General features: G+C 34.8%; 6 protein-coding genes across 27 annotated transcripts; 2 read left to right on the forward strand and 4 right to left on the reverse strand.

The window, feature by feature from the left end:
• Window positions 1-13,920: 13,920 nt before the first annotated feature.
• On the reverse strand, window positions 13,921-21,143 carry LOC106055157 (dnaJ homolog subfamily C member 9-like). Its single transcript, XM_056011509.1, has 6 exons — window positions 20,837-21,143; window positions 19,256-19,405; window positions 18,250-18,363; window positions 17,495-17,706; window positions 15,335-15,575; window positions 13,921-14,088 (listed from the first exon to the last, which is right to left on the reverse strand). The coding sequence occupies exons 1-5, from the start codon at window positions 20,928-20,930 to the stop codon at window positions 15,339-15,341; spliced, it is 807 nt and encodes a 268-aa protein (XP_055867484.1). The 5' UTR covers window positions 20,931-21,143; the 3' UTR covers window positions 13,921-14,088; window positions 15,335-15,338.
• A 2,449-nt stretch (window positions 21,144-23,592) lies between these two features.
• LOC106055155 (phosphatidylglycerophosphatase and protein-tyrosine phosphatase 1-like) lies at window positions 23,593-30,230 on the reverse strand. 10 transcript variants are annotated; one of them, XM_056009606.1, is made up of 6 exons: window positions 30,139-30,230; window positions 27,627-27,821; window positions 27,043-27,135; window positions 26,688-26,768; window positions 25,690-25,881; window positions 23,593-24,344 (listed from the first exon to the last, which is right to left on the reverse strand). In XM_056009606.1, exons 2-6 carry the CDS (start codon window positions 27,762-27,764, stop codon window positions 24,222-24,224), a joined length of 627 nt encoding a protein of 208 aa, XP_055865581.1. In that variant the 5' UTR covers window positions 27,765-27,821; window positions 30,139-30,230; the 3' UTR covers window positions 23,593-24,221. The 10 variants fall into 10 exon arrangements, with proteins under 10 accessions (XP_055865581.1, XP_055865576.1, XP_055865578.1 ...); XM_056009601.1 differs by having other exon boundaries at window positions 30,051-30,196; XM_056009603.1 differs by having other exon boundaries at window positions 29,980-30,163.
• Window positions 30,231-30,290: 60 nt separating this feature from the next.
• Window positions 30,291-89,448, forward strand: LOC106055154 (phospholipid transfer protein C2CD2L-like). 13 transcript variants are annotated; one of them, XM_013211298.2, is made up of 18 exons: window positions 30,291-30,835; window positions 61,878-61,973; window positions 63,366-63,485; window positions 64,218-64,322; window positions 65,644-65,818; window positions 66,060-66,274; window positions 68,090-68,269; window positions 68,747-68,846; window positions 69,317-69,428; window positions 70,276-70,340; window positions 70,930-71,057; window positions 72,320-72,509; window positions 72,648-72,734; window positions 74,000-74,022; window positions 77,026-77,049; window positions 77,846-77,945; window positions 83,056-83,199; window positions 84,868-89,448. In XM_013211298.2, the coding sequence occupies exons 1-18, from the start codon at window positions 30,446-30,448 to the stop codon at window positions 85,119-85,121; spliced, it is 2,508 nt and encodes an 835-aa protein (XP_013066752.2). In that variant the 5' UTR covers window positions 30,291-30,445; the 3' UTR covers window positions 85,122-89,448. The 13 variants fall into 13 exon arrangements, with proteins under 13 accessions (XP_013066752.2, XP_055865563.1, XP_055865564.1 ...); XM_056009588.1 differs by lacking the exon at window positions 74,000-74,022 and adding an exon at window positions 76,124-76,263; XM_056009589.1 differs by lacking the exon at window positions 74,000-74,022 and adding an exon at window positions 76,124-76,263 and having other exon boundaries at window positions 69,320-69,428.
• A 2,254-nt stretch (window positions 89,449-91,702) lies between these two features.
• LOC106055150 (uncharacterized) lies at window positions 91,703-95,822 on the reverse strand. The gene is made up of 2 exons (XM_056010641.1): window positions 95,638-95,822; window positions 91,703-92,238 (listed from the first exon to the last, which is right to left on the reverse strand). The coding sequence occupies exons 1-2, from the start codon at window positions 95,748-95,750 to the stop codon at window positions 91,929-91,931; spliced, it is 423 nt and encodes a 140-aa protein (XP_055866616.1). The 5' UTR covers window positions 95,751-95,822; the 3' UTR covers window positions 91,703-91,928.
• A 3,733-nt stretch (window positions 95,823-99,555) lies between these two features.
• LOC106055153 (uncharacterized) lies at window positions 99,556-109,947 on the reverse strand. Its single transcript, XM_056009658.1, has 14 exons — window positions 109,840-109,947; window positions 108,532-108,611; window positions 108,081-108,211; window positions 107,655-107,731; window positions 106,852-107,177; window positions 106,643-106,732; window positions 105,266-106,472; window positions 105,046-105,089; window positions 104,223-104,292; window positions 103,998-104,101; window positions 103,524-103,623; window positions 103,200-103,369; window positions 101,276-101,399; window positions 99,556-100,341 (listed from the first exon to the last, which is right to left on the reverse strand). Exons 1-12 carry the CDS (start codon window positions 109,945-109,947, stop codon window positions 103,247-103,249), a joined length of 2,460 nt encoding a protein of 819 aa, XP_055865633.1. The 3' UTR covers window positions 99,556-100,341; window positions 101,276-101,399; window positions 103,200-103,246.
• Window positions 109,948-121,670: 11,723 nt separating this feature from the next.
• LOC106080078 (uncharacterized) lies at window positions 121,671-132,000 on the forward strand. Its single transcript, XM_056009412.1, has 14 exons — window positions 121,671-121,965; window positions 123,248-123,324; window positions 124,270-124,385; window positions 124,596-124,654; window positions 125,058-125,341; window positions 125,464-125,547; window positions 125,696-127,637; window positions 127,860-127,903; window positions 128,321-128,390; window positions 128,513-128,616; window positions 129,050-129,149; window positions 129,403-129,572; window positions 129,978-130,101; window positions 130,865-132,000. Exons 1-14 carry the CDS (start codon window positions 121,858-121,860, stop codon window positions 131,138-131,140), a joined length of 3,558 nt encoding a protein of 1,185 aa, XP_055865387.1. The 5' UTR covers window positions 121,671-121,857; the 3' UTR covers window positions 131,141-132,000.
• The last annotated feature ends 12,179 nt before the right edge of the window (window positions 132,001-144,179 follow it).

Genomic DNA, 144,179 nt, shown 5'->3' on the forward strand with positions numbered 1-144,179 from the left:
TTGCAGGATATCAATAGAGAGGCCTGTCCATTCTCTTTACGTTGTCCAGCCAGCTTTTCTTTGAAAGATAATATCTTCCTGCTCCCCCCCCCCACACCCCACTGTACCTTGAAGGATGACTTTAAACAGTGAGTCGTGTCTTACAATATGACTAAACCAGCTCGTGACATCACTGACACAATATAACAGTCCGCCTTAAAGCACGGCCTCATCATAACCTCCTAGACTTGGTTGGAACTCTGTGGTTTCTCTAATGTCAACATTCATTCCAAGTCCCATCTTGAAAAGTGCAAAAGCGAGAGTGCATCTTCTGCACTGCCACGGTCTGCTGTGTGCATGGCAGGGTTATGACAGTTATCTATTTACAAATAATTTAAATTACTTTTTAGGCGAATGTTTACGAGTGCGAAGACCTAAGGAATATTTCGAGGAACAATAGAAAACAAAGACAAGAAAAGTATTCAAATGAAACTTTTTTTTAGAGTGAATATTATAAACTTTAGACCATTTATTGACATACTTCCGCCAGGAGTGTCGAATGAATCGTCTGCTGCCTCATTACGCTCTGCAGGCACAAGTTTCGAGAGGCAAAGTGGCACTGCATCATGGCGCTGTACTTTGGTATCAATGTTACAGACTAAATCTATATAGATGAGAGAACTTTTTTTTAGGAGCGGGTCAGATAGTAAAAGGAAACATTTTAACGGAAACTAACATTTCTTCAAATAATTAAATATTAAATATAGAAAGTAATTAAGAGTTTCAAAACAGGGCAATGTTAGAGTTTCAAAACGAGGCAATGTCAGAGTTTCAAAACGAGGCAATGCTAGAGAATCAAAACGAGGCAATGTGAGAGAATGGAACGGGGGTCTCTTATCTTATCTTATATAATACAGACGTTACTTCAAAAAAGAAGATGATTACGTCCTACGCGTCATGCATTTAGTCATGCATATTAACCAATGACCTAAATTCTGCCAAGTCACTTGTTTTCCTGGCTAGCTCAGGCAACCCATTCCATGCTATTATAGCGATAGGGAAGAAGGAGTATTTGTACAAATTTGTCCTAGCATATGGAATAAGTAATGTGCATTTATCTTTGTGTCTTTCTGAGTATTACGCTAAGAATAACTACTTAGCGGCAAGAGTGGAGAGATTTGGTTACTCGAACTGTCACAGCGCCCCCAAGGAAGAAAGACAAGGGACAAAAGAAATGAGATACATAAAACTGTTAGTGCTTTTTGATAATACTTAGTTCTAATTGGGTTCCAATTGAGACGAAATTATTTTTAAAAACAAGAAAAATGTTTTAAAAAATATTTTTAAAAAAGCTTATATTAAGTGTAATTGTATCGATTAGTTTGGATCAGTCATGTGATTAAATTTGTAATAAGTCTAGCAATAATAAATCTGTGCGTTTAGAAATATTTTTACCTATTGTTTTTGCTTAGCGCAATTTCATGCTTTTAGCGTTCTCACTACGCTATGATTCTATCACTTGTCTGGACCAGTTGTGAAAAGGAGGGGGTGGGAATGTTACAATGATTGCTTATTAAATACATAAAAAACACACTTATTCAGTCAGGGCTCAAGCCTCCTCATGGGAGTTAATTCAACTTATAACACCACATCTCTCAATTGCGACTTCTTTCCTTTGATCGATAGCAAACAAAATAATTAATTACCCAATTGTTCATTAACTAATTTGTTTGTTTGTTTTTTAAATTGATTTTTGTTTTGTCAGGTACATGAAATAATTGTGCAAAATTTCAACTCGATCCGAGATTGTATGTGGGAGAAATAACGTGTACAAACTTTTTACCAGGCAGACAGTTCAACAAACCATTTCTTACAGATTTTTTTCCCCTCATTATTGAAAAATAATATTAATTAGGATATAAGTACATATTAGTATTTCTGGTCGTCTAGAAAGTGCTCTGGACTGTTGCTGTTGCGGTGGTGCTGGATTAGAACCCTGCCTGTCACCATTCCCCGACTACGATGTAATAATCTTCAATTCTGGAGGAACACCCGAAACATGTAAAACAAAACATTGCACTTTAGAGTTCTCACAGAATCTTTCTAACGCTTAGCCCTTAATACGAACACAGCGAAATATTGTGTAGGGGGGGGGAAATAAAAAGGTTAGCTACTTTGGCTTGTCTACACCGTACAAAGAAACTAATTGACCTTTCGCACACGATGAACCAAATGTCATGCGCACCAATCGAGAACAAGACGAGCACCTACCCTTCGACTTCGACCTTCAACAATGGTTTGTATATCTTCTGAATTTGTTGTCGCACTCTGTCAAGGACTATCTCCCACTACGTCTGCTCAAGCCACACCTACGCCAGGCTAAAAATATGCTGTTGTGTTTTTTTTTTCTCATTGTGTAGAAAATGTCAACAAATCTGTAAATGAAAAATGTCGTATCATTGAGAAGTGGGTCCGGAGGCTACAACTATGTACGTGCAGTATTCATTCTAGTAGGCTGTACACTTTCTTCTGCGATTTAAGGAGCTCCCGCAATGCTCCCGCCTCTCTAAGTTCCCCTCCAGCCTCGTCACTGCTTTTAGATTACATAAACGCCAAGAAAAGTAGCTCGGATTTTTTCTGAAGGGATGTTTGATTTATGATCTCGAAGTGATGAATATTTCTATAGTGCACGGCTAGCCGCTAAATGTTATGACATAGTTCAATATTTACTTACCGAGACGTGCACAAAGGAGACTCCCTACGCCGCGCAGCCCAGGAGCGGAACCATCGGTTAAAAATGTTCATGAGCATTTTTTTATGTGCATTTTATTGTAATAGATTGTTTGTACTTAGATATCAAGTTTGAAGGTCCGGGTATCTGGCTGGTAGATTCTTTGTTTATGTCCTCTTCGATGCGTGTTTGTGTCGTGTGTGTGTGTGTGTTTGGGGGGGGGGAGTCAATTCGAAAAAAAAAACTTTAACAAACAGAGCAATAATAAAACCAACAACAACTGAATCACAACCAAACTTTTATTTTAATGAACCCGGGCCCATGACGAATAGGGGCCTAAAAAGGTACTTTAAAAAATGAAAACAAAAGTTATTGACTGTGAGAGATTAAATGTACCAATTCGTATATAAATTACTTAGTGTTACTATAGATCTAACAGAGATATAGCAAAAAAAAAGCAATATAACAAATGAATGTAAAGCGATAATTACCGAGACCGAATTATGTTTGAGACCTGTTTCAGCAGATTTCAGCGTCGAACGGCGCGGGAGGACCTATGTCTAAGTAAGCGTCTAAGAAATGCATTAAATGTAAAGACTTCATTACTTCTAGAAAGTAGTACCGAGAAAAGAATGTTTTGTTTTGTTTTTTATTGCCCTGATGCTTACTTGATGGCTAGATTTGTTGTTGTTTTACTCAATGTAGTGGAGTGGGGTCCACAAACATATAGGCCTACTTGCACCCTGGCCGATGAGTACCTTGCTACGCCACTGTATCTAATGTCTGCTAAAAAAAAATCATTAACTATTTGCGTTAGCTCCTCCGTGGTTTATAGGCTAGATATTTCATTAGTTGATAATTATTATAACTTTTTAGATTACTCTGCCCACCCCGCCGAGCCCTACAATTTTTGTCGTTATTGACAACTTAATGCCAATTATTATGCGACTTAGGGGCCCACGCATGGCAACTCCACGGCTCATGCATATGCATATGATTAGTCTATGTGAAAAGAAGAGAAAAAATAAGTTTGATTACCATACTGCAATAAACTGCATTACAATGGAAAGGCAATAATCGAAAGGCAATTCGAAAGATGGTGTCAATAACACTTTTGTAAACACGCCCGGCCTCCGAGGTTTCCCGGCGGTCGGGGCCGAGTTCAAATCTATAATTTACAAATCAAGCCGCGAGACCGCATTTCTTTTGACCACGTTATTTATTTATTTGTAGTTTATTGTGCTGGGATAACAGAAATCGATCTTTTACTCTCTATATGTTCGTATTGGGAAAGGGGTGACATGGTGGGAGGGGGGGGGCTTAAACAAATAAAGGGGGAAAATAAAATAAAACTAAGGCCAGGGCGGATATTTTCGGCTTCCTCCCGCCATCCACTTTAATCTCATATTCCCCTTGCGCGCCAACTTCCCAACTTGTGGACTTGATTGATTTTGGAAAGTGTAAAAACGGCGAGCGTGGCACCGTACCAGAAAACGCACTCAGATCCGTCATTGCTATTGTTCCGGCTGTCTGGCTTTTTGGCTATCGATAGGGAGATACGTTAATTGTGTTGGTCTGGGGTTTTTATTCTTCCTATGTTTTCTTTACGTTATGTTGCATATATTCTGTGTTTGTTGAAACATCTCGCAATTATTATTTTTTTCCACGAGCATACCTTTGTGTGTGTGTGTGTGTGTGTGTGTGTCTGTTTGTGTGCGTTCGAGCGTGCGTGTCAAACTCTAAACTTTAAGAGTGGTAGCTCGCGATAATTAAAAAGAGTTCAAATATGTCCATCGTTTAGATTTTAGGGCAGCGTTTTCCCCTCAAAAGTTTTGCTTTGCGGTTTTTTTCAGTGAATGGACCAGAAATTAGACACTCGTTCTCCATTAAGCTCAAAAGTCACACGCTTCACCACATTCCAGAAGATCATTAGGACCTAGATCAGGTTCACATTCAAGAAAATCATTAGGACCTAGATCAGGACCACATTCAAGAAGATCAATAGGACTTAGATCAGGACCACATTCAAGAAGATCAATAGGACCTAGATCAGGACCAGGGAAGGCTGTTTGCTGGTGAAAGGACTGCTAGAATTAGGGCAAGACTCTTTGAATGTAGAAGGCTGGTATATGTTTGTTCTGGTGAATAAAGACATTTATTTATTTATTGTAGAACTTCGTTGAGTTGCCTGCTTTACATTTACAACAATATTGTCTATCGGGTATTGACCGGGGCGTGTGGCAAATACCCAATGTACTTGCAATTAAAAGCGTTTATGCTACTCTGGCGGACCACTTCGCAAAAGGTGAACATCCCTGGCCAAATACCCGATGTGCTGATTCACGACTGCCCGGTAAGCGGTGCAACTGTAGATTCGTAAGTAATATCGGTTTTGGCTTTGCTGTGACGATAATTTTCAGATCGTCTGCTGCTTTATTTTTAAAGAATGTCCTGTCTCTGTAACCTCTGTGTGTCGCCTCTGTCACCACTGTAACTTCTTTTTATTAGCAGCCCCCGAAATGGGAAAAGGCGCTTTTAGTTTTGTGTGGATGTCTGTCCGTCCCGTTTAGATCCCGTAAACTAGAAAAGATAATTAAAATCCGACATCATAATATTGTAGATCATTCAAAGTTCTGATGCAGCGGCTACTTTTTTCTTTTCTGAAAGCGAAAAATCTTATATTTAAAACAATTATGCAAGCAGTTTTTTTCATAAAAATACACCACTTTTACAACTATTCATATTAATAGTAACAAACACTAGAGGCTATTTAGTGGGGGAGATTTCTATGTAGAATATTTCTAACACATTTATGCTAATTGTTTTAGACTTTTTGTCAAAAAATTTTTGTTTACATTTGTATTGCTAAGTTAAATAAGTTCTGTTATACTAATTACTACAATTATCCGAAAAAAATATAACTTTATTTTTTAAAGAGAAAAATTCTATTTAGTATGCATGTAAGTTGGACATAATTTAAAACAACAATTAATAAGTAGTTTTTCATATTATTGCTTGAACTGCATCTCAAGTGTACTACAATATAACTCATAACTAAAGGGAACAAATATTTGTTTTACGGAAATGTTTTTTTTTTCTTGTGGATTTGAATAAGAGATTGACACTTTACAAAACAATTAGATCAATTAGATATTCACTATACAAGACATCAGTTAGGCCAAGTTCACATCTAACTTCACATTTACTTTCACTATCCTTTGTTCTGCTGGACCGCTGGGGCACCACACAAGATTTGTCAACCTTCTTTCTCCATTCTTCTCTGTCATTTGTCTTTGATGCAATTTTAATTTTGATGTTCTTTCTGAAAATATTGAAACCTGCCTTTTTACCTGCCTGGGTGGACCACTTCGGGGGCCGATTTTGAGTTTGTGTTTCCACACAAACTGTCTTTGTAACCTTGTTACTTTTCTTCTTGTGCGAAGCGGAACGTTTTGGCGTTTGATGTTTAGTTACAAAATGTTTTAGACTCATTATACATCTTCATTTATTATGTCTTTTAAAAGGTGTGTGTTTGTGTATAATTTTTTAAAATAATTTTTTTTATTTAAAGAACAGTAGTTACGTTATCAATTAGACTTGGGATTCAAGTCTGTTGAAATAAATTCGAAAGGTGTTTCTAAAAGATAGCTACCATGTATAGATTGTATACTTAATACGATAAACGTTTAGGCCTACATAAAATAGTCAATATACATAGTTCATAGACCCTTGATAAGATAGATGATTCCATAAGATCAGTGGTGTAGCAAGGGATTTCGGGGCCCCGGGAACTAGGCTTTTTAGGGGGTCCCCTATATTTCGACATTCGACATCTTGACATGAGATAATGTACTTAATAAATATATGTCTACTGTATGGAATACATTCCACATGGTCACTAATTTACATAACAACAGGAATAGCAATGTAACATGACATTGATTTAATATTTAATGTAAAAAAAATTGGACACACATTTGGGGGACCCCTCAAGTGGGGGCCTGGGGATTTTCAAATTTGCACCCCTCCCCCCCAGCTACTCTACTGCATAAGATAGCCTTATTACAAGAAGATTGATCAAATAAGATAAATGTTTCTTCAAGCTTTCTGATAGCCCCCCAGCTTACCTCCGCCTCTAGACATTTTATGGGCGATAATCTTTTCTAATATTTGTATTTTAACGTCTCCTAATGCTTCCCCAAAGAAGAGTTCCCATCACTCCTGAGACAATCCTATTTACTATATTCCCAAACAGCGTCTTGGACAATCGATAGTTGATGTTATATAACTCTCCCTACAATAAGTAAACATTAGGTCCCTTTACTCGAGCATCTAATCTATCTATCTATCTATCTATCTATCTATCTATCTATCTATCTATCTATCTATCTATCTATCTATCTATCAATCTATCTATCTATCTATCTATCTATCTATCTATCTATCTATCTATCTATCTATCTATCTACCTATCTATCTATCTATCTATCTATCTATCTATCTATCTATCTATCTATCTATCTACCTATCTATCTATCTATCTATCTATCTATCTATCTATCTATCTATCTATCTATCTATCTGTCTATCTCAACATTCTTAATATTTTCGAATATTAAATGTACTCCTCCACCGTCTCTTCTCTCTCTCTCTCTCTCTCTCTCTCTCTCTCTTCGGTCCTGCCTATTTCATGGACTGTATTTTGTTCCAGTTCCAGAGGTCTTCCATTCCCGTGATACAAAACTAAACAGACATGAAGTCCAGGCTATGAGGAGGGCTAAGTCGTGGGGATAACAAGATTAGGTCTAGGGTCAGTCGCCAAGGGAAACTAGAGCGAGCACTGGGCTCTGTGATTTTTACGTGACCGAGGGAAACAGTCTGAAGCCAATAATAAGCTTTAAATGTGGACCATAATAACATCTAAAAGTAATCTAGTTCCAAAGTGGTTCAAAACTTTTTTCTACATGGTAAATAGATTAGATTAGATTAGGTTAGATTAGATAAGATTGGACAGACAGACAGATAGATAGATAGATAGATAGATAGATAGATAGATAGATAGATAGATAGATAGATAGATAGATAGGTGGATATGTGGATGGATGGATTGTTGGATAGATAGATAGATAGATAGATAGATAGATAGATAGATAGATAGATAGATAGATAGATAGATAGATAGATAGATAGATAGATAGATAGATAGATAGATAGATAGAAAGGTGGATATGTGGATGGATGGATTGTTGGATAGATAGATAGATAGATAGATAGATAGATAGATAGATAGATAGATAGAAAGGTGGATATGTGGATGGATGGATTGTTGGATAGATAGATAGATAGATAGATAGATAGATAGATAGATAGATAGATAGATAGATAGATAGATAGATAGATAGCAATGATAGATAACAGTGATAGACAACAATGAAATCTTGGAGTGGGAGAGGACAGAAGAAAAACGCGAAACAGAGAGAGAGAGAGAGTTTAGAGATATAAAAGAATAGAAAACAGTTACTTGGAATTAAAAAAAACCCAAAACACGTAAAATGATCCCCAGTCAGTGGTTAAAGGCCGACTACTCTCAGATTACTCTTGGAACATCTGTTCTTTTTAAATCAAGGGCCTTGTTTTGTAGTTGGCTAGAGGTACAGCGATCCCAGACCAACGTTTCTTCCAACCACATTTCTTTGTTAGTTTTCAGTGGAGTCCAAAACATGTCTGTGTGTGTGACTTTCAAAGACATCAAAGACTTGTTCAATGTTGCATTAGTTAGCACTCAATGTTCATTTACTCAAAGTTGTAATTTCAAGTCACATGACCTACACCTTTGTCTTATTCTTTTCAGAAAGGAATTTTATTCGCGTGAGAGGATGAATGTTTAATAAGAGTTTGGTACACAATTATTGCGAAGTAAACATATCCCATCATTCTAATGTAAACACATCCCATCATTGCAAAGTAAACGTATCTCATCATTCTAAAGTCAACATATCCCCTTTTTAAAAAAAATAAACATATCATATCATCACATTATTCGAAAGTAAACACATCTCATCATTCTAAAGTAAACATATCCGCTTTTAAAAAAAATAAACATATCATATCATCACATTATTCGAAAGTAAACACATCTCATCATTCTAAAGTAAATTTAGGCATATCCCATCACTCCAAAGTAAATATATCCCATCATTCCAAAGTAAACATATCCCATCATTACTAAGTCAACAAATCCCATCATTCCAAAGTAAACATATCCCATCATTGCAAGATAAACATATCCCATCATTACTTAGTAAACATATCCCATCATTCCAATGTAAGCATATCCCATCATTACGAAGTAAGCATGTCCCATCATTCCAAAGTAAACATATCCCATCATTCTAAAGTATACATATCCCATCATTCTAAAGTAAACATATCCCATCATTCCAAGGTAAGCATATCCCATCATTCCAAGGTAAGCATATCCCATCATTCCAATGTAAGCATATCCCATCATTCCAAGGTAAGCATATCCCATCATTCCGAAGTAAACATGCCCCATCATTCTGAAGTAAACATATCCCACCATTCCAAAGTAAGCATATCCCATCATTCCAAAGTAAACATATTCCAATCTAAAAAAGGATTCAAAAACACTCAAACATGCTGTGCCCATTTGTGGACATTCGCAGGGTCTTTTCAAGAAAGTCTGTCCGCCTGTCTTAGATCGTGGTAGTTCTTGAATTAAAAATGCCCAAGAATTCCTCGTGATTTCAACTCGAGACTTACTTCCATAGCCAAGCTGTGGATAGTCATTCCGTCCTATTATTTTTGTACGAAGGTCAGTGCTCACATTACATTAACGTGGAGGGTACTCTTCATTGCTGCCTTTATTTTTAGCTGACTAGTGATCGAGAATCACAAAACATCCAGCCATAGTAGCCACACAGCTCACGGTGAGCTCTGACCTTCTTCTACACAAGCCTCAATTCAAATCTCTCCAAACCTTTTGAAATCCATGCTCAAGCTCCAAGCTGTTGCAGAGCCATTTCCTCATCTGCGAGCCATCATAGAAGTGGTACACCCCAGGGTCTTCTGCCTATTCCGATAGAATATTTCACAATATTTCGTTTAAGATGATCATACCGTTTATATCCGCGCTTTTCTCTATTTTATTTGTACTTGTCATCACCATATGTAGGTAGTTGGTTTAGTTCCTGTCTTTTTACACTTAATATTGCAGCTGAACGATAAGTCTTCATTTAGTTAGAAGAACCCCGGATTGATATTTTGTATTTGGTTGGTACAATCCCAGATTGATAAGACTTCATTTAGTTGATTGCGTGTCCTCTGTCCACTTTTTTTTCCTCCATGTAGCTTACTGATCAGCAGATTATTGCTACTAAGCTCGAACCCCCTGCTTACAAGATCCCAGACTCTGTGATGTGTCATAGCAATATCATGCTATTCTTCTAAGAAGATCACTTCTGCTATTCACCAGCCCTCATTACTGGAGCTCATCGACTGGTGTGAAAGCAGATCAATGTGTGAAAATTTTGAAAAAGGTGTGTGTGTGTGGGGGGGGATAAGGGGTGCGTGGGTTAATTATTTTTTTTTACGTTATTGGAATGTGTCAACTTTGGTTTTGCTTTAATAATTGGTATGGGGGAGGGGGGTGTCAATCTCAGCCTCACGACAGGCTTACGCTCTAGAATTTGGTGACGAAAGTTTGGTTTAGTTTTTCTCTGTTGTTTGAATTCTCGATTTTAATAATGTTGCTCAGCGACTTTTATTTGGGGGTGGGGTGGGTGAGGATTGGGTTGATCATCAACCTCAACCCCCGCCCGGTGATGCTTATGGAATTTAGTGACTGCAGTTTTGCTTTAGATGTTTATATTGTGGGAGGTTTGTACCTCAACACCCAATGGATGAGCTAATTGAATTCGGTGACTTGTAGTTGTCCTCATGCTGTTGCTTGAATTCTCATCGATTTCCTTTATTAACTCTTTCTCTCCGTAATTATTTACCACATTCTGATGGAATCAACGTTGGTATCGTCTGTTAGGAGAGAAAGAGTTAATGGAGCCCAGCGACTTGTAGTAAAACAGATCAGTGTGTAACATACTTCCGAAAAAAAAGGATGGGGGAGAATTTCCCCATCCAAGAATGGCTACTACGCATCCCACAGCAACAATAAAATATGGACAGATCATAGTTCTATTATATACCTAATAATTGACGTCAAATACAGGAACTTTGACTCGCGAAGCCTCTTGCTGAATAATTCAGATAGATTTTTATCTGTCGGACACGAGCCTAAAAATTAATCCTGCCTTCAGTGGCGTAGCTATGGTTGGGGAAGGGGGGGGGTGCTTCTTGAGTCTACGACGTGGCATTGAATAATCGAGCTCATTATATGTCAGTATCAGCGCCTTTAGAAATGAAGGCATTGTAAACACTGGACAAAAAATCTTATAGATCTACGTAACATCTAGTTCGGCAGCACAGCAGCATCCACAGCCAATATCGACTGATTTGATTACAAATTACAAATCTAGTAAAGATTATTTGTATTTAAGTTTTAATGGGATAGAACCCAGCGAAAAGTATTATGACAAGTGTTTTTGGTTTTCTCCTTTTGTGTACATGACAAATTCCCAGCCTCAACGTGGAGCTCGGGTGGAAACGATCGTTACAGGAGAGCGATTACGCCAATAGCAAAGCGAAACAGAACTTCCGTTGGGGTACCTAAGGAATACTAAGGATCGCATTGGGTGGGGGGGGAGGGGTGAAAGAAAGCCCAACAAATATGCACGATCCACACGGGACCGTTTTTATGGTGGACACCTGCACTGCTAATGTGGTACAGAAAAGGAATATGGGGGAGTTTCTCCGGTGTGTTCGGACCTTGGGATACCAGACATCAGTAATCGTGATTTTAAAATGTACATCTGCTTGGATCTTTCCCAGACAGAAGTTAGTTCAGACTGCCAGATGCAGCCAAGCTTCCTTATAGTTCCAAGAGTCATTAGGACAATTGCGAACATTAATATTTTACTGTTAAAATGTAAATTGGTATACAAAAGTAGTTTCAGCATGGATTATTTAGTTGGCTTCTGGTTTTCTTTATTAAAGCAGCCTACTTTTCCAAGTAGCCTACTAATGATACAGACCAAATGCAATGACGACACGGCATGAGTAAAAAAAAAGGAGTTTAAATTGCCAAAAACCCCCACTAAAAATAGCTAATAAGAAAATGTTCAAGTAGTGTGGTAACTTCCGATTTGAGTCAGTCCATTAGTTATGCTGCCTATCATATAGAAGGGGCTGCGCATCCACGAGAAATACTGCATTCCTCACTTATCTTCGGACTCGAAGACAAGCCTTATCATATAGAATGAACTCGGTTCTCTCAGCTAACTGTTTTTCAAATAACCCTTGGGTCGAGGTTTGAGTCGTAATAAAAGTTCAAAGGCTAATATTTTGGGGCTTTTGTCGAGTGTCTTCATTTTCAAACCCAAATTTAATTCAGAGACTTACGAGCACGGTGGAAAGGGAAACAACTGAGTATTATTTGAAGTCAAAGAAAGTGTGTCGTTACCTCCCATTGTATGTTAAAAAAAAAAAAACGTTTTCTTTTTAACATACTGTTCTTTGTTTTGTTAAAAAAAAAACGTGTATATGTATTATAACTCCTTGCTCCTCAGAGTTTATCAAGGTAGAACAAGCTCATGGTTGCTGCCTTCAGCATTCTTTATTTTTGTTTACAAATAATGCAATGGATCAGAGTTAATTCTTTTGAATGTATTTCACTCACATATTTTACCATACATATCATTACATTGTCTTTTAGAAACTGTAAACTAGAACTCAAGAGATTTTCCATATTCTTGGGAGGGGAATGAATGTAATCCTTATGAATAGTGGGGAGGGTCTAGCTGTACTGTTAGGAAGAACTGAGATTTGAAAGTCAACCGATGTAGAGATTTAATTAGGGGCAAATACAATGAAGTGTCTTATGTTGACAATATTTTATTACATTACTGTTTTAATGTAATATGAAAACCCATATTATCAACAATGTTCATTCTAGCCTATAATTATTAGAAAACAATTTGATGCAGTATGAACAGATAGAGGCCTACTTTAAAAAAAAAAATTAAAGCAGCACAAGGTTACAAAGATAGTTTGTGTGGAGACGCAACCTTATAATCAGCCCCCAAAGTGGTCCACTCAGGGAGGTAAAAAAGGCATGTTTCAATATTTTCAGAAAGAATATCAGAAACTAAGAACCTACCAACAAGACCACCCCTATCTACGACAATACAAAAAGATGTAAAAACATTTTGCCGATATTATTTTATCTTTTGGCCGACTGACGACATACCACATGAATGAATTTAATCCATGTGAATAATGAGGTGTGGGTGTTGCTGTACTGTTGGAACACATTGAGATTTCAAAACTGATGTAGATTTTATTAGGGGCAGATACAAATTACCTAAGAAACAAAATCAACTGATTTAGAGATTTTATTAGGGGCAGATACAAATTACCTAAGAAACAAAATCAACTGATTTAGAGATTTTATTAGGGGCAGATACAAATTACCTAAGAAACAAAATCAACTGATTTAGAGATTTTATTAGGGGCAGATACAAATTACCTAAGAAACAAAATCAACTGATTTAGAGATTTTATTAGGGGCAGATACAAATTACCTAAGAAACAAAATCAACTGATTTAGAGATTTTATTAGGGGCAGATACAAATTACCTAAGAAACAAAATCAACTGATTTAGAGATTTTATTAGGGGCAGATACAAATTACCTACGAAACAAAATAAACTGATTTAGAGATTTTATTAGGGGCAGATACAAATTACCTAAGAAACTACTTCTTCTAGCCAGCTTTATTGCTGCTGAGCTCTTTTGCAGACTGTGCCAAGGAAAAAAAGTGTGCTGTTTTCTTCAGCACTGCCGTACAGGGTGTTGGTTATGTTGGGCTGTAGTGGAAGTAGGGTCTGCCTAAGGTGGATTAGGGAGGGGCATTCAAAGAGGATATGATTTACGGTTTCAATACCTAAGAAACAAAATCAACTGATTTAGAGATTTTATTAGGGGCAGATACAAATTACCTAAGAAACAAAATCAACTGATGTACAGATTTAATTAGGGGCAGATACAAACTACTACTAAACAAACAATGAAATCTCTGATGTTGACAATGTTTATTTCAAACATTTGACATGGTCAAAGATGATGTGGATACAAAAAAGAGTATAAGAAATAAATAAATGGCATCCAGCCTGTATAGTCTTCAGTTATTTACAAGTTGTACAAACACATCGAGGCTTGGGTCACTTAGTAATGTTAGGAAAGATCTGAAAAAGAAAAAAAAATGTGACAACTTGAAATACCACATACACCTTGAATCAGAAGCAAACTTTTTTGGGGGACAATATTGAAGGGGAATAGGATTGCATTACGATTGCACAGTGTACTGTTGACAAGGTTTTGGGGATCACAGGTAAACAAACAAAAAAAAAAGGTGCTCAGCATGTTATCCATAACAAACTGTTATCCTTAACAAACTGATATCCATAACAAACTGTTATCCATAACAAACTGATAGAAGTTTTAAGAAATTATAATTTTTAAATCTATTAAATATTTTACAATGCTTAGGACCCAAAGGCAATGGCAAGAAAAAACAAAACAAATATTAATCATCCTTTCTTTACATTCCTAAAAAAAGAAAAATGTAAAGAAATATTAAAAAAAAAAGAAAAAAAAGTGAAGTGAGGTTTATCACAAGTTATTAATCACAATATCACAATAATAGGAACTCAGATTTATAGAAGTTAAATGTTAGCTCTGCCAACTTATCTCAGCCCTAACCTTCCAAAGACATATTTAAATTTCCCATAAAGAGATTTAGAGATACACCATTTGAAATAAACACAAGCTCATTAATCATAAAGAATTAATTAATTGGCTATTCAGTTAGAACACAGATTTGCAGGTTATCATATCAATGTATGGGCTACTATCAGATTTATATTTATATGTGATCAATTGGTCCCCTTCATTTGTAAGACAACTATGGTTCATCTCGTAGTAATGAGATGAAAGCCTGGGCATTAGCTATGGTTGGAAAGTTGTTGCCCCACACAGCAGTTTACCTTCTACATAAAGTTGTTGGTTCCAAAGCATTGGGATCAGCAGCCATGCAGGTTCTGCCAGAATGTAGCACAGAGTACTGCAAGTTACTGGGTCCTGAGGGTTGACTCTTGAACCCTTTCCCATAATGAGTTTAACCACAATGCACCAAAGGTTTGGTCTTTTTAGTTTTCCTTCTATACATCAATCAAGCAAAAAGTTTTTCGCCCCAGGCACTTAATAGCGCTGTTAACACAGGACAATGAACAACCACTTTACTCACACGGCAACGATTGCAGCAGGTAGGACTAATGACACCCTTAAGGCCTTGGCTCCCCCAGGACTGAATCTCAAGACTCTCTTTTTATCAGAAAAGCATTTTGATCTTCTGCCAACAGGCTCCATTTTGACCTATGCCTTGTCAAAATACAATCAAGTTTGTTATATGATGTATCAAAATATAATCACCTGATCAAATTTTCTTCTTTCTTTTAGCACCTTTCATTGACTTGTTTCCAGACTTTGCTGTTGATTTGCTCCCAGGCTTATCAGAGGTAGCCTTGCTATATTTAGCTTCCAGCTGGGATAAAAAGCTCTCCGACTGCTGCAGCCTCGACTTACTTCTTATAGCTGCAATAAGAGAGTCTTCAGATCCATCAAGCTTCAACTTCTTAGCTTCTTTTTCAGCTTCTTCTGCCTCATGCTGCGCCTGAAAAATAAAAGAATGTAAAATGTAACTTTTTAATATTATGTTTCAATATGTTTAACACAGACTAATACACAAGGAGATTTTCCTATGCAAAGGATCAACTCTATAGTATCCTAGCTATTTTACAATTTCTGCAGTACCATAATAATTTGCTGCAGGACAGACTGAATGATGCATTTTACTGGCTGAACTTAATGACATGTAAGGATGGACTAATACTACTTTATGGAGAAGAGACCTGAAGAATCACAATCACCAACATGACAAAAATCCAGGTATTCATCAATACCTGTCTTATGAACCTCTAGCCAGATAAGATCTTGAATGAGGAACTGTGGCGGAAAACAAAGCAGCAGCACATTGAAGTAGATATCCTTCAGAAATGCTGGAGATAGGTCAAACCCTTCACAAGCCCTCACCTGGAACCTAAGAGGAAAGAGGAAGAGGGGACAGCCCTGGAATACATGGCGCCTCAATTTGGAAAGAGATGCAAGATGGGCAAGACGTGGGAACAGTTTAAGAGACTCGCCCAAAACTTGGAGGAAGCTGGTTGGTGGACTATGCCCAGATAAAACCATAGGTAGAGAAGATGAGATGAAGGATGGACTAGTGTTGAATTGTTGACTGGCTGGACTACTAAGGTTGTTGACAAGCATTTTTTGGAGTGTGACTGGCTTTTAAGTTTAGATACATCCCTTACAGAATGCATGAATGTATCTGCATCAAATAGATGCATAGAATTTATTGGATACTGCCATATTGCTTTGAACTAATCACATGATCAAACTTTCTAGTTTTTCTGTCAACTCCATAATTACTGCAGCAAACTTTAGTTAAGAATCAATTATATATTTTGTAGTAAAGTTCCCCTTTCAGACCTTGTGGTCTATAGGGCAGATGATGTAAAGGTCATCTGATTCTGTGGCCTACGGTTAATGAGGGTGTCATGTGGCCAGCACAACGACCATTTGACTTTACTTTTCCCCAACTAATGTCAAGTACCCATTAGAGCTGGGTGGACTCAGAGGCGCCAGAAGATCCCGAAATTAAAAATCCCAGTCTTCACCAGGATTCAAACCCCAATTCGGAACTCAAGCACTTTACCACTCAGCCACTGCACCTATTTTGTAGACAAAGCATTAAATCTGCTAAAATAAATAAATTATTAACTTAAGTAAGTTTATCACAAATAACACTTCAAAGGTATACATTTCATATCCATAACATTATCCCATGAGTATGAGTTTTAATAGGTCTTATTTTTAATTCAAATATACTGTTGTTGTTACATGCATAACAAGTGATGCCAACAGCTACAGCATAGTGGACATTTCCAAAGGCTAAAAAAAAAATCAGTCAAGAAATTACACCAATATTGTAGGTGTTTTTGGAAATAATAGGCATTAACATAGAGAAAAGCCAGTCATTTTTTAGGCAGCATTTTCAACCCTTTAACAATTAATAAGTTTTTTTATTTTTAGTTATTTTTAATATAAGCTATTAGTGCTAATGTAATGAAATGTAAAATAAATAAATAAACAACAACTTTTCTATGGAGCTTGAATGGTGGTATGGAAACTGGTAAAACTAATGTTTGGGCATTATGGGAAAAAATGTATGTGAAAATTGTTTATAATTTGTTAACAATGCAGGCCTACTTTTTAGGTCCAGAAATATTTTACAATTAATAGATTTTGAAGATTTTTTTTTAATCATATTGATAGTAAAAGTGTTGTTCTGAAAACAAAAAAAAAAACCCACAAAAGAAAAAGAAACAAAAATAAATCTAAATCTCAATAGTTCTTTTTACCAACTACAGTAATCTAACATCTGTGGGCAATCTCTACTAGGGCTACTTTTTGAAACAACTAACCAAAGAGAGGCTACTCTAATATTCACAAAAACTCCTTGATGTTCACCTTTTTACTTCTCTTCTCCTTTTTCTTTTTGCTTTCTTTAGAGAATGCTTTATAGTCTGGCAGTTGACCTCCCTTGATTAGCTTCTTGAGTAGAGTGGAGTATCTGTCCTCATCCTCAAAGGTACTATACATCATGTTACTCATAATAGTGTCCATATCTCCTTGGCTGGACAAGTAGATGGCCTTTAAGTCTTCTGTCTCTTCATCTGAACCTGAAGATTTAATGTGAACAAATTCTTCAATGGTGAAGGTGAAGTTTGCAATAAAAAGTGAGCAGGCTGTAAGATAGGGCAACATTTTAATAATAATTCTATAGTCTGCATGAGTGAATAACTTAATGATACTTTATACAATAAATATACAATTACTTTATACAATAGCAGTGTGCTATATAATATCTTTGTATCTTATCTTATATTATAAAGAAGTTACTTCAAAAAAGGAGATAATTACGTCCTACGTGTCATGCATCTAGTCACGCATGTTAAAAAATGACTTAAATTCTGCCAAGTCATTGGTTTTCCTGGCTGGCTCAGGCAACCCATTCCATGCTCTAATAGCACTAGGGAAGAAGTAGCATTTGTACAAATTTGTACTAGCATATTGGAACGAGAAGAAAAGATATTCATAATTATCATTGTTAAAAGAAATATGTTCTCGTTACAATATTAGCTTTAAGAGGCTGAATGAATGGTAAAACGTGAAATCTCAACTTTAGAAGGACAAAGAACAGAAACAACAAATAAAGAATTAACCTCTGTATTTTACAGCAAATTCTTCAATGTCTTTGAGTGTTATCTTTGGAAACAGCAGTCTCCAGTATTGTTCCCAATTCCTGTCTTGCTCAACGCTGGCTTCATCAACTGCACCTAAATGATAAAACAAAGTTTTTTTTAGCATTATGTTGGTCATTTACCTGTCAGGAATGGTTAGAGTATTCTCAGATCACTAATTTTAAAATGTGATCTTAAATTTCGACATTGATGCTGATGGGAATCAAATAATTGACACAAACAAACACAAAATTATAATACACAAGCTTTATTATTATTATTATATCTGAAATAAAAAAAAAGTATCCTATAATATATGCATTATTGTTATTATTCATTTCACTTGCTAATAAAGATGAAAACCAAATGTTGTTTGCACATATATCTGTGGCATTTTACGTCTCGAGAGACGATCTTTTCCCATTGCAACTTCTTGTGTGACTAAAGAGGTCAATCCTTGATACACAGCTGCGATCGCAGGTTGGGCATATGTAATCACCAGGCGCCGTTGCATTTTCACCCTTCTTTCTGCTTCTGTTGTGTATGAAATCTGCAATCCGTGACCCTTCCTTTATGCTCTCTCTCCGTGTGGATCTATGTTTGCACATATATTTAATTGAATTACAGAGTAAGCAATTCATTCAACGTCTGGTTGTTGAGTCCAGTGCAAAAGAAATTCTGAATTTGAAGCCCTGTATAGCATCCTCACAATGCTTTAGTTTCAAACTGCCTTGCTAAAACCTTAAATTGTTATAACACCCAGATTAACAATGATGTCAATGTTTAGCCTTGCTTCATTAATGCATTAACACCACACTGACCTGTGCTAGACCCTTATAAATAAATGATGCTACAAGGCTGATATCACCACAGAAATGACAGGCTGGCACTTCTGCTAATAGAATGCTTGATTGTATTGCCATGTTCCCTCTATTGACCATTTCATTTAATGCTTTTCTAAAAATTGTTAACGCTTGAAAAGAAATACCTGTTTCATCATATTCCGCTCGCCTTGCATCATCAGAGAGAATGTTATACACTTGACCTAAAATCTGAAATTTTATTGTTGCTTCAGCCTTGTCTTGCGTGTCCCTGTCTGGATGAAATATGAGGGACTTCTTGTGGTAGCCTTTCTTTACTGGAACATAGAAGGCATTATTATATTACAAATATAGAAGCTACAGAATTTTAATATTTTTAAAGTTTCAAAGATATTATGAGGCTTGGAGTAAGATAAAATCTAATAATCTTCATTCTGAAGGAATGTGAGAAAAAAATTATTAACAAACTTATTGAATCTAAAACTAGACTTAGATCTAGTTATTAAAAAACTTATTAACAAACATATTATTGAATCCTTTTTTGAGGAAGAAACATGGCACCACTAGATGGAGAGCAGAACTCTCTGAGGGGCACATGAAGTGATCAGTTCACTCAGGTACATGGGCATTTTTGTTGTCGATGCACTGATGACAAAGTGTTGCCACCTTGTAGTTCATTCTTGCATTCACAGGAAGCCAATGGAGTGTACACAGGAGAGCTATATAGCAGAATCTCATCTTGTTTTTTGTAAGAATTTTGTGCAGCTTTGTTTTAAATTCACTGCAGCCTATTGAATGTTTCATCTGGTAAACCTGCTAGCATGACAAGGCAGGAGATTAAAAATGCCAAAGCTAGCAGACTCAGTTGTCTAATAAGGTCTAGTAGAATCTGGCCTATTGATAGAGACCCTTGCAGCACTCCCTTTTATTTGTCGGTCGATTAGACCTCTATATACACTAGGGAAAGTTAGGATATTATGTAAAGCCAAAACTCACTTTTATTTTTACCCCCTTCCACCCCTAGAGTAACGTAGAAAATTCTAATTTAACATATCATTTTCCATATCACATTTTTCATCATGGTATCATTAGAAATGATGAGCAAAGTATCAACTTCTTTCAGCACATCGATCTTCTTATTAATTATTATTTCACTTGCATCTATTCATTCCACCTCATCGTTGTGTACAGTAAAAGAGGACTTCATTTCATTGCTTTGTAATCAGATGATTTGGTGACTTTGGTCTCATCTAAGTATTTGTGCCAACACCATGCTAATTTTGTTTAAAATATGAAATCAGCAAGGTACCTTGCATTCTTTACAGATGAAATTCGCGATTTTATCTTTCCTTTCAATCATGGGCAAAAATGATAATTACAATGATATGCATCATTACTGTTACATTACATAAAAGGAACATTATATAATGTACTGAATTCTGACAATTAGTTGAATTACTAATTGGTTCTGTTTTGTTTTTTGTTTGAGATATTTTTGACCATTGAAACTTGAAAAAAAAACATTTACTGATTTAGGCAGCGTTTATATTTTAAAACTTTTTGTTGCTACCATCTATATAGATCTAGATCTATAGTCTTGTTTCATTTGAAGTTTTGTTTTGATATAGAAATACCCCCCTCATCTCCTTGGCGTTAAGTGGATTAGATTTCTTTTCTAAGCTTATCTAGATCTAACTACCAGTTGTAGGTAAATAATTAGATCTAAGCTCAAAGTTGCACAAACATACTTTCTTGTTTTGATGCATCTATTTTCACTCCAAGAACCTCATACAAATTATCTGTATGAAAATGTCTTTCGCAATTTTCTAAGAGATTTTTCATCTTGGAAGTTTATCAAATGGACTAGGCAGATCTATTAGTATAGTCTATGAATACTTTTTTTTGTTCTAGATCTGCATGTAAAATAGATGGAAATGTTGACTCTACTAGTCTAGATACATTCTAGACTATCTAGATCTAGATCTAGTCTATATAATCCTAGATCTCTAGCTTTAGACCTAGCGATGACGTTTTTTTTTTAATCTCTAGTAAAATTGGTTATACTTTTTAATTATTCCCCCGCCCTGAAATGCCAGATTTTTATATAGATATTTTTTTTTTGTTGCGAAAAATCTGTCAGTTAGCATTTGTATTTTTTTTTTTTTTTTTAAATTTTCATCAGCGAGTATACAGATCTAAATCAATAAAGGCTATATCTTGCTTTTTGGAAAACCAAAAGTAAATATGCAATTCATTTTTTATTATAATCTAAAATAAGTTTCTTTATAAGATAAATTATAGGGTCTAGTGTTTTCTAAAAGATTTTTACTGCTAACCGTCACTGTTGAAGTCATCTGTATATGATCTTTTTATGAAGTAGGCCTACTCTAATAAATTAAAAACTAAATTTATAAATTTAAATGTGAAACATTTAAATGATATTTTCAATTATTAGTGCTATAAATTTATAATAATCAAGCTCAAATATTTAAAGTGAAATTTAATAATTTTCTATTCATATTATTGTTTTAATAATGGAGAAATAATTCCAAGTTACATAATTTTACATAATAATGATAATTACATCAGACCCTGCAGAGATGTTCATTCATGGGTTACTGTAGACACCTGCATGCCCAAAGGAGGACAAAAAGGAAAACAAAGTCTTTAAAGAGAGGACAGAAATAGACAATTACAGCTTTAAAAACTATTATATATAATAATCTCACAATTTAATTTATTTGATACAATATGTAAATAAATCAAATAAAAAAGAGAAATAAATCTTACAGTATTAATAAATATATATAAAGGTGTACATGTGGAATTCTTAACCTGATCGAGAGTAAAATGAAAATCTTGACTCTATAGGGAATAGGAATGAGATCTATAATATATTAGCAACAAAATGACACAAACTAAAGTACAAGATCTATCAATTAAAATTATTTTATAATTTAGCAATACTAAAAAAAAATTTTTATTGAAATTAACATTTTTTTTTCTTTTTAAAGTCCCTAAACAGCAGTAATGACCTCATATGGGCTTTGGTCCTCAGTATGCTTTGCTTGATGAGGTTTGGCAGGTTTCAACTTATTACTTTTTTAAATCTTTTTTTTTCAGTTTGTAACTTCAGTGTTAAGAATAAAAAAAAACAAACGTATTCCTTCAAAATTTTGCATTTTTTAAAAATTATTTCTATATGCATGAATGTGCATTAAATAAATGAGAATAAGTATAATAACATAAAATAAAAAAAATATACATAAAAAAAAAACAAAGCTTATATTAAGCGCACTTGTGTCAATCAGTTGGATCAGTCATGTAATTAAATTTGTAATAGATCTAGGGTAACAATAAAATAGTATTTAAAAAAAAAAAAGGGGGGGGGGGGAGGGGGGAGGAAAATGACCTGAATTTGAACTCATGGCTCAAGACTTCTCAGGCTGCTCAAGCCAACATGGTAACCACTCTGCTATATGCAGAGAGCTTATGAAAATGGAAGATAGTTTCGTTTCTATAATCAAGTTCTATTTTTCAGGTTTGCTTTCTAAGACTCAGACGACAACCCATAAAGTGGATTAATTCAGCTTGTAACACCATTTCAGTCAATTACAATTTCTTTCCCTTGTTTGAGACATCAAATAAAATAATTAATTAATTACCAAGAGTTAATTAACTAATTGGTTTTTTTTTATTAATTCTTGTGTTGCCAGGTAAAAGAAATGTCTGTGAAAAAAAAATCAGCTTGATCCGAGATTAGGTGTGGGAGAAATAATGTGTAGTACCAGATAGACAGAGTGAGTTGATATTAGCTTTGTAAAAATAATCTTTCCCTTTGCAATACAACAAAGCTTCTAAATTCTCATAAATACATCTATGATGACTTGAAAAATCAGTCTGTTGGTAAGTTTATAATGATAAAAAATTAAATGTTCCAAAGTAAACCTTTGCTTTGAATTCATTGTATATTAGGTCTCATTTAAATATATGCAAAGAGCATAGTTAGCACACCAGTTCTTTTAGACTGCACAATCTAAGAACACACAATGGTTACAAGGTTACCATTTCTCTGTAGGGCCCTTTTCCTGCTATGACTGATTCTTGATTTCTTCTGTTTAGCACCTTCTGGAGCTAGATGTGGAATGTTGTTTACCCAACAGGGATTAGGAATGATGAGGGAATGTAGGCTAATATGGAAAGAAATGTGTGACTGTTGTCTTTAGAGAATATTCCAATAAAGAATGCCAGTGAATCATTACCTTAATAAGTTTATATATGGTTTAATATATTTGCTCCAGATATAGCATATTGAAAATACTTCATCTCATTAATAAATGTTATAGTAAACTTTTTTTTTTGATATCAGAAGTCAACCCTTTATGACTAACCCTCAAATATAGTGGCCTTGAAGGATACATTTTTCATACAAATGGGGATGAATAATCCTTTTAGAATAGTAAAATAGAAATAAACAAAACAAAAAAAGTGACACAAATATCAATTAAAAATATAAATATATATTTTTAATGAAGTTTACTCATTAAAAAAAATCTTAAATTTTCACATTGTATTAACAGTTTTTTATTGTATTCAAAATATAGTAATATAGACATTTTTGGTGAATAATATAATTGGCATGTAAATTGTAAATGGATAAATACTAACAATTTATACTCAATGTTCACTAAGACCCTGAATAACAATGATACAGACACAAACATCCACAACCCTTATTGTAAGGGGCTATACTATTTAGTTAACAGTACTTAACTTTGTAAGTGACAATAACAGTTTTAGATTTTAATATTCTTAGTCCCCACCACATCAACAGCCCCCCACCATTTAATTTGATAGGGCTTTATTTCTTCTCAGTTATTATATGCATTTGATCTTCTTGCTGTTGTATAGCTTAGTTTACCTGCCCTTATAAATATACACTTAGCACATCTTACATAGCCCTACACTCCTACCATGCTCTTAGCTGTCATGGAACAAAATTCTCATAGGGATTCAAAATCCATATGCAAATCTTGAATAAAAAATGGGATTGGAGATCTACTTGCAGGCATTGTGGTAGGACTACCATGATTAAATAGTTTAACCTCTAAAATAATTAATATTAGGCAATTATCAGGAATCTATGAAACTGTTGTTATAATCTTCTATAGACTTGAGCTGTTTGTCTCGCAACAATATATGAGGTCTTTTGGACTTGATGAAGTCCACAGCTTCTTGAGGTTTCCATTTATGGAGCTGAAATGTAGTATTAAAATACATCTATTGGTAGTGGCACAAAATTTCATTTAAATTACTCATCAATTCAAAAATGACAGTATAATGATCATATCTGTTCCATTATTTCTTAAGGCCCATCAGTAAATCCTTTAATGTGAGTGATGTCCCTTTAATTTAAAAAACAATGTTAAACTCAAAATGTAGACCAACATAATATGGTACATACCGGTATATAATCATTATTGATAGCTGTAAATTAATATGGTTTCTTTAGTTAAAACCAGAGGTAAGTTTTCAAAAGGCTCAAAAGTAAAGTAGCAATCATACATAAAACACTGAACCATAATCTTCAAATACAAAAACAAAATTTAATAAAATACTCTGAAAGACACAAAGATAAAGGCACATTCCTCATCCCATATGCTAGGACAGATTTGTACAAACACTCCTTCTTCCCTAGTGCTATTAGAGCATGGAATGGGTTGCCTGAGCTAGCCAGGAAAACCAGTGACTTGACTGAATTTAAGTCATTGGTTAATATGTATGACTAAATGCATGACGCGTAGGACGTAATCATCTTCTTTTTTGAAGTAACGTCTGTATTATATAAGATAAGATAAGATATGATACATTAATATGCATATAGTTTATTTACATTTTTTATATAAATATATACAAATTTGAGGGAATGGTTTAAGCTGTATTTTATATTTAGCCATCTTTTTATTACATTGAATCATTGTTGCTATACAAGTTTCAGACATTCCACTAGAAATGAAGATTAGTCCTAGCCCAAACCTCATACAGGAGGACAGGGGATGGGAGCAGGTAGGATTTATACTTAGGTCTAACATGAAGACAGTCTGAAGTGCAGACCACATGACTTGGCAGCCATTGTATAATAACAATAATAATAATCTTTATTGTCTGTAAGGAAATTTGTCTTACAATTTGTGCATTACAGCAAACAAAACATTATAACAATAAAAACCAAAATGTACATTCACACCTGACTCACTCATAATTTACATGTGAAAAGTTTATATCAGATTGTTTCTATTTTATGATTTGATTGCAAGGGTGAAGAAACTATTGTGCTTGCTTACATTACATACTGTGTCCAAAATGTTTTCACTAGAATCTGAATTGCATTCTAGCAATTAACAAATAAGTATCACATTGTTACATAATATTACATTATATTATTTTTAGGATGCCTAAGTTTGAAATAACAAAGGTTTTATCATATATGAAGTTGAAGAGTTCCAGTTTTACAATCTACATATATATATATATATATATATAAATATTTTTGTAACATAATTAATTCACATGTATTGGAATAAAAAATAATAATATTTACCTGCATGAGGTAGCAAACCACAAGTGTTGTGCTTCGGGTTCTGCCAGCCTTACAGTGAACATAAACGCTCTGACCTAGTTCTCGATGTTTGTTAAGGAACTGTACACCTAAAACAAGTTTCTCTTGAGTAGGAGTCCCAGTAAAATCCACTGTACTTAACCTCAGATGTTCTATGCCCAGTGTTTTGAGCTCCTGTGAATAGTTTTAACTGAAGATAATAACTTAGTTTTATTTTTCTTTAGACAAATAATTAATTGTGAATGATAACTAGAAAAAAATGGATCATAATTTGCATGCTATCCAAGAATTAGGAGAAAGATAGTTGACCAGCTAAACACTTAAGGATTAGCTGCTCAGTAAAAGTCCAAAATCAAGCTATGCTATGAATCATAAATTACGATTTTCTGACAATCCCAATGCTTAATCATAATCTGATAAATGTACTTGGACTAGCCAAACTCATTATAAGCATAACTTTGTCCGCCTTAAGAAACACTTGATCACATATGGAGCTTTAATTCAAAAGCAACAAGGACTGCAGAAATACTAATATCATTAAACATTCTAACTGATAATCAAAATAATGAAATCTCTCTGATTAAAAATTTCAACTTAAGCAGCTATTGAAAAGAATAGGAATGATGCCCAATGAAATATTATTATAAAAGTTAGGGGAAGAGAACTTTGAGTTGTGCAGTTTTAATCAAATGATTTTAAATATCTTGACAGTATTTTTCAAAGAAAAACTGGAATTTATTTTGATTTATATAGAAATGTCAATATTAAAAAAAAACATTTTAAATTTTTTTTTTATTAATTTTAAGCAAACTGAGGACATTAATTTCAATATAAGTAAAGAGAATCTCTATTTTACTTTATAAGTAGCTGACATTTAACTTTGGACTTCAATAAATTATGTGAGCTATTAGGGTATTAATAGATTCTTAGACTTTAAAGTAAGTGCTGGTTAAGAAGTACAATGAAAGAAAAAACAATACCTCAGTTGTAAAGGTCAAATACTTCAGTTCATAATCTTCATTTAGTGAAACTATTCCCTTAATTTTCTCCTCTTCCATTAGCTATGGATAAAAAAAAGAAAATAAGAAAACTATGAAACAAAATTTGAAGTTGTAATATTTAAGTGATCCAAATAACAGTTGTTGTTTTATATTTTTATAGTGTCAATTTTTTTATTTTTTTGTACAAAGCTTATATTAACTCAAAAATTCACCAAAGTACAATGAGGTAACTATTTGGTCTGTGACAGGTGCCTATAAAAACTACAGTCGCAACATTGATCATTGAAAAAATTAGTGTTTAAATGTGCTTTTTACAAAGCTTATATCAACTCACTCTGTCTGTCTGTATGGTAAAAAGTTTGTACACATTATTTCTCCCACGACAATCTCTGATCAAGCTGAAAATTTGCACAATGAATTCTTTTACCTGACAACACAAGAATCAATTTAAAAAATTGACCAATAAGTTAATTTTTTGTTTGGTATCTCAAACAAGGGAAAGAATTTGTACTTGGTAGTATACGCTGAATTAGTCCCATTACGGTTGAGGAGGCTTCAACCATCCAGTTTGAATTCAAGTCATACAACTTTTTTTACATTCACCCAGATACCTTCTTCTCACCCCCCCCCCTTTCCCGGTTGGTCCAGACAAGTGATTGGATAATAGTGCATTGAGAAAGCTAAAAGCATGAAATTACCATAAACAAAAACAATTGGTAAAAAAATTCCTAATAGCAGTTTTCCCAAATATGATACTTTAATATGCAATATAGTTACTTTACATTTTTTATTCTAAATCTATTACTAATTTATTTACATTTAATTTACGTATCCAAACTAATTGATACAATTACACTTAATATAAGCTTTGTTTTTTTTTTTTTAAAGTATTTTTTTTTTTCATTTTTGTTTGCTTACCTGTTGTGCAATACATTTTAATGGCAGGGCCCCTAAGATAACAGTGCTATCTATTCTGTTGTACCAAGTTCGGGAGGACACCTTTGTCATACAATAATTGTAGGCCAGAGATGGATAAAATAAAATTCTGGCCAACATCTTCAATTACTTTAGGCATTTACTTTATTGAAGCTGAAGTACTGGAGGTAATTTCATCTAAAAAAAAACAACAAAAAACTTACATATTGACATTGAACAGTTTTTTTTAATTTAATAAATGTATAACATACTATTGCATTATATCTACCTCCCCATCTCATGCAAATAGAAAATTTGGGCATTGGTAACAACTGGCAATATTCCTTCTCAAAAGATGTCAGAACTTTTTTCAAGTAACATCAGTACATTGTAAAATATATTACTATATAGACTATATATTCTATATACATACATTTTAAATCTTTGTTAGTCATAAAATATTGTGTCCCTGATAATGGTTTTATAGAGTTGAATCACTACATTTATGATTTAGATCCAAATGCTTTATTTTTACCAGTTTAAAAAAAATAGACAATGATGACATTGAATCATTGATGATTGTACATAGATCTAGAGTTAAGATAATAAGAAAGAAGATGTTAAGCAAGGCAGTTGACTGACTCACTTAGATTCTATGTCTTATTAAATTAGGAGCAGACTCTGGCAGAATAACTGAGAATATTATATATTCAAAAGGAGAACAGGCTAGATCTATAGTAGTTTATTTATTTCGGACATTACATGAATTCGGACATTCGCTGTTTTTTGTGGTCATTAAATAACTATTTTAATATGTATTATAAAACTAGCGCGCTGTATAATGTGCTTGTCCATTTTCCAATGATTCTAACCCAATTTCCTTCCATTTAGCTGTCTTTTTATGTAAGAAAAACGAATTTCAAATTTGTTAGTCAGGTTGTTGTTTTTTCCTATGTTACCCGGATGACTTTACCTCTTCCTAGAGTTAAGACTATATTTTTTGATTGGCTAAGTCTATACTAATGAGCCCGGCAATATTTATTCTGTTTTTGGAGCTAATTTATTAGATTCATAAGCCAAGTTTTCTAATTCCATACCAAAAAAAAAATTAATACGGTGTCCGAATAAAATTACGATTTTCTTACCAAAATTTATTTCGGACAGCCAGTTTTGGACATCAATAAAAATGATCTTATATTATATTTGTTCGTTTGTTGTTGTTTTTTTTAATAGAGAATAAATGGGCAAATGTTTGGAGTGAGCTTGGTACATTGAATGAAGTTAAATGCTTAGATCTAGACCTACTAGATAGATCTAGATTTATAGAGAGAGAATATAGAGAATTCAGTTAGGCAAGAATGGCTATCGTAACCTGTAGGGGCCTACTATACTACAAAAGATCATCTGTATTAGAAATTTATTAAATTAATAAACAAAAAAAAAAAACACAAACATTCAACACACATCTAATCATGCAAACCCCAAACATTCAACACACATAAAATAAACAAACATAAAATAAGTCTATAAGTTGGTGCAGAAATCACTATTCCAGTGACCTAATTTTGGTAGAATAAGTGTGTTCATATTTTTATTTTTTGTGTTCGTATTTATGCATAGTTTGAAAACATCGTAATGATTTCATGTGAGGGGCTATGCCTGGGGATCTTAAAATTTAGTTAATGTTGATATAGAATTAAAATCTGAGTTTATTGATGCCTAAATATAGAGACTGTCCGAAATAAATTATGGTGTCCGGAATCAAATAATGTGGGTCAAATGTGTCCGAATTAAATGAAAACACACGGCCTCTTTGACCTTAAATATAATAACAAATATAGGTTTGGGGAACAAATATAAGTAGTCATCCTTATTCTCCTTTAACTAAAGAAGATTTTGATACTTCATTTTCTTTTCTATGTCAAACCATTGTAAAATAATGCGCTGTCAAAGTCAAACTTTCAAATTTGGGCCTATAGGTGTCCGAATAGCATAAATTACTCTAGTTACAATCTAGTTCTAGAATCTAGTAGTTTCTAGAGTCTAGTTCTACTACTAACTACTAGTTACTAGTCTAGTATTTATACTTGATTACTTCATACTTTCATAGACTGAAATATCAAATACTGAGAAGACATGCTCATCATGCTGAGATGATTTACCCGTTACCGTTCGACGTTCTTTGTTAAGCTTAATAACTAAATAAGTATAGTCCGAGTCGTGACTAGACTGACTAGTAAACTAGTCACTTGTTATGACTTGTTAGTAGACTGTAGACTACTGTCTACTCACTACTGTAGACTACTGTAGAGTCACTGAGCCGTCTGAGCAGATCTATTTTATTTTAATACTGAACCATGGTGAATGTGTTGATCTAGATTTACAGATTAGATGTAGAATGTAGACAGATTTAGGGCAATTATTTACGTCTCTAGGCTAGCACAAGTCAATGAGTAGATCTAGATCTATAATACTATAATCCATAGCTCTACACAACAAAATAAAAAGACATTGCCTTCGTTAGGCCTTAGTGTGACTTTTGAAATAAAAGGGAATAGCTTCCCTTTGGGGTTTCCTCAAAAATGCAGACATTTGTAGCCTCGTTTTCGGCCTAATGATTGTAAACAGTGTGACGTCACTTTCCTTTTGGTGAAGGTGCAAGGGAATTCTCTAGTTCACATTTTTGAGGGTTTGAGTGACAGCCGAAAGGCAGGAAAGAAAACACAGAGGAGGTACCAAGAGCATCAGGAGTGAGTCGTTTATGGCAAGAGCGCGCACCCATCTACTCACGTTACCCCGCCTATTTTCCGATTGGCTTCCACATGGCCGATATAACCCTGAGGCTTATTTGGTACAGACTCGGGGAAGTCAGAGAAAAGATGGCGGAGACTGGCCGTACTTGGTACACGGAGCTCGATTTCGATAGTTATGTTTTGGATTTATTGCTGTTAGGCTGGTGCACGCTATGTTTCATTGTCATCTTAGCTGTCAATGCCATCGTGGCGGCATTTGGGCCTTTGCAAAGGCAACCCCGAGAGAAATTCCGTGAAACGAAAGATGGGGAGATTAGCCTGACCGGTGCCGTCCTGCAGTTGGAAACAGCCCAGTGGTTCAACAGTGCCGTCAACTGGTTTTATCTTCATTATTATCATGCTCCGGAATTCGTTGATGAATGGGTCAAATCTCTCAATGAGCAAGTGGTCAAACTGGGGGTAAGTAGATTCTAATTGCTTAAAACTATTATCTCTAAATAATATAGATCTATGTCTATGTGTGTTTTACAGGATTTAGTCATGAAATTAAAAAAAATGTTGCCATAGTAACCAAACTACACACTAAAATAATAGTGCATGAATCCTGTTTTTTTTTTAATTTTTATTTCCTGGTATGATATTACTTAGATCTATAAGCCAATGTACATGAATGATTACTACAAAAATTTACAATACAACATACCCTTTGATCATACAAACTGACATATCTTGGGGATAACCTGGGCTATCAGATAAAATGAAAGTAGACATACTGCAAAATAAACATCTTTTAAACATCACCATTAAAGAGCAGTGATTCAAGAAACAGCTAATGTTATCTTATGTTGACCTGTCTTTATGAGTTTTGTTCTGAGTTTGGGTATGAACCTGGGCTCCGTCGACTCTTGAGTATGTTTCTTGTCTCAATTCACTGACAGGTTTGTCTAACTTAGTGCGATGAATATATTTATTTGTTTGCATGTAAGTGCAGTCTTATATTCAAACTGCTTGGTAAGTAGGCTGTAAGTGGATGTTTCTGTTAAAGATGAGGGGTTCACCAATCCAGAAATTGTTTTTTAGCATATATATATACTAGAATTTATAAATAATAATGCTTTTGAAAATGTTAATTTTCATGATCAACAAAAAATGTGTTGATCAGAGTTTTGATATATGACAGTACATATGCTGGTCTTACTTAAATGCTGTTAGCTATTGAAACTGAAAAAAACAAAACCATTCTCTTAATGTCTAAGCAGGAATCTTTGCTTCAATGTGTTTATATGTTTAAAATTCAAGTTTCAGTTAGTTATGCATCAATTGAAAATATATTTATATTAAAAACAATGGAGAACTGTATTAATAAAGCAGAACAAAGCAATTAAAAAAAATACATGCAAATCTTTGAAATATAATTACTTTTAAAAAATGGTTTACTGCAATAAATATCATTTTTTTTTTCATTTTATAATATTTGATAATCAGTTTAGCTGCTAAGAATCTGTAGTTTAGAATTAATGCAAGTTTTGACTTTTTCCTTGAAAAGAATATATGAAAGTAGAACTCATGTCAGTATATTTTCTTTTGTTTCCTTCAAAATGAAATCTTTATGAAATAGTAATTATCACATTCACTCATTTAAAAAAAAGTTCCACTTTCAGACCTTGCGAACTTTAAGGCAGGAGTTGTTAATATCATCTGTTTCTGTGGCCAACAATTGTCATGGTGTCATGTGGCCAGCACAACGACCAACTGCCTTTACTTTTCCCCTACTAATGTTAGGTATCCATTAGAGCTGGGTGGACTCAGAGGAGTCCTAATGATCCTGAAATAAAAAATCCCAGTCTTCACTGTGATTTGAACCCGTGACCCAAGCCAAGCATTTTACCACCACCTCTCCACACCCAAAGAGGCTCACATTTATAGTATTAAGGATTTAATGTTAAATGAATTGTGATTACTATTGCCTAAAAAGAGGAAGAGGGTGTGCCGATGAAATGATAACTTGATAGAAGCAACATTTAGTTGGAATCATAATGTTGGTCATTGTCAGAGCTTTTAAAAACATCATAGGTTTGAAATATGGAATTCAGGTTAAAAAACTTACAATCAAGGGGTAGTAATATTATAAATACCATATTCTGTGTTTGAAGGAAATATTAGACAAATATTTAAGTGCTCTTAATGAGTTTGATCAACACATTTGTTACATCTTATTACAAATGTTATATGTCTAGTAAAAATTTTGAACATATGCTATTTCTCCCACACCCATTCTAGATTCAAGTTGAAACTTTACATAATTATTAATTGGTACCTAACATAAGTCATATTAGATACTGGTAAATAATTATTTTGTTTGATACCAATAAGGGAAATTAATCTTTCAATATTAAGTGATATGGCTAAATTTTTTGCCTGTTAAATCTATTATGACACTTATTTTCAACAGTTTTCCTCACCAGTATTTCTATGGTCCATCTGTATCCATTAAGCCCATTACTAAAAGAATTCTGTGACATGGAATTATTTTTATGTCACAAAAATTGTTGTCGGTGGTGGTAGAAGTGGAACTTAAAATTGGTTTTAACTATTGAGTAAAAACTTTTAAGATTTATAAGATTATATGATTGTTTCTTTGCTAAGATTATTTTCCCTGCAAACATTTAAAGTTTTTTTTTTACTTGTAATTTTAGCAAATATCTTATTATTTAGATTGTGATCATTTTAATCATTACACAACTAAATAACAAGGAAATGATGGATATGGCCTTCATGTTCAACGTTTATAATTAAAAAAAAAACAAGAACAACATAAACATAGTTCCACCATTTGAAATGTATCAATGCGCTGTAAGGATATATGTTGAAACATCTTTCACAAAACACTGTAGGCCTACATAGTGCCATGGCATTACCAAAGTGTGTAGTGTAATCTTATGTGCTTGTACAAGCATTATATAGCCATTATCATTTAACCATGTGGTCATGCATGACCAGTCAGGATTTCCCTCTTCAACAAAAAAAGAGGAAGAGTCTATTCTGGAGGAATCTATTCTGACTGGAAGAGTCTAATTATGCTTGGTCTACTTGCTAATACTTATTCTAAAATAAAGTGTGTGTAAATCCTCATGGTTAGCCACCATATTCTCATATGTGAAACAACTTGGAACATCCCTGGTAAAGCCCCACAACAACATCAAGAAAACTGTTCTCCTGTGGCTCCCAGCATACATTGAAATAGAAGGAAATGAGAAGACTGACATGCTTGATAGAACAGATAAGCAATCGAAAATTGCCCACTATCCAGAAGAAATAAAAAAAACAAATAGTGAATAGGATAAACCAAAAAATGGAAAGCTCTCATCCAGATGAACAAGAAAGACGACGCCTACTCTAAGCTATTCTGACATGACCAACTTAGAATTGTTCGCCTCAGAACCGGACAACAGAGACGTTTGGTAAGAGAACGCCGACAAAGTGCATTCTCCATCGAGAGGCCCGAACAAGACACTTGCCCCAAAACACCAACATAAAAGAAAGACTAAATGATAATGTGGAGATCTGCCTGGTCTGGAAACTACTTCGCATTCATTTCAGATATTGGACCGGCTATCTGAACACTCCAACTTAATAATGAGAACGAAGAACGGAAGAAGAAGAAGAAGCTACCATTGTTCCATTAAACATTAGCCCCATTTTGGATTTTATTATAACAATGATTATTTATTTATTTATTTAGAAGCATTTAACTGAAGACATAAAAAAAAGCTAACACCTTTATATGGCGTTGGCACTTTTATGTAGAGTTGACACCTTAACATGGAGTTGACAGGAGCTGACACATTTACATTTTGTTCACTTCTCGTATATGTTGAGCGTTTGGATTTAGAAAAAGGTTATTAGGGGAAAAAAATATATATGAGACAGGGAGACCCAAACTGACTAGATCTCAGTGTCACTACAAATGTCCAGTCTGCCAGTGCTCTCTGTACTCTGGCATCCTTATGGTCTAATACAGGGTATTTCCCATCCATTACAGTTGATGTCCCTGCGTTCTAGTTTTGTAAGCTACATCACGTGAACTATTATTGCCCGTCAAAACAGAATTAGTTGAAATACTAACAACGTCCCCGAAAATCTCATACTCATCCCAGCAACCAAACTAAGGCAGGTCTTTATGTTGTTGAATAATGTCTACGTCCACTTTGTTGCACTGAATGGCTTATTTGCTTGGGCTCATAGGCACTCTGACTTTGTTGCACTGAATGGCTCTTTTGCTTGGGCTCATAGGCACTCTGACTTTGTTGCACTGAATGGCTCTTTTGCTTGGGCTCATAGGCACTCTGTGCCATGAAAAGGAAGATTCTGTTACGCTGTGCCATACAGAGTGCTGGGGTAGGTGTCGCTGTCTGTGGTGGATTAAATGTAAAATTGTTGCTGTGATTGCCCACAACTTGAAACTTGCCTCATACAAAGAGCTGCTCAGCAGACGTGTCTTGAAAGATGCTAGTGGAGTTCAATGGTGGAAAACTCCAGCTCTAATAAGCCGTTAATGGCCTCCGTCTGTGATCTCAACGGGACAACCTTCCCGTGGTGCACATACCTCTGTTTGAATTTGACCCACCGAGTAATATGTGAGAGAAATACAACAAAGCAGCATGGGGTGGGGTAGGGGGCTCTGGAAGACGAATCCAGAACTGACCATCATTCCATTACATACTTAGTCAGTCCATTGGCTGTCTCCAGCTGTAGGCGCACAGTTCAATTTTTCCTTTGTACAAATATGACTGACACATGAGTGAGTCAAGTGAAATCACACGAACGTTTCAAAATGTAAGGCTTAAGAAACCTTTTTTTTTAGTGTGTGCTTTTTTTTTATGTGCACAAGGTAACACGCGTGTAAGTGTTACCTAAAAAAAGTGTATTTTTTTTTACCTGAGAAATAGGCGGGGCCTGACATCAGCTTACATTTTGATTGACAGTGAGAGATAAATGGTCGAAAAAAAAAAGGCGGGGGGGGGGGAAGGCTTATTAACGTCTGGTGGAAGAGACCAGGCTCGTGCTCACACACACACACGTATTTGTTAGGTATTTAACTTAAACCTACTGCTGTATTACTAAAAGATTCCAGACGAAAGTAGGGGCGGGGGGGGGGGGAGACTGGTGCGGGGAATATGTGCGAAAAGTGAGGTTTGTGGGTTTATTAGAGACGTGTAGTCGTAAAGGCATTCTGTTATGTGAAGAAGCAGGGTGGAAACAAAATGGTGTGTGAGATGCTTGATGCCGAATGCCTGTGTACTAGACATGTGTAAGATTACAATAATGCGTATACAATACAGATGAGAAATGCATGATGGGTAGCTCATGAGTACTGCCTAGGAGATATGAAGCTCGCTCTTAGAGGCATGGGGGGGGGGGGTTTCATAATGGAGGCATATACATTAATCTAGGTTTTTTTTTCTTTTGGTGTATCCGGTGTACAAAAAAAAATAAACCGGAGGCACTGACCTATGTATTTTAAAAAGCATATAGAAATAATTGGTGTGCATTTTTTTTTAGCTGGCAAAATCAAATTTATCCAAATTTATCACCTCACTCTGTCTGGTACAAATTTTGTACACGTTATTTCTCAAACTTCGCATTCTTGAATCAAGTCGAAACATAGCTCAATTATTCATTGCTTCTATCAAAACATGAATCAATTAAAACAACAACAACAATTAGCTAATTAAATAGTGGTAATGTATTAAGTTTGTTTGATATCCAAAAGGGAAGTAAATCTTAAATTGTTGAGGTATAAGTATGTAAATGTGGGGTTCTTCATTAGATAAGTATTTTGGTATTTTTTTTTATGTTTTGGTTTTTGAAAAACTGGACCCTCAAAATCAAAAAAAGGTAAATAAAGTGTAGATGGCCGTGACTAATCAGATTATGAATGTCACTTATGTAACAGAGTGTGGTCATTGAAACTGAGTAGTTCATTGGGAATGTGCAATGAGAGATGTGCAAACACGAAGAGGCAACATGGAGTGTAACAATGAAATACACGTAGGCCTACAATAGTGATACTTGTGATGAGAAGCAGACGACGAAATGAAAAACTGAAATTGACCTCGGGACTTTCCTTTAGCTTCAGTGTGGCGAACTATGTTGGTCACTTATGGATCCTCCTAGCTGGGGGTTACAATTCTACAATCTTTCGTGATATTCGGACTCATTGTCTTAAGATGTAGGCCCATGAGTTCAGGGTGATGATATATATATATATATAACGTTTATAGACATAGGTTTGTTTTTTAAAACTTTCTAAGTTTTTATTTCTTTGATAACTTAAGTTTTTTTTTAATACATACGATCAAAAATTGTGTCCCTCGTGTATGAACAGCCAATCATAATGTAATTATACGTTTTGAAATACACCACTCACCTCCCCCTCTCCCTCTCTATCTCCCCAATCGCACCCACTGAAACGTTAGGTAGATTGATTGATACCTAATGGCGTGGGTTCATGCCGTAGGAGTCCCAGACCGTAGACACCAGGACTCCTTCTTTCAGAACATGCCAACTTTGTTGAGTAAACATACACACTTCAGACATTAATTAGTTGTTGTTTTTTAAACATTAAACACAATTTTAGTTGGCATTTCATAGTTGTTTTTTTCTTTTTCACAAGATTCCTAACAAAAAAAAAAACAAAAAAAAAAACAAAACCCGCTGGCCATAGATTGGAAAAAAACAAACTTTTGATGAATTGTTTTGATTAGCTTTTCTTCTTGACTCCTAACTTACACGTGTTTTCTGTATATCGGTGTTCTGTTTTGGTTCTATCTTCTCTGTTTTAAACACATCTCCTTATCTTTTGAAACACATTTTCTTCGAGGTTTAATAATGGTTAGTAGCAGTGGCGTAGCTAGGGTGGGGTAGGGGAATTTGAAAATCCCATATGAGTGTTCGAAATATTTTTTTTTTTTACATTTAATATTATGCAAATTGCAGAGGCCCCCAAAGAGGTCAAGCCCTCCCGAGCCACCAAATGATGGCAAATTCCTAGCTACGCTACTGATCAGTAGGAAAGATGAAAGCTCTTTTTTTTTTTCAAACTGTGTCCAACTGTTTACATGGTTGTCATGTGGGCGACCGAACAAACTTAAACCTCAGCTTAGATCAGATACTCATTGAAGCCGATAAACTTCAGGAGAACAGAGTATCCCATTGAATAATCCGGGACTCGAATGCAAGACCATAATCATCAGTAATCGATTTCTTTCTCACTCTGTCAACCTGTTTTTTGTTGTTGAGACCATAAAATATGTATAATTTATGTTTATGTTGCGCATGTTGATTAGTTATTCCGTTTCCCCGGCGACGAGCATGTGATCTATACACGCTTTGGAAGATGCAGTCGCTCTGCGATTGTTTGTCTATAAATAGAATTGTCTTATCTTCTGTCAGAGAACCAATCTCAGTGTAAACCTGTCGTCAAATACTCTCCATTGCTGTGGGGAATGTGGTATTAACTATTTATTTACGATTGTATTTTTTTTTTTTTATAAGTACTCGTTTTGAAGATAAACAGAGAATTTGTGTTCGAACACCGAGCAAAGCTGGTCGTTAAAAGCTGAAATGTATCGTGGTCAGCACTATGACCAGCGTCATTTGATTACCGCACTCGATTTCAACATTTGCTTTCAAAGAGCTGGAAAGATTCGAAGGCCTCCTTTCGATGTTTGGCTTTCAAATGAATCAATCATCTTTATAGGTAGCTGTTGTGTAGCCAGCTGTTAGTACACCTACCTTCAAATGAATCAATCATCTTTATAGGTAGCTGTTGTGGAGCCAGCTGTGAGTACACCTACCTTCAAATGAATCAATCATCTTTATAGGTAGCTGTTGTGGAACCAACTGTGAGTACACATACCTTCAAATGAATCCACCATCTCTATTGGCAGTTGTTATGGAACCAGCCGTGAATACACATACCTTTCTCATGCATACATTTGGGGTAAATCAAACCTAATGTTGTCCATATCATTTATACACATTCATCCGGCTATATGCTCGTTGAGTCTAGACTTGAGAACAATGACGCAATGAATGGGTGAATGACTTCCCGTCACGTGGTGCAATAGGTAAACGATGGGCCGGGGGGCATCGTTAAAGAAAATAAGGACGTCGAGAGAATTTCCAGATTGTTCTCGTGCATTCCATAATGGCGTGGCTGGGGGGAACGTGGTATGAAATTAAAATCAATTTTCAAACCAGATCGCCAGAACCCAAGAAAATGTGAACAATGTCTCCCCATGCATTACCTAGTCAGTGGTCTTACCTAATTGCATATAACTTGGTGTAACATATCGGCGACTTAATATGAAACCATATATATCTTTTTAATTTAATAATCTGGAGCATATAATTTCTTTAACATATATCGATATTGAAGACTTTTATTCTTAAACTTTTAAAGATATAGGCCTACTGTAATATGTTCTTTGTTTTCTCTTAGAGTTTTATATAGTTGATTAAAATACATCGATGATCAATACTTCCGTATACTATTACCGGATACGCAAAAAAAAAAAAAGATTGCTATATATGAATTTGCCTCCATGTAGAACCATGAAATTCTCCAATTTGTCATAGAATATGAAGGTAAATACAAAAATTCTCCAATATTTGTCATAGAATATTTCAAAAAAAAAAAAATCAGAACCAATGAAGGAAGTTCCCCCCATTTTCCAAATTGTAGAACATATGACATATAAAACCTTCACCTAAATGACAATATTATTCTTTTCTATGAATAGAGTATTTTCTTTGACAAGTATAATGCATTGAAAATACATTTGAGAAAGCGAACTTGGAAATCAAACGTTACTCACAGAACAATGGAACATGGGTGTATGTTGTTGAATTATTTAGCTGAAACTTAAATTATTAAGCAGTTTAAACAAGCTTCTTTTTTTTTTTTTTGTGAAACCGTATTTAATGTAGATACTAAATGTTGAATGTAAGTCAACTTTCTCTGTACTTGTTGGAACGCTAAGAAGGAACACAAAGTTAAGACTTTTGTCTAATAACGTCTTGGACTTGGACTTGCTGGAGTGAATACGTCTTGTAGACTTTCTGTGCCGTTTAAACCACGTGAGTAGTCTCCATTTGACAAGACTGGGGTTTCAGGCACACAGGTGAATCTCATGGGGGGAGTGGGCGTAGCCTGGCCAAAAGGTATGTATGGGAATCGGGTCGTTCGTGTGTGTGTGAGTGGCACGTGTGTGCGCGTCTGCGATGTGGCGAGAGACAGAGAGAGAGAGGGGGGGGAGCGGAAGAGGGGGAAACCAGAGTGAGAGATAAATGCTTGGCCTATTGAAAAGGTCAACAAAGATAATCGGTACGAGCATTGTTGTAAAGGCTGGTGGTCCTCAAGTGAAGGGTCCCAGAGCTCACAATGTCGATCAGCAGATAATTCCTGTAAAATAAATATGGGGGGACAGTTGGAGGCTGGGACGTAGGTAGGAATTTTCCACCATTTGGGGGCCCGCTCCTCTGCGTAATATTTAATGCAAAAAAAAAAACGCTCAAGTGGGGGGTCCGGGGGAATTTTCAAATTCTCCCCCACCCTAACTACGCCGCTGGTTGAAGGTAAAGGATCCGCTGTTGAGTGAACTCACACTAGGGGTGATTCATACTAGCACATCATATGGGATGCATTACCATGAAGGAAGAATAGCTGCATGACTTTACGCGATCGTAAGGATGTAATCATTTGTTTACCTCGACCTATGACACAAGGTCAGCGATTCTTAACCTGTGGCTTCCCGTACCCCAGGAGCTACCCACAGGAACAGCGGTGCTTGTGAGAAACTTAAGCTATAGCAGACAAAGCTTCTAAAGAAAGCGCACATACACATGTGCTACGAGTGTTGCCTTGACATTGGTGGAGAGAAGAAAAAAAAGAAGAGGGGAGAAGAAAAAAAAGACGAGGTATCACCTGGAAGTGCTGTGTCTACTTCAGGCTGACTTGGGTGTTGCTGTGAGAACAAAGTATATTAGAAGCGTTCCGCGAGCTCATATCTACTGCACTCTTTTATTTCCTCATTATATCTTGACCTCTGTGACATTGACATTGCAGGTCAAACGTTCTTAGGCTAGCCTTGAAAGAGATAGAAAAGGAACATTTTGGGAAACATTGGATCTATGAACAAAGCTCATGAACTCAAATACTGTTCGTCTCTACTGGACAAAAACATTTTTTTTTTTACAATTCTGTCTTTTAGAAGTATGCTCATCAATCAATCTGTCTTTCTGTTTGATTGTCTGTCTTCTACATTCTGGCGTATAAATAGAAAAGGTATCACCTGGAACTGCTGTGTCTACTTCTGGCTGACTTCGGTGTTGCTTTGAGAATCAAATATAGGAAAGGTCTCGGACTTTAATTGTTAATTAATATCTAATGCTTCACACTTGGAACTTGAGAAGGTCGAAAGGGTTGGGGGGGGGGGGGGCTACTATCTGTTCCAGATGGCCACGCGGATACTTAAGACTATTTTGCACAGCGTCTATCTCTGTCTTAGTGAATAAGCACTTCTCTTTTTTACCATTTCTTAGAACAAGATGAACACACACAAAAAGCCAGTTCGTGCTATTTTAGCGTCGGTCTTAGATCAAGATTATATAAAGTTCTCAGAATTATAGATGACGTCAACACAAAGACACACATTTTCTCATACAAAGTCTATTATGATAATAATATCATATTGATTGAGAACGGCTGAAACGCAAGGGCCGCCTCCAAATAGGTGTAGCGTAATACTTTTTTTTTATTATGTTATCTTGTTCAGAATTACATTTAGACTCGAAAAGAAGATGCTTACATAGTAATTTTACATTGAGCGCCTGTTACATGTCATGGGTGGCCCTGACAACAGATCTGTCACAAAACAAGGAGCGGTAATGGTTAAAAAAAAAAGAAACACAAACAAAATCTTGTTCATGACTTCACACTCATTTGAAAGAGTCATCAAATCAGTTTAGCGTTGCGCGATGATTTATTCGTTCCGCCCCTAATGAATGTCCACCACGGATCGATGCTAAGCCTCTAGCGTCCGGCGTTTGTCAGACAAATGGGAAGTGGATTTCCGAGGAGTGCTAGTAAATGACACGAGCTCCCAGGGACCATAATCATCTGAAGCTGCTGAATCTCTGATTGGCGTCTTATTGTTCTTCTTTATGTCGTGTTGCATCATGGGAGCATTTTCCTTCCCTCCCACCCCCATGGACTGTGAATTCTTAGATATCTTATAGATTACGAACGTTAGTTAAGAGAAGATAATTACGTCCTACGCATTTCATGGGACATGCAATATAGGACACGGTATTCGAGATTCAATTATATTTATAATAATTAATAAATCTTCCTACTCAGTGTTATGTCGACTATTACAATAGTACTCGGTATCGGCAACACTTTCGATACCTACATGTCTTCTTTTTATATTGGCGGAGATAGGGTTGGGGTTAATGATATGATCAGTTCATAGCTTCTGATATTCATGCTGTTCATAGCTTCTGGTATTCATGCTGTTCATAGCTTCTGGTATTCATGCTGTTCATAGCTTCTGGTATTCATGCTGTTCATAGCTTCTGGTATTCATGCTGTTCATAGCTTCTGGTATTCATGCTGTTCATAGCTTCTGGTATTCATGCTGTTCATAGCTTCTGGTATTCATGCCGTTCATAGCTTCTGGTATTCATGCTGTTCATAGCTTCTGGTATTCATGCTGTTCATAGCTTCTGGTATTCATGCTGTTCATAGCTTCTGGTATTCATGCTGTTCATAGCTTCTGGTATTCATGCTGTTCATAGCTTCTGGTATTCATGCTGTTCATAGCTTCTGGTATTCATGCTGTTCATAGCTTCTGATATTCGTGCTGAAAATACCGAAACCTGTCTTTTTTACCTGCCTGGGTGGACCAGTTTGGAGCCGATTCTGAGTTTGTGTTTCCACTCAAATTATATTTATACTCTTGTTTCTTTTTTTTTTTTTTTTTTTATTTTAGAATTTATTAGCTAGTATATTATAAAATATTGTCTCTTGGCCAGTCTATAAATATTTTTCTGTTCAGTCTCTCTGTATTTATACAGGGACTTGTGATTACGGCTATTAACTATCACTTGTTGTATTTTCATTAGAAGATAGCACCTGTCAGCGGCTTCTTTAATGCAGGCATCTAGAGATTTCGCGGGATATACAGTTGATATGCATTTGATATGCCTTTGAGACCAAAACTAAATCCACCGCTGAGGACAGGCGTGGACGGCAAAAAAGTGAAAATAAATCTACCACGGCCGGTGGTCAACGGTTTAGTCTGCGCTGAGTTTTTGCAAAATATGTAGGTCGTAGCCGGGACTGCGTAGCCACGTGGAGTACTGCATTCCTCATCAATCTTCGGACTCGAAGAAAAGGCTTATTATTGTTATTTTCAATGGCGGTCATGTCCGATTCTATTTTGGAAATCCGCAGTTAAAACAAAAAGTAGCTAATATTATCAAGTTAGCCCCAATTCGAGGCTAATAGTTTAGCTCTATTTAACATGGAACTCATCCAGCCTTGTGTAACGGCTTTAACTTCAAAGTGATGCTGAGATCTTGTAGCTAGACATCGTAGCCATTAGGTGAGATTACAACACAGTCTAGAAACAACGCCTAAAGTCTTAGTGTAAACAAAACTCGCTGTTAGGTTCAACACTCTCTAGACCACAAAAGTATTTTTAGCGCGTGTTGGAGCAGCGCAATGGCATCACTAACGGAAATATGGCGCCACCTTTAGTGATTTAGCAGACAATGCTCCCGTTAGCTTTCTTTTCTTTTTTTTACACCTTGTAAGTTGTATTCCTCGCTCATCATGTTTCTTGGACTTGACAACTTTGAGTTGAGCATGTATTTTGGAGGGATGAGGGAGGTGGTTTATCCAGTTTTGTGGATGAGCTATTGCTGCCAACCTAGCTGTTTTCTCGGCATAATTTACATGTGACAAAGTTTATATCAGATTGTTCTTATTTATTGATTTGATTGTAAGGATGCATAGCCTGAGGAATGAAATGTCTGCGTTGGATGTGACAAAATATGTAGATCGTAGCTATGACAGCGTAGCCACCTGAAATACTACACTGCTCATGGATCTTCGGACTCGATGACAAGCTTTTATATATATAAGTGGACATGTTTTGTTATAAAAGTTTATAACCAATTGAAAGTGCTTTGTAGAAAGCTATTGCAATAATAAACAAAATATCTTAGTGCACCGAATGACATCCACGATATTGTGAGTCAAATCATTGATGCACAACATTTGTATCAGTTATAGTCTTTGAGTCTTATAATGAGTTAAATGTTGAAAATGTTTTTTTTTTGTTTGTTTGTTTGTGCCCCCCCCCCTTTTTTTTTTAAAAGACGTAGATTTTTATTTCAGTGAGAGTTTCTTACCCTTAACCTTCATTCCTGTCTAGTCCTACCAGCCATTGCAGAGACTTTTTTTTCCAAATATCTTCTCAAATAACGGCTTTTCCCCCTTACGGGGGTTACTAAAAATGTTACCGGCCTAGTAAAAATTCCACGAGTTTCAGATATTTTTGTGTTCCATTTTACAACGCTTAAGTAACTCACTTTGTAGCTTTCGTGTTTGGATTTCGCTATCAATGTGTTTGTCCACTTCTACTCAGTCACATTTTGCATATAAGCTCATGTTCGGTGAAAACACATGAATCAATTAAAAACAATAATTAAAGAATAATTTAGTCAGTCATAATTATTTAGTTTTATATAGAAAATGTACTAAGCCAAGGGGAAAGAAGTCTTGTATAGAGAATTAGGTCGTTTGCTATATCCCTTAATGTCAAGGCAGAATCTGCAGTTAATACTTGAATAATAAAATAGATTTTAAAAATCTATAGAATAACCATATTACCACACAGACATTCATTACTTCTTTATTATGTTTTTGAGCTTCTTCAGTCTGTCCCTTCATAAATGCGGGGGGGGGGGGGGGGGGGAATCGTGTCAAAATTCTGAGTAAAATGTTTGTTTGTTTGTAAAATGTTTTACATGTTTCGGATGTTCCTTCAGAGTTGAAGATAATTACTTCCTAGTCCAAACCTCCCGCAGGACGACGGGGGATGGGAGCGGGCAGGGTTTGAAACCGGGACCATCGATAAATCTGAACGACAGTCCAGCGTGCAAACCGCACGACCAGGCAGCCATCCTATAATACATAACACATCGTGACCATGACGTCATTTATACAACATTAAAATGTAGTCATCTATGTTCACGTTCTAGACGTAGGCCAATTTAGTGGACAGTGCTTGATCTACAATATTGTTGTTCATTTGATCACAGCGCTAAGATTGACGTCTGTTTCATTATAGATCTAACTTCTATAAAGGATTCGCAAACACCATTACATTTCCATGGTTGTTATTAGACCCATCTCTTTTCCTTAGTAAAATATTTTAGAACTATTGTAAATATTGAAGGCTGGTCCCGTCGTCTACCCTGTGTGGACACAACCACCTTCTGTCACTCTTGGGTATGCCCTTAACACTGAAACTGGGTTGTGTTTTAATTTAGATTACTCCACCCTTACCTTACCCCTCCCTTTTTTTCTCACTCCACAATGACTCGTTCAGAGCTTTTGTTTGTCTTAGATGTGAAGATGGCGTGGTCAAGAGGACGTGTTAAGAAATGTTACTGGGTTCGAATCACACAAAAAGCTGTGCTAGATTTGACGTAGGTCAGCTCTACAACTGTGTGTGCTTTTAAGTGCTACAGTAGTGAAGCTTCTACTTGCTACCTGGGGACTACTTATGTAGCCTGATCATTTTTTTTTTTTTTTTTTTTTAGGCTGCACATTTTCACTGACATTCATAAAGCTTAAAAAAAGAATTCTCCGTGTCGAGGTAATGAGTGCATTGCCATTTGCACAGCATACATTGAATGGAATCACTCTCTAAATAAACAAAATCTGTTCTTGATGACTTTCTTGATGATCTTGCATGAAGCTTATTGGGAAGTGAGAATTCCAAACAGATTCTGTTCAGTACCCTCTAGTTATCGCGAGAATGAAGATAGATTGCACATGTGACAGTCACAATACGCATGTGATCTTGATTTGCGTGATCATAATGCGAGAAGCGTGAGTGAACGTTTAAGAGCTCGATACGAGTACTTGTAAGAGTATCATACGAGTCAGCTGGTAAGAACTTTATATGAGTGAACTTTTAAGAGCTCGATACGAGTACTTGTAAGAGTTTCATACGAGTCAGCTGGCAAGAACTTGATATGAGTGAACTTTTAAGAACTGTTTGATACGAATGAAGTTGTAAAATATTGGTACGTGTGTGCTTGTAAGAATTGATACGAATGAATTAGTAAGAACTTGATAGAGTAAACATCTAAGAACTTGATACGAGTGAACGTTATGCTATTGAGCTTGATACGGGCGTGTTTGATTTAATGACCTGGACTGGTATGTATTCAAAAACCGAAGGCTACTTTGTGAAGCGCCATACTTTTTCGACACTCATTCTCTGCAGTTAGTTCCTGTAGAGTCTACGGGAGGTCAACTTAATGTTCTACATTGTCACTGTACATCCTGGGCGTGAATGTTTGCAACTATATGAAATGTATTCACTTTTACACAGTATTGAGGTTTCTAAGTTTTTGATTCATCTTCTTCTTCTATCCACCTCAAAAAAAATTTAATACAGCGATGCCCAAAGTACGGCCCGCGGGCCAGAACCGGCCCTTGACGTGGTTCCATCCGGCCCGCTGAAACGTCGGCACAAAAAAGTAGAAAATCCCCCCCCCCCTTTTTTTTTTTTTCAAAAAGTTGAAAATGTAATCTTTACCTTCGTTAGGGCCCTCACTTTTTCTTTGATGGATTGATACCGTGACCTTTAACGAGTGTGCGACTATGAGTTAATGAAATGGAACTCTGAATGTAGAATCTACCAGGGAAAGTGAATGGATCTTTTTTTGTGAAACATGATAATAAGCCAACATATTTGTTTTGTACAAAAACTCTGGCTGTTTCAAAAACAACAACATATACAGCGGCTTTAAAAAAAATATATGAAGGTCTTCTTGGTGTGTGCCACGTAGGCCTATAAAAGATTGGTTCAACTACGCCCAAGAGATTGGAGCATCGATGGCAATATTTACCAAAAAGAGACACGAAAATAAGTTGATGGTAAATGTTGCTCACATTTTAAGTAGAGAAATGAATCCATTTTTAGAAGCGTAAAAAAAAGATAGACTTTGAATATCCCATTAATTAATGTAAGTACTAGATCCATTCGTTTCAAATAGTTGATTTCGCTTTTTGTACCTTTTTGTTGATGTGGCCCGCAACACGCATGTCTAAAGTTAAAATGGCCGGGAGGTCGAATTAGATTGAGCATCACTGAAATTTAATACATTACACATTTAAACATTTTGGATCATCACAAACATTTTCCTCCTGCTGGTTGAATTCGCTACGAAGCTTTAATGTCTATGACTTGTTTATATTTAGATATTAGAGCTAGGGTTACAGTTGCAGCTCTCGGATGTTTCAGCTTTCGAATATATTTATTTCTGGTCCGATAATACGTAGTTATTTTTCCACCAGACCACATAACAGAGAGGGGGTGATTTAGATGTGGAGCCGTGAGTTGCCGCCAGGGTTTTTATATTTCAAATTCTCCATCTATCTGATAAAGAGCTAACGCACGTTTTAGACTTCGCTAGTGGAACTGGAAGCTTGAGTTCCACTCTGCCGGCCACACACTTAACTTGTAAACCTTTGGCCACAAGCGATTAGGGCAAGAGGAGTGGGGAGGCTTCAACTTACCTGCCCTTGTTTTAAAAGTAAACATAATTATAGAAACTGCTCTTACCCTCTTCCCTATTTTTTTTCCTTTTAAAAATAAAATCCTCTCTCGAGTATGTATACATCTCTAAACGGGTAAAGGCATTTGGGGGGGGGGGGGTAAATAAAGTTATGATGATTCAGTTCGTGGAGGCGCCGACGCCCTTTTTTTGATAAGCGCCCTGATAAATATTCAAACTTTCAAACGAAATGATTAAACAAAAACAAAAATGATAACTCCTTCCTCCCCCCTCCCTTCCTTCAACCTCCCACATCTCCTCGCGAGTGTTCCTCTTCTCGATGTCTGGTAAATGTTTGTGGGAGATGAACCAAACTGTTTGTGTTACGTGTTTATGCGTTTAAAAGGAAAAACAAATCTACGCCAAACATTTAGATCCATCGTTTCCTACCCTGCAATAGCCCTTTCCTTTCTCTGTTGTCAATTTACATATTCAAGGAGGTCGGCACCCCTTTAGCAACATTGTGTCTAAGTACGAGAGTCGTTTATTTTGTGCGTTACTCTGGCTGTCTTATAGCCATCTTGGTGTGCATTCACTTTTCGTGTTTCATCTTGAGGTAGGAGACGCACTAAACAAGATCGACATTGAACACGACATACAATGTGTTGTTGGTAGGTGGTCGTTGACTTGGTAGCACCAGATTGCTGGTACAATAGAACAGATGTAGGCGTACTATATTTTTTTTATACAAAACTTGAAATATCTTGAACAACCTTTTTTTTTTCAAAAACATGACTAAATAAGACATTAATAAACAATATAAACAAATTCAACTTAGATCAGATATAGATGTTACCTTTACCTATCCCTTAGTCTTTTGGACCGTTGGGGCACCATGCAAGACTCGTCGACCGTCTTTCTCCATTCCTCTTTTGCCTTAGTTAGAACCTCCTTCAATGGCAGGCCCGTCCATTCTTTTATGTTGTCCTCCCATCGCTTTCTTTGTCTGCCTCTTCTTTTTTCCTGGTACTGTTCCCTGTAGGAAGGTCTTTGCGAGCCCCTAAGATCTTGTAATATGGCCTTAGATTTATAAAGCTTGCGTTTTTTATGATAGTTAGTAGGTCATCATAGGGTCCAATCGCTCCAGTAACACTGTCTCTAATCTCTTGGTTTGTGATGTGGTCTTTGAATGTGATGTAATGAAATAAATTGATATCAACGAAGGCTTTGTCATACGGCTATACAACAAAAACCCTAACATTGCAGCAGCATATAACAGTGTTCTTAGTCGTTAGTGTTTTTTTTTTCACTGACAATAAGTACGCATGCCACATCTAGAGCGCGTAGCCATGGGTTTGATTACCACTGACATGAAAGTGTAAGGTTTTTAAATAAATACAAATGAATGAATCAGCGCCTCCTACCAGAAATGCAACATTTGGTAAGACTTGTGGCTGCATCCTTGGCTATATAGTGCTGGTTGCCCCTCATCACCAAAGTCACACTTAATATCTGCTTTTCTTTTGGGAGTGTCTGCCGTCAGAAAGTTTCGCATCTTCCGACCAGGCGAATATCTCTTCCATCTTGGCATGGCTCTTATTTTTAACTTGGAAGTGATGTTGCTGAATCCGCTTGTTTATTTCATCGCCGTTTTATTTATTATTTTGTTTCGTCGCCTTTTTTTTTGTTGTTATTATAGACCTATGTGTGTTTTCTTTGCATTTATCGTTTCACTATTGAAATCTACTTCTTGAGTCGTATTATGAGGTGTCTATGAGATTTCTAAGTGTGCAGTTCGTGTGCTGAACCTATTTAGACCACATCGTCAACACGGAATGTCTTGCCGCTTTTAAAACTCATCTAGGTCAGGCCATGACGTCTGAGAAGGGCTAAATATAGACGGCACTGTGCACACAAAGTATTCTACAGAGACATAGCGATGATTTCCTGTGGTAAGAGGAAGGAGAAACACCTTTTTTTTTAAAACAAAAATTGTATTCGGGATAGAGATGTAAGCCTGATATGATCAGTGCCGGATTTTAGTAAGTGGCGGCCCTGAGTAGGATTTTTGTGGAGGCCTTTACCCCCTTCAAGCTTGAATTTACAGTTAATTATATAAATCTAACAGCATGTCATATTTGTATAGGAAGAGGAGTACTTGCTCATTTCATATCATTCCCCTCATTTTCTAATATTTCATATACACATTTCTGTTCGTCTTACACTATCGTAAATCCGGCTCTACTTACGGCCGTTCCTCATTTAATACCCTTTTTTATTGTTACAAATGACGCTTATTCCACGATTTTGAGTTTCTAGTCAATTGTGGATAAAAAAAAAGCAAATGTAATGTTACATCTAAGTTAGGTCTACACTTATTTAATCTGATCTTCTTCCAACACTCCAGTCATCCATTCAGTGTATTATGTCTTTTGTATTCAAATGAACTCGTTCTAGTTTGGATCGTTTCACGTACCAAGTTTTTAGAAGACCCTGAATTATACTTGGTTGTTATGACCCGGCTGTGACCTACAATTTTCACCAAACCTGTTGCAATTGTGTTATGGCGAAAGGAGGTGGGTGTGGCGATTTTTTCCTTCTTTCGTTGTCTGCACCTGTTTTGGACAATAGCTTGAGGTCATAGTATAAATTACCTATAAGTCATTAATTCAAATTAGTGTTATCATAATATCGGAATATACAATTCGTTGCTAAGCAATGGTGTGGGGAAAAAAAGTATAAATGATGTAGTGAAAAAAACAACAATATGATTATAGGCTAATGAAAGAGTATGATTGGGATGCTGATATGGAACTTCAAGACATTTCCGCCAGGCTGTTCTCACCTACAAGCCACGTGTAAGTGTTTGGACATCTCAACTTACTCTTTTGATCTTAATGACATTTGAAATATAAAGATCTTGGCTAGATCAAAGACGCTGAAGGACATTATCCAGTTTGTTATTTTCTCAACACATGTGCAAAACTAACATCTCTCTCGTGAGGTGTATCTAACGTCTCGTCTTGCTAATTAGTTAGCAAGGATCTCGCGTAAAAGAAAAATAAATCATCTCCCGGAAGTCGAAGGATCAGACAGATGTGCTTGCTTAATAGAAATCGGGGTTTCTAGCTAGATCTGGGTATTACTTTACTATCATGAAATATATTTAGCGTGGCTTAATTTTTCTGAAATCTTTGTATTTTTAACCAGTTGACATAATTATGTAAATGTGTGTAGGTGATAATTATTACAATAGCCTACCTCTATTCAAGTCACACTTTCGGGATGGAACCTGGGTGGGCTCTAGGGTGGGTAGATGCGATTCTCGAAAACGGCTCTAACGATTTTCATAGAAAGTTTGACAGTTGATCTATATCGTTGGGAAAATATTTACTAGCTCGTTGGCCACATTGGGAAAAACTCTCGAGATAATTGTTCAAATTATAAAAAGAAATGTTAAATTTGTCTAGAGAACGAGTATTTCGGGTATTTCGCATTTATGCCCTATTCATTTTAACAAGTCTTCTAAGTCTAAATCTAAAGGCCAATCATTGGAGCGTTATAAAGTCTAGTAGATTTCTACATTCGATTAACCAGGATTTTTTCTTTACTTTTTTTTTTTTTTGGAGGTTCGAGGGGGGGGGGATAAAAAAGTTCATTTTTTCTTTTTTTTTTAATTATATTTTGTATGGTTTTCTTGTTGCTGTTTTTTTTTTTTTTTTTTTACCTGAAGTAAGGTTTAAATGAGGTTCCGCCATGCTGATGGAAGTAATACATTCGTTGTTTGCAGCGCAGAACACATGGATTAGCAATTACATGAATAATGTCTCTGTAAGGAATTATACGATTTTATCTCACTGCTCTGATACACGTTGGCGGATGTATTCTTCTTCTTTATTTTGAACCAACGAGAATATAACCATGTTACGAATACTCCATTCTTTTCACACAAACAGCGATTCTGTTACTTCAGGGAATGAAGAGCTCTTATCTCTCTCTAGACTCACATCGTTTGTCTATATGACTATTGGCAATTTTCATGATAAAGTACTCAATGTCAAGGACGCTTAATTGACCTGCAGCACTGCCAACTATATAACAGGAATTGAGCTATAGACGGAAGTGCTTAGAAAATGGGATTCTGCAGTGCTAACATCAAAAGGCTGACAATTTATAGTCATTTCGGCCGTAGATGAAACATCTAATAGATTGTCACGTACACTGTATCAGCCAAGGTCTGCCGGCAAGGTCAACTACCTCGGGAAAAACCAGCCTTGTATTAGTTTCATTTTCGAAATGAATTTCATTGGTTTCAAAATATTAATTATTATGTAGTTTCTGCATTTATTGGTCAGATCTCAACCAAGCGGCAATGAGATATGAGTCACGTGGCAATTCGCCCAAAGCTTTGTATTTTCTTTATATTTTCTAGTCAGTCTTGTAAGGAATGTGTTAGTGTAAAGATGTACTAAAGTCGTGTGTATAGATTTGTAGGGATAAGATCTAACTTGTATGTAGTTAAGAATATATTTAATTCGTATCAAGACTCAGATATATTATTGAATAGATCAGTTATTCAAGTACAATTAAGCATTGTAACTATTTATGTATAGTGTTTTCAAGTTATTAATTAAAGTAATTGTTTTTGAACGAAGAGAAGTTTCTTCATTGAATTTAGATCGTACTTAGATCATATTTGTCAAGTTGTAACTCCTAGACCTAGATGATCCTTTTATCAATTGGCAACATTCTGTATGATCGTATTATCAACATAGATCTGTCTACTTCTATACGATCATCCTATCGAAAGATCATTTCAAGATCCTCGGCAATCACGATCGTTGATGGTGCAATATAGTTCAAGTCTGATCGTGACAGTAACACCATCTTAGAGTGTGACATCAACACCATTGATGATCGTGACATAGATCTGATACGTCGTGGCTGTGTTAGCAAAACTCGGAAAAGAACACATTGATTAATGAACTGCTATTTTATAATTATCGTTCTTGTTGCAATATTTGAACTCTAGATAGAGAAATAAAATTCCATGTTAGAAATAAAACTCTGTCCTAGTGCTGGCCTAAATAGATCTTGAGGTGGTAGTGTAATGTCACTAATTAGTGCAATTTTTTTTCTTTCTTACTTTATTAAAGGAACTTGAGTTTGTTAAGCTCGATCTCGTCTGTTAACGTCGCCTGTTTCAGCAGAGAAGGTAGTTTGTGGACTTAGGTACCTCGTCTTGTCCCTGTAGAGGAGTCTGTTTGTAAACCCAGGTACCTCGCTTAATCTGGTCGGGCGGCGTGTTTTTATTTACCAGGTCATGTGTTAAGGCCAGATGTTGATGAATGAGAATCAAAACTTTGTTATGGAGACCTAGATACATAGACTCAATTAAGTCTTGTCATTATTTGATAATTAGAGTCACCCATATTCTAGCAGTGTCGGCCTTTGACTATAACATTGAGTTTAAGGAATGATAACTCGCTCTTGTATTGTGCGGTAATCAAGCTTTCTGTTTCTGAATGTGTACAGCAGTGATGCCCAAAATACGGCCCGTGGGCCGAATCCGGCCTGCGATTTGATTCCATCCGCCGAAACGTCAGCACATAGTGTAGGAAATTTTTTCCTCTCCAAAAAAAAAAATAAATAATTGAAAATGTATCTTTCCCTGTTAAGACAGTCAATCTTTCATATATAGATTGGTACCATGACCTTTAGAACATGAATTTAAAATCTACCAGGAAAAGTGAACGTATCTATACTTTCTTTTGTGGAACATGATAATGAGTCAACACATTTGTTTTATACAGAAAATGTGGCTGCTTTAAAACCAAAACATTATATTAAACGGCCATATCTGATCCCGTTCAACTCTTGGTATTCACGGTCTAAAGCAGCAATGTTGAAATAATAGAGGAGTTCGTAGCTATGAGGAGGATGCATGGGGACCATCACGCGAAGACCTGATCTTTTCAGTGTCGGAAATTAAAATGGCCCGCAGACCGAATTAGGTTGGGCATCACTGGTGTACAGCCTTGTTCATCTTGTTTCCAGCCTTACTTCGCCGATGGCCACACTTACTATCAGGGCTACAGGCGATATAAATACATGTATGATATCTGAAATTTGTTTTCGATCCAAATATTTTAATGTTGTTTTTTTTTATCCAGCTTCATAAATGATTTCAACTCTTCTGTACATAGGTCAAGCTATAACCTACTGTTGTATGTAACAACCACCTTTAAACCGCTTATTACATTTTCTAATATCAACACAATACGTGTCCACTTTGTAAGGGTTAAAATACATGCTTGTCCGTCTTGGTAAAACTGTAAATGCAATTCGAGTAGTCTTTCCCTGATTTCGCCATGCTGTAAATACATTCGTATCCTCCGGCGTGGAAAACAAACTTCTAGATTGAACAAATTTCCCTCCATCCTCTTATGCTATCTGAACAAATTTAATAATGTAGGCAGGAACATTTCTGGGTATTTTTTTACACCGTGTATCTGAGTGACAATAACGGTGATCACGTTCGCGTTATGAAGCTTGCGAGCATCTTGAAGGCCTGCTAAGCTACTTTGTACCGGGATGACAGAATTCATCTTTTACGATGGCGCACGCTCGCTGGAGCTCTTCCCCCCCCTCCATCTCCTCCCTCTTTCTCGTGCACTCCTGTCATGTAGCACTTGCCGAGAGGAACACGGCCTCGATGTGTAGCACGCCTTGGGACTGCACGCTGACTGTATCGTTTTGTTGAGGTGAAAAATGGGAATCATCCAGTTCTGACGTACTGAGTGGGAAACAAAAGGGTGGGGGGGGGGGGGACGTGAAAATGGAATATCTAATTAAATTTAATTTTTGAATGAGGAGGAGGTAATGGTGTGCGTATGTGTGTGTGGTGAGGTTTATCTGGACTTACAAAATATTATTAAATACTAGTACTGGTTAAAAGATGTATGCTTCTGTAATGTGATATTTGAAGTACAATATTTAAAAAAAACAATGACTGTTAACAGTGTTAGGTATTTAGTGTCTTTAGAGCCGGTCGTCTAATATTGGTTGTTGTGCAAAGCCATTTTTGTTTATAATGCCATGAGAGGATATTCTTTATAACGTGTTTCTTAACCGGCCGATTCGACCTGAGAATTGTCGCAGCAACATACAGCAGACGAGTTGTAGAAGGATGTGATGCCCGATAAAGAAATATGAGCGGCATTCCTCTTGGTAGAGTTGCTGTCGTCTTGTAGCTCCTTCTTTCCGCGAATTTCCTCGTACGTTATATCTCTGCTGGTGTATGCCCTGTAGATCTCTGCTGGTGTATGCCCTGTAGATCTCTGCTGGTGTATGCCCTGTAGATCTCTGCTGGTGTATGCCCTGTAGATCTCTGCTGGTGTATGCCCTGTAGATCTCTGCTGGTGTATGCCCTGTATGTTTTCTGGGTTATGCCCTGTATATGTTTTCTGGGGTGTGGCGCCTGGTGATTGCATTATATCTTTTCTGGGTTATGCCCTGTATATCTTTTCTTGGGTATGTCCTATATATCTTTTCTTGGGTATGTTCTGTCTATCTTTTCTAGGGTATGTTCTGTATAACTTTTCTGGGGTATGTTCTGTATTTCTTTTCTGGGGTAAGGCGCCTAGTGATTGCAATATTTCCTTTCTGGGGTATGCCCTGTATATTTTTTCTTGGGTATGCCAAAAATATATCTGCTGAGCTGTAATGTCTCCCACAAATACAGTGAGGCTTTTTAAAGCATTTCCGAGTGTTTTAATGAAATAGGTTTTATGATTATAGTGTAAGTCATGTTTGAAATAATGCTGTATGCAAACACAACACGAAGCTCTTCTACATCGACACTAACAGCTGGGGAAAATTGGCACTGGATAGATCCACATGGAGAGCGAGCATAAAGGAAGGGTCTCGGATTTCAGATGCCATACACAACAATAGTAGAAAGAATGGGGAAAGAGCAATGACGGCTGGTGATTGCAGATGCCCAACCTGTGGCCACAACTGTATATCAAAGATGGCCTCTTTAGTCACACAAGAAGTTGCAAAGGGACAGCACTGTCTCTTCAAACGTAAAATGCCACAGATCATGTTTGAAATAAAGCGTCTATATAGAGTTCATGGTAAAATTCTTTCTGAAGTCAGCGCTTTTTTCTCTTTATGTACACGTTGACTTAGAGGCAAGACTTCTATTTTATAAGTAACTTTCAAATCTTCCATCGACATTTCAAGGTGTTCTTTGGTCAAAACCTGTAAGATTTTATAACATCACTCAGAAGATCTCAATCCTAAAGATGGTACTTCAATGTCTATAATTTCATCAAAGGAAGGTTGGAATGAAACTGCGACTTGTGTTTATCCATTTGCCCGCCATCTGCCGCGGCCATGTTTATAAAATAGATATCTATAGATACCCTTTTGTAAGGCCTCTCTTTATAGTGGTTGTAACTTGCATCGTGGCTTTAGTTTCTGTCAAGTCCAAGTTCCAGAGGCGTGTTGACTGGTTGAGAGGGTAATGGATGGCTTGATCTACAGTTAGATATCCAATAATGAGTCTAGCTGCGAGCAGCGTGCATGGCCTGAGAGAGGGGAAAATACTTGACTTGATATGCCAGTGTATTGAAGAGAATTCAGAACACCTATCTATAATGTGGGATGTGTGGATAGATAGCATAAACCGGTTGGTACCTCTCTTGGGGGGGGGGGGGGGTTCTCCCAGATACCCCCTCCTCTCCACACCACAATACGCCACCTCAGATTGGACCAGAGCCTACTGAATATGTTATGTAAGCATGTAAGGCGCAACGACATAAAAAGCAATAAAATTGTAAGATTGTCGCAATGTGAAAATATAAAGGAGAATATTAAGACAATGTCATAAGTATTCTCTCTCTCTCTCTCTACCTATCTATCTCTATCTATCTATCTCTCTCTCATATCTATCTATCTATCTATCTATCTATCTATCTATCTATCTATCTATCTATCTATCTATCTATCTATCTATCTATCTATCTATCCTTTATTAGATATTTTGGAAAGCCAAATAACCTTTTACCATAATATTTGACTTCGCCCACTTCAATTAATGTAGAAACAAAAACAGTTCCCTACGCCCGAAGCAACGCCAATGATTAGCCCTTCTGACATTAGATTATTGTTTTTTATTTTAAATCACGCTTTGACCTGCCTCTTCTAATACTTTAGTCTTCAGTGAAGTGATCAGTTCAGCGGAGTCGAGCCCAACCATCCAGCTTAAATAGGCACTTTGATTTACCCTGACGTTAAACGATGCAGTGTGGACAATAGTGTGCAACAAGTAGCTGCATTACGAATCAGTGAAACATAAAACGTTGACGCCTGCTTCCTGTTGAGCTGTTCAATGCATGGCTTTAGAATATCCACTTTTTCTTAAGGTTTGCTGTAACCCTCCTCCCACCACCATAATCTACGTTGACAAAATGTACGAGGTTATTGCTTGCATTATACAGACTATTTCGGATGTATGCAGTATTTCACTTGAACACGCAAACCCTGTTGCGACCTGCATATTTTGCTACATATAATGCAGACAAAGCCATTGTCTATTTAAGTTTTATTGTCGTCGTCTGCGCCTGTCTTCGGCAAGGGCTTTTCTTTGGGTCTCAAATGTGTGTCTTGTACCTTCTCGAAAGCTCTCCAGATATCTCTTTCAGAGCCGTCTTATGCCAGCTGATTTACTCTATGCAAGTGAGGGCAAAAGGGCGCCTGATTTGATCTGTGATTGCACCTTGCACCAAGTACTAAATGGGCCAAATTTATCTCATTGTAATAACTTGTATTCACTTGAAAATAACAAGAAAAAAAAAAAGCATTAAAAAAAATACTTAAAAACAAACAAAGCTTAGACGAATTGTAGTTGTATCGATTAGTTTGGACCAGTCATGCAATTAAATTTTAATAGATCTAGAATAACAACACTAAATCTGTGCTATTAGAATTATTTTTACTAATTGTTTTTGTTTAGCGCTATTCCACGCTTTTAGCTTTCTCAAGACTCTATGATCCTATTTTGGACTAGTTGGGAAAATTGGGCCCGGCGGTGGGGAGAATAAAAAGCGATATCTTGGAGAAATTTTACCATAATCGCTTCGAAAGCATTTATTTAAAAAAAAGGGGGTGGGAAAACGTTCAGAATTCGAACTCATGGCTCAAGCCAACAAACTAACCACTCTGCTAGTGAGGTGGTTATGAAAATAGTAGAATGTATAATTATTGTTTGTTTCAAAGTTACTTTTAAAGCGGCCACCTACAAAAGGGACCACTTCATTCAAGTAAAATGTATTTCCCTTGTTCGAGATACCAAACAAATTAATTAATTACCATGAGTAAATTAACTAATTGGTTATTTTTTCTTTATTGGTTCTTGTTTTGCCGGGTAAAAGAAATAATTGTGCAAAATTTCAGCTTGACCCGCGATTGGGTGCCAGAGAAATAACGTGCACTTGACACACAGAATAAGTTGACATACGTTTTGTAAGAGTATTAACAAGAGTTAGATTCCAATGAAAGGAAGGCCAAGAGAATTGAATGGTTTATGTTTGGTGCGGGGAGGTTACAGACCCCCCCCCTCCCCAAACGTCTAGTTTGTCTGTGTAGCACCTGTCCCGTCTTGATGGCCCATTTCAATTTATTGCACACCTAGCTTCAGCTGGTTGATCCAATGACATGTAGGCTTAAGTGACATGTATATAGTAGCAGTGTTCGATGCATGAAAAGATCGTGTCACTGCTGAATTGCATTACTGTCTATATTCCATTTTAATTCGATTACCCCTTAGTCGTAATAACCTATCTCGCCAGGCCTGTTTGTATTTGGGAGACAAAAATAGCAGCATTCTTTTTTAAGTAACACAGCTGTGGGAGAGTATCGACGACTTACCGAGATGTATTCGATTTTTAGACTTGTAGGCAATACAAAGTTATCGCCCGTTGATCGTTCTTGAACTTGTCAATAAACACAAGAGAAAACTGTTTGGCTTGCTCACTCATGCCCAGAGTACATAGACCATCTGCTTTCCGTGCAGCTGTTGTAGACTTGGTTTGCTGAAGCTTGCATAAAGAAAGAAATTGACCTGAGTTGTTTGCCTTTTAGTCTATCAAACACTTTGTTACAGAGTTATCTGGGGTGTCCAAGTTTTCAGGAAATAGTTAGGTATCTGTGTCTACCTGACACTATAGCAACTGTGTCTTTGTTATATACGGAGGTTGCCTGTGACGAAAGGTTTATATATCTGTTTAGTAGACATTTTATTTCGGAGTGCTGTTTGCTAAAGTAGCCGTGTACTTATGAGTTGATAGTAGCATAAAGGGTTGTTCTTGGTCATTGTACAGTAGACGCAATATCCTCTTAACCCTTTTCACTGAAAACCTTAATCTTCCATGAACTATTACTATGAGGAGCTAAATGAATGTTTTGAAGCGAAAAAGAAAAGGAAGAGATGGCTGGGGTAATGGTTAGTTGTTTTTGATCGTTGTTTTTGATTCACTTCTAAGTACTTAGCGCACATAAGACGTTGTATCGAAGGTAATCAGAGAATGTATTCTTGAGATTCTCGAGATTTGGGTATTTTGGGGGTGCTTAATATTTTTCGTCCTGTGGGGGGGGGGGGGTGAAGTTTTGACTAACCTTGTGTCGCATCTTCACAGGAAAAAAAATGGAACCGAGTCTCTGCGTCTTCTTAGTGCAGTGGCCGAAGTCTTGAGGTGCCAGAGAGCAGCGAGTGCCAGGCCAGAAGTAGCCTGCGTGTCTGGGCATATACCAAGAGAGATTATGTGTCATGTCAGTTGATGTTTTCTATTACAAAACACTTACTTTGTCTTATATTGCTTTGGCGGGGTGGGGGGGGGGGCTGGCTGGTTTATAGCTGAAAACACACATTTTGTTTTTAATCTTTGAATCAGCACTTTCGTGTTTATTCCAACTGCATAACCTGAAGTCTGACTAAATGACACATTTATTGTCACTGTCAGTGTCGAGGCCGTACGCCCAAGAGTAATCACCACTCGAGCCTTTGTGCCGGCGACTCCGCGCTCTTCCGCTCAAGCTGTGGTATCGATAACCGATAATGACTAAAATTAGCCTTCATTGTTGGCCCCTGGGTCCCGCGATATCGTTATTGCTCGGTATAATAAGTAATCGATTTTTAATGCTTGGCGGAGGGCCTGGCAGGAGCGAGCAGACTTAATCAGTGTCAAGGTTGGCTCGCGTGAGCAATAATAAAAACAACAGCATATGCGCGTGCTATGGAGAGCAGGAATCCTTCCGGGGCTTGAACATTTTGTTCATCCACTTCTCTATTTGATATCACTGCTGACTGCTATTATTTTCGATCGCCTTTATTTTATCACATTACCGCTTCTATTTCGTCCCCCCCCCCCTTTTTTTTGTGTGTGATAATCTCTGGTATTGCATTAGGAAAGTGGAGTTTGAATTTCATCATGATTGAATGTGCAAATGAGGCTCATTGTATGCCTGGATATTTATTTTGGGATGGAATTATCTACATCAAGTAGCTGGAAGTAAAAAAAAGATTTTTTTTTTTCTTTTTTTTTTTTGTTATAAATATTGTCTTTTACGTAGCGTAGTTTAATCACTTCAATGTCTAGTTTTATTAATGCTACATGCAGTATGCCGAATATTTATTTATTTTGTTTTTGTATACCAAACCTGTTTTTTTTTTTGGGGGGGGGGGGGGTAAGATTAATTTCTTTTATTAGAAATTATTCTATTTTAAGATTGAAGCTATAATTCGGTAATCAGATAGATCTTCATACAACTAGTGTCACTCTTCACTTATCTCCCTTTTCACATCTGCACATCTCTTCAGATTGATTTCCCCTTGTTTTCCGTTGCCAAAGTTGTTTCTATTTCCCTTTTCCTAGTTTGTTCCTCTTTCCATCGTTTACATTTATTCTCTCTCTCTCTTATTCTCGTACACATACTCAATTTTTTTTTTATCTACCTCCCGTCTTCTTCTATTCTTCCTACATGTCCCTTCACTCTCTTTAGTCTCTTTATTACACTTACTCTTTTTTTATTTACCACCCCATCTCTCTCTCTCTATCTTTCTCTCTCCTTACATCTCTATTACTTCTCTTTTTATCTCTGTCCTTACAATTATGTTCAATGCTCTTTCTTAGCATCAAGGGCACTCTTGTGTAAATAGCCCTATAGTGTAAAACTGTATGCAGTATTTAATCTTCCAAGTAATTTTGATTGAGGGAGCGGGTGAAATGGGTCAGAGTAACAAATGAAAACATTTATATACATTTATGAAAGAACAAATGAAAACATTTATATACATTTATGAAAGAACAAATGAAAACATTTATAAACATTTATGGAAGAACAAATGAAAACATGTATATACATTTATGAAAGAACAAATGAAAACATTTATAAACATTTATGGAAGAACAAATGAAAACATGTATATACATTTATGAAAGAACAAATGAAAACATTTATATACATTTATGGAAGAACAAATGAAAACATTTATAAACATTTATGGAAGAACAAATGAAAACATGTATATACATTTATGAAAGAACAAATGAAAACATTTATATACATTTATGGAAGAACAAATAAAAACATTTATATACATTTATGGAAGAACAAATGAAAACATTTATAAACATTTATGGAAGAACAAATGAAAACATGTATATACATTTATGAAAGAACAAATGAAAACATTTATATACATTTATGGAAGAACAAATAAAAACATTTATATACATTTATGGAAGAACAAATGAAAACATTTATATACATTTATGAAAGAACAAATGAAAACATGTATATACATTTATGGAAGAACAAATGAAAACATTTATATACATTTATGGAAGAACAAATGAAAACATTTATATACATTTATGGAAGAACAAATGAAAACATTTATAAACATTTATGGAAGAACAAATGAAAACATTTATATACATTTATGGAAGAACAAATAAAAACATTTATATACATTTATGGAAGAACAAATGAAAACATTTATATACATTTATGGAAGAACAAATGAAAACATTTATATACATTTATGGAAGAACAAATGAAAACATTTATATACATTTATGGAAGAACAAATGAAAACATTTATATACATTTATGAAAGAACAAATGAAAACATTTATATACATTTATGAAAGAACAAATGAAAACATTTATATACATTTATGAAAGAACAAATGAAAACATTTATATACATTTATGGAAGAACAAATGAAAACATTTATATACATTTATGAAAGAACAAATAAAAACATTTATATACATTTATGGAAGAACAAATAAAAACATTTATATACATTTATGGAAGAACAAATAAAAACATTTATATACATTTATGGAAGAACAAATGATAAGGGGGAAAAAAATGGAGAGACTGTCAGAGGGCTATGAGTACATTAGATTTCTTGCTACAATAGAGAACTAAATGTGAAAAGCTCATTTGTAATCCCAAACATGTAATTTCTTTTATGTCTGCTCTCCTTACATTCCATCCTAAACTTTCTTTTGTTGCTCAGTGAGTTTGTCAAGTATTTAATTATTTTATTTGCAGGGTCCAGTGCAGTGCAAGTTTGAGAGAATCCAGTCAGGAAGTTTACCGCCAAAAGTTACCCATGTTTCCTGTGAGGCTTCACCGCAAGACAGATTTGTGAGTATTTGTGGTCCTCAAATGTTCTTCTTTATGTGAGCCAAGCGGTGGATCAATAGGCTGGTCCAATCGGAGCATACTGATTGGCTTATTTGTTTTAATAGATTGCAATTTTATTTCTATTCTATACTTTCAAAGACATAGCTTCAGGTCAATAGCAATCAGCTAATATGTTAGTTTACTTGAGGTCCTGGTGGTTGACAAGTTGTTGGTTGTAATAAACTGAATAAAACCATTAACATTGTTAACACTAAAAACCAGAATAATGATCAGAATAATACTCAATATCAAAATATTAACTCCTTTAAAAAAGGGAAATCATGCCAATTAGTGGCAACATACTCAAACATACCCAGTGCTAAACTTTCATTTGTCATCTAAAGTGGGCAGAGTTGTAGCTAACATTTTTATTGACTTTGGGCATTGTGGTTCAAAATTGTTAAATCTGCTTATTTCTCTGAGACTTTGTTAAGAATACTGATAACTAATATACCAGTTCACTTGGGGCATAGCGATTTAATGTTATGTTTGCTAAATATTTTACATGTTTTGTATGTTCCTTCAGATTTAGAAAATACTTACATCCTAGTCCAATCTATTCCTACCTTACAACCAGGCAGCCATGTTAGTTTAAATTTTCTAGCCTACATAGAACAGTAAACTCTTTTAGGATGGCTGCCTGGTTGTGAGGTATGCGCTCTGGATTGTTATCTTGATGTTCCCAGGTTCAAACCCTGCCCACTGCCATACCATGCCATCTGTGGTAGGTTTAGTTCTAGGATGTAATAATCTTTAAACAAAAAAACAAAAGTTTGAAAGAATAGAGTCTTAAGTCTGTGTTTTCTAAAATAATAAAGCTATATTTTTCCTAAAATAATAAAGCTATGTTTTTCTAAAATGATAAAGCTATTTTTTTCTAAAATGATAAAGCTATGTTTTTCTAAAATGATAAAGCTATGTTTTTCTAAAATGATAAAGCTATTTACTCTGGTTTGGAATTTTTAGCTCCATTCATTCTTTGTTGAAATTTTTTTTTGGCAAGACTTCATTACAGATCAGAGAAATAAATTCTGAATCTTTACGTTAACCGTATACAGGCTTGTTTGCATTCAGTTCTAATGTCATGAGAAATATATAAATGAATAATACAATTAATTTATAGCATAATGGTAGTACAACAACCAGTAAGTGAGTTAATTTTTTTTTTTTTTTTTGCTGGGATATCAACAATTTATTCAGAAAGTGAAAGAAAAATAACATCTATAACTTAGAAATCTTCTTTCACTATATGAATTTGATGTTGCGATGTGGCCCTGAAATAAGGCAGTTTAACCTTTTTATTTGCTTGCATTTTTTTTTATTGTATTCAGTTAAAGTTACTCTATCTTGTAGATTATCCATGCCAAACTGGAATCCAGAGATTTATCCTTTGTGGTGTTTGCAAGTCAACAGACACATGAAGGGGTTAAGTTGACCAACTGTACGGCCAATGTCCTCAGGCTCAAGGGAACTGTAAGTAATTTTATACATGGTTATTTATAAAAGCTCAGTATGTGTTAAGCCAATAGTTAATAGCTTTGAAACAAAGGCAACTTGTATGAACGAGTTCCTTCTTAGAAAATAAGATACATATTTTGATGTAAGTGTTTATGGTTTGGCTTAGTTGTGATGTATTGCACAGCACAAGGTTTAGTTTTTGACTTGTTGTGGCTCAAGTATTCTCAACCACTCTGGTGAAAAGTAAAAATATAACTATGTTAAATGATAAAAAAATATTCTTTTCAGACTTTGCAATCTCTAAGACAGATGATCTAGAGGTCATATGTTTCTGTGGCTAACCATTAATGTGGGAGTCATGTGGCCAGCACAATGACCAACTGCCTATATATTCCACAATTAATGTTAGGACAGATGATTTATTAGAGGTCGTCTGTTATTGTGGCTGACCATTAATGAGGGTGTCATGTGGCCAGCACAATGACCAACTAACTTTTTTTTCCAATTCTAATGTTAGGTACCAATTAGATTTGGGTGGACATAGGGGGTGTCCTAAAAGTTCTGTTTTCTTCGATATTTGAAGCGCACCCTCAACCACCAGTTCATGCTTTACCACTTAGTTACCACATCCTAATGTTGAATGATAATGGGTTACACTATGTAAAACCAATACAAACTGGGTTACAGGTTTTTCATTGGGATTATTGTTGTTATGGTATTGAGTCTTCTTTTTTTTTTTAATAACAGCTGAGGATCCAGTCCTACAGAGAAGGTGCTGATGTCAAAGTCAGCTTTAACTTTGAAGGCAAACCCGAGATACAAGTCCAAGTTAAACCTCTCAACCCGTATCAGGTGAGTCATGTTCCCAGTCATGTTTTGCTTTAGGTACCACGTCATTGCTTTTAAGCCTCTAAGATGTAACTCATGTAGTGTACTATTGTACTAAATGCAGAAAAAAGTGAGAAATCATATGAAATTCATATGCTTAGGCCGGTTTTTTGTTTTTATATTTAAAAAAAACAAATTATATATATAATTATTATATATTATTATATATATATATTTTGATAATACATATTTATATATGAAAAGTTTTCCATGCTGCTGTTAGGCGCTAAGCAAGCACAACTCAGCTTGAGTAACATTTCCCAAAAAATATTCCTGGTTTCTGTCAGGATTTGAACTCGAGCCATTTCAGGAAGCCAAGTGGTTTATGCCACTCTACCCCTCATCTCACATAATCATAATGCTACAAGAGTGGAAGCATTTTTAATATAAAGATTAGACGTTACTCCAGATCTGTGAACTTAGAGAGAGTCATCAAAGACATTAGAGAGGTGATAACATGAGAGTGTTTGTAAAGTAACTTTCTTTTTTTTTCAAATTTCTGAAATGTTTTCAAAACAAGTAGTTTAAAAAATAGTTTTTTTTAAATTTTTTTAATCACTTCTTACTTTATGAAACTGGTCGTAGTCTCTCATTTTTCACTCTATTTATTTTTTGTAATGCTTCATTATAGCAAGGAGTATTCCCACTGAAGTCTGTAATGTTATATGTCAGGAAAAATTATTTTTTTCTTTGATATAGTTCAAAATGATTTCGTTGATAAAAAGACATCCAAATTTAATTTTAAGATGATTAGATAATTCTGAAAAATTATAACAGTCAAACCAGAGTTTTCACTTTGTGACCTATTGGCTACTGATTTTTTCCCCAAAAATATACATAAACTGTCAAATTTTTAGGAAAATTGTTAAAGCCATTTTAAAAATTCAAGAACTTTTTTCCTTCCAACCATTAACTCTTTCTCTCCTAATTGACGATGCCAAAGTTGATTTGACCCCATTAAACTAAATTGATTTTTGGATTTATAAACTTTAATTTGTGTTTTGTAAAAGGAGCATGCATTTCCCTACAATTCTACACTAAATATAACATTTTCTGATTTAAAAATATTTTTTTATTAAAGTTTAATGAAACACATATGATTAAAATTAATAAATCTATCAGAAAGAGGAAAATAATTATGGAGAGAAAGATTTAAGAGAGTGTAAACTATTAGATTGTACTGAGCCATATTTTAAAATTTAGTCTATACACAAAGATTTAGTTAACAGCTAAAAGTGTCTCTTTGGTCTCTCATTGCTTTTAAAATGTATCTGTTTTTATGCAGGATGCTAATGAGCTGGTAGACCTTGGTGTGGTTGAAGCGAATGTGCGTAACTCAATGATTTTGGCCAAAACCACTGTAACAGTCACCCACCTTCTTATGCCTGGAGACCTACACACAGTCAACCATGACTTTGGAGGTCATGGTCATGATAAAGGAGGTCAGGACCAAGGCAAAGGTCAGTGAGAGAAATTAAACATATTCATATATATATATATATAATATATATATATATGTTTTGTGACATTTCTTTTGCCTTATTATTATTCAATAAGTGTGCCCTGAGTGGCTCATGTGTATTTCATTTTTAATTTATTCTTGAGTGCGAGATATAAAGTTTTTACACATATTCTATGAGTGTAAACTGGGTTTAGTTTACTGGGCATTAAATAATAATTTTTGTTGTTGTTGTCTGCTAGGAAGCAATTTACCAAGGCCAAGCCCCCAGCCTGACACTTACAATCAGCAGAAACCAAAACCAGCTTCCCCGAGCTCTGCCCCCCAACAAGCGCCACCACAGCAGCAGAAACTTCAGGAAGATGTGTCTGAGGAGATTGTTGTGTCTGCAGTCATCCCCACCAACAACAAGGCTCCCCCCATTCACAGCATATCTGTTCAGAATGAACCTGTCCAGGTAATGCAGTAAAACTCTTTAGTGAATGCACCTTCAGATTTAACAATGTATACATCCATCCTTCCAAACCAGTGGTGCTATTGCCTATTGAGGGCTCTGGCCTGCTTCAACACATCTTTTGTCTCCTTATTGTCTCCATGTCTATTGTAGATCTGAACAATGTTTACATCCATCCTTCCAAACCAGTGGTGCTATTGCCCATTGAGGGCTCTGGCCTGCTTCAACACATCTTTTGTCTCCTTATTGTCTCCATGTCTGTTGTAGATCTGAACAATGTATACATCCATCCTTCCAAACCAGTGGTGCTATTGCCCATTGAGGGCTCCTGCTTCAACACATTTTTAGTCTCCTTATTGTCTCCATGTCTGTTGTAGATCTGAACAATGTATACATCCATCCTTCCAAACCAGTGGTGCTATTGCCCATTGAGGGCTCTGGCCTGCTTCAACACATTTTTAGTCTCCTTATTGTCTCCATGTCTGTTGTAGATCTGAACAATGTATACATCCATCCTTCCAAACCAGTGGTGCTATTGCCCATTGAGGGCTCTGGCCTGCTTCAACACATTTTTAGTCTCCTTATTGTCTCCATGTCTGTTGTAGATCTGAACAATGTATACATCCATCCTTCCAAACCAGTGGTGCTATTGCCTATTGAGGGCTCTGGCCTGCTTCAACACATCTTTTGTCTCCTTATTGTCTCCATGTCTGTTGTAGATCTGAACAATGTATACATCCATCCTTCCAAACCAGTGGTGCTATTGCCCATTGAGGGCTCTGGCCTGCTTCAACACATTTTTAGTCTCCTTATTGTCTCCATGTCTGTTGTAGATCTGAACAATGTATACATCCATCCTTCCAAACCAGTGGTGCTATTGCCCATTGAGGGCTCTGGCCTGCTTCAACACATTTTTAGTCTCCTTATTGTCTCCATGTCTGTTGTAGATCTGAACAATGTATACATCCATCCTTCCAAACCAGTGGTGCTATTGCCCATTGAGGGCTCTGGCCTGCTTCAACACATCTTTTGTCTCCTTATTGTCTCCATGTCTGTTGTAGATCTGAACAATGTATACATCTATCCTTCCAAACCAGTGGTGCTATTGCCCATTGAGGGCTCTGGCCTGCTTCAACACATCTTTTTGTCTCCTTATTGTCTCCATGTCTGTTGTAGATCTGAACAATGTATGCAGCGCTTAAGATATTTCTAGCTAGACTGATTCTTAATGAATCTTCTTTAGCTTGTCCTAAAATGAATCATAAATAATTTTATTTCACTAATCTTTACAAAAAGAGGGGCTTTGTTTTAGACATTTCAGGCGTTCCTTCAGAAATGAGCATTTTTTTAATGTCCTAGTCCAAACATCCTGCAGGACAGGGTCCAAACGTGATGATGATCCAAAGTAAATACCACATGAACATACAGTCATGTGTAAAACTCTTGGGTGCCTAGTAGATAGATACTCTTAGGTTGATACCTGGTATGACCAAAAGAATTTTTCACCAAAAATTTGAGGATAATTCTGCACCATTCTTACTCAGATGATCACTATACTTGACTGCTGTTTGAGAAACTTGAGGATTTCTTGTTATTGTCACACAATATCTGAAAACTGTTAGTGAACTATTCCTCAACCTGCTGTCTGGATTTGTTTGTATGTTTGATTGCTACTAAATGGCTTGTTTAAATTTTAACTGATATATCTTCTGATGACCTACAAAATTGCTTGTTTAAATATTTACTGATACATATGATGATCTATAAAACTGCTTGTTTAAATATTTACTAATACAGATTGTCATTGCTTCCCCTCAGAGTATCCCTATCTACCCAGTCAGCCGCCAGACCCAACAGCAACAGATCCAACAGCAACTGCAACATCAGCTGCAGCAGGAGATCAAACAGGTGCCAAGGAGAGACCAGCAGCGTGTTAGGCCCCAGTCTAGACCTGAGGGTGTCTTTGAACCCGTTGAAGCTTTAAATTTGTCTAGCTCTGTAAGTGCTAACTCTTTATTTATATTTATAAATGTTATTGGACTTCTTAAAGCCAAGATTTAGTAATGTGATGTTTGCTCATGTGTACATGAAACTATTGTGGGGAAAAAAAATTCTATTAGTATTGTTATGAATTTATAGTAGTGAACAAGTATGTTAAAAAAAATGCAATATTTTTGTTGTCATGATTAAATTGTTCTGAATTAAAATAAAATTTCAGTAATAAAACATAGAATTAATAGTTGTATTAATTCAGACAACATTTAGATGCTTACTGTTACTTTGGTGTGAACAAATTCAATTTATTCATTTAAAAAAAAGACCTGTCTTGAAACACTTTATAAAATTTTTTTCCTCTCTCTCTGTTCAAGAAAATTTTATTTTTCTTAATAATGTTACTTAAAAAATTAATGAACTTTTTCTTATGCTAATTTTTTTTTACATTTGTCTTCCTTCCCATTGATAAACCAATGACAGCTGTACACACCTTCTGCTCCCAAACCTGTCCGCATGGTAGGAGATAAACGTCTGCTGGTCAAGGTTATCAAGGCCAATGGATTACATTTGAAGGAAGTTGGTGAGTGCTGCTCCTGTATGATTAGCTGGGTGTTCCCTTTACTCATGAAGCCATTGATTGTGCCTGACACATATTTTTTTGTGTTAACTTTGTTCAATACATACATTTATAAATTATTAAAACATAATAACTACATCCCAGAAGATAAAACACTAGAAGCAAGGAAGTAGTATTATCACATTAGTGTGAATGTTTAGTATTACAATTGAATTATTTTATGACTTTTCGTCCATGTTTTCATGCACTTCTTTCACTAAGTAACCAGAGTTGGATTATTGGGTTTTGTTTCCATTAATATATTTTAATTTTATGTTTGTTAGACCTGATAGTCAAGTTCAGATGTAGCTCTATTTTCTTTTTTAAATTTGTTTCTGGCCTTGAACTAAGCTCTCAACCCTTTTAGCCCTGTTCTGCAAAGATTTTTGTGTTCTCTTTTCTGTTGTAATATTTGCTGGTCTCTCGTCCTAAAGTAGGTGCTGCCAACATTGTGTGCATGTTGTCCACTGATGAGCCTGTCCAGGGCTACAGCACAAGTGTGGTGAAAAATACACAGAACCCATTTTGGGATGAACATTTCCTATTGTAAGTGTAGCTGTAATCTAGGTGGACTACCCTATATAACTTAACTGCCAACAAATTTCAAAACACATTAATTTCACTTGACAAAAATTGTGGAAAAACAAAAAAGAGGGAATTGTGTAAAAAAAATAATATGGGTTAAGGCAATGGTACTATTTTATTTTGACCATTTATATCTCCACAACTGTTGGACCATCAGGTTTAAAATAAACACAGTATTGGCTTATGTATCCAAAATACTAATCAATCTTTACAAAATAGAATTAGTTAATATAGTCATAAATCATATTTTGTGTAATTAATGTATTTTTGGAAAGTCGTGGTAACTGCAGGATGATTTGTAAAACTTTTTTTTCCCAAACATATTTAATTATGTTATTAGCAGTGACATCAGAGATTTAGAACTTAATTTGTTATCACCATATTGACCATTGCTGGTCAAAGTATATTGTTTTGATTATATTTTTTTTAAATACAAGGTACATTATTTTAAAAATTATAGACGGATCATTTGTAAAGTAGGTGGAGTTTATTTTTACACTGTGTATCATCATTTGATTTGTTCTGAAAATTTAATGTCAGTATCATACTCTCAATGCATTTATTATTTATTTTTTGCATTCAATGGATGCTGACTGTAAGCTTTTAGAAAATGGTATTTAAAAAAAGAGCAACATCTACATCTTTTGATAGGTTGTTGGTATCGTTTAGCTAATTCTCTTTTTATATTGATATTTTATTGGTGTACCATCTCTTCTCTTTTCTAATGACATTAAATTTGTTAATGGCTGTGCTTAAAAATAATTTGTCAATATCAAGTTTTCTAATGATTTTGTGTACTGCACTCCAGTGACATTACCCAGGAGACACAGGAAGTCAGAGTGGAGGTGTATGATAAAGACAAGCCAAGTGGAGGTAGTATATCCAGTCAATTCACATTTCTGCCTGGTCTTTCATGTTACTAAAAAAATTATTTACAAAAAAATATTTCAGTCTGACTTTCAAAAGATTTGTTAAAGTTTATTTTTAGTGCCACTCTGTAGTCTTTTTCTTCCTTTCTTCATGAAATTATCTTTCCATCTGCTGTTGTTTTTTTCCCTCACTGTATTTCTAAAAAAAAAAAAAATCACTATTAAAACTGCTTTATTTCCATGCAGTTATCAACAAACATTAAGTAATGACACACTACTTTTCTTAATGCAAACTAACACTATTACTGCCTATAGAAATAAAATAAACATCTTTGCTACTTCTGGTTTGGTCCATTCTTTTTCCATTGTTATATTCACCCTCATCCAACTCTATTATTTATGTGCACAACTTTCATCATCTCTCTTTCATATTCTTAACCACCTTTTTATTTGCACGCCAGCTAAGATATTACATTTATGATTGTTCTAAAAAGACATTTATTTTCTCAATTTCAAAAAATTATTTGTCGGAAGAATAGCTAAAAAAAAAGAAGTTTGACATGTTGGCCTGTAAATAATTGGCTTAATTTCAGATGAATTCATCGGTGAGGCCATTGTGTACGTGGAAGACTTACGTAAAACTCCAAGCAGTCGCCAGATCTTGAGACTTCACCCCCAGCCTGAAAACTTTGAATACAATGTGGGAACTGTGACTGCAGAAGTAAGTCGTTAAGGCTGGATTTAATTAGAAGTCTTGCTGTAGTTAACTAGCTTTGGGAGAAAATTGTTTGACAGTTCAGCATAATGGTTGGTTGTACGATTTTGTTTTTACTTATTATGTCATTTGTGCAGGTTATACATGTATGTGAGGTATATATGCGAAAATATGATAATCTCTATACAGTGTGAAGTGTACCTAGGTTTCACTGTTTTAAATCTATTGAGATCTAATTCTGTGTATATATTATATGATTTAAAATATGGTTTATAATAGCCTTTATTATTTAAGATCACTAAAGCATTAAAGGGAAACTTCGATGGTTTTTAAAATTTGAGTTATTGACAGTTAAATTCTGCATAAAAAGCTGAAATAGTTAACATTTTACCAGTTTTTATTTAAATGCTTAGAAACATTTATATTTAATAAATTAGACATTTAATTCTTGACATTGTTAAAAAAATTGGTTTCTTTGAGATTTATTTTGTTTTTAGGTTAGGCATGCGTCAATTCCCTCTACAATACTGAAAGTGAATTTAGATCTAACTAATTGTATCGCTTCATTCTTATAGTAGTGATGGCCTAGTCCATAGCCATGGTATGTTTAAAGAGAGAGAGATAGAAAGAGATCTAAAAGCATAAGATAACCAGCCCGAGAAAAAAAAGTAACATTTTCATCTAAACCCCTCCCTATCCCAAAATGTAAATAGATCATGTGTCTGACTGCTTCTAACAAACTGGTCAGTGTAAGGCTAGCCTAGGCTATGTGTCATGACAAGACAACCAAGCGATAGTGTTTGTGTGTGTTGAGTGGTCAGGTGAGAAAATACAGACTGCCGTGATTAGTCAAGCGTGTAGATTTATTCAACACATATTTATTTCTTTGCTTACAAGATCTAGCTCTATCTGCATACACCAAGATCTATTTCTTTTACGAGAATGTAAACTTTACTGTATGGTTTTCTGTTATACAGTAAGTCAATAGATTAACTTAATAGGTTTGTGTGACATCTCATAGAAAGCCGGTAACAATCTGACAGTTTTTGATGCACAGAAAAATTACATCAGAAAAACAATTACTAAGTTATTATTGAAAATAAAATAAAAAAAATAATATATTCATATTCTGTAAATCAAGATACATATTGTATCAAAATTGTCAAAACCTTAGGAGTTTCCCTTTAAAGTTAGTTTAATTAATAAAAAAAAAAAGAATTTTCAATAATGTGTGTAAAATAGTGTGTTTGTTATGCTGTCTCCCTTAGTTTCTCTTCATGGATCCCGCTGAAGCTGACCTACTTCTGGACTCAATGACCACCACTTCAAACAATCAGCTGTCCCCTCGCCGTCGCATTGAGATCGCACAGACTGTAACACCTGGGGGCACAGTGGTCACAAAGACAACCACAACAACCCAGAAACCGCAGTACGGACGCCATGACCCAGGCCTGGATGGTATTTGTAATATTAATCTCTAAAGACATCCAGATGAGAATGTTAAGAAACTAATTAATCCTGGATAGGCTTAATGCATAATAACCAGTCAGAAAACTTAAGTAAAAATGTATAGCTAAGATTCATCTTTTCTACTAGGATCACCAAACTACATAGAGAAGAACGTCTATGCTGAAGAGTCTCCAAGGCTTTCTTACAATGAAACTCCTTCCAATTTTTCTTCAGGTAAATTTTCTCAAATTCCCCCCCCCCCCCTCCCCAACCCCCTTCCACAATTATTCTTGCCTAAAAAAGTTTGACCATGAAAAACTCATCTCCTCTCCTCATTCCCCCCTCATTTTAAATGTTTATATTGTAACCTCTTTCCTCATCTTCCATGAATGTTTTTTAAAAATATATATTTGTTCTAGACGCTCTAGAAATAGAAAGAAAGTAAGCAAATTAGAACTTTTTTTGTTTTATATGCTTTTTTTTTTAAAAACAATTTCGATCATTCAGGCTAAAATATTAATTGAAGTTGTGAAGATCAATCAGAACAAGATGAAAGTATCTTAAAAGAGTGCCATGACAAATTGTTTTTCTTTCATTTAATAAATGGTAGAAAATAACATCTAAATAATTTATTAACAGCCAATTTGGAATGTTATTAAAAGAAACATTGCCCAAGTTCTCTATTACACTTTTTAGAAGTAAACTTATTTACTGCCAATTTGGCATGTTAAAAAAACAAATGGCCCAAGTTCTCTATTACACTTTTAGAAAGATTTGGATGAGTGCAGAAGTTCACATGAACACACAAACCCAGTTGCGACCTGCATATTTTGCCACATCTAATACTGACAAAGCAAATGGTGTGTAGATCTAATGCCGATGTTTTATATTTCCTCTTTTGCAAATGACTGCTTTCATATGTTATACTCATAGGTTTTATATTATTTTCATTGAAAAAATGGCATTGGACAAAATTAATAAATATTATCAGAGCTCAAATGGAGTTAGGGAATGGGAGACAAGAGTGCAGCATTTAAGTACAGAGAACTCATCCTTTTATTATATTTATAGCCTCCCTTATTTTTTAAACTCCTCCCCAAACCCTACAATTTTTTATGTTATCTTTTTATTTTTTTTTATCCATTAAAGATTTATAAATATATATATATATATTTATATATATTTATAAATTATATATATATATATATATATAAAATTAGATATATATAATTGAACAAAATACAGGTTCTTGCATTAGGTGTATGCTAATTTCAAATGTAATTATAGAAATGCCTCCTTTACAAATACTTGGATTTTTGGCAGAAATGAAAAATTCCTCCAGTTTTGTCCATTTGAAAAAAAAAAAGGGCTTTCACCATATACTTGTTTGTAAATACATGACCGTAATCTAGTGCTCCCAGAACACAACATTGCTTTAAATAGTGTAAGACAATTAGCTTTTATAGCACTGACCTATATTGTCCAATTTATTGGTATAGGATCGAGGCAACAGCAGATTCCTGTAAGTATAAGGGTCAGAGGTCACAGTGTTAATATTTTTGTTTGGTTTGTTTTTGACCTCCAGGATTTGTTTTGTTTAGTTGCAAGTGTAGGAGACACACAAAACGAGTCATTTTGATTAATCCCAGAATGCATTGTTGTTCTAACTAACCAATTAAAAACAAAGTTTGTGTGTTCTGTCTTGCAGAATTTTTGTTTTTGTACCAGGCACAATTTTTGCTTGTTATTTCAGTTATTTGTTATTTCAGCTTTAAATAATTTTTTTCTGAATTTAGTTGTTCTCTTTTCGCACTTGAATATTGTTATACTATTAAAAGAGGGGAAAAGATATTTTATTGAAGATTAAAGGTATTGTGGGTAAATATATATTTATGTTAGAACATGGGATGAAGGATAATCTTTTGCATGCTCCATTTTCTTTTATTTGATTTATCCACAAATTCCATTTTGACCTAGCTTGGTCTTTGGCATTGGGTGTAAAATATTGTTTTTCATCCCTATTGGTTTTCCTTTTAAGTTTTTTTTTAAAAATGTATTACCTCCCTTTGCTGAAACAATCTGGCATTTGGACAAATGTTGTTTTTTTTAAATAAAGATTGTATTATATCATCAAAATGTTCAAAATGCCTCATAGCTTCCTACCAAAGCAGCTGCTTGGGTCTTCTTCCCCAGGTTGAGAATGCTGGTGGTGCAGTTCTTAATTTTTACCTAGTTACCTTGGATTGATAACAAAAAGGTTTTCATAGTTCTGAATTGTATCAATTTGTTTGTTTAATATTGAACAGTTGACAAAATGCTTTGAAATGAACTGCTTGAATTCTTTTAACTAAAATTTCCTCAGAGATGTAAAGATGGGATGGGTGGAGGGGGGGACTGTGATTTAGCAGAAATCAAGAGTTGACTTGCCTTAATGAACAATAGTGTTTTGATTGCCGTGCATTCAATACAACTACCAACCGACTTTAAGATCTGGATGTGACAGTCTACCTGAACTGAACTCTGGCTCTGTTATGAATTGCCAAGCAACAGACTCCCATGTCACAGTAGTCAGCATGGTTTATATACTTTAACAACCTATTTTATGATAGCTAAACCTATTTTATGATAGCTAGTGTTAAGAAGTTATTCAACTTTGATTGGGAAGAGCTGGCCACTTTTATTTTTCCTGTGTGTGTTGTCACAGCCTGCTATACAGAGTCCTTTCAGCCTATTTTAGGGTTAGGCACCTTAGTGCATTACTTAGCTCACAGTATTCCCTTGATCTGTGCTGATGATAACATTTTGATGGAAAAAAAGAGAAAACTTCTACATCAGACAGGCCTAGTGCGAAAACTTTTTTTTAAAATGAGTTTTGAGTGACATGATACTGTTGTAATTTCTTGTGTCAACTAATAATATAAAAATGGAAATAATAAGGTAGTCTTGTGTTGGCACCTTGAGTTGGTCTGTTATAATGGAAATTGTAGGACCCTTGTTTGATTCTTTTAATGTATGTGTTTCTGGTATGTCTTTATTGTCTTAATACATGTGTTTATTCTGTGAGTGTTTCTATTTTGTATGTGTGTTCATGGTGTGTGTTTATTGTCTTAATACTTGTGTTTATTTGTGTGTGTGTGTATATTTAATACATGCGTTTATGGTGTGTGCATAGTTTAAGACATGTTTATATAGTGAATGTGCTGTTTTAATACATGAGTATATTGTTTGTGCTTTTTTGTTTTAATAGATATATATTTAGTGTGTGTCTTGTTCATATGAAAGTATGTTAATATGTTGTTTTTTGTTTTGTGATAGCTGCTAATTATGTTAACAGCAGCTCTTGCTTACAGTTGTCATGTACTCAGCACATGTTTGTATTGTTCTATTCCTGTTACAATGTTATTTGGAAGTTGGCATCTGTGTTAGGGTATAGGCAGTTTGTGATTGTCAGGTCATACATATAAGACAATTTTTGTTTGTGTGTTTGTTGAGCACAAGATGTATTTAAACACAAGAATTTGAGAACCTCTCACATATTCTTCTCTTTGTATCTGCTAACTGCATGTGCACATGCCTCCCTCCTTCCCCCCCTTTATGTTTTGACTTTCACTTTTTACTTCCAGAGCCGAAGATAAACAATGGTCAGGATACAAGGGGAAACCTCTCCCTCACGGCTGCAGCACTGAGGGATATTCAGGACAGGTCGTGGCGACCTCGCTCGCATGCAAAATCTAGCACTATTATTATTACTGGGGTTAAGAGGGTAAGAAGAACAATTAGAAAAAAAAAGCTTAATAATCAAGGAAATCTGTTTAAAAAAATGTATCTATAACTTTTCTAACCTGGGTATTTAACGGGAATGGAAATGTGTTATACAATTAATAAAAAGATAGGATAAACACATTCATAATGATACAGCTTCAGACCCTGGGACTAGTTTGAATAAATGTATATGTAGCCTATAGTTTGTAATAAATGTAGATAATTGTCAAACAGAAAAAGATTTTGAATTATACATAAAGTAACATTTATTTTCTTCATCCTAAGAGTTTATATTTAAGATGATAAATAAATATGTAGCTTTTAGTTTCTAATGAATGCAGATAATGGTGAAATATGAGATTGTATAAACAGTTTAATATTCATTTTCTAATAATTTTAATTTCAAAATTATCCCTATCAGACTCCCATTATTTTCTTAATTTTGACATTTTTTTTTTTTTTTTTTTTTTGAGTTTGAAAGGTCTAGGTTTTTTTTTCTGACAAAACCTTATGTTTTTCAAACATAGATCTAGATTATTTATTTATTGTTGGTAGTCAAGTCCTGTGTTCATATTAATAGTGCCCATGTTTGGAATGTTGTGTCTGCATTTAGTTATCTCCCCTATGTTTTGTGAGGCCATCTTGATACTAACATTTTGTATTGCCATGCTAATTATTCTAGACAGTGTATTAATTAACTGTAAATTTCAAAACACTTTCAATGATTAAAAATATATTGGTCCATCTTCTTTTTTGCATGCAGCGGGGCTCATCTCATAAGGCAAAGGTAATGCTAGTTACAAAATGGGGATTCCTGTCCCTCTTTTTTTATATGGAATTTCCAATGTTTATATTTGTTTTCGATATTTGATTCCCTATTGTTCATAGTGGATCCATAGGATTGGAGGACCCTTATGATTTGGAGGACTCTTTTGACAATGTTACAACTTTTTCCTGTAAAATTGGTGGAAATAAGTGTCAGCTTCTTCTGTAGGTCAGCTTTCTTTGGGCTGATCACTCAGCTTATACCTGCAGGTGGCTGAGACAAAGCTTATTGTTTTCATCTACTGCTCACTGCTAGAGATAAGCACATACATCATTATTAGTTCTACATTATTAGTCCATTTAGATAAAGTCAATCAAATGGTCGGTGTACTTGCCAGTTCAACTTTACCAGCCATTTAATACTTTATCATTTGAAAAATTAAAAAATAATTTGTTTAAATATTCTTTAATAAAGACTGTCCTACTTACACCCAAAACCACATATTCTTCTTTGTAACTCCTTATTCCCATATAATCTTGATGCACAAATCTTTGAAGAACACTTGACAACATCGTATAAAAAGCTGGTAGATAGAGAGATAGAGTTTATATAAGATTTTAGTTTGGAGACCATCTGAGATTCCCTGGAAGAACTGGTTGTAGTTTTTTTTTTTTTAGGTCTTAATAGTTACTTTTTTGTTGGGTCTCAGTTTATCAATAGTGCATAGTTCTAAAAATCATGTATAGTCTATCACGTCTTGCCACAAGTGCATGTATTATCTCTAGAGAGTGTATATTGTTTTTTTTTTTATGTCCAGACCATTGAGAGTCCACCCCTTGAAGATACAATGGATGTCTCCAACCAACATCAATTAAACCAACAGTATAACCAGCAGCCACAGCCAATAGCTTTGAAAGGTAACAGACTCTCTCTTAACATCCTAAGTTAACTTTTAGAATCAGTATACTGTAATTGTATTTTGTTTTCATCACCTTAAGAATACACATGGTGGATTGAAGAGTTATAGTATAGAAAGAGTTAATGGGACACATTCACGACACATTCGTAAAGCCTTTATATTATCCCACTTGTTGAAATAGTACTTAATAAAGCAGGCTTGTATTATTGCGCCATTTACAGCTTTTACAGCTAAATTTTCTCTGTCTTAAGGGTAAAAGTTAAATGTAACACATATCTAAGTTTTATTGAAGTAAAACATTTTTTAATGCTCCCGAATAATACTAAATTCATATATCACTGCAATGGTAAACATGTTTTCACTAAATCTGCTTGACAAATCTGTCTGAGGCAGTCACAGATATTACAGATGTAATCATAGAAAATTGCTTCTCATATAATGTGTATCTGGCTGGCATAAACCTTTTAGCTACCTAATAAGAGGACTTAAGCTGAGTTGTGTTTTCTGAGTACCTTAAGGCAGCACAAAAACCTTCTACCAGATAAACACCCCTTCCCCCCCCCCCCTTCCCCCCCACATATGTCCACAAAAGAGTTTGTCCTAAAGGGCATTGAGTACAGCATTGAGTATAGCATGAATTATGGGCTCTACAAAAAGCAATTTAAAAAAAACTTTTTCCTAGAATTACAAACAGTTGTAACTTATTGGGAAGTCTGCAATATTTGAAGAAACACTATTAAGTGAGATTCAGAATGAATAGATTTAAAGACAAAAATAATGGAAAGAATGCCAAGAGATACCTGTAGACCCTTTTTTCATAATTTCTGGCAATCTCTAGCAAAAGAAAACACACACTCTACATCTAGTGTCAAAAATACCACTAGGTGTTGTATGTCTATAATAAATATAAGGTGGCTTTTGTTTTTCTTCTGAATAAAAGGGATGATTCTAATACCCAGTTTGGAGTTTATTGTTAAGGTATTCACTAATTCAGAGCTAATTTTCATATATTGTTAGCTTGTAAAGATAAATTGCCTTTAACAGTAAAAGGGAGAAAGGTACTTAGAAAAAACAACAACACCAAAACGTTTTGGTTGGCTTTTAATAATTCATTATCTCAACCTACTTAATATGTTTTTCTTTACATAGTATATTCTTAATCATAACTGTACTGTCATTTGGGTTCATGGAAGAACATTGAACCTGCACCGAGGCATGTTATTAACTTCTGGGAGTTTCTACATGTCTTAATATTACTTAAAAGCTGGTTCAACTTTGGTCTTTTATCATGATGTTATTATTTTTTTCTGATTAAATTTCTTGTAATGATCTTATCTTGGACTGTGAAAAGCAACTGTCTATTTACAATCTTAGGTGTTTTTTTTTTTTTACAAAGCTTATATCAATTCTTTCTGTTGTCTGTCTGGTACAAATCTTGTACATGCTATTTCTTCCGCTTTCCATTCTTGGATCAGGTTGAAACTTTGCACAATTGTTCATTGTCGAGGACAATACATGGATCAGTCAAAAAATTAACATATTAATTAGTTAATTAGTGGTAATTAATAAATGAATTTTTCATATGGAAAAGAGAAGAGAGATAAAGCTTGCAGTATCCTTATCCTTATATAAGCTTTATTTTAAAAAAGTATTTTTAAACATATTTTTGCTTGTTTATGCATACATTTGATCATGTATATGACAAACACAAATTACTTGACTTGATTTTCAACTGCCATCTGGCATAATGTCATAAATTTTCAGCTTAAAGGACAAATATAAAAATTTCATCTCATCCGTGTGGAAAATCTGGTAAACCATCCATCCTACTTTCTGTTCTTAAGAGAACCTCCCTTTCCCTCCGTGGCATTACTAAAATTCTTTTGACATTTAAAAAAATACAAATATTTTGGGGCTGTTTACTTGATATTTCTGAATTTTGATAAATCAACTTAAAAAAACAAACTTTTACAACTTGAATTGTTAAAATGTGTTGATTTTTTTTATAAAGACAGAAGATGCCGGGTCTATTAAATTAGACTATGTGTTCCAACAGCCCTCAAAATATCAAAATGCATTTGAAGCATTCTCAACTTGTAAATAACAACATTCGTTTAGCTTCTGTCAATAATAGTTTGGTTGCTCAATGTTCTTTTATTTTATTTATCAAGTTCTGGCAGTAATGAATGCCCCTTTTTTTTTATTGAAGTCAAAAACTTTTTTATGAATTACTTTAAGTTATGAAACGACAATCATCTTGGTCAAAAGTGTTAAAAATGTTTTTTTGGGGGAGATAAATATTTTAAGTTGGCCAGATATTCTTTTTTTTTTTAGTCGTTTCTTAACACTTAATCTTTTTTCTTTCTTTCTTTTGTCTTTTGTAGTTAGTACAACAGTAACCTTAACTCTCTTGAGTACATTCAAAGTGGAATAATTTTATTTTTCATTCATATGTGTGTCTTGTCTCCCCTTGAACTTGTTGCTTTAAGCTGAAAATTCCATGCATTGTAATTAAACAAAAAAACTAATCCTATTGTGAGTGTCAGTGACAAGCGCAATGTCAGGTTTTATAGCAATATTTTATAGTATTAAGTAAGTTTTTGTTTTACAAGTTCTGGGCTTTCCTTCAGAATTGAAATAGTTATAGCCCATACATTCTGCAGGACGGACAGGGCTTGAATTAAAGGCCATGATTATGACAGTCTGGATTCCTCATGAATAAGCAGTCACCTAGAAAAGAAAAGCATTGGACCAGTAGTTGCCATTCAACAATTAGCGTATTGCAACACTAAATAGCAAAGATACATTTCAACTAGTAGTTATAAGCCTTAAGCAGTTTGTGAATGTCTTTTTACATTTCTAAAATACATATCTGTGAGTTTTTCAGTAAGCACATCTTTCTGGACTTGTTCCTCTCTTTGGTGTATCACATCTTCCCAAATCTTTCACTTTCTAGACTTGTTCCTCTCTTTGGTGTATCTCATCTTCCCAAAATCTTTCACTTTCTGGACTTGTTCCTCTCTTTGGTGTATCTCATCTTCCCAAAATCTTTCACTTTCTGGACTTGTTCCTCTCTTTGGTGTATCACATCTTCACAAATCTTTCACTTTCTGGACTTGTTCCTCTCTTTGGTGTATCACATTTTCCCAAATCTTTCACTTTCTGGACTTGTTCCTCTCTTTGGTGTATCTCATCTTCCCAAATCTTTCACTTTCTGGACTTGTTTCTCTCTTTGGTGTATCACATCTTCACAAATCTTTCACTTTCTGGACTTGTTCCTCTCTTTGGTGTATCTCATCTTCACAAATCTTTCACTTTCTGGACTTGTTCCTCTCTTTGGTGTATCACATCTTCACAAATCTTTCACTTTCTGGACTTGTTCCTCTCTTTGGTGTATCACTTCTTCCCAAATCTTTCACTTTCTGGACTTGTTCCTCTCTTTGGTGTATCACATCTTCACAAATCTTTCACTTTCTGGACTTGTTCCTCTCTTCAGTGTATCACATTTTCCCAAACCTTTCACTTTCTGGACTTGTTCCTCTCTTTGGTGTATCACATTTTCACAAATCTTTCACTTTCTGGACTTGTCTCTATCTTTGGTGTATCACATCTTCCCAAATCTTTCACTTTCTGGACTTGTTCCTCTCTTTGGTGTATCACTTCTTCCCAAATCTTTCACTTTCTGGACTTGTTCCTCTCTTTGGTGTATCACATCTTCACAAATCTTTCACTTTCTGGACTTGTTCCTCTCTTTGGTGTATCTCATCTTCACAAATCTTTCACTTTCTGGACTTGTTCCTCTCTTTGGTGTATCACATTTTCACAAATCTTTCACTTTCTGGACTTGTTTCTCTCTTTGGTGTATCACATTTTCACAAATCTTTCATTTTCTGGACTTGTTCCTCTCTTTGGTGTATCTCATCTTCACAAATCTTTCACTTTCTGGACTTGTTCCTCTCTTTGGTGTATCACATTTTCACAAATCTTTCACTTTCTGGACTTGTTTCTCTCTTTGGTGTATCACATTTTCACAAATCTTTCATTTTCTGGACTTGTTCCTCTCTTTGGTGTATCTCATCTTCACAAATCTTTCACTTTCTGATACATCTCTTTAGCTTTGCCAAGCTGTGATCATTTGCTTACACTTAATAGTCATTGGTATAGATGCTGCATTCAAAACTCCTGGTCTCAAAGATAAATTTTGTTGCTATTTCTTCTTTATGGATTCTATTTGATTCAAACTTAATCATTTAGATTTCAACAAGGTTCTAGCACTATGCTAGCAGTTAGTAATGCTGCTTTATTTTTGGAAACATTATTTAAGTTTTCATTGAAAATTAGAGTACCTGGATGATAGTAAAATTTCTAAACAACAAATTATTGTAGTGTTCCATTTCATAGGATCCTTTAACTAGCACTTTGTTGTCCTTACTTAAAATTTTTTTTATTTCTTTGAAATTTTAAGTAATCAAACAATTAGCTATACATTTTTATTCATATGTTTTCAAAAATCTTTTTTATACAAACTATATCTTTAAAAATGATAATACTACCAAAACAAAGAATCATGTCCTGAGTTTTTGTCTGCACTTGTCACTGACACATTCTAAATGCATATGTCAATAACATTGAATACTTTCGCCATTCGACAGGAGACAAGAAAGAAAGTACAGTGTAGACACACTACACAATGGGTAATTGTCTTGGGTTCCTTTTGTAGTGTAAGGGAAGTAGAGGAAGCTTTTTCTCTCCGTATATTTCACCGTTCAAAGCACAAATTATATATTTATAGCTTCACCGTTTTATAGTTGTACAGTTAGACTTTTTACATTTTTAGTTCAAATCTAATGTTGCTTATTTTCTTGTCAAAGCTAATCATTGTGTTTTTTTTCCTAGTGTAAAATTATTTTTTTTCTTGTGGGACTTTGCGGTGTTTAGATTTTTTTCTCATTAATTGTTAGGTGCTGGGCTAATTGTTTATATTATCTCTTTCAGTTTCATGTGTTGCTATAGGTGATGTTGAGCTGCTTATTGATAAAAGACATTTTAACCCCTTTATTTCAAAAATAATATCCTAGTTATTCCCCATTTGATTGTCATTTTTCCAGATAAAAAGAAAGGTGGTTTCGGCAGTGCCATTCTGAAAAAGTTTGGTCGTAAGAAGCGTGCGCAAAGTGCCGACCGCACATTGAGCATGCGGGAGGGGGCCTACCTGAGACCCCCAGAGCCCGCCTATGGACCCCAGTCTAAAGGTGCACTACTCATGTCCTTACAAGCAATTCAAAATTGAAACTTAGTTGTCTCCCTGTTGTATCGTCTGCTCTGCTTTGCTTCCTGTTGTTCATTTTGGAACCATTTTGTTCAGTGTAAAACTTGACCAATTGGCAGCTCACTAAAACAGATGTGACCAAAGAAGGAATGGAGGGAAGTTGAAACTGAATTGCTAGCAAAGTAATTTGTAACAAGCTTAAACTCCTAAGCAATAATAAGCACATTTCTAGTCAGGGTGGGCTGCCAATAGTCACAAGTATTAGTTGTAGATTTTTTTTTAATTGTGCTAAAAGCAACTGTTTTGTGTGACTACCATCTAGGACTCACTCACTGTGTGACTTTATGTGAAATGTAGATAATATTCCCTGTGGCACAAACTACTATAAAAAATAGTAAATAGATTCAATCGCATCTGACTTGATCAGCATATCATTGTCGATGAACAGACCTGGATGAAGTTGACATGATTTGTTCATATGACAATGATCACTGTGTTTTAGTTTTTCTTCTTTATTTTAAAATCCACAGAAAATCTTATTAAAAAAAAAAAAACATGTTTTATTTTTTTTTAATTAAGAAAATAATTAGTTAGTGTTGATAGTAAGACCTCCAATTGCAGCATTGTTTTAAAAATAAAGCATAACAAAATGCTGTGATCTATTTTTTCATACCATACCTTGCATTGATATTCCTTTTGTGATTCTAATTTATTTGTTTTACCTCTGAACCTTGAAGCATGTAGTGTGCCTCAGATGTCTGTGTGGTTGTATTTGGTTCACAAAGAGATGCATTACATTTGGATTTCAGAATTAAATCTAAAAACTAGTCTTAAAATGTTCAGTTTTTTGTTTGTTTCATAAAGGGCTCAGATTTAAACTTTATGCTGCTATTATGGATGTCTATTTTGAGTAAAGGATTCATTAATTACACTTAATTTATAAATATTTCCATGAACCGGTATGTTATCTTTGGATATTTTTCTTCTTTTGAGTAAATGCGACCCTTAAATATATCACTTTAATGTAAAGTCATTATAAATAAATGTAATACCAAGCATTGGTTAAGCATAATTAGTTAGTTGTTTGGTTTGTTTTTCTGAGATAAAACTGTTAAATGAAAACATAAGGCTTTAAGCTCACAAATAAAGTCATTCAGTTGCTCATGAGAAAGTGATCAATTAGTGCACATGTCTTACATCTTAGAGCCTGCTGTGTTCTAAACCTTTAGTTCATGTTATCACAACGCACATCTCATTCAGATCATAATAAAATGTTCAAAGTTTTTTTTTTAAAATAATAATTTGTACATTTTTTTTTGTGTTTTTGTTTTGATTGAGGGGGGTGCAATATTTCATTAGAATCTTTTCTTTAATGGCTTATTATGACATAAGAAATAAAAGATTTACTTTTTAAAAAGTTTGGTACTGAAAAAAAAATTTACTTCTTGATTTTCATAGTTGACATTTACAAAAAAAAAATCAAGTTATTTCTCAAAGACTTTTGAGCTTATTTAATGCATTTAAACTTTAATCCTCTATAACAAGTAAAAGTTAAGACAAATCATTCTCGTTCAAAATAAACTGCATTATACATTAATTTACAATACTATATTTGTTTGTTAATATATGTATATATATATATATTTTGCAGATGATTTAGAGCTAGTTAGACCGCAGTTAAATGACACAGATGCAGAACCTTCCCCCAACTTGAAGAAATCCAGAACCCTGGGCGGGAGCCTAAAGAAGCTGTTTAGACGAAGCCGCAAACAGTCCAGGACACGCGGAGATTCAAGGGAAAGCTCCATGTCCAGAGGCTCTCGCTCAAAAGGCCCCTCAAGGGACAGCTCGCTCACCCGTCAAAGTCAAAGGGAGAATGAGCTGAGGGCGTCATCAGTGTCTTGAGATCACATATCTGTCGCTTAGATAATTTATGTAACGTCTAGGGATATCATTTCATTTGTCAATTTTTACATCTGTTTCCTGAGTGTAGGTTATGATTGAATGGTTGGCTCTTTTTTTTTTTTTTTTTATGTGGCTAAGCTCTCTCAGTCCATACTGATTGTTTTAGGAAGATTAACTTGGATGTACAAAAGATAATGGACGTGTCACAACAATTTCAAATCGAAATGTCATGATTATTATCTTTAAAATGAAAGATACAAATTATAATGGGCATAGTTCTACACTTCAGAAGAAAGACTTTAATTAAACATGTGCCAATGTGTACATAAATATATTAAAACTATATCTATATATAAATATATACTCCCCATTCTGATATATTTTTGAAAAGATAATATAAAAGGAAGACTTCCTTTTTTAGATATTGGCTTCATCCATGCCAACATCCATGCTCTCTGGGTTTGTTTGAAAGCTGATTATTCAAACTGTGTATTTGAATGTACTTGTGATGTTTGCTTAGTTTTGTGCAATCTTGTTTAAGGCAGATATACCGGTATTTATTTGTGAACAAGTGGAATGAGCATTAATATTGAACTGGACAGCAGAGAATCTATGATCTTCACTTTGCTCCTTTTTTTGAATTTTCATCTCGTATGTCTGCGGCTTAAGGCACTCTCTTACTGCACGGCTTGTATTTGTTATTGTACTGCTATAATTTGTCATTTATTTACAGTAACAATGTATATTTTTGTTTATATTAATGTAATTTTTTGTTTATAAGTTGATATTATGTTTCAACCCCCAAAAATATTTGTTTCAACTTTTACTTCAGTACTTGATTCCAAAACTTTATTTAGCTTCTCACTAATTGAATATCCCAGCCTTTATATTTTTTTTTTAGCTTCACTTTCGCCCTTGCCACCCAACTGACAAATTCACTAATCAGTTTGATTTTGACTAGCTCACTTGCCAGCTTTGGTTGTTGACCACAGTGGCTGCCCATGTGATCGTCTCCCTTAATGATGTTTTTGTTTTTCGAAGTATAAAAAAAGCAATGAAAGGTTGCACCAAGGGCATGCTTCCTTTTCTATTTAATCACAAGGGACACGTCACTTTTTGAGGGTGATGAAACTATCAAACAACATTGTGCATTCTCTTTCAGTTTTTTTTTTGTTTTGTTTTTAAACTTGGTTATAGCTGCATTTTATTTTGTTTTAACTTTCCTGCATGTTTGCATTTTCTCGACGTATAGATTTTCTGGATGTCTGAAACCTTAAATGACCACTACCACTTGTTCTATTGTTAAATCTGTGAACTAGCTCTGTCTCTAGTTTGGTTTTGAAGGTTACCCTGCAAGATGCACTAAACAAAAATAATTCAAAAAATAAAAAGTTACTACTGCTTTGACACATTCTATAATTAATGTTCATAGAAATGTTACTCAAGACTTCACTTACTAAGGGATTTACTAATTTTCAGGATATACAATTATAATGTACGCTTTCTTTTTTGCCTTTGGCACAATATTTATCATTTATAGTATCTATATATGTGTCTTCAATTCTGAAGATTAAAGAGAGTAGTATTTCAATAGGCCTTAAAGAAATACAAATCAATTCTTATAGATGAGAAAAGAAATATAGTTTTAGTTAACCTGGGCCTGAGGCATGTTATGGATGAAGTCAGTAGAGCAGAATTTATGATAAATTTTAGTAGTGCTATCGCATTGTGCAAATCTGTGTAAGGATTAGTTTGATGCTATTTTCTATATGAATGTAAGAACCTCTGTGATGTCCTGATGCAGTCACCTATACAGTGCCTACTATCAACCATCCTGTGATGTTTCTCTTTGTGATTATAATCTATATGTACTTAACCTCATCTAGATATAATTAAAAGAAACCAATTTATTTCCCCCTAGTTTATTCCCTCCCCTGATTTTAGCTACCAAGTACCACCATCCCTCGAAAGTTCAATTGTTTTAATATCAGGGTAAAATTTCTATGCAGAATTGTTTTTTCTTTTACATTGAATATAGTATATGCTTTTATATTAACAAATGGTCAAAGAGCTTGTGTATAACCTAAAAATTTGAATTTACACCTAAATCATTTCATGAATCGTCCAAAGTCTTTTTTTTTTGCTCAATCTGATCACCAGTAGAAGACACCATATTTCTGGTCACATATCAATCAACTCTTTTTTTAAACTTCAGCTGAACTGAATTGCTTGATTTGAATCACTCGCTTTAATTGATATTTTTGTAGTTGATGTTTTTCTGTTTCATATCAAATCAATCAAAGCTCATTATTATTTATTGTTGTAAACCTTTCGTTTTCTTGGAGTGGACTATAAAACTGAAACAGTTTGAATTGTGCAATGTCAGCCTGCAGGCCACTGTGGGCTGTTTTAAGTTACTCATTTTTAATTTTATTGTGATGAATGGGTTTTTTTTTTTTGTGTCTTTTTGTTTACATTATTTACATTTCAGTTGAGATTTTTATTTTTTTTTGTTGTGTTCTGTGTACTTTGCTTTATATCTGGAGTGACAATTATTCTGGACAGGACAGTTTTGTGTTACTAAGTATATATTTCAAAACAATAGGAATAGCTTTAGAGCTATTCATGGAATGATATTACTTTACAGACTTCTAAGTGGCTGGCTGCCTAATTGTGCGGTATGCGCACTGGACTGTTGCTCAGTCATCTCGATGGTCTAGATTTATACCCTGCCATCCTCCAGTCATCCTGCAGGAGGTTAGGACTAGGAAGTAGATTATCTTCAACTGTGATGGAACATGCGAAGCATTTAACATTTTAAACAAAATGCCAGTAATCCAACAGAATTCAGAGCCACAACTTGTGATAACCAATATTATACCACACTAACATTTAAATGTCTACTAAATGTGGTAATTAAAGTTGCTGCAGATGCCCGCAGCTGACAAGTCAGAAAGATATATATGCCAAGTACATGTGTTTGTGTGCACATCAAGAAATGTTTATTTATCCTGAAGCTCAAATACATAAATTTCAAATTCGTCCTAAACTAAGCATAAACATGCAATTTGTTTCATAATAGTCTTAGTTGCCTAGACTGAAGCTTCTTAGACTCATTAACTTGATTGTAATGGTCATAATGTACGTCGCTAAACAGCTTTGAATCTAAATCATAGATTTTCCACACATATTGATGAGTTGTGCTGATTATAGATTGTCTTTGATTTCTCAACTATACAATAATGAGTTGCCTAATACTTTTCTGTATTTCACATTCAAGGATCTATGGTAAATGTGGTCAAAAATTATTTTTCATTTTTACTGATTTGTAAACTCTTTGATTTATTTTCATGAGAACTATAATTAAAATAACAAACATCCTAGAGCCCTTGTATTTGATTTTTAAACCTCTGAAATAATAGGTTAGTCTTAGAACTGTCAGGTCCTGTGAAATTTACTTCACATGATGGTTCTGAGCTCAAATCTTGCCAACTTCCATTCCCTGCTCCTCTGCAGGTTTGAACAGGATGTAATCATCTCTATTACTAAAAGAACACCCAAAACTTGTATAAACAAAAGTGCTAATCTATAGAGAAAGTTCTATACTTTGTAGTAACTTGTTTAAAATCTGTGTAACAAAGACTTGAACAGATAGGCCACATTCAACCATTGTAAATTCAAGTAACCTATTCTTGTTGTGTGAGATACATTTTTGTTTCAATTTTGTACTTAGTTGTAGCCCCTGATTCATTAGATATAGCAACCTTATTAGTTTTTAGCCCTGTGACCCTTGAACTGGCCACTTTCTTGATTATCAACACAATATTATTTGTTGTGCTTTTATATTTCTTGCTACTCTTGTGTTATTTTTCATGGCATAACTTATTGAGTGTTTTTATGTTGTTTCTTTATACTAAAGATTTTTGTATTTATTTTCTGCTTCAGAACTTTAAAAAAAAAAAAATAAAATACATAATTGCTGCCTTAATTTACTTTGTATTAAATTATAACTTGTACAATTTTTTTTTTGCTGAACAATTCTTCATGGTAGATAATATTTTGACAAATATTTTTGTTTACCAGTATAACTTTATCGTAATTCCTATTGAACAACAATAAAGAATTTTTAGTTGAACTAGCTTGAGGGGCAAGAAAAGAACAATAATGTTTCGCTCCATTAGCTTGATCATCTGAAACATTTATAATTTAAATTTGGATATATTTAAATTTTGGTCTGTATGTGATTGTATGTTATTTTAATTTATTTTGTTTTTTTTATCTTGTTTTACTTTTTATCTAGTGAATTAAATCATAAATATTTCTGAAAGACTTCAGAGTTATGGTATTTTAAAACTGTATATCAGTGCACATTGTGAGAAAATAATGTTGAAGTGTATGAATGAAAAATAAGTTTCAGATGCAGTAATGGGAAATTGATCAGCTTAGGAACATAGCAATAGAGACATGACAGGGTTCTAGCACTTTCATCAGTGAGGCTAAGAAGATTCTTCTTCTTCTCCTTCTTCTAGCCAGCTTTATTGCTGCTGAGCTGTGAGCTCTTTTGCAGACTGTGCCAAGGAAAAAAAGTGTGCTGTTTTCTTCAGCTGTTCAGCACTGCCGTACAGGGTGTTGGTTATGTTGGGCTGTAGTGGAAGTAGGGTCTGCCTAAGATGGATTAGGGAGGGGCATTCAAAGAGGATATGGTTTACGGTTTCAAAGGGGTGGGCGCAATGTCTGCAAAGGGGTGTGTGTCCTGTTCTTAGTTGGAAGATTGTAGATTGTTCTTTGCGGGGGAGGAAGTTAATACTGTCCAGTTTGTTAGGCGTAGTCATTTCTCAGTACATGGCTCTGCCTGTGTTTCCTGATGCCCATTGGTTGAGCCACTCCTCTTTGTGATTGTTGACTAACATTGACCTTAGGGTGAGGTAGTTAACAGGTCTATCTGGTTGTTCCATAGATGAACCTGACTTTGATAGCTTATCTGCCTTTTCATTTCCCATGATGCCAATGTGTCCAGGGATCCACTGTAGTGTAATATTGATATTTAATTTTGATATCATCTGGTGGATTATCACAATGAGTGTTGTCAACTCTCTTGGGCTGTTTGAGGTGCTGCTGTTAAGTGCTTGCAGAGTAGATTGGGAGTCTGTAAAGACAACAATATCTGATGGTGGTTGCACTCCTTCATATAATTTGTTTTCCACTGTCTGGAGTGCTATGGTAATTGCCTCAATTTCGGCTTGGAAGTTTGAGCAGTAATCACCACAGGGTGCGCTTATCTCAAAGTGTTTATTTTTAGGGAAGACCAGGAAGGCACCAAGACCAACATTGATGGTAGCTTTGAAAGCTGTATAAATATGGATAGCTGTTTTTTGATAGCTTTCGATTGTTTCTACTTTGAGCTCCAGTGGATTTGATTCTTTTGTTAAGGTGTTATTTAGTAAATGTGTTTTGATGGTTGGTTGTTTGTAGTTTAGTCCGGGTGTAATGGGCACAGTCCACTTTAAGCTTTCTACTGCAGAAAAGTTCCATTTGGAGAGCTCTATGGATGGCGGAGAATGGACCATTGGCCAACCCCACCTTGTCCCATGGATATTCCGGTTACAGTCTTCAGACCTAGATGTTTCCTTTTATGTCAGTATTGGAGAAAATTGCCAAGACCGAAAACTCCCTTAAAATGCGGGGACTATATATTTATTTATTTTAAAAAAGCCTGAGGAAACACCCAGCCTACACTAAAGGCTAAGAAGATAGCCCAAAGCATTCAGTCAATGAAAGCAGTCCCAACATTCTGCTTATATCTTAAATTAGAAATAAAGTCTGAGCACAAGCCAAAGCACATTTGTAGACTTTACAAGTTATGTTTTGAGCAAAGGTTAATTTGTTTTGAGCAAAGGTTAATTTGTTTTGAAGAATGTGTTGGACAAAAGTAATAGAATCTCAAAGAAAGACAACTCTTTTTTTTTTATAACTTTTTTTCCTGTTATTACAAATATTAACAAAAGGCTGTAAAAATTAAAAATAATATATGCATCACAAAGTGAATTCCAAATTTCTTGAGGAGAATATCTGCAGCAGGAAATTGTTCAAAGTAGAACAGATTTTGTTGTCAAATTGGTGAGTAATATGATACTAAAGATCTGTGCACCAATTTTGTTCTCATCAGATATTTCATGTTAAGTAATTGCTTCCACTATTATTGTTATATAGCATATTCATTTATATCTAATGAATCATTTTTAAAATACTGGAACTGTTAAATTTTCCTAACATCTTACTTTCAATAGATACAATGAATATACAACCTGTTATAGGTGAAGCAATCTCAACATTTTGGCCCAGTGCAAATGGGCTTTGAATACCCTGCTTTTGTGTGTGTTTTGAGAGTCAACATATGTGTCCATTGAATGCTTCATTTATAACTGGGTGTAAAGTAGAGCAAGGATGCCATTAAACACTCCCTGTTTATGTGCTGGTGGCAAGGATTCATCAGTAGAGGTGTCTCTGAGCATTTCAGTACCTAGTACATGTAAAATAAGTGCCCTACAAAATAGAACTTATAAAGTAGAATACAATAGGAATGAAACAATATAATAATATCTTTATTGTCCTGAAGGAAATTTATTTTACAGTACCATAGAGCTTTACACATAACAAAATATTACAATGATGCAAACACATCGTACATTCATGTAAGTTCACTTTAGCATCACATGTAAAGTTTAAATCAGAAAGTTAGTTCTTTTGTTAATGATTTAATTGCCAAAGGACGTTGACTTGCAAAGCAAAAGAAACAAAATAGGCTGATTATTGACTAAAATGAACCTCACTAAAGTCTCTCCACACTGCCAGCGTCTTACAGTACAGCCCGTAATCTAATCTGTCCACACACTTTGAAATACGAGCTTTGAGAATCACATTACCACTGTCAGTGAAACCACGCAGCTTGTGTACAGACAAGTCCAACTCTTCCAGTTCACCAATCAACATAACTTGAGAACCAGTGACATAATCTGAACTGTCTGTAAGCTGTGTGTCCACCACTAGATGAATGGAGGAAGATTGGGTTGGCTCTGCTAAGAAGGCTAAGTTGTTTGCTGCATCATAGTTCACCACTCTGGAATAGAATATAAATATATACAAATAGTTGGGTTTTATTTTAAGGTAAAAAATAGTATCAGAATTTAATAGCACTGCTAAACTGTTAAGATCATCTTTTTCTATGTTTAAGGAATGACCATAACTACAATGGCTCTTTCTTTCCCCAAAAAATCAGGACAGAGCGAGTTGCAGGAATATCCTTCTTTTAAGAAATTCAATGGCATATTTTTGTGTGGAAAGTTACTTGCTGGGCTGGGGGGGGGGGGTTCTATTAAACTTCAGATAGGCTAGTCTATCCAATTCAAACAATGGGAATTAAATTCTGAGAAATGGACGGAATGATTATTACTGTCATAAGCAGTAAGAATATAACGGAAAAAAAAAAATGGAAATGAACCATAAAACAAAATCTCATTCACAGACAATTTATAAAATAATTTTCAGAACATCTTCAACTGTAACTCTGATGTTTGTGTTTGTGGAATTTTTCTTCCTGGTATAGTGACAATATGACAAGCATTTGGTGTTCAAGTAATTTATTTATGGGTACTTGTATAGTCAATCATTTTTTTTTTTGTAATAAGCAACATTACATGCGCTTTTATTTTAACATCTGCTCTGCATTAGTTCCATACTGACACCACCCTCCACCAATCTTTTTATGTTTACATTGTTCTCTCCCCTGCCTCATTATCTCCCCTTGTTCATTCTCAAGGATGATTAATTTTTTGTTCAATGCTAGTGTTAGTGTACTGGCTTCTCAGCCAAGGGACCACCCCAGGCCTCCTCTGGAGCATTATTGCTTAGCCCAAACCTCCTCTTTTGGAAGGTGTGGTGACTGAGTGGTAAAGCTCTTAGCTTCCGAACTGGGGCTAGGGTTTGAATCCTGGTGTAGACTGGGATTTTTAATTTCGGGATCTTCTGAGTTCACCCCATTAGTTGGGGAAAAGTAAAAGCGATTGGTTGTTTTGCTGGCCACATGACACCCTCGTTAACCGTAGGCCACAGAAATTTATAGATGACCTTTACATCATCTGCCCTATAGACAACAAGGTCTGAAAGGGGAACTTAACTTTACAACCCTGCTCTTTAATGTTAGTTATAAGCCTCAAATGTATAAAAATTAACTAAATTTATGGTACTCTGACAATTGTGTTTTTCACAAGATCAACAGACACATGATTGAGGATGAAACTAGCACGGCTTTAAAAAATTTATTTTCAGCCTGGCTTTTATTCATAGCTTAGCTTAGCTCTGCAGCTACTGCAGACATCACCAAGCCTGCCTGCTTAAGCCTTCCTAGCTTGTTTATCCTGAGGGAAATGGACTGAAAGCACAGTGGAGCCATCTGCAACTATTCTGCCCTAAACTGGCAAATAACTTGAACACAAGAAACTCTTGCGAAGTACCAATCATCCAAGAGACAATAAAATCCCAAAAGCAAGCACACTTTTCCTCTTTAAAATTAAGTAGCCTTAATTCTTTTTCAATAAATATTTCTTGATAATGGACCTCATTCACCAATAGTAAACAAACAACATTTAGCCAAATTACAAATTACATAATACACACAGGCTGTCATGTGACAGTTTTTTTCTCATTGTTTTATCAATATTATCACGTGGCTAAACATTTGTGTTCCTTGTTTATCCTCCAATAGTGTTGCTATAGATGGCAAATCGCTCAACAAAGAAAGTATCATATAAGTGATCGTAGTGACTGCCAGCCTATTAGAAAGCCTCTCCCCCTATCTATAGATCTAGTCATAGATCTATCTGCCTATTAGAAAGAAAGCCTCTTTCCTTATCTCAGCCAATTAGGCCTAATAATTAGAAAGCATAAATTTCCCCCTTATGCCCTTCACTCTGCCTGTTAGTGTTAGAAAGCCACTTCCCTTTTATCTAGTATAATAATATAATTATTAAGTCTAGCCTCCAACTCCTAGATAGGCCAGCCATTGGATGAGACTTTTACTTTTACTCTACTACTACTAGATCTAGATCTTGAAGGGGGCCACAAAACGACACACACACCCGGATTTACTAAGGAAAATGGCATTGGACACACTAAAGACCTACCCGGCCGATGCCATCTACTGTTACACAGACGGGTCGGTCATGAAGGACCCCGTAAGAGCTGGGTATGGGGCCTATATCTGTTACCCAGACCACGAACCAGACAAGCTGTCAGGCGCATGCGGCCTTGCCGCATGTAGCTTTGATGCAGAATTAACGGCGATAACCAATACACTCAATTATCTGCTCCAAAAACTGCGTGAAAACATAACCGTTGCGACTACCTTTGTAATGGTTACTGATTCCCAGTCCTGCCTCCAAGCCATGGCTGCCTTAGGGGTAAGTCCAAATTGGTGGAAGAGGCATTAGGCGCCGCAAATAACATCCGCCTATTTATTGGAGCTGTCATCTTTATGCAGCGGGTGCCCTTGCACTGCGACGTGAGGGGCAATGCCATGAATGATGCTCTAGCACGAGAAGGAGCGCTGGCCGTGCTCACTTTCGAGTCACCAAGTACATTCCAACAGGCTGCCACAGTTATACGAGAGTGGGTACACGAAAAATGGTTGAAATCCTGGGATGACTCCAGCACTGCCAGGGGAGTCTGGCAGCACATGCGTCGCCCAAATTGAGAGGACCCGTGGTGGAGGCTAAAAAGGTCGGAACAAACAACAATAGCGCAGTGGCGTACTGGACACTGCCCCATAGATGCGTACTTCACCCGGTTCCGGCCAAATTTTGATGCCCGTTGCCGACACTGCGGGGAATCATAAGAGATGGTGGAGCACGTCTTGCAAGAGTGTCCGCAGCTCCGCGAGCTGCGGGAGGACGTATCCAGTGGTTCACTATGTTTGTATGGAAGCTATGAGGCACTACGCCAAACAGCAGAGTTCTTTACCAGGGCACTAGACCTGGGTCTCCCTGCCTTGTCACCAATTGGAGTTCATCTCAGATCTAGATCTAACTTAATCTAAGTAGACTCTATACTCTATAGTCTATACTATACTGACCATAATAGGCTCTAAAGTAGTCAAAAGTCTAGGCCTAGGACTTAAGTTACTCTTTTTACTCTATTACTATTACTATACTATTAGTATTAGGTCTACTCTAGAGTCTAGACTCATACTCATCCATAGTAGTCATAGTCATACTTTTAGGATTTTATGTCACTCACTATTCACTCTGTCTGTGACTCTTAGAGTTAGACTACTCTAGAGTAGAGACAGTAGTAGAGTACACAGTCACTCTAGTCTAGGTCTAGACTATAGTATACTCATTAGACTCATAGTAGTCATAGTGACTGATACTGTCACTATACAGTATAATGAATAATAATGAGTATAACTAATACTAGAATCTATAACTAGTAATAAGTCATAAAAAGTCTACTCTAGACTTACCGTCCGACAACACGAACCGTTTTATGTTGAATAGTGTCAAATGGTTTAGAGATAATTTCTGGAATTAGTGTGGGAATTCCATGTGGTGGGAGTGAATATGAAGCAGTAGCCATTAGCTTTCATTCGGTCTAGATCTAGAATCCATGTAAACAATTCTTATATTTTACCGCAAAACTGCATGCCAACACTAAAAAATCACTGGCTGCCAACTCCGCAATATGTAAATTCTTATTAATCGCATAGTAAGACAAATTATCATAAGATTTAATAGACCTAGATTCACAAATTATACCAGATTAAATAGATTTAGATTCAAAAATTATACCATTTTTAATTAACAATGGACATATGAAACGACCGGTTAATTTTCAGCCACTATCTGGGCAGGGTTTAATCCACTAAAGTGGAGTGAGGCAGCTCCTAGGAGGCTTTTTTGTAACCACCAGTTTAGAGCCCTCAGATTTTAATGATCCTTCACTATTTTATCTTATATATAAAACAGACGTTACTTCAAAAAAAGAAGATGATTACGTGTCTATAGGGTGGCGTCTGATCAGTACAGCATAAGCTGTAGACCCTGACAGGCAGTCTCTACACCTTTCAGAGCTCAGCATTTTCCCCAAACCCCTTCAGCAGATCTCTGCACCAGAAGAGTGTGAGAGTCTGCCAGGAAAGTTTATCATGACATTTATTTGTAGGATATGTGTAGGCATTTTATTCATATGCAACATTACAGTCCGGAGATTGGACTAACAACAATAAAGGAACTATTTGTGAACATGATATAATACTTATGATGTTCATTGACATAAAATAAATCCAATTTCAAGATGATTGATAGATTAATATAATTCACACAGATTACTTTTATTCATATATACTTTGTTAACTTTCTAACTTCACTTGTTACATAGTCATATCATTAAGTCCACTACTTGACTTCACAAAACTTATTTTATCGACTGATTAAATAATAATAATAGTAATAATCTTTATTGTCCGTATGGAAATTTGTCTTACAATTTGTGCATTACACCAAAAAAAAAAAAACATTATAACTAAAAGAAACCAAAACGTACATTCACACCAGACTCACTCATAATTTACATGTGACAAAGTTTATATCAGATTGTTCCTATTTAATGATTTGATTGCCAGGGGAACAAAAGAGCGTTTGTGTCTGTTTGTCTTATTTGTTATAATTTTAACTTATTTGTTACATGACTTCCAAATGACCAGAAAACTAACAGAAAAACTGACTTGAGCAACTGGCTAGAAACTGGCTTAACTTCATCAATTCATTTCACCAACTCTTCTAAGTAAACTCTTGATCTCTCATACAACCTTAGTTCTGGTTGTTTTCACAGTCTCAGATTATTGCCTGACAATGTTCACGTCATGTTAAGAGTTTAAAAGACACGTGGAATTCCTGATGTAGAAAATAGGAAGTAGAATGAAAAAAGTTGACTTTGAGTTCAGTCAAGTCAGTCAAGTGGTATCCTTTGGACCGGGTGGTCAAGTATATTTTGGTCCGGGACGGACATTAGCGACTTAGAAAAGTCGAGCAGTATTTACAGTTAAGAAGTATCTTTTGATGCCAGTGTTCTTTTTGAGACATGTATTATTATTCTGGATTATTCTGTACAGTGTTACCCGCTGAGATGCGGACGTGATTTACTTTAATTTAACGTATTGGATATTTTTGATAGGCTACCGCTGTTATGCGGATATGATTTTCTTGACTTGTAGCACTAACAAGAAGTGCAGTATTATTATTATTGTTGTCAAATAAACTTTGTATTTGTCTGCTGAAACGGACTTAATCCCAAAGTACAATCTTCTTCTTCTTCTTCGTTCTCATTTTTTATGTTGGAGCGTTCAGATGACTAGACCAATATATGAGATGAACTGCGCAGTGGTTTTTAAATCAGGGAGCTCTCCATATAGTTTTCTTTCTATTGTTTTTTTTTTTTTTTTGGGGGGGGGGGGGGGCAGTGTCTTTGTGATTAATTGTAAGTTTGTTCTCCCACTTTGGTGAGTGTGTCAGCCTTCTAATTTCCTTCTAGTTCTATATGAACTGCAATGGTATTCATTGAATAAGAGTTATTTTGCTGTTGTTGTTGAGCTTTGTAAGTGCTGTCCTGAGTCGTTCTATATTAGAGGAATCAGAGTTTTCCAAGCTTTGTTTTTGCATCGGTTAGAAAGACAATTTGACTGTGCGTGGTACTTGGATGATTTGCTAGCATGGTAGCAGCTAGTTCTAGTGCTTCCCTTTCTGCTCTGTGGCTGCCAGAGAGCTCTCCAGTTGCAATGGATTTTTCTAGTTTTTCTCCATATCTGGCCATTCAATGAGTATTCCAGCTCCTCCCTTTGTGGTGGCTTTATGGGATGAGTCATCCATGTAAACTCTGATCCATTGATTGCTAGGATAATGAGTTTGTACAAAAGTACAATGATTTAACTATTTTGCATGTGACATGTTCCTATAAAAACTACAGTCACAAGATTGATCATTGTAAAAATTAATGTTTAAATATGTTTTTTTTTTCTTAAACATGTCAAAAGTAAATTTTAACTTGTTATACTTTGGTGCATAAAAGTTTTATCTGATTTAAAGATTATTGTAAAGAATAACCTACTGATATTCTTTTATAGGTCCAAATGAAACAATACCATAATTGCATTTATATAGTTAATAAATTTATAATTTATGTATTCCCTTAATAATAGTAAACAAGTTTTACAATAGTTTTCTTTAGTGAAATTAATTAGTTTTCGTTATCCTGTAAGTTACAAAATAGAGAGATAGGCTTTTAGCACTGCACAGATCATTGGGCAATATGAATATTAAATTGCTATATAGGCCTATATATATAGTTTTATATAACAATAAATTTGAATAAAAATAAACTTTTCTTGAATCTAATTCTGTTTACTATTAATTAAGTCTATTATGATTTTTTTACATTTAGATCTATTATATTTTTTAAATTAAGCAAATTTTGAGATCTATTATAGATCTAGGATCTATTTAAAGTTAAATATCAAGGACTTTGAGATACCATATTATCTAGTACCGAATTTTATTATAAATGTTAGGTTTCTTATTTATAAATTGTTCCAGAGATTCAAAAGTAGAAGTCAAATTAATCATAAGCGAAATAAAGTTTGAAGAAAGTTACAGGTGTGGCACCTATAGATATATAGATTCTACTTATTTATTCCAAATTAAATTCTATAATTATTTTTATTCATGTTGGGTATTGATATATTTGCTAGATCTATACGACTTTGTATAACTTTTTTTAAAATATAATTTTAACTTTTTTTTAAAATTTCTATTAAATTAGTTTATAATATCCAAATTTAGACAGTTAATAATGTTTCTAATATAAAATGTTTACAGAAATCATAGGTGTCTGTAGGCCTATATATTGCACTATTTGCTTTGCTTTGTACAATTTTAAAGGTTTATATCATGTAGTGTCCACTGTGCCTCATTGTTTAAAATTATATGTAAAGAATATGATTAAGTTTTGATATTCAATTTTCCTCTTTATTTTTTATGAAATTTTAAAACTGTATTATGTGCTAGATTTGATACCTATGGTTGAGGCATTTATTTTAAATGTTGGTGGTAAACATTGGTGAACTCTAGCTCCTTTACACAATGGTTAAATAATAAGCCCAATTAAATAGCTTTGATGTTAAACTAGAAACAAGACATATTCTTACTAAATATAACCAAAACACAGAAATAATATCACTGCAATCAAATAAGTTAAGTCATGTTCAATAGTTTAAATAATCTTTTTATTGATCACTTAGTTTTGAAAAAAAAAAACATAATTTTAACCAAAAAGCTGGTAATCAAATTTTGAAGCATTTCATAATTTGATATTTAGCCTATCCAAAAAAAAAGGTCACAAATGAGATTCACTATATGACAACATTCACATTAAATAAAGCAACAAAAAAAAATTCATATCACCAAAATAATCAAAACATATAGTGAACAGCAATGAAATAATTATAAATAACAAAATACTAGAAAAAAAAAAAAGAAAAACAATACACATGAGTTGAATAAGATACAGGTTAAAAAAAAAAAGTTGAATAGATGATATAAAAAGAAGGCAAAAAAAAAAATACCTCATCTAAAGAGCAAATCAATTTAAAACCATTCCAAGTAGTATTTCATTTAAAGAGACAGTTGTGATTAGTTAATGGACTTTCAATCAGCCTTTCAATTGGTGACAAAGCAAATTAAACAAATTGTGAAAACAAAAGCAATTAGATTTAGCATTTGGAGCCAAAAATATAAATGAAGAACAATTGTTTTAAGATCTTGAAACAAGCACTGGTACTAACTGCTTAACTATTTAAACTTCTGATGGATGTACATTCTGTTTTATTAAGTTGCTGTGATTCTATCTTAAAATTGTTTCAACCAGCACAAAACTATACAGCTTATCGACCATCTAACCTGCCACAACCAACCCTTTTACGTGATCTTCTTTGGCCACCTTTTCGACTCCTAGATGGCTGTTGCTCATCGTTCTGACTTGTTGTTCTTCGGCTAGATCTTCGACCTGCTGTGCTACATCTACTTCTTTGACTTGCAGTGGAATGGCTATATTTTTGTCCAGAGTTTGTATGACAGACACTTTTGTGTGAGGCAAGAGGGCTGGTGGCTAAGTTCGCCTGAGGAATAATAATTACAAAAGTTAAGCTTAAACAAGAATAGAAATATAAAGCTACTTATTATTACCAAAAGAGGTATTAGCTTCACTCCAAGGGACATAAACATGTGCACTTCCAGGGTGATGAGTACTTGAACTATGAACAAACTCAATAGGCAATGCTGAACTCAACAGCAACACAGACGAAAGGTCAACAATAGATAAATGGAGTCCATGGTGGTGTTGAAACAACAAACACTTTTAATACTCAATAAGGGACATCGAATGTCCTCTATTACTAGCCGTCTATATAATTCTTCTTATTCTTACTGTAAATAAGAAAGTGTTTTGATTCTAGCGTCTCTTAGAGCGTTCTTGCTTTTTAAAGATCTATCATGTCATTCATCAATAAGTAAAACTTTCCCCTTATTCCAGAAAGAAATACCTAATTCCTAATCATGTAATAGCACATGTTAAGATTTGTATAATCGTTTGAGCAAATGATGACAAAGTTTAATAAAGACAGACACAAAAAAGTTTAATGTCATGGTTTATACATTCATAGTCTTTGTTTTAAAACATTGTAACATATTATACTGCAGGTACTAACAGAAATTTCGCGAAAACCTTATTTGTTCATAAATCTTTAAACTTCTAGTCAATATGTGTCATTAAAAAAAAAGAGTGAATTGTGGAACCAGAAATAGGACATGAGAATTTACCTACATTCATTTTTTTTTACTTAAATTGTATTAATCTGTTATTTTGCTTATTTTCTTGGACAATCCCATCATTGCTACCTCCCCCACTCCAAAAACAATGAAATAAAAACAATACACTGATTAACTAACAGAACAGGTTAATGTCTGAAAAATCATTTTAGTACTTAAAGAGAGGGAGAGAGAGAGAGAGAGAGATCAATCTACAAGGAAAAAATGCAAGGAATTTGTTCCAACCTGATGCACTTTCTCCTGAATTATTGCATTTGTTATTGCCTTGTTCAGGTGATAAGTGCTAAAATTATTCAATGTTCCACCAGACTGTGCTTTCAATACCTCAAGTTTTGTAAAGATGGAGCTCCTGCAAGGAAAAATAAGACATGAATATGTTTTTATTAAGTAAACAGAACTTGCACTGGACAAGCATAGTAAAGTAAAAAGTACCCATTTGAAGCTTTAGGGCAGATAATGTTAAGGTTATCTGTTTCTGTGGCCAATGATTAATGACATCCGAATGTTATCTTCTTCTTCTTCTTCATCGTTCTCATTGTTATGTTGGAGTGTTCATATGACTAAACCAATACATGAGATGAACTGCGCAGTGGTTTCCAAATCAGGGAGCTCTCCATATAGTTTTCTTTCTATTGGGGTGATTTGGGGCCAATGTCTTATACGGGCCTCTTGGTAGAGAGAGCAGTTTTGGAGGACGTGGTCGGCATTTTCTGGTGATACTCCACATGGGCAGATTTCACTGGTTCCAATTTTGAGCTTCCGGAACATGTGTTGTCGCATTCTGTTGTGTCCGGTCCTGAGTCGAAAGATTAGACGTTGGTCTTGTCGGGATAGCTTATAGTAAGCATCATCTTTCTTGTGATTTGGATGGGAGCTCGTCCATTTCTCATTTATTTTATCTACAATTAATTTCTTCATTTCTTCTGGATAGAGTGCAGAGTTTACTTGTGAGTTTGTTCTCCCACTCTTGGCGAGTGTGTCAGCCTTCTCATTTCCTGCTAGTTGTATGTGAGCTGGTATCCATTGAATAACAGTTTTTTTGCTGTTGTGGTTGAGCTTTGTGAGTGCTCGAATGTTATGATACCAGCACAAATAACCAACTGCCTTTACTTTTCCTTAACTCATGTCTGGTACCCATTAGAGTAAGGTGGACTCAGGGACACCCCTAAAAATCCTGGAAGCCAAGCACTTTACCACTGGACATGCAAAGTGTGGGGGGAAAAAGGGTTGGAGCTGTCTTCAATTGAAGTACACTGAAAAATTGAATCCTAAATGATGCTTATTACTACAAAGAAAAAGCAGAAATAGGTGTGTGGCAAGTGTAAAATGTGTAAAGTTCATTAAAAAACTATACACATCAAGTTTATGGCAATCCACCAAAAAAGAGCAATATTGCTATTGGAGATTTTCAGGATAAACTAAACAATGTCAAGGATGCTTAACTGAACTTCACTGTTGCCAACTCAAAAAAAGGACTGAGCACTAATTTTAACAATATATCAATGAGTTAGTTGCCCATTTGTTTTTAACTTTGACTCTGCAGTTCTAAAAATGTTGACGAAACTTATCATAAAACTATTAAAATACCTAGCTTAGCAACACTTCCATTAGTTTGTACACCGGATACACCAAAAAGTTGACTATTTTAGAGTTTTCTTCCAACCATGTATGAAATCTCTAATACTGTCAGTTAGGGTTACATTTCTTATAGTTGACACTAAGTCAATTAGATTTAGGAAATATTGTAAGATCCAAACTTAATGAAAATTATTTTTTTTAAATAATTTTTATCTATATTTCTTTAGAAATATAAACAGTCTTAAAAAAGAAAATTGAAGCAACCCGTTTAAATGCATGAACACATCATATGAGGTAAAAACATGTTAAAAGAGAAAAGAATCAAAAGGAAACTTGTTCAAAATTTAATTTAAAGCTATCAAAAATTTTTAGGGAAGAAATTAACCCAAAGGGAATGAGTTTTAAAGCATTTAGGATTGAGAGTTGATCTGACAGAAAATACTATTTCAAATCACTGATGGTAGTGTTCTTTTGGAGAGGGAGATTTTAAACTATTTCATATTAAATATATTTAGAAATACAAATTTGTAATTAAAAAAAACAACATTGAACTGATAGGTACATGTCTTACCATGAATAATCAGGGAAGGACTGTTGTATGACTTCAATAACACCCTCCTATCTCTTTAGTAATAATTGGCTAATTGGTTCTTCAATAGTTAAACAGATTGGTGCTGAAGATACCTGAAGGCTGTCCATAATTTTATCCATGGTTAGAATCTGTAGTCCCCCTTGTGTGACCTAAAGAAGAAATTTTTTTTTGGCCACATTAAAGTAAAAATTATAATAATATTATAAATACATTATATTATATTAAATTATAAACATAATTTAAGTCAATGTATATCTTAATTTACAGTCGAGAAACTTAAAACTAGCTAAAAATTATATTTACCTCCAATAAACCTTGGTCACAAAGTTCTAAGTGCAGAGTCCAGTCTCTGATTTTTTGCTTTAGCTGAGAGTAGCGGTAACGGTCATCTTCCTTTCCAGCTCTGAAACAGACAACAAAACTGCACCAAAAAATCAACAAATCAAGAATGATGTAAGCAATGGTTATACTTGCTTAATCTCAGATTAGACTGACAGGCTATGACAATTCAAAGACAGTGATGTTGGTATAACTAGACATATGTCTCTTGAGTAGATCTAGCTGTTAAAAAGTTTATTTCTAAATCCAGTCAAGGATAAATGAAAAGTATGCAGATGTGTGGCAATGGACACAACAAAAGAAGGTAATCCACTACCTACATGGGGGGAGCATTCCATCAAAGGCATGTATTTGATTTAACTGGAGTTAGGTGGAATGGAGGGGTAAGGTCAACGCACTTAATAAGTTGGTAGTATGCAACAATAACAAACTAAGTACCTTTTAACTAATTCCTCTAGATTTTCAATATTTTTCAGTGCTACTTTTTTCAACTTCTCCAGCCATGTTGCTCTTTCCACCTTTAATGATGTCAGAACTTTTTTCTGTGGACATAAAGTGAACCAAACATATACGTAAAGGTCAAACATGGCTACATTAAAGTACACAAAGTATTTCTATTAGAAGAACATCACAGAGATGTTTTAAAATAACAACACAACTAACCTCAACAGCCTGGCGCAAATCTATTTCATCGCCAAGCTCCAGCTGAAGACTTTCAAAAACAATGGAAGGGCTAAAAAAAAGAAAAGAGATAATTTATTGCAATATTGCTTCACCCTCTTTATCAATCTTGTATATCCACTAAGAGAACGAAGAAGAAGTGGAACGATACCAAAAGATGTGTAGTGTGTATAGCAAAATTTTTTTTACTATATTTCCAATTATACAAATAATATTCTATGTGCTCTATAAAACTGCTAATTTCTTTAGACAATATGAATTAGTAATACTGGATAATGTAACTTTGTATTTTTATTATTTTAAACAGATAAATATTTGTTATAATTGAACTGTAGGAGAGCTGTTAACAATCAGGGTTATATTATACTATCATTATTTTTTAAGTTATATTTTGATGATAGGAGGCACAGTGAATGAGTAGTAAAGCGCATTGACATCAAGCCGGGAGTCCTGGGTTTGAATCCTAGTGAAGACTTGGATTTCGGGATCGGTGCCTATGAGTCCACCCAGCTCTAATGGGTACCTGGCATTAGTTGGGGAAAGGTAAAGGTAGGTGGTTGTTGTGCTAGCCTCATACACCTTTGTTAACCATGGGCCTCAGAAAACAGATTACCGTAACCTCATTTGTCCAAGTTATGAAAAAGTAGCTACATACTGTATAATGCAATGTTTAATTTACAACAAATCTGATCACTTTTTATTTGATCAATTATGAAAAATTTAATGTGATAAAATAATATGACTTCACCAATGACTTTACCAAATCAGTGTGACATTTTGAATAGTAACAACTCACAAAACTTACTTAAAACAAGAGTCTGCCTGTCCAACACTGCCAGCCAAAGTGTTCTGCAAAGTAATTTTAAAATTCAATCTCAGTAAAAAGTTGTAAAAAATATTTTTACAAGTAAAATAAACATTGAAGCATATTTATTAATTATATAATATAAGAATATTTGGCAAGTAGAAATATAAATGATAAGAATTTATATTAGAACTATAAGAAAAGTAAAACATGATTTTACCATATTCATTTTAGTTTTCCTCAATCTGTCACTGTTATAAAATGGTGAATCAATAGTTGGTACATGAAAAGGATTAGATATTCCCTTGTCTTCTGGAGTGTTTTCTGTCATCCAAGGGTTTTTCTTTTTCCCAGGAGTACGACAAAAAACATGTGGATAAAGTGGGTGCTCAAAAATTCTTGGGGTGTCATCAATGTCAGCATTGATCTCTGTAGAGGTCATCTCATCAAGTAGAGAGTGTGACAATAGACTGCTTGGTGACATATAAAATGGATCACTGTCTTCAGAGGTAACTCTTTCATCAGAGGAGCTGCTAACTTGCTTTTTCTCTAGCTCAGGATGGGTTGTCTGCCCATCAACACCTCTATTTTGCCAGGAGACTTGTGTTTGGTTTTCTAAAAAATTCCAAGTGAAATCAATGTCAGAATTCATCACTGGAGAGTTCATCTCACCTGGTAGAGAGCACACCAAGGGATTGTTTGCTGAATTTATCAAGGGGTCTTGTAAAGATAAATTATGCATGTATTGGTCAGAAGAAGTGGATTGTGGCCTCAGGCTATCCATTGATCCTAATGCTTCCGGGCTTGTCCATCCAACATCACTGAGGTCATCTGAAGAGCTGAAGACCAGATCTTGGTCTTCTTCTAGATGAGAACGAGTTGATTGCTTATTAACACTCAGAATGGAGGAGTCAAAGATCAAACTTTTGACCACAGTTGCCTTTGATTTAGAATATTTCTTTTTCAATGATGAGATGGCATGTGAATGAGAGCTCATATCACTTGACTCTTGGCTAATCAACCCCACATCATTGTCTTCAGAGGTAGCCTTTACATCAGATGATCTGCCAGACATCTCTTGGTTTTTCTCTGGCTGAGACTGAGACCGGTTTGACAGTGATGACTGCAGGGAGGACTTCAGGGTTGAATTTTTTACCTGATCTGAACCAGATACAGAAGCTATTTTGCTTGTTAAGGTGTTTCCAGCAACGTTACTTAATACAATGTCTGAACTTGAAGCAGTGCTGGGGACATTTTTACTAGCTACTATACTTGAGTAACTCCTTGAGATGCCTTGGGAGTAAACTTTTGAAACACTAGGGACAGTACTTGATGTATTGCTGAAGGTACTTCGTGAGACAGAGTTTGAGCTATTACTATTGTCAGACAGCTGATGTTTTTCTGCACTAGGATGCTTTGAAGCGGGCCTAAAGAAGTTAAAAAACAAAATCCTTTAAAGTAAAAGTAAAGTCCTAAAAAGAAATTAAAGTATAAAGCTTGATAGTTTAATTTTTGTGTGTGCATCAATCTAGAATAAAATATCTTTGTTTGGGTAAGCTTCAAAGATTTAATATAGAAGCTAGAAAAAATTAGGCACCTGCTAGTTGATAAGTTAGTCTTTCTGGTGCTTGGTGTGTGGCTCTGGTTTTTTGATCTTGCTGCTCTTGGTGCCCTAGATCTTTTTGAACTATGAACAACATAAAGATTCATGAAAAAAGATTTTATAACATTTTCCTTATTTTCATAAATAAATAAACCTTTCTCAGTATGCATAGTTACTTATATGAGTTTATAAGAGCCACTTACTTTCTGGGAGTTGCTTTAGTACTGGTGGGTTCTTTTTTACTATCACCAGAGTTAGCAGTTGAAGACTTGCCATTGTTCGGAGGTGTTTTATCAAGAGAAGATTCTGCAGCCTTTTCCTTTTTCTTAATGTCTGTGTTAGTGGCAGAAGGTTTGCGTCTGGCCCGAGTGGATTCCTTTTTCCTATTTCCACTGCCAGTGGAGGAAGTTTTGTCTTTGTTTGATGCGGTTTTATCCAGAGAAGATACATTACGTCTTGGCCTGTGCTTCCTGACAACTTTGGTAAATCCATCATCTGATTCTGAGAGGTAATCTAGATAAGAACGAAACTTCATACAAACAGTTAAATAGGTAAGTAAAAGTTTCTCTTTTGGACCTAATGATTTCATGAGGCAGAAAAATAAAGCCCATCTGTTTCTACCACACATGGTTAACTAGGGTTTCATGTGACCTGTACAATGATCAACTGCCTTAACTTTTCCCAACCATGTGGGGGTAACTTTTAGAGGACTCGGTGGTATCCAAAATAAATACTTGGAAATCCTTGTCGTTACCTGGATTTGAAATAGGCTCAAAAGCAAAGTGTTTAGCCCTTAAATTAATTTGAAAAAATGTCACCTCAATACAGTTAACATTCCATGAATAATTTGTTTATCATTCCCACTAATTATTAAGATGGTATTTACTTTTGTGCCAGATGACTTCAAATTATGAAATCTAAAAGTTTGAGTTCTTTTGCAGAGATGAATGACACAATAGTTAAATCACAAAATCTATAGATTTAACTAAAAAAAAAAAAGACTTACATCAGGATACTGTGATTCACAGTCAGAATATTGAACTTGGTAATTGTTTACTTCCCCTTGGTTGCAATCGGAGACATCTTAAATAACAATAGTCACACAAAAAAAAAAATATAAAAAATAATAGAAATGATAAACATGTGTAATGATTTTTTTTTAAAATTGACTTTTCGTGTGTAGCGGTATAATAATTGACTCTAATTAAGAAACTAACTAACTTAGTTTACTTAGGCTTACAAAAGTTACGTCACATAAAAATATGACACAGTGAATCACATTCAGTGATGATTCACTGACGACTGATTCAGAAATATAGAATAGATCTACTAATTACTATATAATACTAATAACTAATTGATCTAGTTAATCTAGAGTCTAGACCTCTACTCTAGGCTCTAGTTACTAAGGACCTGATCATCTCAATCTCACCTTTTTTATCTTGATCTAGATCTATCTCTGGCTTTGCCTCCGTGACAACACTGAATTCCAACTTCTTATGATCCTCTGTGACAGCACCTTTATTTTTTCTCTGTTTCTTTTTGTTTTTACCAGTCCTTCTTCTAAAAAAGAGTGATAAAATGTAAACGAAATTATATAGAATCTATAATGTAGAGCCACTATTTCTGCTTTCAAATAATGGAGAGCAGCCTAAGGGAAAACCGAATTTTTCATTAGCACAAAAATTAATTTAGATCACAGACCTCTATATATAGGTCTGTGATTTCGATCTAGAATCTATTTATAAATGTCAATTTATTAATAATGTAAAATGGAAAGAATTTACTCTTTACATAATCTAATATACATAATAACAATTCCAGAGCATCTCTTAAAAATAAATGACTTGAATTTAAAGAAATAAAGATTCAAGTTAACAAACCCATGAGAATCTCTTGGTGGGCCTATTAGTGTTTTGTCTGGTGTTACCTTCACTTCGGGCGCCTGTGCCTCAGCAGTATCCTTTAATAAAATACACATTTTTTTCATATTAACGAAATATAATAGTTTTGCTACAACTAAATTTCTACACGTTAGGGTTTTTACAGTTCGTAAACTCTAACTATTCCAAGAGCTGGATTTCAGATTGAAGACTAACAGATAATGACCTAGAATAATCTTTTTGTTAAGTGTGAATTTAAATAGAAATTTTGAATAAGTTTCCCGTAGACAAATTTGAAGGTGAGGGGGAAAGTACTGCTAGAAATTTATAGAATCTAGGCATATGTTTTATCACTTTTAGTTCTATATATAGGCTATAAAGGGAAGAAGAATGATTGATATTGTAATTAGGTCTTTAAGTTTAAGATCAATATGAATCGAATTTTATCTTTGGTTGCTGAATAGTAAAGCGTTTGGGTTCCAAACCGAGGGTATTCGTGTTATAATCTCGGTGTAGAGTGGGATTTTGAGCTGCGAAATTTTAAGGACGCCCCTGAGTTCACCCAACTCTATTGGATACATGACAGTTGTTGGGGAAAGTAAAGGCAGTTGGTTGTGCTGGCCACATGGCACCCTCATTTACCGTCGGTCATAGAAATATGACCTTTACACGGTGGCATAGCTAGAGATTTGAGGGACCGGTGGGCTTGGCCTTTTTATGTACCCCTTCATTACGACATCATTTAATAGGAAAAAAATTAGGACATTCATTTGGGCCCTGGAGGACTTTCAAATTTGGACTCCCAACATATTAGTTAGGCCACTGCCTTTACGTTATCTGCGTTACAGATCGCAAGGTCTGAAGTGAAACTTCACTATTTTAACCTTTGACACAAATAAAAAAATATCTTTGAACAAAGATGATTTTGTGAGTTTTGAATAAAGACAGAAGACTCACAGATTGAATTAAACAAACTTAAATGTTTTAATTTACTTGAAAGTTATAATATATCTAATAGGTTTAAATTGACCAGGGTAACCTAAATGAATTTGGATTTTTTAAATAATATTTATGTATGAAGAGCTACAATGAATTTAGCCTCTTAGTTCTAATGGTAGCCTAGTAGCAAAACAATTATCTTATAAATGATATCAAAACAAGAGATTGAGCAGTTCATAATAGTATAGCCTGCTAAACTTGCAATTTATATATTAAAGAAGTGCAAATAATAATACTCATTGAAAAATCTAACAAGGATAATTAAAACAATATAGTAATTAAAAGCATTATTAACAATAGGCTACTTACACTGAGAGAAAGGTCAGGGACGATCTGGTTGTGATCTTCAGCACCTTTCTTGTCTGTAGCAGACGTCGATGGAGTGTATTCCACGGAATTTTGGATTACAATTCGCATTTTATCCTAATCAACTGAATAGCAAAGCACGAATGTACACTTTGTGTTACTTAATAACAGCAAATTTAGAATACGACTAAGTCAGCTTGAAACTCAATTGAACACTAATTCCACTATGTTAAAAGTCACAATAACTGATCCGATGAAGAACTTTAGAAAAATTACTAAAAAGTAATGATTGAAGTGAGCGCCTCAAGATTGTTGAGATTGATGACTGGAAAAAACATTTCTAGGATCTTTATAGTGTCTTCTCCAAAGTCCAACCCTACTCCTGAAGCGCTGCTGACCAATAGCCAACAACAAAGAGTCAAAAGGGAAGGGCGGGACCAAGCCAACTCGTGACAAGTGACCTACCGAGCCCGGGGCGGACGACGCGACCATACAGTAACAATAGCCCAGACGGTAGCCTATCCTACCTTGACCACTCAATGACTATGAGAGTACTTCAATATGGTCAGATCTGATCCACCCAAATTGGAGAAATGATTCAAAAAAGTGTTTCTATAAGTTTTGAATTATATCATGACTTTGTTTCTTATCACTCACAAAGCGAGTGGTGTGTCAACGTTTCTGATATTAGAATAGACATACAATTTAATAGCCCATGGCGCTATCCAGATGGGAAATAATTTAATAATAGACTAAAGAAGCTTTGTAAACAGAAGGAAAACCTATATAGAAAATTTAAAGAAACTAAGGCAGAAAGAGTTTACAAAAAGTATATACAAATTAAACACCTAACCCAAAAAGTAGGCAGACAGCTGCAGAGTGAATACATAAACAATGTAATATCTAAAGATAACAACAAAAGCCTATGGTCATACATTAAGTCTAAGAAAATGGAAACAACAGGCATAGCACCATTAATTAAAAGATGAACATAACATAATACAAAATGATAATGAAACTAAAGCAAACATCCTAAACAAATACTTTGCATCAGCATTCTCAGCCCCAGGAGACAAAGACATATTACTTAATTTGAACCAAGTAGACAACATAGAAGATATAGTAGTACAAGAAAATGGAATCCAAAAACTATTAGCCAACACCAAACAAAATAAAGCGTCTGGACCTGATAGTATTCCAGCTAGATTACTAAGCTATGAGCTAGCCCCAGTGTTCAAAATACTCTTTCAGGCATCGCTCTTAACCAGGGCAGAGTACCAAAGGACTGGAAAGAAGCTAATGTCACCCCCCTATTTAAAAAAGGAGAAAAATCTGACCCAGGAAACTACAGACCAGTATCACTTACCAGCATCACATGTAAAATCCTAGAACACATAATATGTAGGAACATCATAAACCACTTAGACAAACATAATGTCCTCACACCATACCAACATGGCTTTAGGAAATACCGATCATGTGAAACACAACTAAAAAGACTAATTGATGATTTTTCAAAAGGTTTAGATAACAGTTAACAAATACATGCTATCTTACTAGATTAGATTTTTCCAAAGCTTTTGACAAAGTTCACCACCATAATTTGCTTAAAAAATTAAAATATTTCGGCATTAATGGTCCATTGCATCAGTGGATTAAAGATTTTCTGATAGGGAGAGAACAAACTGTAATAATAAATGGCTCTAAATCAACAACGATAACAGTAAACTCAGGTGTACCTCAAGGAACAGTCTTGGGTCCACTACTATTTTTAATTTACATAAATGATTTACCAAATCGCATTACTTCAGGAACAAAAGTCAGATTATTTGCAGACGATTGCATAATATATAGAACAATAAAAACAACACAAGACACAGATATTTTACAAAGAGAATTAGATGAATTACAGAAATGGGAATCAAATTGGAGCATGTCTTTCCACCCAGAAAAATGTCAGTTGTTAAGAGTAACAAAAAAACTAAAACAAATCAATTCCACTTATCTTATTCAAGGCAAACCAGTAACACAGACTAAAAACGCAAAATACCTAGGTATTATAATAAATGAAAAACTGTCATGGAATCCACATATTGATGAAACTACAAAAAAATCAAACAAAGCATTAGGATTTATTAAAAGAAATTTCTATAAATCAAATAAGAACATAAAACTAAAATGTTATTTAACCTTGGTTAGGCCAATAATAGAATATGCATCCTCTGTTTGGGACCCCTCAACTCAAGAAAACATTAAGAAACTGGAACAGACACAAAATAGAGCAGTGAGATTCATAAAAAACGAATATTCACACTTGACTAGAGTAACACCTTTAGTAAAATCACTAAATTTAGAAAGCCTTCAGGACAGAAGACTCAAAAGTAAAGTAGCAATTATACATAAAACGCTGAACCATAATCTTCAAATACAAAAACAAAATTTAATAAAATATTCCGAAAGACACAAAAATAAAGGCACATTTCTCGTCCCATATGCTAGGACAAATTTGTACAAATACTCCTTCTTCCCTAGTGCTATTAGAGCATGGAATAGGTTGCATGAGCTAGCCAGGAAAACCAGTGACTTGGCAGAATTTAAGTCATTGGTTAATATGCATGACTAAATGCATGACGCGTAGGACGTAATCATCTTCTTTTTTGAAGTAACGTCTGTATTATATAAGATAAGAAGATAACACTATACTAAGTCAAACAATAGGTTACTACTTTTAGATTTATCAGTTATTGGTAATATAAACATAAAATTTGTGGCTTTTAGGAGATAGAAGAATGCTTCCAAGGTTGACTTTCCCCATAGGAATTATTAACTCTAATCATGAAATATTCTCATCTTTTGTTTCCATATATTTATTTTTTCTTATCGAATGATTTTTTGTGGTTCTTTTTGTATTCACATGGAATTTAGAGAAAAAAATGTTAGTAGCTTAATTTCCGGGATAACTAGCAGGTCTATAACTTTAGGAATGTCACGAAAAAAAGATCATTCAATGAAAGACTGTCAAGTTGTACTACTAGTTTATTGAATGAAATGAGTTAGATTTCATTATCCTGCAGTTTTAAATCAAATGATAAGACGTTCAAATTTTGGAATTATTTGTTTGACACTGAGTCCACCAACCTCTAATAGGTACCTGAAATTAGTTAAGGAAAAGTAAAGGCGGTTGGTCGTTGTGTTGGCCACATGACACCTTCGCTAACTGTGGGCCACAGATGTAGATGCCAAAGTTTGCAAGTCTGAAAGTGGAACTTTATTTTTTTTACTATTTAGCTTGTAAGATATCCACAGCTCTGCAAGTCATAATTAATCATTGCTGTTTTGCAGATCATTAGGCTGATTTTATCTAAAGCCAACAAAATCAAACAATTCTTTTGTGATTTAAAAAAAGTTATTTTTTCATTTAATGCAGTAAAACAAGATTTAGCTGCTTTTAAAAAACTATTAAGTCTTCTGATGAATGGTTGGCTCACCATTTATACATTTAGCTTTCACTATTCATGTTATGTTTCACTGTAGTGGGGTAAGCTTCCATATTACCAAAATATAGGCTAATAAGATGTTTCTTTTAGGACCTACTTAAAATATCTCAGTGAATAGACTATTTTCTCTAGAAGTAGAGTTATAGTCTACATTTTTTTAGGGCAAGGCATTCGAAGGGACAAGCTTCAGGCCTACTAACATATCGTCTAGAACAGTCTCAATCATAACTCAAATTAGTTAATCTATTTATATCATCTAAATGTAGCCAGTTTATTGATGTCATCTTGATGTAGTCAGTTTATTGATGTCCTCTTGATGTAGCCAGTTTATTGATGTCATCTTGATGTAGTCAGTTTATTTATGTCATCTTGATGTAGCCAGTTTATTGATGTCCTCTACATGTAGTCAGTTTATTGATGTCATCTTGATGTAGCCAGTTTATTGATGTCATCTTGATGTAGTCAGTCGATTGACGATCTAGATGTAAACATTCTATTGGCACCATTTAGAATTCTAGATGTAGTCTATCATCAAATGTAGATCTAGCTTTCTGACATAACACCCAAAATGTAGTCTAATTCTAAATCATCTAGTTTCTATTGAAATATCTACATCTATATAAGGCCTATATTGACCTATCATCTTTATATAGTCCGTTGACATATCATCTAGAGGTCTATAACTAGACCTATTAGTTTGGTATATTACTTATATATAATAATTAGACATATTATCTATATGTAGAAATCGGACTTATCGCCATGTTAACATCCTCTAGGTTCTTTCTAAATTACAGAAGAAACATAAAGATCATCAAGAGATTATACACATATAGCATATTTTACATCAGCACTAATGAACTATTGAATTATAAGATTTTTTAAAAAGCATAGAAGACTATATTATGTTTGCCTGTTTTGGGCGCTAGCGTGTGTAGTGTAGATTGCCAATATATGAATTAAGCTACATTAGTTTTTAATTAAATAATTTTCATGTTCAGAATATCATATGCATTCGTCGTATGAATGACTGGATAATGAAAGGATGTACGAAAATAGTAACCCTTTTTTCTTAGACTTAAAAACAGACTTTCGCTCTGTTATCAAAAGTAAGATATAAACATAACTATTGGTAATAGGTCTAGAGAATACATTCTAATAGATCTCATCATCTTATATAATACAGATAATTGAAACTGAGGCTGTGATGATGGATATTTGGATGCAAACAAACTGGTTGCTATTAGATTTAAAGGATTTATGTCTTTTAGTTTGTTTCTTTACTTTAATATAAGTGACACCTTGTACATTTTCAAGAACGCCTTTTTAGTTTAATTCTCCGTTGTCCATTGCAGGAAAGGATTTTAGGCTTAATGTTTTAACTACATAAAGAACATTTCAATTAGTGAAGCATATGATACAGTTGAATAGTTCGTCCACAACTCTACCTCACACCTGGGGCGCCGGATTCCCCTTTTATCTCCAGCAATCCACCGTCGTCGTCACTCCGTATTGTTTTGACACCCAGGAGAAACAAAAGGATGGCGTCCACAAATCTGTCAATTCAATAGTGGGATTGTTTGCGTTGTAGGGAGTGGATCTGTACACGACAAGTTGGGACACTTAGACTACGTCAGCAGTAATAGATCAAAACAAAGGTGGCTATAACTTGACCACCAAGTCGAGGGTTTCTCCCGTCCGTTTAACGTGTCAAAATAAAACAATATCAGCCCGGCCAAGCCTTAGATGAAACTTATTTCAATTGTTGACGACTGACCATGGCGTGTCCAAATAAAACAATATCAGCCCGGCCAAGCCTTAGACGAAACTTATTTCAAATGTGGACGACTGACCATGGCGTGTCCAAATGAAAACAATTTCAGCCCGGACAAGCCTTAGATGAAAATTTTATCAAATGTTGAAGACTGACCATGACGTGTCCAAATAAAACAATATCAGCCCGGCCAAGCCTTAGATGAAACTTATTTCAAATGTTGACGACTGACCATGGCGTGTACAAATAAAAACAATTTTAGCCCGGACAAGCCTTAGATGAACATTTTATCAAATGTTGAAGACTGACCATGACGTGTCCAAATAAAATAATACCAGCCCGGCCAAGCCTTAGATTAAACTTATGTCAAATGTTGACACAACCAGACAGCCATCCTTATATTTACTGAACATACTAATACTAGGTGTTTAAAAAAAGCAAGAAAATATTAAAAATCCTTTGAAAAAAGCTTTTTAAAGGGAAAGAACTCCGCACCTCTAACAATATAGCTTAATAATGTAGATGCTATTTCCCCTATTCGATATTAAACAAAATAATTAATAGGTTAATTATTAAATTGATTCATGTTTTATTAACTGCAATAAATAATTGTGCAAAAGTTTCTACTTGATCCGAGAATGGGTGTGGGAGAAATAACGTGTTCAATTACCTAAGGGGACGAAACTCTACATATTTAGCAGTATATGTGAATACTGGCGTGTTATATTCTATTGTTTGTATCAAACAAAATAATTAATTACCAGTAAATGATTGACAAATTGTTTTTTTTTTTGTTGATTTATGTTTTGTCTATACCAATGAATAATTGTGCAAAGTTTTAACTAGATCAAAGAATGGGTGTGGAAGAAATAACATGTACAATACTTTTTACAAGACATACAGACAGACAGAGTTAGTTGATATAAGCTTCGTAAAAAAGAAAGATGTGCGTATTCATTGGGTACACCTAGATGTATAGGTTTTGCTAAGGATTACAGAACACAGGTGTAGAATAATTATCACCCAGAAAACTAACTTTTTATAAGCGCATAGAGGCATAAAGGCCTATATATAATAATTATATTTAATTTTAAAACATTTCTTTATTTAAAGAAAAAATATTTTCATAGCTTGGTTACGTAAAAGTCATTCTATAGATCTAAATGGTTTTTGTCCTTTAGCAAGGATATGAATATCTGCTAGGACTTGGTTTCTTTCTTTATTCTTGTTGTTATTTGAAGGTTATAAACACACTCGTAGGCCTACTTACTTTAAAGCAATCAATTAAGAAGATCTTTATATACTTAACAATGTGGTTCACATATATTTGTAGGCCTAATTCTACGCAGAGTGTTAAAGCCGAACACAACTAATAGGATAATATGGCTACCAACTAGACTTGAGTTACTGACTCCGATAATCTTCCTTCGTTACAAGCGATTCAATCGGCGTATCCATTGTGTTATATGGAAGTGTTAATTTTTAATTTCAATTTTTAATCTTCCTTCGTTACAAGCGATTCAATCGGCGTATCCATTGTGTAATATGGAAGTGTTAATTTTTAATTTCAATGAAATTTTGTGGCTTCCCACCCCTTTTTCTTTAACGACCCCATTACAATAATAAGCCAAGGTTATTGTACAACCTGAAACAAACATTAACAGAGATTATAATTAGTGGTAGATCTAGTTGTTGCTCATTCAAATGGACTGCACATCTTGGCGAGTTTTTGTTTCTGTTATTGGTTGTACTTGTGTGTTTCAAAGTTATCTGACAACTTGGTCTGATGGAGAGAACAAATAGTTAAAATCCCATTTCTTGATGTTTTGTAACGTGCGAAGTTGTATCTTCTAAAAATCGAACCGTTTCGTTTTTAAACATAAATACGTAGACCTTTTTTTTTTCCTCACAAAAAAAAAATCCACTACTTAATACCAATTTACAATTAGCAGTATCGCACAGGGGAGGGGCCACATTAAGTAAGTGTGGTGACAAATGTATATATGGTTGATTGTTTTTACTTCACAGCTTCTATTATTCGTGCTAAAAAATATAATCACCAACTTTTTTACCTGCATTTCTAACCAAACAAATGACCCATGGCTGGACCCCTCGTGTGCCGCCTCTTGATTTGTCAAAGTAAAAAAAAAAAAATTCCCTTTCAGACCTTGCAAGAATGTTAACACAGAAGCATTATCTTTGTGTCACAACATTGAAGAGATTACAATTAGTTAATTGGTACAAATAGTTCTAGCTCTGGATCTAGTCAGTGGTCATTCCAATGGACTGTACATCTTGGCCAAACTTGTCACAACATGTGAGTGGCGGAGACTCTTCAGTGTTTCTTCTTTTTTTTTTTTTAATCTCCTCTATACTCCCTCCTCCCCATTATCGGTAATGTTCTGGTTTCCCGACCCTCCACCTTATGACGCCGAATCTTTATTTCAAAAGCCTCGGGAGGGGGCGGCAGTATGATAAGGTTGTACAAGAGGAAGTATAAAGGTAAATAGGACTGTCGCGTCGACGGACTTATCACAAACGGATCAAGCGATAGGAAGTTGTCTCCCCTGGGGCTAGGGAGGACTTGACGGTCGAGTTGTTCTCGCCCAATTTAGCTTCAATATTGTCGTAATGAAGTGGCATCGAGTGTGTCACACCTTTTGAGCGGGCGCTACCTTAAACATGTAATCACGATCACATCGGTGGCGTATAAGGAGCGCTCTCAAGTGTTTTTTTTCCCCCATTATTTGCGGTGTCGAAAAAAAAAATGAATGATCACTGCGAGAAGAGAGATGATATGCTCTTTCACTATTGAATCCTACACTTACCAATGTGATGTCGTTTTTTATGAATCGACAAGTTTATGGTTTTGTTTTTGATAGGTAAAACTTTGAGCATTGGTACTGCCATGGCGTTATTGACGACACGTACTTATAATTCAACTGCGTCCTTTGGCACAGAGCGTTGATAATTGATGGGACTCAACTTAAGATAATCTACATAATACAAAAAATTCAATCCCCTAATAATAAATAAAATATAGCTTATGCTTTTAAAAAAAAAAAAAAAAAAAGACAAAACTTCCTTTTTTAACGATTACTTTTTCTATTCACATCTAATGAATGTTAGATTAATAAAAAAAAATGGAAGAAAGAATCCTGGTTAAGCGAATGACCAGCGAATTTATAATATTCCGATTATTTATTGTACCAAATAAAAAATGTATGAATAAAAAAAATTCATATTATATAATTAATTATTGGTAATTAATTATTCGTTTGATATCAAATAAGGAAAATAACTTCTACATTATTGATAGATATAGTTGTAAATGAGAAGTTCTTCCCTATTATATAAGCTTTTCTTTTTTTAAAGGATTTTTTTTTTGCATTTTGCTTGTTTTTAGAATACTGAGATACTAATGTTGCGTATCCTCATTAGATACTGAATTATATCCTAGAAACATCATTCATATATGATTGTCATCCATTTTATAACGATATTTGGAAATTCAATATCAATAGGGAAATTAGCAAAGTTGGTCTGATAGGATTACATAAAATTAATATATAGCATAAAATGTGTACTTTTATCTCTACATTAGCTTAGACATCTCGGTTCCGAATCACCTACAACAACTTTTTGCCCACTTATGATTCTAAGTGATTTCCCCTTAAGTTTAATAGTAGATTAATCATAAATTAAGGTAAAAGTAAAATTTTCCTTACAGAACTTGCAATCTATAAAACAGATGATGCAAGCATCTGCTTCTTTGGCCCACGATTTACGAGGATGTCATGTGGCCAGCTCAACGATCAAGTGCCTTTACTTTTTCCTAACTAATGTCAAGTACCCATTAGAACTAGGTGGACTCAGAGGCGCCCTAAAAATTTCGAAATAAATTCCCAGTTTTCTCCAGGATTCGAGCCCGGAACCTCTCGGTTCGGGAGTCAAGCTCGTTACCACTCAGCCACCAAGCCTGAGTTAATAATGAATTATTCCTTCAGGTACTACCATTTTTCCATTTTCTTGTTTCTTTTTCTGATTATACTCAATGACATCTTATTTATTTAGATATTTACCTACGTTTGCTAATATTTTTTTTTTATATTTCTGTGCTGGGTGAAATAGATTTGCTATTCTGATGAGTTAATTCCTTCTGCCTTTAAAAAAAAATCAAGTATTAATTATTTTTTTTAAAAACTATCTTTTTTTTTTTCAATCTTTGATTGCTATTATATATTTAAAATGCTGATGTGATGATACTATGTTTAATACATTGTTCAATGTTAATAGGCCAACCTGTATTTTTGTGTGTGACCGTTTTATCCTCTCAATTTTTTTTTTCATCTATTTGGTTAGATTTTTTTTTTTCAAAGTGATCAATAATAAGATTAAAATTTTGTTTATGATTTTCTTTGATTTCTTTGAATACAGTTTTATTGTAGCCTAAGTGTTTTGTTTATTTAGTAAGAAAATGTCATTAGGATATAATTCATTCCAATTCTAGTGATTTCTAGGGAATTTTAGTGTATCATTTTAGCTTTTCAAATGGGTTTATCACATACATTTATTACTATTTATTTAATTCCTTGTCCCACCAAAATTTCAAATAAAATATAGATTTTAAATCTACCAACTACATTAAATGAGAGCACGGTAGCCGAGCAGTAAAAAGGTTGGCTTATAAACCGGGGAACCAGTGTTCGAATCCTAATGAAGACTGGGATCTTTGGGCACCTCTCAAACCACCCAGCTCTAACAGGTGCCTGGCATTAGTTAGGGAAAAGCAAAGGCAGTTGGTCGTTGTGCTGGCCACATGAAACCCACATTAACCGTGGGCCGTGGGACTTAGACACTTATATCTTCTGCACTAAAGATAGCAAGGTCTGAAAAGGGAACTTTAATCTGCATTAAATACTACCATTTAATAAAATTATTTTAAGAATAAGTTTTATTTTAAATAACAGAAACATTATATTCCATAACATGAACACACAAGTATGCTCTACACAAGATTTCAGACTTGGACAATCATGTCACGCAATAAGAAAGGATTTACATTTTAAAATACATTTACAAAGCAGCACACATGTTCTACTATTATTACCATATTTGTTTCATAAAGACATTATTTAAAAGACATTATTTAAAAGAGTAATTAGTAACTAGGTAGTATATTCCAATGGACATATGCATTTGTCCTCACAGAAATTGTATATTTATCCTTGGAAAATTATAGTTTTAATTTTTCCATTTATAATTTTAATTAATAATCAAATATTTTAATACAAATGAAAAGTCATTTAGATCTAGTAAATATATTTATTCATGTCCAAAATAATAAAAAAAAGGCTACATATAGAAATATTTGTTTTTGTGTGTTGATCTGATTTGCTTTGCAATTTTTCATTTTGGATCTTTGGAGCGTTTAGTTAGACACTTTATATCAATAATAATCTGAGAGGGTCAAGGTAAAAATGTTAAATGTTTAAACATAAAAATATGAAATAGATAAAAAAAAACAACTAGTTATCTTACAGTTCGCTCTTTACTATTAACAATTTATGTATTAAACTAAGCATACTTTTAATTATAAAATTAAAAAATATGAAACTCAAGCACCCCCGAATTACACGAATATTTCTAGCTCAAAGTAGTATATACACACAAAAAAAGCTAAATATAAATGTGATGATGCTAAATCTAGATTACTTGCATTAAATTTTTTTCAAAAGTCAAAAAGCAATATAGCGATATTTTTCACCTATAAACAATGCCAAATGATTATTACTGTACAACACAGCACATAAAGCCTACATCTACAATGTAATGTAAATTATTTTATATGCCAATGACACATAAGCAAGACTTTTAAAATCATTTTATTTTTTTTTAATCCGTAATTATTAAATCAATGTAAACAACAAAAAAGTTTTTTAAATTTCATAATTTGAGCTAATTAAGTATCACGTGAATAATCAGTAAATCATGGAAGCATTTTTCTATCTCATTATACCCATATATTTACATATACATATATTCTCAGTAACCCAAATATTCTCAATATCTTATACATCTAACTATTGCTATGGTAATAATTGTTATACTTGTTAATACTATTAATTTCCCATCTGGACAGTGCCATGGGCTATTTAATTGTATGTCTATTCAAATGTCAGAAATGTTTACACAAGACTCGCTTTGTGAATGATAAGAAACCATGTCATAAAACAATTCAAAAGGCACTATCCAAACAAACTTCTTTTGAATAATTTTTCCAATTTGGTTGAATCAGGAGCGTATCAGACCATATTCGTAGCCATTGAGTGGTCAAGGTAGGATAGGCTACCATGCTGGCTATTGTTACTGGAAGGTCGCGTCGTCCACCCGGTCAAATGTCACAAGTCGGTTTGGTCCCGCCCTTCCTTTTGACTCTTTGTTGTTGGCGTCCATCATCCTATTGGTCAGTAGCGCTTCAGGAGTAGGGGTGGACGTTGGAGAAGACGTTATAAAGATCCCAGAAAAGTTTAACCCTGTCATCAATCTCAATAATCTTGAGGCGCTCACTTCAATCTTTCATTTCTCAGCAATTTTTCTAAAGTTCTTCATCGGATCAGTTGAATCTATTGTGACTCTTGACTTAGCGGAATTGTGTTCAATTAAGTTTCAAGCTTACTGAGTGTGATTCCTAACCCGCAGTGGATTAAGTTAAACAATTGTTCATTTGTGCATATTCAAAAGGAGAAAATGAAAATTGTTTGCGAAAATTCCGTTGGATGCTCTCCATCAAAGTCTGCTACAGACAAGAAAGGTGCTGGAGATCACAACCAGGTCGTCGCTGACCTTCCCCTCGACGTAAGTAGCCTCCATGCTCATTTTTAATAATTATAGGCCACTTGTTTTATGTAGCCTAACCTAGATTTAAAAAATTCTTTTTGTATGAATAGGCTTATGCACTTCTTTAATAAGAAATTCAAGATCACATGTGTAGTCTTGACTGCTTAGTCTCTTCTTATTGTACGTACTCTCACCATTCTATTGAATAACAAAGTATCTCTACTGGTCATTATCAATACATAGGCCAATCATTTCTTCTTAAATTTAAAAAAGATGATAAAACAAGCCTTGTCGTTTTTCATTCTTTTTAGGCCTATATTTCTTTTTTTTTATCTGGTAAATTTTAATTGCGAATTTTCTATTTAAATGCACACATTACCAAAAAAGATTAGACCATTAGGTCTATGTTTTCTTTTCCTATTCCTATTAAGAATTTCTACACTTTATAATTTTTTCCATTAGTACTTTACATAAATAATCAGATATTTACATACAAAGGAAAAATCACTAGATGAAGTAAATATATTTATTCATGTATTAAATGAAAAAACAACAACTCGTTTACGCACAGTCTCCAAATAGATCTCAATGCACTTCGTTTACAATTGCCTAAATAGGCTTATAGTCAGGAAGGACATAGATCTATAGGGCTAATGTGAAAATATCACTAAAATTATATCCTAATGTGCATCTATTATTCAACAATTAAGGCTCTAAGACTCGTAGCAGACGACTGATAAATGCGAACTTTACTTACTACATAGTGTAAAGTTAAATAATAAATATAATCAAATATAACACATGATATTAACAGGACAGGGTGTACAAAAAGTAGGGCCTACCCGGTACTTCATTGCTTCATTCACATAAGTGACATACTTTTGGATTTATTACTATTGAATATAAATCCAATTTATATTGAAACTTGAAAGAGAATAGAAGCTTCCACTAAAATGCTCAGTCTTCGCTTACTAAAATCCGACCCATGATACTAAGGACCTATGGTCATTGAGAAATTTCGTTTTAATATTATAAATATAGGGCTTGCATGTTAACATAGCATTTCCCCACCTTCTATACCATAATATGTAGGGGAATTAACATAAACAAATTTCTTTCGATATTGTACATTATTTATTTTTCGATATACTTGTCATATTTTATGCGCCTTGGCCCTTCATTAGATATCTGGCTCATGAACAGAGTATAAACTTAACACTTTAAAAGTTAGTTTTTCCAATTCTGAAGATCTATTATTTATTTAGTTAGTAGAAACATTCTTGTGATGTCTTTTGTTTAGAATACTGCTAAGGCTCAGACGCCCAGAGAGACGGTAAAACCAGGCAAGAAACTAGATCTACCAGCCAATTCTCGCAGGTTGGTGCACTCGCAATTAATATTTTTCATTCTTTAAACTATTGTCAAAATTGTTATACCCGTCACCTTAGAATAATATTGGGCTCCTTAGGATCATATCTGTTAAAGCTTATTAAATAGAAAAACATCGAAAAAAAATTATACAATATTAAAAATAGAATATTATTATAGTTATTATTATTTTACGAAAAATAAATTTCACTTTTTGCTTGTTCTCCACTATCAGAAAATAAACAAGCTCTACTTATTCCTCTTAGATCTGTGATATTCATTTCTAGGTTAAAATGCCCGCCTTAGCCAGAGGCTGAGGCCAAACGGATTATTATAAAATCTAGATCATCTAGTTATCTTTAAGATTAAGCTTAGTTATATTAGTGAAGTTAGTCGGTTTAATAGATTTCTATTATTATTATAGGCCTACTTCTTAATTTTATACTTTTTTATAGTATAACTTAGTCTTAGTTATACTAAGTTATACAATGTAACTATTATGATTATCTATACTCATGCATAGACTAGGTGTAATGTCAGTGCAACTGTCACGACTCACGCCACGGTCTAGACTAGTCTCCTAGTCTTAGTAGGACTTAAACTGAGTAACTGTAACTCACTGAGAGTGAGACTGAGTAACTTTTAAGTCTTCTTGGATGTCTTAGTCAACTTATTAATTTAAAAGCATTACTAAATTGACTAAATCTAAAGCCTTAGCTTAGATGATCAAGCCCTAGATTTAGGTTTAGTTAGTACCAGATGTATATTTGTCTAGTGCTCTAGAGATTCAATTAGATTTGTCGTGAGCAACATATTTATAACTATCTATCAATCTATCTATTTATTAGTATTTATCTATCTATCTGGTGTATTTTAATCTAGATCTAGAGTGCAGATTTAATAAAATAATATCTAGGAAAATCGCTATATTATTATTTTCAAACATTTTAACAGAGAGGTTTCTCAAAAGAAACAGAGAAAAAATAGAGGTACTAAAGGTTCAGTCAAAGAGGTGGATAAAAAGTTGGATGTCACTGTCACAGAGGCAAAACCATCTCAAGATAAAGAAGGTGAGATAAGGATCAGGTCCTTAGTTTTATTATGATTTCATTTTTGAGATATGTCGTAAATAGTTTCTCTTATAGACCGCATGTTAAGAACTTAAATTTAAAAGAAAAAAAAACTTTATTACTACAAGGGTTAATTATGTAAACACTAATTTCTTTTTGTCTTGTCTAAAGTTACCTAGTAAATTTAAATGTTTTTTTTTTATATTATAGATGCCACTAACGCCAAAAAAGAGGAACCAGCCCAGTATGAATACTTCGATTACCGTGTGGTAAGTTTTTGTGCCTTATTTCTTGTGACAGTACACTTAACTATTTGTTATTGCTGTGGAATTCGTCTGGTAGATTTTATTAATTGACGCCATGTGACAAAAGTAAACAACATCTGAATAATGTGTGCATTAACTATTATTTCATGATAATTGGGGTGAGGTGGTAAAGGAACAGGATGTCCCTGATTCCTATCAACTACAATAGGTACCTGGTACTGGTTAAGGAAAGTAAAGGCAGTTGGTCATTTTACTTGTCACATTACAACCTTGTTAACCATAGAAACAGAAGGTCTATTTTACTGTCTGCCCCATGGGTCACTGGGTCTGATAGGAAAACTTTACTTGTACTTTATTCATGTATTAGGTATAGTCTATAGGAACCTTTTCTTTTTTGTTTATCCAGTACCTCGCGGAATCAGATGAGGGGTATACTGAAGTTGTTAGAAAGCACAAGCCAAGACATAATGTATCATCGCTGGATAAAACCTCATCAAACAAAGATAGCTCTTCCTTCACTGACACAGAAAAAAGAAAAAAGGAATCTAGACGGTCCAAAGGCAAATCTTCTGCCACTAACACTGATGTTAAGAAAAAGGAAAATTCTCCCCAGAACAAAGGCAAGTCTTCAACTGCTAACCCTGGCAATATGAAAAAGGAACCCACCAGTACTAAAGAAACTGCTAGAAAGTAAGTAACTCTTCTAAACTTATATATAAGTATTTATATTGTGAAAGGAATATTATCGAGTACTAAACATTTAGGAACATGTTTTAGAAATCTATTTACATGCACTTTTATGTCTTTCATAGTTCAAAAAGATCTGCACCAGGATCAAGATCAAAAGCTCAGAGCCACACAGCAAGCACCAGGATGACTGACTTATCAACTAGCAGGTGCCTACTTTTTTTTCTTCTTTGTTCAACCTTCAAAGCTTACCCAAACAGTTTTATTTTATTCTAGATGGTAATGAAAATATTAAAATAACAAGCTTAATAATTTTATTGTTTTTTTAGTACTTAATTTTTTTTTTAACTCCTTTAGGCCCTCTGCCAAGAATCCTAATGTTGAAAAACATCAGCCATCTGACAAAAGTAATAGCTCACATTCTGACCCAAGCAGTACATCTAGTACACCAACTGTCCCTAGTGTTTCAAAACCTTTTTTAAAAGGCATCACAAAGAGTTTTTCAAGTGTAGTTGCTGGTACTAATGCTTCAAGCACCACCACCAGATCACGCATTATATGGAATAGTAGTATTGGCAACACTTCAGCAAAGAAAATAGCTTCAGTGTCAGACTCAGGTTGGGTAAAAAATTCAACCCAGAAGCCTTCCCAGCAGTCATCACGAGGTGTTGTAAAACTGTCAAACCAGTCTCAGCCAGACAAAAAACAACCAGAGAAAAACCAAGAGATATGCAGCAGATCTTTTGATGAAACGGCTACCTATGAAGATAAAGATGTAGGATTTATTTTGCAAAAGTCGACTCATGCCAATTCATTAGAAAAAAGCACATCATCTGAATCAAGTGTAGATTTGTTAACAAATTCAAGCCATGCTTCCTCCATTCAGTCACTCTTGGGTGTCAATGATGACGCTTCAACTCATTCTGATCTAGAGAAAAAGCAAGAACTAGTCAGCAGCACTTCAGATGAAAGAGCTAGCTCCGAAGACAGTGATGATGGATCGACAAGCCTCCAGCCTCATTCCAACTCATCAGAAAAAAGCACCTCTTCTGAGTCTAGTGTAGATTTGTTAACAAATTCTAGCCATGCACTCTCCATTCAGTCACTCTTAGGTTTCAATAATGAATCTTCAACTCAGTCTAATCTAGAGAAAAAGCAAGAACTAAACAGAAGCTCTTCAGATGAAAGAGCTAGCTCTGAAGACAGTGATATTGGATTCTCAAGCCTCCAGTCTTATTCTAACTCAGCAAAAAATGAATCAAGTGAAAAGTTGATAACAAATTCAAGCCCTGCGTTCTCCATTCAGTCTAATCTAGAGAAAAAGGAAGAACTAGTCAGCAGCTCTTCAGATGAAAGAGCAAGCTCTGAAGACAGAGATATTGGATGCATAATGTCACCAAACAATTCCTCTCAACCAGATGTGAACTGTCACGTGATAAATACATACACTGATGATGCTTGGCATAATTTTGTCAACCAAACAGAAGCTTTTTTCCAATCTCTACAATCTGATTTTTATAGAAAACAATCAACATATCCAGAGTTTAAGATAGAGCAAGAGCTAGTGAGCAGCTTTTCAGATGAAAGAGCTACATCCGAAGACTGTAATACTGAATGTACTTGTCTGGAAGCGATTGGACCAATTGATTTGAGTCTCAGGCCACAGTACCGATCCACTGCTTCAGAACAATTATGTAATTATAATTTACAAGACTCCCAGATAAAGTCACCAAACAATAAATTGGTGGTCTCTCTGCCTAATGAGATGACCTCTCCAGTGATGAATGTTGACATCAATGATGCTTGGGATGCTCTTGTAAACCAAACACAAGCTTTCTACCAAACTGTTGATGGCCTACAATCAACCCATCCTAAGCTTGAGGAAAATCAAGATGAAAGAGTTACCTATGAAGATAGTGGTGTTGTATGGACAAGCCAGGGAGCAATGACATCATCTGACATGAGCCACAAGCCACATTCCACTTGTTCAGATCAATTAGAAATGCTATGTATATCTATACAAGACAACCTTTTAATGTCACCAAACAATCCCTTGGCCAGCTCTCTACCAGATGAGATGACCTCTCCAGTGATAAATGCTGACATTACTTACACTACGAGGTTCTTTGAAAACCTGCTTCATCCACAAGATTTTTGTTGCACACCTGGTAAAAATAGAAACACTACCATGACTGACAACAGTACAGAAGAAAAAGGATTTGGTAACCCATTTCACATTCCAGCCTTTGACTCTCCATTTCCTTATAGTGACAGAGTGAGGAAAAATTCATTGAATCAGGTAAAATCATTATCTTTTTCTTAAAATATATATTTCTTACCAAACATTTTTCAGGGCGAACAAATTTACTTAAATATTTATGCATATATACCTACTTGAAGACTTAAATATTCATTCTTAAAGTTTTACATTAAAAAAGAATTGTTCTTGCTTACTTGCAATAGATATTTTTTACCAGATCTAATTTGATTGTGTGATTGAATTTTAAAATTTACTTTACAGAATACTCTGGCCAGCAGTGTTGGACAGTCAGACATTTGCCTTAAGTAAGTTTTGCATATTATTACATATTATTATTATAAATTAACTATTCAAAATATTACCTTGATGCTTGATCTAGTATTACTAGTAATTAAACATTTTTTATCACATTAAATCATATCAGGATTGATCATTAATTTGCATCAATAAAAAGTAAAAAAAAGAGTGTCTTTATAATTATAAATTACAGTAGATTTTGTGTACAAATTATCTCTATAAAATAAACAAATTTAACTTTAAACCAAGCAATTGTTAACATAGTTTAGATAGCTGCCAAGTTGAGTGGTATTTGTATAATTAGAATTAGGTTTTAACATTTTCACACATTGGTGGTGCAGCACTTCTTCTTAGTTGTCTTGCTGATAATTACTCAGTGGATCAAAAGGCAAAACATTATCCACAAATTTTCTTTTCTCTTTTAGTCATTCCATTGTTTTTGAAAGTCTTCAGCAGGAGCTTGAAGATGAAAAAGATTTGCGCCAGGCTGTTGAGGTTAGTTGTATTGTTATTTTAAAACATCTCTGTGATGTTCTTCTATTAGAAATACTTTGTGCACATTTAATGTAGCCATGTTTGACCTTTGTGTTAATGTTTGTTTCACTATATGTCCACAGAGAGAGGGTTTGACATCACTTAAAGTGGAAAGAACAATATGGCTCGAAAAGCTGAAAAATGTTGCGCTGAATAATATTAAGAATCTTGAGGAGTTAGTTATAAGGTACTTATAATGTTATGTTGAGAAGTTAGTTATAAGGTACTTATAATGTTATGTTGAGGAGTTAGATAATGTTATGTTATCTACCCTTCCTCCATTCCATTGTTCTCCAGTTCAATTAGTTTACATGTCATGGAGGGAATGCTCTCCCCTCAAGCTGGTAATGACTGCACCCCAAGGCCACACTTGTACTGTAGGCCTACTTATCATGTTAATCTTGGCTGGGTTTAGAAAAAACATTTTCTAGTGGGCTAGGTCTGAAAAGGTAGATCAGAGACAAATTATACCAACATAAATGAATTGGACCACAATGCTCTGAGCATGAAAGATATGCTATAGAAAAACAATTAAAATAAGATTAAATAAATAGCTTGCATGCCTAATTAAGTTAAAGTATGTTATTTTTAATTATTGATGAAATTTTATTATGTTTTAGTGCTGGACAGAAAGATGACCGTTATGGTTACTCTCAACTGAAACAGAAAATAAGAGACTGGACTTTGCACTTGGAATTTTGTGACCAAGGTTTAATTGAGGTAAATATAATTAGTTGTTGTTTGTGATTTTTTTTTACAGTTTCTGGATCATAAATTAAAATATACATTGATAATAAATAAATTGTCTTTGTAAATTGTATTTATAGTAATTAATATTTTTAAAAAATTTGAAATAAAATTTGTGTGCCAAATAATTTGTGAAAAAAAAAGCAATTAATTATCAGAGAAAGTTAATGTAACTTAAAACACTTCCATATATTTGTAATAATTAATAAGTTTTTTATTTGTTAAGGCTACACAAGGGGGACTACAGCTGATAACTTTAGAAAAATTAATGGACAGCCTTCAGGTATCTTCAGCACCAATCAGTATTGTTAAAGAAGCTCCAGTTAGCCCAGTTTTACTAGAGCGATATGAAAGTGTCACCAGGGGCATACAAAGGTCCTTCCCTGGTTACCCAAGGTGAGTCTCTATTGGTAATGGTACTTATTGCTTGGTTAAATTTATTTATTGAAATAAATTACAATCATATTTCTGGTTATAACTGTAAGGAATTTAGTCTTTTTAAAATAGAAAGAAACAAGTGCCAAAACTTAACCTTGTACACTAATTATTTCTGCTCCATATTTGAAAGTAAACTGATTGATTCTGTCCTTCACTTGGTGTATATGTTTTCACTAAACTTTCAATGTTCACATTTGACAAACAGCTATTTTCAACTTTTTTGCTGATGATAATAACCATCATTTAGGATTTTATGTTTCCTTTTAAATTGTACCCCTAATAATGAATGTCCCATTCACTTTTCTAATATTGAAAAATGTTACTAAAAAAACATATTCATAGATCATTTATATTTCCTTTTAGGAACTCCATCATTACAAAACTTGAAGTTTTGAAAGCACTCTCTGGTGGAACACTGAATATGTTCAGCAACTATCACCTCATCAAAGCCATAACAAATTCAATAATTCAGGACAGGGTGCAACAGGTAGGCACAAACTTTTAATTTTGTTAATCAAAAACTATAGGATAGACAGATGTTTCCAATCATCTATTATTGGTGTGTCCATTCTATATTGTAATGTAAGTTGGTACCATCATGAGGCACAAAAGCATAACCAGTCAGATAATATTTATCAAGAAAAAAAGTGCAATAATAAAAAACATAACTATTAACTATTATTGCAATATGTGTTGATTTCCTTAGTCCTTTGTTGCATATTATATTAAAAAACTTTATGTCTGGTTTGGAAATTCACAATGAAGACTTTATTCCATATAAGAAAATCTACACTATGAATGAGAACTTCCTATAGAAAGTTGTTTCCTTTTTATAAAAAAGTTGTTTCTTTTCATTGCAAGCAACAGTCAGTCCATTCTTTGGGATTGCTATCCCTTTCATTGGCAAAGTGAGAGGAAACATTTCATGTGTACATTTCCCTCTTTTTTAAATGAAAGGAAGTTTAAAGATTATTGATTCTGTGAAAATTGTGTTAGTACCACAGGACAATAAATAGCATTAACTATTTAAGAGTTCTAAAACAAACTCTTAATTTCTTTTGTCTGCTGCAATTGAACTTTGGCACAATTTCCTCAAAGGGAAATAACTCATGTAAACATATAAATATTTAATGTAAAGTAAATCCTTCAATTGGTAATATGAAGCAACTCTTGATTTTCTTGTACTATTTCTTTTATAAATCTTTTTTTTGTCTGTCGAGTGCTTACCTTTTGTGATTATTATTCCTCAGCAAAACCTAGCTTCTAACTACCTTGCTTCATGCAGAAGAGTTTACTATACTGCCCCAGGACCAAGATATAGTTGTTTAACTTCCAGTAAAAGAAGATGTAGGACAGCCAGTCGCAGAGGTGGCTATAAATCAGCAGGTCAGAAAGATGAACAAGGTCCAAGTCAAAAAGGTTACCAAAGGACAACAGGTCAGAAAGATCAACGAGGCCAAAGTAAAAATGTTGGCCAAAATAGATCAAGTAAAAGAGCTAGAAAAGTCAGGGCGTTTTTTTTATAATCTATCTATTGGTGCGATGAAACCATCCCAATTGATCAGTTGAATATAAATAGTGTGTATTTGTCTTTTTATGTCTTTGTACTGAGACTTATTCTTACTATGATGAATCATTAGTTTTAATTTTAAATTTATTATTTTCTTTATTGAGGCAAACCATAACTTGCTATTTCTTGTATTCTTTTCCCTAAACAAAATATACCTTTTCTTTTATGCTAAATTTCGCACTATTTTTTTTGGTCCTCTAATAGCTCTATTTCTGCTTGAGCAGTTTAAATTCTTCTGGAAACTTATCAGGAAGTCATTGACTGGTTCTATTTATCTGTCATTTTCACAGTGTGTCTATCACACTATTAGTATTTATTTCTTTGTATTTTTATCTTATTCTTTGGCTGATTTAAACAATTATTAAATTTATAATAGCACATCATATCTGCAAAAAAAATTAATTCAAGTGTTATTAGGATTTTTGGCATCATTTAGTTGCATTCCAGCTAATTTCAAGGTCTCCCGACATTTATTTACATGCTTCAAAACTAGCTTTTTGTGTCTTTTTAATAGTTTTGTAACATTTTTAATTTGTTTTGAACATCAGTATCTATTGATAGACCAAATATTTAAATTTATCACTTGATGTAAATTCATTGACTTTAAATAGATATGCTCTTCATATGATTGAATTTCTTTTGTGTTTTTTTCCTAAAATTTCTCTCATTTAACTCCTGTGCATTGATGATTTTTTCATTGTTTCCTTTTTATATTTGATTTCTGTTAAATATTTTACATGTTTATTTTTGATGTTGATGTGGTGATATGAATTTATTTAAATGCATTTTTTTAATTTCTATATCTGTGTTTCATCTGTGAACTTTGAAAAAAGATAAATATTAAATTATGAAATCTTTTCAAAGATAGTGGCTATCTTTTTGGTTTTTGTAACACTAAGTGATCAATAAAAAAATTAAACTTTTGATATGGTTTTCTTCAATTTATGTGATAGCACTGTTGTTGTGTGTGTGCCACTTTTTGGTACATGTGATTCAACTTGCCAGTATTTCCAGTACTTAGAAAATTCTAGTGTATCAATAAAACTATTTAAATGAGTTTATCACAATTAAAAAAAATCATTACCTAGTTTGTAAATGATAATCCACATATTATTATCACCATAATGTTAAGTGACTCAGCATTATAGATATCCAAACCTTGTACATTAAACAATACTATTTGCTTGAAAAAACAAGTATTTAGATTTTTAAAATATTTGTAGGATTCTAGGATATATATCTATGTAGGAATAAAAGATCATTTAGATTAGGAGAAAAAATGAATTGTATTCTCTAACATTATACACAAGTATTTTTCTTAAATTTACATGAGATTTTAGACCGTTGACACTCACTTCCAAGTGACAAGCATTGAAGAACTTTTAGCTCTTCCAAATCAACACTAACAGCTGGGAAAAAGTGGCAATGGAAAAATTCACATTGAGAGCAAGCATAAAGACAGGGCTACAGATGTCAGATGCCATACACAACACTAACAGAAAGAAGGGTAAAAGTGCAACAGCCCCTTCTGATTACAGCTGCCCAACCTGCGATCGCAGCTGTGTTTCAAGGATTGGCATCTTTTGTCAAACAAGAAGTTGCAAAGGGAAAACTAAATCTCAAGAGATGTAAAATACAACAATAAACGATATGAAAGATATAACATATATATATATGTTATATATATACAGAGCAGTATCAATGCTGTTTTATCTAATAACAAATTTCATTAATAAAGATTTATTTTACTGTATAAATATTATTGTTATTAACTAGTTAAAATTTAATATCCATTGAAGCGGTTATATTTTTTAAAAATAGTGTTTTAAAAAACAACAAGGCACAATTATAATGCAATCTAGCAACATACTTTTGTCTTTATAGAAATTATGTATTAGGCCTCTTAAAACCATAATTTCAATTTTTAGTATTTTTTTATATTAGGCATTCAATAAATATTTCCATACAAATTAATAGGACCTAATCATAGCGCCCAAAATGAAAAGATTACATAAAGAACTCTTTTGAAATGATATTTAATTAGTTTAACATAGTGCAAGACTAACTGACTATGCTTATATAATTTCTTGAAAACGATGAAGGAAGTACATAAATTATAAATCTATCTACTATATTAATTCAATGCTACTCTTTTATTTGGACATATAAAAGAAGTTCAATAGAGGTGGTTATTCTTTACAATAATATTTCAATCGGATTAAACTTATATGCACAAAATATAACTATGTTAAAATTTACTTTTTACATGTTTAAAAACAAGAACAAGGTTACAAAATCCCAAAAATCTGCCCCCGAAGTGGTCCACCCAGGCAGGTAAAAAGGCAGGTTTCAATATTTTCAGAAACAATAGGCCATCAGAATGAAATTCTATTAAAGACAAATGACTGTGAAGAATGTCGAAAGAAGATTGACAGATCTGGTGTGGTGCCCCAGCAGACCAATGGACAGATGAAAGTGAAGATGAAGCTAGATGTAAACCAGGCCAAACTGATGTCTTATAATGAATATCTAATTGATCTAATCGTTTTGAAAAGGGTCAATCTCTTATTCCTAAAAGAAAAAAAAAACGTTTTCTTAAAAAAAAATCCCCAATTTTTTTTTTGTTAAGTGTTCTGTATGGATGAAACAGCGCTGCAGTTCACGCGATAATATGAAAAACTATTTATTAATTGTTGTTTTAAATTATGTCCAACTTATATGTATTCAAAATAGATTTTTTCTCTGTAAAAAACTAAACATTTTGTGTAAATATAGTACTTAGTACAGGGGAGTACCTAGGGATTTGGGAGCCCGGGGTATTGACCTCTTCGGGGGCCCCTTGCATTGTAACATGAGATAATGTACTTAATAAATATATAAGCCTACATTCAAATTGTTACAGTATATCAGTAAAATTAAATCATTAAAACTCTTTTAATGAATAATACCTTTGTTTATTGGCGGAATAATGCACAAGTGTCAAATCTCAATTCATATCGCTTCACATCGTATTTTTGTGCAGCAAAGGCATCTATAGCACTATCTACATCAGTATTGTCTAGTATTTGTGACTCCAATGACATTAAAGCCATGCTAAGCCTTTTTTTGAGTCATTGTGCTCCTGAGATAGTTTTTTTTTTATTAACTTGAGCTTTGAGAATGATCTCTCACATGACGCAATGGAAGTGACCTGAGTAAGCATTATTCGATTGGATGTTGTAAGGTTTGAGCTCACATCATTACCATATGAAGCCAGCTTCCTCAATATGTCAATCAGTGATTGTAGCACTGGTTTGTTGATGAAAAGTGCTCGTGCATCCATGACATCTTTTTGAACACGCGATTTTCATGTATTTCACCAAACAGGAAAAAGGAAGACAATTTTTCATCAGCGTGTCCATAGACTCCAACAGGTGTCTTGGTTCAAGAAAAAAACCCAAAGGTGTCCATATGTTTTTCCAGTCTTTGCAATCTGTCCTTCATCTCCAAATGAATTCTGTCCAACACTTTTGTCGCAACACATTTTAATTGCAGCTCTATTGGCAGTACTACAAGTCTTTTCTTTCTTCTGGTTGTTTTGATTACAGGAAATCCATAGCATTCACTACCTTCTTTTGCTCTTTCGATGGATTGGGTGATCAGTTTCGTCAGTTTCTCATCATTTTGCAGAAAGCATGAACGTTTTTTATTTTCTTCAGCAGCTTCCCATTTGTCCAGATTTTTATAGTTTCTTCTGAGCCATATTGATTTGGTGAAGGAGATTTGACCAGAATTCCTGGTGCTAAAACTTCATTATTTTCCACTGCATGAAGAAGATTCTGTGCACTGCTTCTAGTGTCCATTCTTTCAGATGTTGATTCAGAAAGTTTCTCATCTTGATGATTTTGTCGAGAGACAAGGAAACCGCCGACGTAGCTTCTTTTCTTGCGGACCTTGTATTACTCTCCTTTTTTAAACTCCAGGCTCCGGCTTCTATCAGTTTAGCTCTTCTCTGGGGAGAATTGGAAAAAAAGGGGAACAATTCATGTACAGTTCCAAAAAAGGTGACAATCAATGAATCTATCTCAGCAGAATGAAGAGCTGCCAGGTTCAGAGAGTGATTAGCACAGTCTTGTCCAATGTCTTGAAGAGTTTTCATAACAAGTTCTTTATAATGTTATCCATCAGGTTTCAAAAATTCAAAGTAATCAATGAATGACTCTTTTATTTCGAAATTAACTACATCCAAGTAACGAACTATTAGGGATAACTGTTCTTGATGAGAAACAACTTGGGTGAAATCAAGCATCAGAGAAAAGTAACAAACTTGCTTGACTTTCCGAACAATTGATTCCCTAACATTATTGCCCATCAAGTTTATGAACTCATATGAATATTTGATGACAAATAATGTGTCTTCCCATCATGGGCGTAGCCAGGATTTTTTTTGGGGGAGGGGGGGGGGTTTGGGGGTGGATTTTTTTCTCCCCCCCCCTGCAATTTTTTTTTAATATGTATTTATGTGTGTGTGTGTGTACATAATCTTTATTACATTCTGACCCTTTATTCTTTCGGAAGACGTTTATTGTGCCCTAGAATAGGTTATTCCATAAGTTAGTGGAAAAATTGTATATTTCCCGCCATTACTAGCAAGGGGGTCTAGGGGAGCACTATTTCTGATATCGAAAGGCAACAAAATGCATATTCTGAAGTATCTACACTGCATTTTCCTGCTATTAAAAATTTTATTTCAAAAACCTAATGTGCTATTCTTACTGACTTAGACCCTCCCGCGCCGTTCAGAGCATTTGCCGTCAAGCTGTTTCCATAAAAATCTGTCACTGGTAATGTCTGAAGCCTTTTCCCACCTGCCATGAGGACTTCTATGAATGTGTGGCGTCAAGTTGTACTAGGATATCATCGCAACGCTTCTTATGCGTAATTCTTTTTGTCCCGCAAACCTCACTTCTCTCACAATTTTACTAAGGGGTCGACTCCCAGTTCGGCATAGGATTTCCTTGATTTGGACCCGATCTCTATAACTTACTCCTAAAATCTGTATTAGCCATCTTTGTTGAGCCACATTTAGTGTTTTTCAATTTCGGCAGATGACTATTCACTGCACTTTATTAATTGAACCCCGCCACTGGTCAAAATGTGTAACCTCTTGAATACGCTCTTGGAATTAAGTGACTGTAGTTTGCTTTAGATTTTATATCGAAAAGAGAAGTTTTATCTTCAAAATCATCTGTTGAGTGTTTTCGACCTCAAAATGCTCTGTTGGTGGATCTTAAACTCAAAACTATCTGGAGGGGTTTAAAACTTAAAAAAAAGCACTCTGTAGGAGAGGGATTTAAACTCAAATCCCCCGATTGGATTGGCTACGCTCAAATAATTTTAGTGTGTAATTTGCTTTTTTTTTATATTGAAGAGGTATTTTTAGCATCAAACCCCCCTGAAGGAGGGTTTAAACTCAAAACCCCATTTTGGCAACGCTCAAAGCATTTTGCTTTTTTTTCTTACACTGAAGATGTATTTGTTAGCTTCAAACCCCCTGGCGGGGGGTTTAAACTCAAAACCCCTTTGGCTACGCTCATAGATTTTAGAGTGAGTAATTTGCTTTTATTTATATTGAAGAGGTACTTTTTAACTTCAAACTCCACTGGAGAGGAGTTTAAACTCGAAACCCCTTTGACTACATTCATAACATTTTTAATTGTATAATTTGCTTTCTTTTTATTATTAAAGAGGTATTTTTTACCCTCAAACCCCGCTGAAGTAGGGCTTTAAACTCAAAACTGAGTCAAAACCCATTTAGCTACGCTCATAACATTTTGAGTGTGTAATTGGCTTTTTTTTTTATATTGAAGTGGGGGTTTATCGTAAATTTTGGAGGGGTTTAAAATCAAAATCTTCCTTAACTGTGCTCTTGAAATTTGGGGATTTCCGTTTGCATTTTTTTTTGTTTTGTTTTATAAAAGAGGGAGATTTAACTGCAAAAAACCCAGGTAGGGGGTTTTAAACTCAAACCCCCTGGTAGGGGTTTTAAACTCAACCCCCCCCCCCTGGTAGGGGTTTTTAAACTCGAACCCCCCTGGTAGGGGGTTTTTAAACTCGAACCCCTCTGGTAGGGGGTTTTAAACTTAAAACCCCCTTGGTTGTGCTGGGGCAAGTGATGGTTTAGTATTAAAATCTCACCTAAAATAAACAAAATCAAAGCAAAAAATCAGTCACTAAATCCCCCCCCCCCTGCGGGGTTTTTTTTTCGGGGGGGGGGATACGCCCATGCTTCCCATATTCGATTCTAAATTTCCAAAACGAAATCTTTCATAAAATAATTATGATAAATTCATGTGCAATTAGATAAAATTTGTCGCCATATTTGACTTTTCTATTTTAAAACGTCATGTTTTTGCATGAAATGGCAAGGGGCGATAGTGTGAAAATGATTAATCCTCGCTACTTTTTATCATTTCTGCTAATGATTGCATTTGGTTTTAAAGAATAGGAGGTGGGGCGACTCGAATATCAGTGGCGTAGCTAGGAATGTACGGGTGGTGCTGGCCGCACGGGCCATCAAGAGGTGGGGGGGGGGTCATCAAGCTCTGGACAAACTTTCTCAATAAAACAACACAATGTAATTATATAAATAAAAACAAACCGATGTATTTGTTTGTGTAATTTGTTATGTTCTATATTGAATTTTACCAGATTTGTTTCAATCTCTAAAGGCAACCCATTTTTCTAAAAGCCTTACATGATGTTACTTCATTGTTTAATGCTCTGGTAATGGCAGTGGCGTAGCTAGGGTGTTTGATGGATAGATGCTACGCATTTAAAAATGCATTATTTTGAAAAGCATCATTCGCAATCCTTTATAGATTGAATTATTATCGGCAAGACAGCGGTGTTTCTGTCCAGGGCTATTGCAAGAGAGGATTTGAGCCTTTTCAAACCCTCACTCAAATGGAATCGGATGATGATGATGATGATCCACATTAATATATACTTAAGCAAACCAATATACTAATAAAGAAAAACAACATATTTTTTTAGTGTCCATCTCATTATTTTATTAAGCATAGTTAATGCATTTTTAAAATTTCTAAAAAGAAGTTGAAATTTTAATTTTTGGCCAACTAAAAGATAACTTAGAAATTTATTCCTGAAATATAAAAATCTGGTTTTCGGCCATGTCTTGAAGTCTTGGAACAGCGCTGGCTTCCACGGTGGGTGTGGCTTGTCTAAAAACCTAGAAGATAGCAAATAGAAAGAAACCTTTCAATTAATATCTGGCTAGGGTTACAGGTCCTTCTAATGAACATACGAGTCAATGACTGCTCGTTTATAGTAGCGTGTTCCGGGCTGTGGTTCTCTGCTTCATACAGGAGACGAGTATGCAAATAGGGAAGCAGAAAGGAACCCAGTTAGTCTTAGGACTAAGTCCATTGCACTGCATGGGATGAAAGAAAACCCCAACAAACATGTCACTATTCACACTGTTCCTGAAGGGTTCGTTTTTTTTTTCCACTTTGAGCTCGCTTCTAATCCACTTGTCTTGGGGTACGAACCATCAGTAATTGGGATGTAATAATTGATACCATGGGTCCTTATAAAGATACAAGCACAATTTTAGTCCATTTAGCAGGGTGTCATAAGGGAGACAACCCATGCTTTAAAACGACGGTGTAGACTGTATAGTGTGGAACAAGGGAGGCAACCCATGCTTTTAAACGACGGTGTAGACCAGGCATGTCAAACTCATTAAGGTGTATGGGCCACATAAAAAACTTACTATGACCTGAGGGGCCGCAGCCAAAAATCAGTTGCAAAACAGCCTATTAGTTTTATGTAAATTATAAACAATACAATAGAATACATTATTTAATGGCATACCTGTCCCATAGTTAGCTAAATTTGTAGTACTATTTCGTAATTATAAATTACTATGATTACACATTTCTCTCTTCGTCCTGATGCTTAACATTCATTCTGAGATACAAGTTTATAAATGTCATGTTGAAGCTTGTTTGCCACTGACACTTTCATCACTGACGACAAATTTTGATCAGATAATCTCGAACGGGAAGTGTTTTTGTAGCTTTCATTATGGAAAAGAACTGCTCACAGAGATCAGTGCTTCCAAACATAGCAAGAATTCGGGCTGCAAATGTCCGCAATTCAACGTTCCTTACAAGTAAATAACTGTAAAATTTTGGCACAGCCACTTCTATTTAGTTCGCTTTCAACAAAGATCCAGACTGCTTTTCCATCATCTCTAGCTGCACATTATAACATCATTTTAGGAAGGCAAATGAAAATGGAAATACAAACAACAAAAATTCTTACTCGTATAAAACGAAGTCAAGAAAACGGTCATTGAAAAGCATCTACTAATGATTCCAGGTGTAGGATATATTTACCAAATGTTGTAGCCGTATTTAATATTTTTAGTTTCTGACACGTTGAGAAGTGAACAAGATTTTCTATTCATATTTGATTTATCCACAGTCGTAATTTTGCTTAAAAGCACTTGACATGATCACATGCAGTTGTGACAATTTTGTCTTTACTTTGAAGTTTAAAATTCAAGTCTTGCAGGTGACCATTGAGATCAACTATAAATGCAAAATCCTGAATCCATTCGTCAGTTTGGAAATGTTCAACAGGTTCATCTTTCATGTTCAGAAACTATACATTTTCTTCACGCAGTGCAAAAAATCTCAGCTTTAACGACACACTCCTTCATAAAATCACATTCACTAAATGATTTGCTATGGCTTGCAGTTAAGTTTGACAAAATGTAGCTTGCTTTCACCGCAGACTCATTCTCGTTGTTCAAATTAACAAATACTTGTTTCAATTCAAGTAGCTTGCGTAATAGTCTAACATTATTTTGATAATTTTTAGCTGGCCAAGCGGGCCGCATGCAAGGTGGTCGCGGACCGCATGCGGCCCCCAAACGAGGCGTTTGACATGCCTGGTGTAGACTGTATAAGTGTGGAACAAGGGAGGCAACCCATGCTTTTAAACGACGGTATATACTGTATAGTGTGGAACAAGGGAGGCAGCCCATGCATTTAAACGACGATGTATACTGTATAGTGTGGAACAAGGGAGACAACCCATGCTTTTAAACGACGGTGTATACTGTATAGTGTTGAACAAGGGAGGCAGCCCATGCAATTATTTAATGGCAATAACTTGCTATTTCGCCAATAACCCATCAAAAAAATGTAATAATTACTAAATAATTTTAAGTCTTTGCAATGTCAACCACTGTTGTATCAGGAGAATTATAATAAAAATAATTATACATTTAATAGGTGTGGGGATTATCATATTTACAATAACAAAATTGAAAACCACCATACCTCAGTTTCATGTAGTTGGTCCCTCTCAAAATCAGTTAGGGCCTGCCAATGCTGCACAAATACGTGCCCACTCACCTCAGCTTTTGATCCAACTGATTCATTCTCCTCGCTTCTGATCCAACTAACTCATTCTCCTTAGCTTCTGATCCAACTGACTCATTCTCCTCAGCTTTTGATCCAACTGACTCATTCTCCTTAGCTTCTGATTCATCTGACTCATTCTCCTCGTTTCTGATTCAACTGACTCATTCTCCTCAGCCTCTGATTCAACTGACTCATTCTTCTCAGCTTCTGATTCAACTGACTCATTCTCCTCAGCTTCTGATTCAACTGACTCATTCTCCTCAACTTCTGATTCAACTGACTCATTCTCCTCAGCTTCTGATCCAACTGACTCATTCTCCTCAGCTTCTAATCCAACTGACTCATTCTCCTCATCTTCTGATCCAACTGACTCATTCTCCTCAGCTTCTGATCCAACTGACTCATTCTCCTCATCTTCTGATCCAACTGACTCATTCTCCTCATCTTCTGATCCAACTGACTCATTCTCCTCAGCTTCTAATCCATCTGACTCATTCCCCTCAGCTTCTGATCCAACTGACTCATTCCCCTCAGCTTCTGATCCAACTAATTCCCCTCAGCTTCTGATCCAACTGACTCATTCTCCTCAACTTCTGATCCAACTGACTCATTCTCCTCAGCTTCTGATCCAACTGACTCATCATCAGCTTCTAATCCAGCTTGCTCGTGTGCCTCAGCTTCTAAATCGGCTCTCTGGAAAGCCCCAGCTAATAATCTGGCCTGCTCACGATCCCGAGCTTCCATTTCGGATCTCTGGAAAGCCTCAGCTAATAATCTGGCTTGCTCACGTGCTGGAGCTTGTAATTCGTATTGCTCGAATGCCTGAGATCATAATCTTCTTTGTTGACGATTTGGCCTATAAATATCATTGGCTTGCTGGTACGAAAACACGAAAACTGGCTAGATTTTTTTCTTCTTTTCGTTTGGCACTGGCTTGCTCTTGTGCTTCTTTAGAACTGGCTTGCTCTTGTGCTTCTTTAGAACTGGCTTTCTCTTGCGCTTCTTTAGAACTGGCTTGCTTGTGTGCTTCTTTAGAACTGGCTTGCTCGTGTGCTTCTTTAGAACTGGCTTTCTCTTGCGCTTCTTAAGAACTGGCTTTATTATGCGCTTCTTTAGAACTGGCTTGCTTGTGTGCTTCTTTAGAACTGGCTTGCTTGTGTGCTTCTTTAGAACTGGCTTGCTTGTGTGCTTCTTTAGAACTGGCTTTCTCTTGCGCTTCTTTAGAACTGGCTTTCTCTTGCGCTTCTTTAGAACTGGCTTTCTCTTGCGCTTCTTTAGAACTGGCTTGCTTGTGTGCTTCTTTAGAACTGGCTTGCTTGTGTGCTTCTTTAGAACTAGCTTGCTTGTGTGCTTCTTTAGAACTGGCTTTCTCTTGTGCTTCTTTAGAACTGGCTTGCTCATGTGCTTCTTTAGAACTGGCTTTCTCTTGTGCTTTTTTTAGAACTGGCTTGCTCATTTACATCTTCATATTGACTGGGTTTCTCATATGCTCTCTCTAGGCTTGGTTCGTGGATGTACTAATTGTTTACGTGTAGATTTGTCAATTATGGGAGTTATCTAAAGAAATGTAACTTGGAAGTTTACATAAAAATTGAGTTGGGAATATGTTTGGCACTTAATCCGTTTACGACGCCTGGACGCGACAGTCCCTCCTTACCTCGTTTGTTTGTACTACCTCCTCATATTACCACCCCATCCCCTGTACGTTTGATATACACTCTCGGTGTCACAAGGTGGTAAAAGTAAAGTACTGGTAATTAACGAGATGGAGGGCGGAGGAAATAGGAGCATTTCAAACAATAGGGAGGGAACAGTCTAGTCAAGAAAAAACAGAGAGGCGTCTCCGACGCACTGCCCCACCCTTCTCTGGTGTCCTCTAAGAAATGTCCCACCCCACAATTCATCCGTGAAGACAAGCAATATAACACTGGCTGACTCGCCAAAATGTGCAGTCCATTCGAATGACCACCAACTAGATGTAGATTTAATTATTATCTCTTCAATGTGGTCACAAGTTGTACAATAACTTTGTCTTGGAGAGCGCGATCGAACTCTACTGTGTGGACAGTAAGCAATAACACTGCCTGACTCGTCAAGATGTCCAGTCCATCTCAATGACCACCAACTAGATGTAGATCTAATTGCAATCCCTTCAATGTTGTAACACGAGGATAATTCCAGGCGTGTAAATGTGTAAACATGCTGTAAAGCAAAATGGTAAAATAAACAGGGTCAGACTTTTTAGGTTGTGTATGAGACTATGAGTTGTATATGTCCTTGGGTAATAATGTAGGCCAATCAGTATCGGAGCAGAAAAACAATTTTCTTTTTAGTAAAATGTTAATAAATTGTATAAAATGCAAAACTGACATTCTACACATCATCCCCCGCCCCAATTCTATTTGCTGAAATAATGGCATTCAGTATTGATACACTATTCTATATTTTCATATGCATTGGGCTATTAGTTTAGAAACTTTGCATTTATCAGAAATTAATACAACAAAAGCTACATAACAAAATATATTTGAAAGTTATTGGAATAGGCTTACAACAGAACTTATTTCACCGTACACCAAACATGTTTTCAAATTAGTTAGACGTAGGCCTATCACCAATTTCTTACACGCTGTGGTGTCTTGGAGGATAATCTCGAGTCTTGGGTTAATACTGGTATCTTACGTCTATATAACATCCCTATTTATTTCCATTTACTATATATGATCATCAATGACTTGTTAAACCCACCGTGGCATATGGCCTACATATTTATTTTGTCTTGCAACGCGTTAGGCTATTTAAGCCAGAAATGAATCAAAATATGTCGTCAATGGTATCTGGCACATGGCTTCGACAACTGTCAATTTTCGTCTTTAAAGCTTACACTATTGCCATTTACACAATACAAACCTAGAATTGAAATGAAAGACATGAAATATTCAATCGGGACAAGACTCATTTCAAAGTAAATAATAAAGAAAGAAAACCCCAAGCAGATGCCATAACGTATATGTCGGAGATAAGGGAAATCATTTATATAATAAAAGTCCACCAGTATGTCCTTGTTTAAACATTTTAAAACCCGACAAATACAGTAAAAAATTAAAAGATAATATTCTTATTCTTTTTACAAAAAGGTCTAAATTAAACAGTTCATGGGGAGTTCTTCAAATTTCAACTCAAAGTGTTGTCAAGAAAGGTAAATTATTTTTAAGAGGACTAGTTACATTAACAATTTTACATTTTATCCCCAACCCTTTTCATTTGTGTTAATTTAAGGTATTGACCTTTAAGCCATTCAATGTCTTCGGTGCCATCCTTAGGGCCCCAGGCTGCAAAAGAGTGAACTCCTTTGGTCAAAATTAAAGGAGCGAGCGAGTGTTGAAGGGGCAGGGGGCATTGCTAGTTCTGGATTTACCTGTAGCCAACAGAAGCTATAAGAAAGCTAGAAGCCCCAATAATTTATCCAGAGATAAATGCAATTATTTTGAAGAAAGAGCAAATAAAAACTCCCTTTTTGTTGATTACAAATAGCCACCAGACCACTTAAGGCCTTAT

The sequence above is a fragment of the Biomphalaria glabrata genome, chromosome 14 (assembly GCF_947242115.1).
Source record: "Biomphalaria glabrata chromosome 14, xgBioGlab47.1, whole genome shotgun sequence".
Taxonomy (NCBI): domain Eukaryota; kingdom Metazoa; phylum Mollusca; class Gastropoda; family Planorbidae; genus Biomphalaria; species Biomphalaria glabrata.

Bases quoted from the DNA above. Each gene is read 5' to 3' on its own strand.
- LOC106055155 (XM_056009606.1), bottom strand. From the start codon at position 27,764: ATGTTGGCCAGAATTTTATTTTATCCATCTCTGGCCTACAATTATTGT. The intron at 26,769-27,042 runs GTGAGTTGATAT...TTTTATCCATAG, and splicing joins TTACCATACAGACAGACAGA to CTAATGGAAGAGGAGAAAAT. The intron at 25,882-26,687 runs GTATTGTTTTTT...AACTATTCACAG, and splicing joins ATTTGACCTTTACAACTGAG to GAGCTCAAAACACTGGGCAT.
- LOC106055153 (XM_056009658.1), bottom strand. From the start codon at position 109,947: ATGCGAATTGTAATCCAAAATTCCGTGGAATACACTCCATCGACGTCT. The intron at 106,733-106,851 runs GTAAGTGGCTCT...TGTTGTTCATAG, and splicing joins ACTAAAGCAACTCCCAGAAA to TTCAAAAAGATCTAGGGCAC. The intron at 105,090-105,265 runs GTAAAATCATGT...ATTACTTTGCAG, and splicing joins GGAAAACTAAAATGAATATG to AACACTTTGGCTGGCAGTGT.
- LOC106055157 (XM_056011509.1), bottom strand. From the start codon at position 20,930: ATGAAAAATCTCTTAGAAAATTGCGAAAGACATTTTCATACAGATAAT. The intron at 19,406-20,836 runs GTATGTTTGTGC...TCTATGTTCCAG, and splicing joins AGATGCATCAAAACAAGAAA to TAAAGAAAGGCTACCACAAG. The intron at 17,707-18,249 runs GTTAATTCTTTA...TTAAATCTTCAG, and splicing joins ATTTGCTGTAAAATACAGAG to GTTCAGATGAAGAGACAGAA.
- LOC106055154 (XM_056009588.1), top strand. From the start codon at position 30,446: ATGGCCGATATAACCCTGAGGCTTATTTGGTACAGACTCGGGGAAGTC. The intron at 71,058-72,319 runs GTAAGTCGTTAA...TGTCTCCCTTAG, and splicing joins TGGGAACTGTGACTGCAGAA to TTTCTCTTCATGGATCCCGC. The intron at 77,050-77,845 runs GTAATGCTAGTT...TTTTATGTCCAG, and splicing joins GCTCATCTCATAAGGCAAAG to ACCATTGAGAGTCCACCCCT.
- LOC106080078 (XM_056009412.1), top strand. From the start codon at position 121,858: ATGAAAATTGTTTGCGAAAATTCCGTTGGATGCTCTCCATCAAAGTCT. The intron at 127,638-127,859 runs GTAAAATCATTA...TTTACTTTACAG, and splicing joins GGAAAAATTCATTGAATCAG to AATACTCTGGCCAGCAGTGT. The intron at 129,150-129,402 runs GTAAATATAATT...TTATTTGTTAAG, and splicing joins GTGACCAAGGTTTAATTGAG to GCTACACAAGGGGGACTACA.
- LOC106055150 (XM_056010641.1), bottom strand. From the start codon at position 95,750: ATGGCTACTGCTTCATATTCACTCCCACCACATGGAATTCCCACACTA. The intron at 92,239-95,637 runs GTAAGTCTAGAG...ATTCTATTCCAG, and splicing joins ACGGTTCGTGTTGTCGGACG to AGTGGTGAACTATGATGCAG.